We start from the raw sequence: 144,179 nt of genomic DNA, 5'->3' as shown, positions 1-144,179 counted from the left end.
ATAATACTTGCTTGTAAATACTTAACGGATTGGCCCGGCAGCACACTGTTCCCAAATGTACATAACTTTATTTGATTATGACTGTGTTTATTTTGCCATTTCAAGATGGCGCTTATGATTTTGGATTATGGTCCTTCCTTTATGTTTATTATATTGCCGTTATTTACACCTGCCTCGCTGTCGCCAGTTGAAACTGACGAAGACAAGTGTCGAAACACGTCTTTACTTTTTTGTGCAATAAACCGAATTGGTTTAACTTACTGAGAGTGCTGGTGTGTCGACTTTGGTCTGGCAGAGGAGCTTTGAATATATATATATATATATATATATATATATATATATATATATATATATATATATATATATATATATATATATATATATATATATATATATATATATATGTAGGTAGATATATATATGTGCACACACCAGTCTGGCGAGCTTAAGCCACTTGGACGGCGGGCTCACGACGGGGTACGCCAACCCCTCTCATATAACCACACTCCAGGTCACGATTCATCAATGAAAAAACCAGAGTCGGAGCCCAAATATGATGCGGTGCTGTCAGTTTTAATCAGCAGAGACAACCCAACGCGTTTCGAGATCCGCCGATCTCTTGCTCACGGGAGGTAGGTAGATAGATAGATAGACAGATAGCTGTGAGCAAGGGCATCTGCCCGAAATGCGTCAGTTTTTGCTGCTCAGTTTGCCTTAAATAAACGACATCTTGCCTTATTGAGGATTTGTTTGGTCATCTGTTCTGGTTCTGGTTCTTGGAGCTGGGCTGCAGTTTTGACTGTTCGTTATATATATATATATATATATATATATATATATATATATATATATATATATATATATATATATATGTAGATAGATAGATAGATAGATAGATAGACAGATAGATGGATGGATGGATAGATAGATAGATAGATAGATAGATAGATAGATAGATAGATAGATAGATAGATAGATAGATAGATAGATAGATAGATAGATAGATAGATAGATAGATAGATAGATAGATAGATAGATAGATAGATAGATAGATAGATAGATAGATAGATAGATAGATAGATAGATAGATAGATAGATAGATAGATTTAGAAGATACCAAACGTCTACCTTTGCCTACGAAGTAGGAGCAATTTTAAACGTTGAATTGTCAAATTGGAAAAGGTTTTCTTGTTCAGACTGCCATTGCAGATGAAATGCTGACTGACGTTTAGAAGCTCTGTCATGTGGGGAGGGTATGGGGGAACGTTGTGGTGGTTAATGCTCAGCGGTACATACATTGTGCTTCCATGTCATGGGCATTGGTTTGGTCGGAGAGGAGGCTGATGCACGCAGAGGAGGGACAATGCTGGTGATAGTGAGGGGAAAAAGTGGGCTGAGGTAACAATATGATGGGAGGGGTTGGTCAAAGACATACCAGGTAAGGAGAGCTAATGGGGAACTGGCACAGAGGGTCTTCTGTGTGCAGTAAAAAATGATTTTCTACTGAATCAAAGGGCCACTTAATAGGCCCGAAACCTTGAGAACTTTGCTCGCAATGGAACTAAAAATGTTTGTTTTTAATTAGCAAAATTGTGAATCTGTTTTATGACACTGCTCTTTCTAAGGCGCATACATTTAACATAAAATTGTTTTATGAGCTGCTAAGGGCGCACTCCGGACAGCCATGCCCGCTGCAGGTAAGAGCGGTGTGGAGGAATTCAAGAGACGACCACGAGGGAAAATTTGTTATTTATATGATTTTCCCTCGAGGTCGTCTCTTGAAATCCCCCCCACCCGGCTCCACCCGGCCCAACTACCCCACCGCTCTTACCTGCACCGGCCGTGGCTGGCTCCGGACACAAAGGTAAGCAAACACTGCCGGCTGCTCACTGTTTCCACGATGTGTAACCTGTAGTTGATAGACATTCTGAGTTAAATGACTCTACTTCTGAGAGTGCAATTGCATAGGAACTGGTAGAGAAACAGGTGATGGATGGAACGTGGTTTTTCAATATAAGATCAACCATATCAAAAAAGCACAGAAGCAGTTACCTGACACCATTTGCTATTGTAAACCTAAAGAAAATCCAACTGCAAGGATCAGAATTACTATTTAAATTAAATATTTGACTTTAGAAAAATATATATTATTTTTCTTAAAGCACCTGTAAATCGCTACTTTCTACATCTTCCCCAAAACACAAAAAGGAGGATTTCACCAAGATTCCACATAATAGCAGACATCGCAGTTTTTCAAGGGTTGGTGAATTGATCCACTTTCATCTTCAACCATTTATGAAGGACTTCCTGTGTAAGAGACACCCAATACTTACCTCATATACTTGAATACATCCAAGAGAAACAAAACTTGCTACTTGTAGCCATTTATGTCACAAGCCTATAAACTTTTATTGGAAAGGAGGATGGTCACACGCACCCAGATATGACTCTTACGCAACATACATGGCAGGGGTGTGGGGTATTGAGCAATTAGCTTCCCTCCAGAAGATAGAGAATGCCTTCCTTAAGAGGGTTGCATCACTCCGTTCTCATTCTCTAATTATGTTACCCTATGTCTCTGACTTGGCCAGACTAGCCCCGATTATGTTGTGGCTTTCAATTTGGGAGAGAAACACAGTAGGCCTTAACCAGTCCATCATTCAAAATTGCTTTTCGTTGGACAAAGAACATAAAATTCCCTGGTTAGAGTATGTAAAATCTACTTTGCAGTCCCTAGGCGTACCTGAACTATACATGAACCCGAGTTCCTGCTCCAACTTTCCAAAAAAGAAGCTAAAGGAACATTTTCTAACAAAAGCAGCCTACGAGAGGAAGGAATCTCATTGTACAAGAACGACAGTAAAACTTTACAATCTTATTCCACTTCTGATGAAGGGTGAATATTCATATTTGGACGGTGTCAGAAACGTACACCATAGGTTTATCCTTTTAAGATTTCGTGCCAACCTAATACTCCTGATGCTGGGGTTTCCAGCAGTATTCTTTTAACGACCTGTACCCATGCCCATGAGATAATATATCAGTACAATCTGACCTTCACCTATTCTTCTTCTGTTACTTTTATAAAGAACAGAGAATTAAATACATTTGACCTCTTTTAAGGCAGCACAATTTTAACCAATGTCGCATTGCCTTTTTTTCTTAAGAAGCTTCACGATCCCCATGTTTGCTTTTGCATTGCATCATTTCTTTGAGCTTGCAAGCGAAAGAGTTTTTTTTATAATGATCAACCATTTAAATCTTAAAGCATCTCCTCAAATAAGTGCCCAATATCTTAAGAAATAACACACCTGAACTAGGCATGATACCAGATATGGATTTCCACTAATACACATACATTGTTTTTAAATGACTTGTATTTGATCAAAAGGATTGTCTTTTATTTTTAATTAATTATTTATTAAATTATTTACTAAATGGGTATGTGTTGTATCTCACCTGATTTCCCTACTGCGTATTTTGCATGCAGTATCTGACTTTACCCAGTGAATCAAAGCACTCTAGATTATCGCCAACCTAAAGCTGTACAGAGCCGGGCAATGTAAAACCTGCTATTATTCACTTGTTTTAAACTAATTTTATAGTATTAGGAAAGTAGATTTATTGTTTTAATGTATACTTTTATGATCTTTGCCTCCAATTTAGATTGAATAAAGTTTATTGATGATAAACTTGCACCGCTGTAGATTTCAGATGTCATTAGTGAGCCATAAGCAGTGCATTATAGTGGTGCAAGTTATACTTATGTTAGTTATGTATAACTGGCGAATTCGGGTGCTCTTCAGCAGTAGCATAGCTGAGGCTTTTGCCACCTGGGGCGGTGCCTGAGTTTGCCGCCCAGTGACGGCTGGTGCGGGTAAGAGCGGGAGGGGGGAGGGAGTTGACCGACGCCGAATAAAATATAAAAAAAAAGAGAAAAAGAAAACTTACCTTGCACTTGCCGCCACCCCCCAAAAAAGTGCAGCTCAGTGCGGACGGCAACCACCCAAGGTACGCCACTGCTTTTAGGGTTGTGAAATGGTGCCATTTTTTCAGTGACTTTTTAAGATTTGTTTAAAGTGCGTTAAAATGATGCTTCCTTCAATACCTCCAACATACACTTTGTTTTTTTCATCACATTTCTAAGGTTGCTACTACCTTCATCATGTATAACTTCACTACAACCTTTTTTTTCAGTGAAGTTATGTCTTATTAGAATACCTTTGCAGTCAATCCTCCGCACTACATGGCCTTTGCCCGTGCAAGGTGGGGAGATGGCCACTGGGCCTGTGGTCAGCCCCGGCACCCATCCCTCCCATGGATGGCCAAACCCACTCAGAATATCAGCCCACCACGGAATTCTGCACCCCACATTCCTTTTGCACCCAGGATCTGTACCCTACCCCGACGGGTGACCAACCCATGAGGTATGCTGCAGGACCTGGCCTGATGCCAGGCCCCATGTCCAACCCTTTCGACGACCAGCCTCATGGGTGGCCAAACACCCACAGATACCAACCCCACATTTGTTTGTTTATTTGTGTGTGGTACTGCTCATTGAAACTTGCATGGTCTCTCTGAACCCCTGCACAATATTTCTTTACTTTTTGGCGCTTTCATGGGTCCCTTTGCGTCTCCACCAGGAGAGCCACTGGTCAGTGCATCCCTATCTTGCCCCCTTATATATGAATTTATTTTTTATTTCAGGACATAGGGACTAATGGCTTCATTTACAAGGCCCCTGCACGGCTGGTGCATCACTTTTTTGATGCACTGACTGCATGGTGTGCCTGCCCATATTTCCAAGACCACATAAAGTGACCCTGAATGACTTTTCATGGCCTGGTAAATATGGGCCCATTTCACTCATTACCACGTGTAAATGGGGCATTCCATTGGCGTTGCTGTGGGTGTTCCCACGCAACATCCATTGAACCTACCACAGTCCCAGAATTACAAAGGTTTGTAAAGCTAAGAATGTGTCAGAATCCATCGCCTTCCCCGGGGAGGTGAAGGGGAAATACTTGTTTTTTCCTCTTTCTGTCTGTATTGCATTCTACAGCATGCATAGAGAGGAGAAAATGCCATTAATGATTGTTTTTGTTCAGGAAGGTCTCCCTTCCTGCACAAAAACAATCACCCTGTAACACAGGGACCCTTGAAACATGACTCAAGGGTGCCTGCACTGGTGCGTGGCAGCCAATTGTGCACCAGTGAATGAGAATTCAATAGGACGCATATCTGCAGTTTTAAAATGATGCAGATGGGCACAGCAAAATGGGTGGTGGCGTCTCGCTGCATCATTTTTCCTAAATGAGGTCCTGAATATGCAAGTCTTGTAATGGCAGCTGCAAACTTTTTGTGTTCTTTTAGCGTGAGTGGAAGAGAGTCTGGCTGTCAACAGGACAAGATTCAAGAGTTTGCCTTCTATTTGTGGTATAAAGTACACCAAATCCATTATGGATTCCCCCCGAAGCAATACCAACGTGTCTCATGCTAGCTCCACCATATAGATCGAATGGATCTGCTGGACAACCACCATCCAGAACCCTCTCTGCAATGGACATTGCCACCAAATGTTGATATTCACAACCCCACCAACAAAGGTCAGGCAGCCCTTCTCAGCATTGCGTGCAGTGTCATCAGTGTACAATATCACCTGGTGAGGACGCTATACGCATTGGCCTTACGTTGCAGCTGTGCACCACAGGCATATCAAAGACTTGGCTGCTCGTATTCAGATCTACACCATATCTCCTCTGAAATCGAGCCACCTAAACCCTCTTCCTATTTCAGCTCATAGTTCTGTTGCTGCGCTTGTGAGACTGCACTTAGTGTTGTATTTAGGTTACTTTTTTCCTTCTTCATATATCCCTGGGTGAAAAGTTGTTCCAACAGTGTTCTGGCTCTGCTGCCTTTAACCACAACCCCTCAGTGTTAGCCCAGTGGACTAGTTGGTTAAAATGAGATTCCTAGGCTCCGATAGCTAGAAGAGCTGTTTACATGTCGGTCTACCAATTGGGTCTCCACTGTGGTCAAGCTTGCCTAGAAGAGGAGGAGCACCTCCGCTCCAGCTTTCAAAACACGTGTCTCTCAAGAAAGGTAGAAAGTCCGGGTACCTCACCTTGTGAGAGAGTGGGAAAGGGTATGAGGTTGCTGCATGATGCCGAATATTCCTATCTCAGTAGTGTAGACTTGGAGTAAAGGGTCTTCGTTGTTAGCAGGAAAGGGTCTCTGAGTCTCACCCACTGTAAATATTGAAGAGAGGGGGGAGCAGTCCTGTGCGATCTATACCCAAGGTTTGGTAGAACGGAATTGATGTCGGCCCGAAGCAGAATGTAGTTGGACAGCATGTATGTAGTTGGTTATGCTGGGAAACCCCCACGTTGTTTTCTTGTACAGTGTACTTCTGGACACTCATCGTGCACCATCGTTCCACGCAAATCGAAGTCCTTGGGAATGGATATGTGGTCCGCTACACCTATGACTTAGATGTGAATCTCAATCTGTCATCCTCTTTCTATGTTAACCAACTAGCGGCATCTACAAGTTATATAATACCTTCCTAAACCATCTCTTTCAAGCTATTTCTCACATTTTCATTGATTACGACTGATACTTTTTTCAAACTTTCTTTTCATCAAACACGACTCAGGACAACAGAAACCCTATTATGTAAGTTTCCCTTCCTTGGAAACCTCCAGGACATATATCATTAGTTTGTAATGTTGTCTCCTGCGATTCCCACTGAGGTATACTCTTAAGTATGATGGCCAACATAGACTCCCAAATCAGCCATTGTATCTATGTTCCTTCCATTCACAGTAAAGCAAGCTTTTGGTATGGTTGTTCTACTAATTGTGTCCACACCCTCCACCCTTTCAATTCCTTCATGCTCCCCTTCAGACATCACTGCAGTCCTGTTATTTTATTCTATGTATCTCTTCCTTACACACCCCATATATTCTTTTTTTATTGGAAAGCAATTTTTAGATTCTGCACCATGATGTTTGATTGTGCATCTCTAGCGCCTTTCCTGTACTACGCTCCCTTTGCTAGACTTCTAAACTGAGTTGTGTCTCCTCCCACTTCCACTTAGTTGCGGTTTACCCTTATCTCTCTCTGCTATCACTTGTACTCTGTTGTGTGATAGCTCCATCTCTCATTTCTTGGTTCCATCTATTTCATGCAGTAGACTGACTCATCTACCCCTTTGGCTATATATATATTTATCTCTATATATCTATATCTATATTTATCTTGCTCTGTCTCTCTCACTCTCGCACTGCTGATGATGTCACATATTACATCTTTTTTTAAAACTTTATTCGATTTTAACAATAGATAAAATCATAAAAGCGGCAAAAATATATACAACATTTCACAATTAATAACAACCATATTGTTTTAAGAACATTTAAAATATTATTAAATTGGTACACTGTTAATCTAAAATATTTAAAAGAATTAGTTGATCATAGAATTCCGTTTCCTCAGGATACTTTTAAAAAAACCAATAATGATCATAATGCGTTTTTTATTTTCCAATTGCTGTAGGCTTAAATACGCTGGGCGGCATTGCCGCCAGCAACCCTGTCTCAAATAATTTAATCCATCTTTTACGTTCATTCTCGTAATGCTTGCAGAATAGGATTACATGAAACGTACATTGTATTGATAAAGTATCACATGGGCATAATTCCAAATTCCTAGACCAATCGTTTTTTGTCGGAAAAGTTACCAGGCGATGAAATAAATCAAATCTAAGCCTAGCTAAAATAAAACGGTCAAAACCTACAGTACAAAGAGATAAATAAGGTTGGATCACATAACAGACCAGGGGCATTTGGTGTTGAATTACTGTTTTTTTAGTTAGTTCGCCCGAACATCTTAACATCTCAAAATGGTTCATACACAACCTTTTTAACTCTTTTCTGGACATCCTAGTAATCAATTCTGGCTTATTATACAATTCCGGCTTTTGCAGATCCATTAGCGTTTTCCTAATATACTCTAGCCATGGAATTTGTTTTGCATTGTCCAGGGCCATAGCGTCCTTAATAATTTCCCTATTTAGTGACAACGCTTCTGAAACCCATACTCTCTGCCAGAGTAGGATTGGTTGCAATTTTATGATATCGGAAATGAAATCAATGCCTAACTCTGCGTAGCAGTTAAAAACTGGCGTGCCCTGAGGAAGCGCTAACAGGTATCTTAAGAAGCAGTTTTCTGTTATTTGAATCGACGCTATGTTATAAAAGCCCCATATACCCGCCCCATAAAGTGCAATGCTTCTACATTTTGCCGTATATATTTTTAAAAGAATTTCAGGAGGTCTTTTCCCTAGTTTTTTGGCAAAATTCATTAGTGCCGCAATGGAACGTTTGAACAATAGAGTCCTATTCTTAATCGCTGGACCCCACGAGCCAGAGCCATCTAGTAAGACCCCCAAATAAGAGAAGGTTTTGGTGTGTTCAATTGAGAGGCCGTCCACCTTGATGGCCTTACATTTGGCCCGCCCTTTCCCACACATCATCACAAAAGATTTTTTAGCATTAATTTTTAGACCCCTTGCTTCCATGGATTCTGTATATTTAACGAGTGCCTTCTGGGCACCCATCCTAGTTCTGGCCATTAACACTGCGTCATCCGCATAGAGAAGGGAGACAGCCTGCTTTTTTCCATACCTTGGGGAATCAACTATGCTGGCCTCCAATTCCCCCTCCAAAGCGTTTGTATATATGGAGAAGAGGAATGGAGTCAAGACACAGCCCTGTCTAACGCCCTTCTCTATACGGAAAGGCCCAGTGCATTCTCCCCTCAGTCCATATCTCACCTTTGCAGTTGCACCCGAGTACAACTGTCGAAGGAAGTGCACTATAGCAGGTTCCACCCTAGTTTCTTCCAATATTTGCCACAGCTTACCATGATCCACGCAGTCGAAAGCGGCTGTGAGGTCGACAAATATGGCGTAAACACATCCTCTTTTTGCTCGGGTGTATTTCCCTTGTATCATCACAAAGTTAAGAACCTGCTCCACTGTACCCATCCCCTCCCTGAATCCATACTGGACCGGGCTAAGGATGTTATTTTGACTTGCCCAAGTTTGTAATTTATTTAAGACCACCCTACCTGCGATCTTCATGAGAGAGTCCAAAAGAGATATAGGCCTATAATTTGCTGCACTCTCTCTGTCCCCTTTTTTATAAATAGGTACAATTACCGATTCGGACCAGGTTTTAATAAATCCTTTAGCACAACAAGCCACAAGGACACGTGTGCAAATTGGGGCCCAAGTTCAGTGGTCATCTTAAAAATATAATTTGGGATCCCATCCGGGCCCGGAGCTTTACCTCCTTTACTATTATTTATTGCAAGTAAGACTTCTTCATATAAGATTTCTATGGGTATCTGAGAGTGATCCTGCTCTTGTATGCCCAGATTTTTAGCCTCTACGGGCAACCCCACTTCCCCTTCATCTTTTTTGTATACATTAGAAAAGAAGTCTATCCACGTGCTTTCATCAATGGCGACTTCTATTCTTGCAATATCTTTTTTAGTAAAGTAGGGAGCGTTTACGGCCTGCCAGAACAATTTACAGTCTTTGGATTGCGAAGCCTTCAGCAAATTTTGCCAAGCCATCTATTTTATTTCTTTTTTCCAAAGGGTCCGTGCTAAACTATAAGTCTTTCTGTAGGCTCTAATTAACCCATAATCCCTAGGTTTAGATCTGAGTGCAGCTTTAAGGTGCGTATAAGCTTTTGTACTTTGGGAATCAAACCAACCATTGCTCTTCTCATGTTTCTTAGTGTTTGGTTTGGTAAGGGAATCTTGAATGACAGCGGTGACCCGTCCAAAGGCATCCAAGATTTTGTTATTAGTGGATTCCTCATCTAAGCAGACCAAGATAGATGACAGGGCTTTAGATATAATATCAGCATTAATTTTCATTGGGTTCATTTTGCCCCATTTTAATGCGAAGCCATTTTGGCGTGCCAGTACTATTTCTTGCGACCATACCAGAGACTCGATGGTAGCAGAGTTATTATAGTCAGGTAGATTTAAGTTCAGACTGAGGGGCAAATGATCACTAAGGCCATTTGGATGAATCATACATTTTTCCATCCAATTGGCGTATCTGGTAGGTACAATAATAAAGTCGATAACAGATTGAAAACCCCTTGCTATAAAGGTCCAGCTGAACTTAACCTTCGGGGAACACATCATGTTAGCGAAGCCAAGATCCAATGTGGCCATTATATCATTTATTTTTTCCCCTCTATCTGTGTGTACAAGGTGGTTCATGTCACTCCTCCCTTCCCAATCATTTTCCTGTGATCTACATACGTTCGAGTTGCATACACTAATATTAAAATCCCCACCCCATACCAAAATTACATCTCTTCCTTTTGCTGCATTTAAGTAGTTTAAATTTTCCACAAAATTTTTCATCTCTTCTGCAAAATCAGCATTTTTTATATTATTATAAAAATGTACCGCCAGTATTTCTGTGCCCGAGTGTAATTTAATAGATACCATTTGATAATAAGAGGAATATTTAATCATTTTACCTCTCTGGACCTTCAGCAAGTTTGACACATATAAACAGATACTCCCATTATGTCTGCCATGTATAGAGCGTACCGCTGGGATATGAAAGGTCTTTTAGCCATCCAGGTGTTTTTCATTCATAAGCCAGGCTTCCTGAATGCATAATATATCAAAGTTCTGTATGAACTCCCCCCAGATAATATTTGAAACTTTGCTCTCCAGGCCACAAACATTCCCAAAAACTATCCTTACAGATCCTCGGGGTAATAGTGGTTTAGCCAGCGGAGCAGAAGCGTTATCAATATGGGGCAAAGATATTTCCCTTTTAGCAGGAGCTTCCACACGTGCTACATCCTTCCCAACTTTACAATTGTCAGCTTCAATGCATGTTTGAGTAGAACTGGGGCTTGTCAAATGTACATGAATATTTCTATCTGTCTCACAATCTAAAGTGTTACTAACAAGCAAGGACACTTTCTCCAGTACTGAATTAGGCGCATTTTGGGCTTCAGTTGGGACTTTTTCTACCTGATTATCTCGTTCTATTTTCACTTTCTGAGTTATACTCTGGTTTTGCAATGGGCCAAATTTGATATTATAAATTTTGGCAACTACATTATTATTACCATGAAGTCAGTCACACTCATTAAGACCAGAGAGTGCTGCAAATCTATTTGGCCCTTCAAACAATGAGTGCAGTGAATGCGAACCCTGTCCACCCCAGGTGGGTTCGCCTGTTGGCCTCAACCATGATCTTCCCAGGCCATGCTGTCTTCTATGATAAGGTGTCCTAACGTGTTGCCAACCATTCCAATTCTCAGATCGTGCTCGGTTTAATGCCCCATCGAAAAAACCCAGTGGTAAAATCTCAATGTCCGATCCCCTAGGTCCCCCACCATACGCAACTTCCTTCAATATCCTTTCAACTGGCACTGGACTATTGAAATTAATCACAATACAATCGCCGATTTTAGATTTTCTTGACCTGCCTAGCCGAGACACCCGACGGGCCATTATAACACTATGCCCTAACATGTTGCCTTCTAAAGCGGCCGGACAGTAATGTATACTGTGTGACTGTTTGTGTGCATGGGCCCTCCGAGGGGACAGAGTGGGGCCTGCCCACGGTTTAAGGGACGGGCTTCCCAAGACTACTATTACACCCCTGGCCTGGGGGTCTGACTGACCTGGGACACGGCGGGAGGGCGGCCGGGACGGAGCTGGCCACGTTAATCCCGAGTTAGAAGTTCCTCGGTGTCTCACCGGGGTAGGGTTGGGCGACAGGCGCTCTGCTAATTGGGGTGGTGGGTAGTTTGGAACCCACGGAGCAGGGGGCAGGGAGGGGGGGTTTCGTTTTCACAGAGGTGGGCGGGATGTGGGGGGTCGACATGGGGAGGAGAACGTTGCAACTGTCAGATGTTCAAATTAATGTTTGCACTGTTAGCCCTGTTGGGAGGGGACCCAGGGTGGGCTCTGGAGTTGGAAAGTTTAGCTGCTGGGGGGGATCCGGGGAGGGTTGGGTAGTACTGGTTATGTTTTGGTCGTACAGAATTTATGTCATTGGAAACTTTGCTGGTTCAGGAGTGCTGAGAAGGGGCTGCTGTCAAAGGAATGGTTATGGCTAGCAAATGGGAAAAGAGTCTTAAAATATTGAGCTGGAATGTGAATGGTCTTGGGGACAGGCTTAAGCGTACTGTAGTCCTGCAATTCATTAAACGACACCAACCTGACATAGTAATGCTGCAAGAAACTCATTTACTGGGAAACACTTGCCAGGCCCTTAACCGGTGGGGTTACACGCTCGCCTCACACTCCGGCTTCACATCAGGCTCAAGAGGGGTGGGAATCCTCATCCGCCGCTCCTTGCCCCTCCATATCGATGGCACTAAAACTGATCCTCAAGGCCGCTTCACAGTGGTCACAGGCAGGTGGGAGGGGTACGTGTTGAACTTGCTCTCGGTGTATGTCCCACCGGGCTTGCAGGCCACGGCCTTTGCAGATTTGGGTAGATTGTTACTCACCCTCCCCGAAGGTCAGTTGGTCCTGGGAGGGGATTTTAACTCGGTGGTGTCGGGCACGGTAGATAGACAGCCCTCCAGAACCATACCCCAAGGGCAGCAATGGTTGGCTGAGTTTCTTGAGGCCTTTGGTCTCACGGATGTTTGGCGCCACCTTCACCCCACGGAAAGCCAATTCACCTTCTTCTCTGGGCCACACCACACCTTCTCACGACTTGACTACATCCTCACTGTCCTGCAGCATCACACTTTAGTGCATGAGGCAACACTCCTTCCAAGAGGCATATCGGACCACTCGCCGGTAACGACGCACATTACATTCGGAGAGAGGAGGGTGGGATGCGTGGCGCCGATAAGCCCCTGGCACCTGCGTAATGATGACACTCGGGGGAAAATCAACACCTCTATCACTCATTACTTTGAAGAAAATGAGGGTTCCGTGGACTCCCCTGTCACGGTCTGGGAGGCGTTTAAAACAGTGGTAAGGGGGGAAGCGCTGTCCATCATCTCTGGCAAGCGAAGAGAGCAACGCAGTCAAGTCACTACAGCTGAGGCGGAGCTGGCGGAGCTCGAGGCACAAGCACTCGAGACAAAGGGGAGGGCGGCCAGACACAAGTGGCAACTCAAGCTGGCGGAGTACAGAGCACTGGTCTCCCATGAGGCCCAGACAGTAGCTAGACACAAACTTGGTAGACTATACGACCAGGGTGACAAAGCCGGAAAATTAATAGCCTGGCTTGACAAAAAGCAGCAGGCCAAGAAGACTGTGCCGCTAATACGTAAGCAGTCAGGGGAGATTCTCACTGAGCCGAGGGAAGTGGTGAAGGAATTTGCCAGACATTACAAGCAGGTCTATACTAGGGTGTCTGACCGCCCGGAGGAGGACTCTACGGCCCTCCTCGCCGATATCCGAATGCCATGTCTGTCAGACGAGGAGAGAGACACCATTGATAGCCCACTCACGGTGGCTGAAATACAGCACGCAATGATGGAACTCCGACCCAAGAAAGCGCTGGGCCCTAACGGTCTCCCGATCGAACTGTATAGGATTAAACCTGAGACGATTAGCAAACATCTAACAGCCATGTTTGATGCTAGCAGGAAGGCTGGAATACTGCCACGAGACCAGCGCATCGCTACAATTGTGGCTATCCCAAAGGAGGGGAAACCGGTAGAGTCCTGTGCCTCCTATAGGCCGATCTCCCTCCTCAACGCGGAGCCCAAGATACTGGCGAAAGCACTCGCTAATCGGCTTAAACCAATACTTAATACACTGGTACATCCCGACCAGTCAGGCTTTATGCCACACCGAAACACGGCCCTAAACATCAGACGACTGCACGGGGTGATCGGCCACCGCCATAACTTGAAGGGAGACGCAGTTGTGGTCTCACTGGTCGCCACCATGGCGTTTGACACCCTGGAGTGGCCGTATATGTTTGCTGTCTTGCGAAAAATGGGCTTCGGGCCCCATTTTGTGGAGTGGGTTCGTCTCCTCTATACGGAACCCCTGGCGCAGGTCCTGGTGAACAATAAGCTGTCTGAAGTCTTTACTTTGGAGCGAGGAACTCGACAGGGCTGCCCCCTCTCTCCTCTCCTGTTTGCCCTCTCCCTTGAACCACTAGCGGCCTGGATCAGACACGACGTCTACCTTCGTGGAATAGAATGGGCGGACGGATGGGAAGACAAAATATCCCTCTATGCGGACGATGTCCTCCTCTACCTCTCTAAGCCACGACGGTCAATCCTTGCGGCCCTTGATATTTTCGCAAACTTCGGTCGAAATTCCGGTTTCGGCATCAACTGGAGCAAATCGTGTCTATACGTCCTCAGCGGGGATCCCCCGAAGCTCCCTGACACTTGTCCCATCACAGTTGCTGAGGACGGCTTCAAATACCTGGGAGTGTTCGTATCGAAGGACAAGGCCCTGACATACGAGCGGAATCTCCTACCTCCCCTCCGGCGTCTCCAACGAGAGGCCAAGTCCTGGCAGGGCCTCCCGTTATCGTTACTAGGCCGAGCTGCTTTGTTCAAAATGATGGCGCTGCCCAGGTTCCTCTACGCCCTTCAAAACTATCCGGATAAGGTGCCTAACGCCTACTTTATAGCAATCGAGGCAGCTCAGCGCACCCTCCTATGGGCGGGGACCCCGCGTATCGCTCTTTCAAAATTATCACTGGGGTGGTACGATGGAGGCATAGCCCTGCCCGACATTCGCAAGTACTACTGGGCGGCTCATCTCACTGCGATAAATCAAGGGACTTACGGGGACGGAAATGATCCAGCCTTTGGGATGGACAGGTGGCAACTCCCTGGGGGGAACTATGAAATAGCTCTATACTCTACCCGTAGAAAACTTCACCTTACAGGACCGACACAACACTCAGTGCAGATCTGGCACACAGCACAGAAACAATTGGGATGGTCGGGGGTCCTCACCATGGCTACACCACTCTGGGCGTCCGAAAAATTAGGTAACCTGGGTCAGACCAAAGGTTTCAGGAAATGGGACCTTATAGGCATCTCCCAAATAAAAGACATCTGGGGACCTGAGGGAGTTCACACATTTACTCAAATGCAGGCAGCATATGACTTGTCGCGCACCGAACACTTCAGATACCTACAGGTGAGACACGCCCTTCAGACACACATTCCACCTGGCGCTACACTGCCACAGAGCTCCCCTCTGGAAGACAGGCTGTTAGACGGGGTCATCCCAGAGCATGCCATATCTCTCACGTACAAAAAGCTGGTAAATAATTCCCCTGACCTGCTACTACCCCTGAAAGAGAAATGGATTGCCGATGGGTTGGAAATTGACGAGGAGGAATGGAGGTCTGCTTTGGCCTCCCCTCGTGAGGTGGCCATTTCTGCCCGCCTGCGCCTAGTTCAACTAAAAATCCTACATAGAATTTATATCTCCTGTACGAGGCTGCAACTGATGAGAAAGGGTGGAGATGGACTCTGTCGCAGGGGATGTGGTGTAGCGGGCACCTTCTTTCATACACTGTGGGGATGCCAGAAAATGCAACGGTACTGGGGGAGAGTGGTGCGATGCATGCAGGAGGTATGGGAGGTTGAAATTAGACCTGAGGCCAAGAAATGTCTACTCAACATCTGGGAACCCACTGACCTGTCACACAGGGGGAAACTGTGGGTGACACTTGGGCTGGTAGTGGCAAAACGAAACATAGCAAGGCTGTGGGGGGACCCTAACCCGCCGAAACTGAGGGACTGGCAAAGTTACATGGACTGGTGCATGCTACAGGAGAAGACAGTATATGTCACAAGAGGATGTCCTCGCAAATGGGTAGAACTTTGGTCCAGATGGAATGAGTACAGAGGGAATATATGTGAGCCTCCTCCAACCACGCAATCTAGCTACTTGGACATGTGACATTGGCCATGGCCAACCCAGTCAATGCTAGTAAAGACATCTAATCACTTTGCGCATGCCAGCACTGCCCAGAACCAAATAGATCTGTAACCTGACGACCAAGTTACCGGGGGGGTTTGTTTTTGTTACTTCCTGTCTGGAAGCAGAAGTTATTAATATGGACCTTAATATGTGCATAAAACTGCAAATTGTAAAACTTGACCTTCCTCACCCTACACCAGCCTTCTTGATCTCATATCCTTGAACATTGATACGCCGCCGTACCCCCGGGTTAACGGCAAGGGGCTGTGTAAGTGTACTGTTACCACTGAATGCTTGATTGTGAGCCGGCCCGATGGGTTGTAAGAAAGGATTGTCAACTGTGATCTACGAAATAAAGGTCTTTATAAAAAAAATAAAAAAAATAAAATAAAGTGTTACATGACAAAAAGTGTACAACCTTGTTTCTTAACTGGTTGTACTCCTCCTTAACTCCCTCAGTGAGTGGTGGGACATTCCCTAATACCAGCACCAGAGGTGAGGATTGGGGAGGTAAATCAATAACAGGGTAAGTAGCCACCTTATTGTTGGGTTCGACCGGTTGTCTTAACCCTTCAGCCTGTATTGGTGGTGGAATTAGCGAAGGTGTATTCTGTCTACCAGTTATATCATTGTTCTCGGTGACAACTTTGTTATATAAGCCTCTCTTCATCGCATCCTCATTGATTTTTTGTGGCCTCGGTTCATCAGGTATGCTAGTTAAAGTCATGCAAGAGGTGATTGGAATGGTTTCTGCATGTTGAGATAAATCTATAGAGATACCCCCAGTTTTTAAGCTAGGTGCAAGGTTTCCCAACATGTGGGTATTCTCTGCAGTTGTAGTGTAGTTCCTATTATCCCAATAGGCTCTGCGCATTGGAATAATATCTTCAATAGTATAGACCTAGGGCAGAGGTTAACTAGGTCTTCTACTGACGATATTAGACTTAAAGTTTTTGGTTTTGCCAGCTAGCTCAGAGTTCACTAGAAACTTTCTTGAATAGGCAAGGAGGAGTTTAACCTCCCTGGATAGACAAGAAGGGATTTAGTTTCTGACAACCATAGAACATGACAACTTTGCTCTCCCCTAATCAAGAGTGTATCTCTAGAGTCATGTGAAAACAAAAGACAACTTATTTCACTCAGTCAGTACGTGCATTCTTAATTTCACCAGATTGTAGAGAAAAGGAAGAGACGGGCGTGTTCAATAAAAGATGGTATTTATTGATCAGTCTCTTTTCTCGTACAAGAGAAATGAATCGATATTATTGCGATACTTATGGTTAAGTAAAGTGCATACAATAAAAGCAGGAGCATAAAATAATACTGCAGAAGCATTGATATGGTTTCTAAGCCATATGATATTTAAAACTGATAAAATAGATACATACATATATACATTCGACTAATCGTACTCAACTGGTGCTTCTAACCACGCCTACCCCAGTGTACCTGACCTAAGCCTAAACAATGGCCGCAGGGATTTTCCCAGGTTGTCATAGGTTTGATTTGTTTTGAGAATTCCGTATGCCTTATCAGGGGCTGGAGGAATAGTGCTTGCCTAATTAGATGGCAAGCGTTATGACCTAATCAGATAACGCGTTCCTGTGCCGTGGTGTGGCTTAATCAGATAACGTTTTTTTGTACCGTGGGATGGCTGCTAGTTAATTATTAACCAGAACAGGGTCAGGAATAGGGGGATCGATACAGAACCTATAGGAATACATCACACCCACTCCACGCAGACTATGTCCATATTTACAAATCTAGGCATAGTAAATATACTAGTAGAGCATGTGTATACCGTACCACCCCAAAATACATTCATATGCATTTTGAAACCATGAAGTATACTAAAAGATAAATATATGCATTATATGCACTCAAGCAGTAGAAAAATGCTAAATTAATCACGCATATTCATACATCATTATTATTAAAATATTGAAAAATAACACATGAAATGTCTCTTAATACAGAAGAAAAAAATGCGAGACCATTTCATCACAAAATAAAATATTTATGAACATGCCAGAGGGCAGCTAATGTCTCTAAAGTTCCTAAAATAGAAATTTAGTTCCCTAAGAATAGTTTCTACTTTAAGCAGAAGATAAGTGTTCCGAAAAACTGCAAAATATTTTGGGGCCGCTGAAAAAATTATGTTCCGCTGTCCGTAAACTGGAAAAAATTGTTCATGATACTTTATTATCAAAGTTGAAGGCCAAATTCAGGATGTTGGGAACGCCGTGTGCTAGCCTGCTCAAAAGTCATTATTTCTGCTCTGGTGAGAACATCATATCATTTAGACTCTCGAAAAAACTGTCAACAGCTTCCCGCGAAAGTTCCATTAACTCGGAAAAAGATGTTACCATGCATTCATGAGCATGATTGCCTTCATTGATGTTTTGATCAGCATAACTGACAGAAGGTCGTACCTGATTGATGCTGCTTTCATCTTGAACCTCACTACCCCTCAATCGTAGTGGTGAAGTCTCCACGAATGCCGTCATCAGGATTGGTAGCCGCAGGGGACAGCACAATGCATGAGCCGTGACCGGACCCAACAAAGTTTCTGCATCCATTGGCGCATCCGATTGTAGCGTCAGACAGGTGTCTAACACGCATTCTTCTCCGCATAGCAAGCACCTTAATACAGGTAAAACACAGCTTTGCCACATTGGTCTAAATGAAAGAAACCAAGTCATGTTTAGGTCTCTAAGCCGGGACATTCCAAGGATTTTAGATATCCGGTCCCGGTATCCAATGGCTAGGATTGTTTCTTCCCTTGTCGCAGGTGTTTTGTCTGTGACACGGTTTGCCATAGCGAAATAACAGAATCAAAAATAGGATTCCTGCCACTAGTCCCAAAAGGAGAGGACGTCCACCAAAGATGGAATTGACAAAGTCCGGAAAAATACCCAGAATGGCTTTAAATGGTGTTAAAGCCCCCGAAAACACTGTCTTAAATACATTTGAGACTCCACTGGTATCAGAAATATTTAAGATTTCGTTCAGGATTTCTGCGAAATGTATGGGGGAACTAGTTGATAACAATGAATGAATCTCTGCCGTTGTCCTTGCAACTTGGAGATCATACGTTTCTTTTGATGACGTGAGCCTGGTCGGCGTCTGAAGGAGCACTGTTTTCATTCTGCTTAAAGTATCAACTCGAATGGAAGCAATTTTCAAATTCGGCCATAACCTTGCCTCCCTGTCTGGCATTGCGCTGGGGAACAATACTCGTTCACAGCACATAACCTTCGCAGTCGTAGTTATGAGATAAGCTATTCCGGGCACCAAGCTACAACATCTGCGCATTACGATTATAATGTAACTCCCGTTCGATAGTCTCCTAAAGAATGGTTCTATTTGTGTCGCAGGTGTGCCTAGCTGGTGACATGAAAGGTTATTTGAGGACCCTTCACAGGCTCCGTGTAAACTAATACCATTACACAGAAGTGTACCGCTTAGTGACATGGCACAATTATTGCCACTAAGAAACACTTTCCGGCCTTTATTACTGACACAAGCATGTGAATAGGGCAAGTTTCATGTTGACTTAATGTACCCTTTACTCAATTTTTCGTACATGCCAGCCTGTATATATTTTTGGCAATATTGAAACCTGAAAGTAGATATTGGAATATTAATTATTCCATGTATTATCCATTCACTGACAGGTCGTTCTGACATTGTCAATGGTAATCTCTCGAGTTTCTCAATGCTCAGGATTGTATAATCAGCACCCTTCTGTGCCATACTGATTTGTTTATCAGTAAGGTTAAAGATATTGAACAGTGACGTTGTGTTGATTAAACGCCAAGGCACATAGCCTGAACGCAGATTTTGTAACATACAGCCAAGTTGTACAATAGAACGCAATTGAGACTGACCGTGTTGTAACAACAGTAAGTCTTGCGATATTATGTCGATTGCTGAAGACACAATGCTGTCCAAAGAGTATATTCTGGAGGACAGAGCCATTAACCCATTGTCCACTACAGAAAGTGATTTTTCCAAATTAATACGGTCAATTTCCCGTATTCTCTCTGATGTTTCAATTTGAGTTATTTTCCAGGCTTCGTTATAAGCTGCATATACAGAGGCTGCTATGAAGCGTTTTTGACGCTGTTTGCGCGGTCCCATAATGAAATCACGCAAGTCAGCACCATCAGTAAGTAAAGTCAGGTGTTGCTTAATTTCTGCCAGTGTGGATGTTTGTAGCCATTGAAGGCAGAGCTTGCCCACACTGTACGTGGTAATTATCCCTGGATGTTGTCTTTGGGAATATCTAGGGTCTGGCCTGGTCAATGTGAACCCTTGGATTTTGTTCAGGAATCTGTCTTGACAGTTATTTGTATCTGTGGGCCAGATCAACCACTTTTTCCAATCAGGATGTGTTCTGTTTTGGCTTAATATATGGTTTACGTCTATCTCAACATCTATAGAGCTATTACTGTTCATTGATGGCTTTGGAATAGACGGTTTGTTTAAGTCTTTGATTTTGGCTAGGCCAAGACAGGTAGTTTGTTGAACAGTGTCATTCAAAAATATAATTTGTTCTGGGATCATGCAGGCTCTAAACAATGATTCTATACCTTGTACTTGCCATTCCTTTGTACCCCAAACACTTTTTACTTCAACATTTTTGTCCCAGTAATCAAAACCAAATGTACTCATTTGCTCAAAAAACGAGTCTGAATATATCAATTTAGTGTTTGTAAGCATGGTCTTTGTACCTGTCTTATTTGATAATTTGAAATAAAATGTTTCTACATTGCTTGTGTTGAACCCTGAAAAATATGAATATTTGTCATAAAAAGTTCTTGAGCTACCTTTTGGAGGGGTTGCACAGTGTTCCCATTGATTATAATTCAAAACATTTCTAGGTTGTGCAGATTTATGCAGATAATGATTACTATAGTGATTATAGCAGAACATTTTATCATAATTAGACGAACCCTGCAAATAATCATGTTTTGTAAATTTAGCAGACATCACTAGGTCAGACATCATATTATTAATGCTTTCAACGTCCCAATCATCAGCAACTGAGCTTGGTTTTACAAAGTCACTCAATGAGATCTTGATTTGATGTGGATACTTCAGGATTTCAACCGGACCATAGATTTCATAATCAGTATTGTTTATTACAAAAAGGGAGAGAAGGGCCAAGGAGCGAATCAAGGTCCAGTGTCCATGCTCCTAATATCTTACATAATATCAAAAGGGGGGAACACTGTTCCTACAAAGCGGGGTGCATACAGTCACTCACGCCTTAGGGTGCTAATAGTCACCCGTGCACACAAGATAGAAAGGTGGGATAGAAAGAAGAATGTCCCAGGTAAGTGTGACCCACTAGTAAGGTGGGACAAGCATTTATTGTCCCATGCTACCCCACCGGGTATAGGATTGGCTGTGAAGTTGACTGAAGAAAGTTCTCTTTTCTCGACGTGTGAAGACGTGTGTGGTTTGAGGACCAGGTTGATTTTCTGGCTTGCTGTGTCCATTTTAGCATATTTTCCCTCAATGAAGTGTCCCAAACATAGTACCATGATGAGCCAAAGTATGAGGATTATTGCACCTAAGGCCACCCAGAATTCAATCCATGGAGAAATCAGATAGGTTTCTTTCAGATGTTGAAAAAGTTCCTTAGCTTTATCTTTAAAGGTTTTTGTTGATGTTTGTTCCTTTGATTCACTCAGGTCTTCAGATGAATCACTGAAGTTGATGAAGTAACCGGATGCCGTTCTGTCTATTGTTCCTATTGTTTCAGGATTGCTGTTTGCTTTATTAGTGTGTTTTGTTGCAGCAGCATAGTTATTTGTTACTTCAGTGTAGATTGGTGTGTCTCTGCTAAATGTTTTTATTTGGGTTTTTAGAGGTTTAAGTTCCATAGCATTGTTGCATAGTCCTTGTTGTTGTTCTGTTGGCATTTCAAATGTGAGTAGCCTCTTAGATTGAACCTCTGTGTTTGTAGCAAACCTTGGTATTCTGCTACTTATCGGGAGTCCACTTGGCCTACTGTTTGTTATCGGCCACATGACTGTGGTTTTATCAGGTCGATTGATACAACCCTGTTCTCCTTTTTACCAGCAAGGGGCGGTAGTACTACTGATCTTGTCCCGTTGATAGACAAGACAGGAACTGCTTTTCTGTAAGAAGGCCCAAATTCCTTCTTTACCGCGATCTTTTCTCTGACTAGATCCCCAACTTTTGGAATCCAGACAGGTCTTGCTGGGACAGGTGGTTTTTCTTCAGTGGTCGTTGGCTGTTGTTTCAACTTTATGTTGCTCAGGTCTTTCCTTGTTTCGTTTAAGTCCTGTAAAATAGCCAAACGATCTTTGATATCAAAGCTTTTTTCTTTAACCACTGAAGTCTGACTGTCAAGATCTAAGATCATCATTCTAGTTCCAAACAATAATTCATACGGACTGAATCCCCTCAGAGAATTTCTTGGCAGGTTATTTAGACTACGTTGGACACTTATTAGATGTTTGACCCACCCAGCTCCCGAACCTAATACCTTCGCTGTTATAGATTGCTTTATGTCACGTTTTTTTCTTTCTACGATTCCGTTTCCCTCGGGATGAAATGGACAAGAGTACCGCAATGCAATGCCTATGCTGGTCATGGCCTCCTTATAAGCTCTAGAGCTAAAAGCAGGACCCTGGTCAGAATGCAGCATGCCAATTGCGTATGTGCCGATAAAGACTCGCAAATCTTTTATAACAGTTCTGGCGTCAGCCGATCGCTGGGGCCACATCCATATGAATCTCGTGCATGAATCCACTGCAACCAAGATATATTTATAGTTACCATCCCTTTGTAAGGGACCGCAGTGGTCCAGGTAAACACAGGCTAATGGTTTATCCGAGATTAGAAGGGGCGTCTGCGCTGGTCGTCTCACTGTTGATACTTTCATTTTTTGACATATTTCACATTCTAGAACATAGTTCCGTGTTTGTCTTCTCATTTGTGGCCACCAGTATCTCTGTTTTAATAACGATACTGTGGCTGAGACGCCAGCATGTACAGAAGCAAGTCCTTCGTGTGCCGCTATTATTAGTCCTAACCTATGTTCCATGTTTGGAATTGCCCTATCCCCCCACTCCAGGGATTCGAGCAAACGGAACATTGTTTGTATCAGTTATATATGAGTACTTCACTGGAAAGCCTTTTGGGAGTGTTTCTATCGAATCTTTTTCTGTAGCGCTGACAGCTTGCAATATATCGCTGTCTATTTTTGTTTTTGACCGTGTGATGGCAGCTACGGAAGCCGTTTGCACAGCTGCCTTCGCGGCCTCATCAGCCAATGAATTCCCTGCAACGTGAACGCCATCACGTTGATGACTCAGTGTATGTATCACGTGAGTCTTTGGTAGTTCTTTTTGCAAATGAACTACTTGTTCCCAAAGCATTTTATGCTTGATTGTGCCTCCTTTTGCATCCTTAAAACCTTTCTGAAGCCAGATCTGCAAGTATTCATTGTAAGACTGAACGCAATAATACGAATCGCACACTATGAGTGTGGGGAATTCTCGATCTGTATTTTCAAGCGCCATCTTGAATGCCAGTAGTTCAGCTCGCTGAGCTGTACAATCTCCTAGAGATTGTGTTTTAGTGACCGCTGGTTTAAATTTCCCTTCGTGCCAGCGACCTTTAACAATCGCGCACGCAGCACTGTAAGCTTGTTTACCCCCTACTGCGGGTTGTGCTGACCCGTCTGTATATATTATACAGCCGTAATGTTCTAGAGGCAGAATTTCGATTGGCGGAGGACATTCAAATTCGTATTGGAGAAATTCTTGTGTTTTTCTACCGGGGTGGTGTCTGGAAACACCGCCTCTATTTGAGTGATTTTTTGTGCTAGCCAGAAGGGTATTTGTTCCCGTTTTGCGGGTACTTTACCCAGACAGGACTGTATGTTCTGTGGTGTAATTTTATTTGTGTTACCCTGATGAGGGTTCAGCTGTGGAATTTTACTTGCTGGTTGGACTGTTGAAGTCCGCATTACATATTGGACTAATTGTCTATGTATTTTGATTCGTTGTTTTAGCTGTATTAAAAGATCTGGTGCAGGCATTTCTTCAATGTCTGGATGTGGTGTATATCCGGCTAGGACCGGCCACGTTGCTCCTGGTCTACCTAGTGGACCGAGCCTGGTGATGTGATTATTATGTTTTAGGGCGCCTTTAAACAAGAGCAGGTGCTCTTGGAATTTGAGTGGTACTTCCACCTCCTCGAAAGGAGTGTAGGTATCCGGTGGTTCCTCTATTTTATAATAGTGGAACTCTTTTGTTACAGCGTTTGCTGCTGGAAAGTATATCCATGAATAGAATACCTCTGTCTGCCGATATTCGTGTGCCTCAATTACGAATATGACTGTACCACCTCTCGATGTCAGTCCATTTTCTATAAGTTTTAAGGTTATAGATTTCCTTATGTTGACCGGGATGAGTATTATATCCGGGTCATTTTGTAGCAGTGTATTATCAGCTACTAGGAGTTCAGCTGCTAGTCTAACTGACTCCCTTTCATCATCACTGTCTACCATTTTACCGACAGGAAGGTTATTCTGTTTGTTTGTAGATCAGGTTTCTATGGAAACAAAGATTAGATGCACAATATTTTGGAACAGTGTATCCTTCAACGTTGACTAAACCAAGAACCATACATAGGAGTCTCCTCCTGCGAGGTTTGGCGGATATGACCTTTCACCCACTCCAGACGTCTTTGGAGTATTATGGGAAAAAAGGGGTCTGTGTGAAAAAGCACGACTGAGTTACTCTAATGTCTTGCGTTAGTTTTATCGCCTATCCAAACGGTTGGGCGCCATGTAGTGTAGTTCCTATTATCCCAATAGGCTCTGCGCATTGGAATAATATCTTCAATAGTATAGACCTAGGGCAGAGGTTAACTAGGTCTTCTACTGACGATATTAGACTTAAAGTTTTTGGTTTTGCCAGCTAGCTCAGAGTTCACTAGAAACTTTCTCGAATAGGCAAGGAGGAGTTTAACCTCCCTGGATAGACAAGAAGGGATTTAGTTTCTGACAACCATAGAACATGACAACTTTGCTCTCCCCTAATCAAGAGTGTATCTCTAGAGTCGTGTGAAAACAAAAGACAACTTATTTCACTCAGTCAGTACGTGCATTCTTAGTTTCACCAGATTGTAGAGAAAAGGAAGAGACGGGCGTGTTCAATAAAAGATGGTATTTATTGATCAGTCTCTTTTCTCGTACAAGAGAAATGAATCGATAATATTGCGATACTTATGGTTAAGTAAAGTGCATACAATAAAAGCAGGAGTATAAAATAATACTGCAGAAGCATTGATATGGTTTCTAAGCCATATGATATTTAAAACTGATAAAATAGATACATACATATATACATTCGACTAATCGTACTCAACTGGTGCTTCTAACCACGCCTACCCCAGTGTACCTGACCTAAGCCTAATACGTGGGCGGGAGTAGATAAGTAGCAGTTTAAGTTAAGTTTGTTTTGCCAAGGGACTGACTCAAGAATTCTCTGCAAGGGGTTGTTCAGTTCTGTACCTGAGGCCTAGAATGATTGAGGGCTGGTATCTCTCGTCTCTGGTCTTGATATTCCAGCTGCCTGCGAGGGCTGCTTGGAAGCGCCGGAGCTGGATTTCTCGGTAGGAGAAAAGCAGCGTCTCGTTCTCAGCGCGTCAGGAAGGCGGGGCAGCGCGTGTGGGCTTCGCTCTCTGCTGGGCTCCTCAGCACGTCTCGCTGCTCCGATCTCGTCACCACCGCGTGTGTTTGCTTAAGGCAATGTCGGTAATATTTATATCTGTAAGGTGCCGAGATTGACGTAAGGATGGACATGGATACGTCAATAAGGATGTCATACGAACGGGCTTGTTCGCACATTCTTTTGCTGAAGTTCTCGGTGAAATCAAAACAATGGCCGCAGGGATTTTCCCAGGTTGTCATAGGTTTGATTTGTTTTGAGAACTCCGTATGCCTTATCAGGGGCTGGAGGAATAGTGCTTGCCTAATTAGATGGCAAGCGTTATGACCTAATCAGATAACGCGTTCCTGTGCCGTGGTGTGGCTTAATCAGATAACGTTTTTTGTACCGTGGGATGGCTGCTAGTTAATTATTAACCAGAACAGGGTCAGGAATAGGGGGATCGATACAGAACCTATAGGAATACATCACACAGTTGCTTTGTGAAGTTTATCCATTTTGTCGTTTATTGCTTTTAGTCTCTCAATAAGTGGAAGCGTGAATGATTTAAGCAACTGCTCCACTTGAGATATAGTGCATGCTGCAACCCTGGGTGCAACTATAGTGTTAATTAAGTGCTCGAGACTAATACTGGGTGTAGGATTAGTTGGTTTAAACAAGCATGTGGCGGGGATTTTAGTTGTTACATTTACTTCTTTACAATGAATCTTTATTGATTTTTTTAAAAATGTTGGTACTTTTGGTTTCTTACCTAATTGACGATCCCCAGCCCTCTTTCTTTTACCCATTTGCTTAGAACATATAGCTTTATCTTTAGATGTATCAACAGTCTGAGCATTTTTAGTAACCCTGGGCGAAGCACTACGCTACGCTCGCGTAGTTTGCGAAACTTCGCACTACGCGATCTGCTCGTAGCAAAGTGCGAACACGCATAGCGCAGCGTAGTGCAGTGCAGCGGTCATTTTTTGCTTGTTCGCAGGCCTCAACGTCATGTTCGCGTCCGTGAGCAAGCAAAATGACATCCCGGCAAGATTCTCAATGCGGGGAGGTCAGGTTTCTCATTGCGAGTGGTCGCGCATGCTCGCGACCGCTCGCGATGAGAAGCTACCAGTCCGCGTTGAGAAAGATGCTGCTCGAGTAAAAATCTACTCGAGCGGCAGAAAACTACAGCTTGCACTGTGCAAGATGCTGTTTTCAATGATTGCACAGTGCCGGATGCTTGTCCGCACTGTGCAATCATTGAAAACGCATCTTGCACAGTGCGAACATGCTACTATGCAGCTCGCGTAGTGCTACGTGAAGTTCGCTTAGTTAGAAGTGCACTTCGCGTAGCTTTGCGTAGCGCTACTTCGCGAACTACGCCCACCCTTAATTTTTAGTATTCAGTACAATAGGATGAAAATCCTCGGAAGATAGGCTGCCACAAGATGAAATGATTACCAAAGTATTCACAGGAGTTATTGGAAAACACCCGTCTAGACCTTTACCCAATAAGCTTGAGTTATTTGCACTTAGTCTTAAGCTATCAGAGCGATCTGGTGTAACAGCATTCTTTATATTACCCAAGGAAGATCGCTTGTAGAGTGTAAGTTCTGTGGATAGCCGCTTCTCAGTTAGGGCTATTTCTCATTCCAACACAACAGCTGCTCTTGTGATAAAGTTATCAAGAGTGCCTGTAATACACCCCCCGTTATGCTGGTAGCAAACTTCCTCCCTTTCCCAGATTGGAAGGCCATTTCCAAACACAATTTGTGTATTAGGCGGTACAATTATAAAGGCACCCTGAGTCGAGCGAATTATTATATTCCGAGTCCTGCTATGGTCTTACCAGATTGAAGTTCAACGTTAGGGGGGTGGCCCAGCCCAGTCTTATCCGGTCTTGGACGGCCCTAGACGGCCCGCCCTTGTCCCGGGCTTCTCCTGCGATGCTCCCGCGCGCCCCCGCGCAGCGGGTGCATGTATTTCTTAAGTATTACGTGTGGCGTCCTGTAGGAGGGGCTGGCTGGCGGAAGCGGGATCAGGTGTTTCAAGTCAAGCAGGGACTCCTGGTACTTGGAGTCCCTGCAAGCGTCCAGCACAGGTTCTATACTCAGCAGGATCACCCCCAAACCAAGGCCCAAGTAGGCTCACAGTCCCGGCTCCTTGACTGTGACAGAGACGCGGCGAGTTGTGGTGATGGGCAAGGGCTTTCCTCCCCTGGGTCCTCGGGGTAACGCGTAGCAGCAACAGGCTGCGTCTCTGAGTTCCTAGGCGGTATAGCGTCCACATAGTACCATTCATGACATCGTCAGTGACATCACTGATGACATGTCAAATGAAATCACTGATGACATCATCCAGTGAATGTGTGTTTCTTTAAAGTTTAAATATGTTTTATATATATATGCGAAGGTGTATTGAAGAATGGATGGGTGTAAAAGTTTCTGAATGGATGATTTAGTAGGTGCATTACTGATTGTATAAGTGACTGATAAGCGTATCTTACTGAGTGCATGGTTTAGTGAGTAAACTGTGTAAATGTCTGTATCAGTCTGTCAGTTGTTGTGTAAGCGGCTGCATGGGTTGGTGAGTAGCTACACGACTGTCTATATGGTTTATTGATTGGTTGTATCTGTATGGGTGCCTGAGTGTCTTCCTGAGTGGGTGGGGGTGGGTGACTGTGCATAGATGTGTGAGTGGATGATTTACTGGGTGCATGGGTTCAAGAGTGCATCTGTGAAGGGCTGAAAGGGTGGGTGAGTGTGTGTATGGGTGTGTTGGTGAGTGAATGGGTGTCTCTGTGATATATGTGTGAGTAACTACATCTGTATAAGGCAGTATATGGGAAAGTTGGAGTATATAAATGACTATACGTGAGAGTGAGTGGCTGTATGGATGAGTGTGTGCTTGTACCAGTGATTGTATAAGAGAGTAAGTATGTGTTAGTATTTGTATAAATAAGTGAGGTGGTCTGTGTATAACTGTATAGGTGAGTAAATGGGTGTGATTGGTTCTTTGCATGACTGAGTAGGTGTGTGAGTAAGTCTATGGATGAGTGGCGGTGTGTGAGTGTATGTATAGGTATATGATGCTGTATTGATGAGTGACTGCATGTATGAGTTACTGTTTGGGTGAATGAATGTATGTGTATGTGTATGTGTAGACCTAGGAATCACTGAGCGGGTATGTACTAACTGCTATTGGTCTGTCTATGCTTTCGATCTTGGTAGTCTATATTTTAGAGTGGGTGTATATAAGGTTTTATTAGGGTGTGAAGAGGTGCATCAGATTATCACTTGGATGATGGCATCAGTGATGTCATTTGAGATGTCATCAGTGATGTCATCAGTGATGTCACTGACCATGTCATGAGTGATGTAATATGTGACGTCATCAGCAGTGCATTGTGGGGGCGTGAGTTATAGTTAGCTCTACTGACTATAACTGCCAAATTTCTCTGGTTTTGTATGAGTGAAATGTCCAGCTAACTATAACGTTGCAGAAACCTGTGTTTTTTCAGTGAATTTCTAAGGTTTTTTAAATGCTACTTTCTAACTATAACGTCCCAAAAACCTATTTTTTTCAGTGAATTTCTAAGGTTTTATAAATGCTAATTTCTAACTATAGCGTCCCTATTATTTCCCCTTGAACCTTGAGGGTCCCTGGGGGTCAACTAGCCCACTAGGTACCTCCAGTAAGCGCCACAGAGCTGCATTGCAGAGAGGTATCCTGAGGCCACACCCCTTTTTACACCACGCTGCAAATGCGGCTTCAGGCGCACTGCTGCTCAGAGGATGAATTCCACCTGTGTCCAGAGGTCTTCAGGACACAAGAGGACCTCATCGCCCCACCAGCAGTGCACCAGAAGCTGCGTTTGCAGAGTGGTGTATAAAGGGGCGTGGCCTCGGACCACCTCTCTGCAACACACCTCTGTGGCGCTTACTGCATGTCCTTGGTGGGCTAGTTGTCCCTCAGGGACCCTCAGGATTGAAGGGGACTTAATCCCCCAATTTACAACATACCTCAGGGCGGTTTACATACTTGTTATAACAGGCTCAGCCCCCTCCCTGCACCACTGTGCAAACACAACCCTTGGTGCATTGTAACTTGGGGGATTAAGTCCCCTTGAATCCTGAGGGTCCCTGGGGGCCAACTATGCAACGCAGCTCTGTGGTCGTTACTGAAGGTACCTGGTGGGCTAGTTGGCCCCCATGGACTCTCATGATTGAAGGGGACGTAATCTCCCAATTTACAATGCGCCAGGGGGTGTGTTTGCACACTTGTTATAGCAGGCCCACCCTCTCCCTGCACCACTGTGCAAACGTGCCTCCTGGTGCGTTGTAAATTGGGGGATTAACTCCCCTTGAATCCCGAGGGTCCCTGGGGGCCAACTAGCCCATCAGGTACCTCCAGTAAGCGCCACAGAGCTGTGTTGCAGACAGGTGTAAAAAGGGGTGTGGCCTCAGACCACCTCTCTACAACGTAGCTCTATGGTGCTTACTGGAGGTGCCTGGTGGGCTAGTTGGCCCCCAGGTCCCTTTGGATTGAAGGGGACTTAATCCGCCAATTTACAATGCGCTAGGGGGCGTGTTTGCACACTTGTAATATCAGGCTCTGCCCCCTCCCTGCACCACTGTGCAAACGCGCCCCCTGGTGGGTTGTAAGTTGAGGGATTAAGTCCTTTTGAATTCTAGGGGTGTCTGGGGGCCGACTAGCCCACCAGATACCTCCAGTAAGCGTCAGCGCCACAGAGCTGCGTTGCAGAGAGGTGTAAAAGGGGCGTGGCCTCAGACCACTTCTCAGCAATGCAGCTCTGTGGCGCATACTGGAGGTGCCTGGTGGGCTAGTTGGCCCCCAGGGACCTCCAGTATTAATTCCCCAACTCACAACGTGCCACGGGGCGCGTTTTCAAAGTGGTGCGGTTAGGGGGCGAGGCCTCTGGTTGGATGCCGGCTGTTTTTTTCTTTTAGAAGGGGGATGTGTGGCCCCCCTTCTTTTACTATTTTTTGGGCCCTGGGGACCCCATCCCTCTGAGCCTGACCCCTATTTATAAAGAGATTTTTTTTTAAATGGCAACAGGGCCAATTTCGGCTTGGGGATCCCAACCCCGGGGCATGGCCAATCTTTTAAAAAAAGTTTTAATGAAATTCTTTGGAGGGGGCCATGTGGCCCCCCTCCTCAGGCCAATTATGGCCCAGGGGACCCCATCCCCCAGAGCCGGCCTTTCTGTTTTTTTAATTATTTTTTTATTTTACAGGGGAGGGGGGCAGTGTGGCTTCCCCCTCCCAGACCACTTCTGCCCCCGGGGACCCCATCCCCCAGAGCCTGGCCGCTCCATTGGGGACTGCGGGGAGAGCCCCAATGCCCCCATGGTCCAGCTGGCTCCCTGCCTCCTGTGGGGGCCGGCATTGCTTTTGTACAAGGGGAGCTGCAGACATGCAGCTCCCCTCACTTCAATCAAGCAAAGCAGAGTTTGCAATGACCCCTTCACAGATTAATAAACAAGCCCCGGGGAGGTGGCGGTCCCTGGGGCTGCGGGGGGCCGCGTGCCTTCCCGCATATAATTTGAATTGCCCCAGAGAGGTGGCAGCCCCACACAAAATAATTGTAGGATTCCCCTGGAACCTGGCCCACCTGGGGGCTCCTTTTTTTTATTTTTCGAGGCAGGATTCGCACACCCAGGGTAAATTCTGCTGATTTAAAAGAAATGCTCTTGCTTGCTCAAAGCACGGCACACATTCCTTTTCACACACAGAGAGCTGCATGTCAGCAGCTCCTTGTGTGAAAAAAGGAATACTGGAGGAGGCGGGTAGCTGGCCAGGACTGTGGGAGCCTTCAGGCCCCCATGATCCCCAACGGGTAAAATGTGGCTGCCCTGGATGGGACCATGGCACCCACACTCCACACCAGGCTCTGGGGTATGGGGTCCCCAGGGTAAACATCGGCCCGGGAGAGGGCACGCTGGCCCTCCTTCCAAGTATATATATATATTCACTGAAAAAACCATAGGTTTCAGGCACATTATAGTTAGAAATTAGCATTTCACAAACCTTAGAAATTCACTGAAAAAAAACATAGGTTTTAGGGAAAGTTATAGTTAGTCGGACATTTCACTCGTACAAAACCATAGAAATTCCCCTGTTATAGTTAGTTCAGCTAACTATAACTCGCACCCCCGCAATGCACTGCTGATGACGTCGCATATTACATCATTCGTGACATGGTCAGTGACATCACTGATGACATCTCAAATGACATCACTGATGACATCATCCAGTGACTGTGTGTTTGTGTAAAGTTTAAATATGTTTAATATATATAGGGAAAGGCATATTGAAGAATGAGTGGGTGTCTAAGTGTCTGAATGGATGATTTACTAGGTGCGTGACTGACTCTATAAGGGAGCGATTAAACATATCTTACTGAATGCATGGGTTAGTGACTAAACTATGTGAATCTCTGTTTCTGTCTGTCTGTTGGTGTGTCCGGCTGCATGGGTTTGTGAATAACTACATAAGTGTTAATCTGAGTTTTTGATTGGTTGTCTGAGTATCTGTATGGGTGCCTGAGTGTTTGTGTGGGTGGGGTGTGTGTGACACTGTGCATAGATGTGTGAGTGGGTGATTCACTGGGTGCATGGTATGAAGTGTGCACCTGTGATGGACTGTATGGGTGGGTGAGTGTGGGTATGGGTGTGTTAGTGGGTGAATGTATATCTCAGTGGTACATGAGTGAGTAACTACATGTATGAAAGGCAGTATATTTGTGTTAGAGTATCTAAATGGCTATAAGTGAGAGTGTGTGCTTGTTAGTGTGGCTGTATGTATGAGTGCTTGTATCAGTGATTGTATAAGAACGTAAGAATGTGCTAGTATTTCTATGAATATGTTAGCTGGTGTGTGTATAACTGTATAGGTGAGTAAATGGGAGCGTGAGTAATTATTTGCATGACTGACTAGGTGTGTGCGTACTTCTATGGATGAGTGGCAGTGTGTGAGTGTCTATATAGGTGTATGAGTGCATATGATAGTCCTGTACTGAGGGACCGTAAGTATGAGTGACTATACGGGTGAGTGAGTGGATGTGTGTGTTGACCTAAGAATCAGTGAGTGAGTATGTAGTTATTGGTGTTGGAGTGTCTATGATCAGTGATGTCATCAGTGATGCAATTTGAGATGTCATGAGTGATGTCATCAGTGATGTCACTGACCATGTCATGAGTGATGTAATATGTGACGTCATCAGCAGTGCAATGCGGGTGCGCAAGGTATAGTTAGCTGAACTTACTATAACGGTGGAATTTCTCTGGTTTTGTACGAGTGAAATGTCCAATTAACTATAACTTTCCCAAAAACGTATGTTTTTTTCTGTGAATTTCAAAGGTTTTTTTAAATGCTAATTTCTAACTATAACATGCCTGAAACCTATGATTTTTTCAGTGAATTTCACAGGTTTTTCAAATGCTAGTTGCTAACTATGCCTACAGAGGTAGGACATGTGAAGAAAGAAGAAAAAACGCACAGAAAGAAGCAAAAGAAATGCAGAAAGAAGCAACAGAAGTAAACTAAGACGAAGAAAAGTGTAGGAAGAAGCAAGACATGTTCAGAAAGAACCAACAGAGGAGCAGAAAGAGGCCTTGTTGCAAAATCATCCTGTGCCCACAAGTTTTTCAGACGGGTACTGGTGGTAACTGACTCTGACTAACCAGGCCTAGAGCCAGTGCTATGCTAAAAGACACTTAGGGCCCGATGTAGGTAATCCCAGATTACCGATTCTTAAATACCGAATCATACTGATTCGGTATTTAAGAACTGGCAATCAGGATGTAGGTAATTTTACTGAATCAATTATCGAATCGGTATGATTCAGTAATTAATGAATCGGTATTTACCGATTCTGTAAATGCCATTGACTCCTATGGGCCTTGAGGCCCATAGGAATCAATGTCAATTACCGAATCGATAAATACTGATTCGGTAAATTTACCGAATTTTCAAGGGGGACAGGGTGTCACTTTGACACCCTGTTCCACCCCTCAATTGTGCATGGGTGCACATGTTGCAGACATACATGCCCTTAGGGCATGTATGTCTGCAACATGGCACTGTTTAAAAAGCAAAAGAAATGCTTTTTAAAGGGTTTTCTTAATTTACCACCAACTTCTAGTTGGTGGTAAATTAAGAATTCTAAAACCCCTGTAGCACTGATTACAGTGCTACCTACATGTCAAAATACAGATTCGGTAATTATACCGACTCGGTATTTTACCGATTCGGTAAAATTACCAAATCTGTATTTTAACATGCTTCTACATCTCATTTTCCAAATACCGGTCGGTAACGTCCGAAATTACCGAATTTCGGCCGTTACTGACCGGTATTTGCCTACCTACATCTGGCCCTTAGAATGCTGTGAAAATACCTACATACACTAGGGAACACTATGCGTTGGGGTACCCCTGCGATTAGCATGACCTCCTCTGTAAGGCCCTAGTACATAATAAGGCAGGGGGATTAAAACTACCTCTTAAAATGCACTACAGGTGCGTTTGCACAGTGGTGAAGGGAGGGGGTAGCCTGAGGTGACATGTGTGCAAACACGCCCTGTGGCCATTTTAAGTTGGGAGATTAAGTCCCCTTGAATCCTGTCGGTCCCTGGGCTCCAACTAGCCAACCAGGTACCTCTCTGCAATGCAGGCCTCTGGCACTTACTGGAGGTACCTGGTGGGCTAATTGGCCCCCAGGGGGCCTCAGCAGGATTGAAGGGGAATTAATTCCCCAACTTAAAACATGCCACAGGGCGTTTGCACACATCACGCCCCTTCCTTCACCACTGTGCAAACATGTCCCGTGGCACATTTTAAGTTGGGGGATTAAGTCCCCTTGAATCCTGAGGGCACCTGGGGTACAACTAGCCCACCAGGTACCTCCAGTAAGCGCACAGAGCTGCGTTGCAGAGAGGTGTAAAAAAAGCATTGGTCTGGACCACCTCTCTGCAATGCAGCCCTGTGGTGCTTACTGTAGGTACCTGGTGGGCTAGTTGGCCCGAGGGACCCTTAGGATTGGAGAGGAATTAATTCCCCAACTTAAAACGCACCACAGGGCGTGTTTGCACATATGTCACCTCAGACCCCGCCCTTCACTACTGTGCAAACACGTCCCGTGGCGTGTTTTAGGTTGAGGGGTGAGGGGTTCTACTAAATTCTGGGCAGGGTACCTAATATTAAAATTACAATAGGGACTCCCTGACACCAGTTTTATATCACTTTTTCTGCACCATTATCTCACCTGTGATCTTACACTTTAAACTTTGTGTTGTATTGTCTTCCCCTCTCTCTTGCTCCACCTCCAGCGTTGGGCTGACGCGGAGGTGTGTTAGCAACAGCCCTATGATGAAGCATGACACACCTTGCTTTGTGTGAGAGCAGTTTTAGAAAATTGGGTGTATTCCCACACACTCACCTACCTTCATGCAATTTCATTATCCCTCTTCTTTTTGTGAGATATAATTGTAGAGTGTGAGGTCGAAGAGGGATCATTGTCCTCTCACCCCTCTGTATCTTGTGTGTTTTTTGGTCAAGTTAATAATATACCCAATGTGCAACCGTTGTTTATAAATATTTGTAATGTTGAAAAATACAGTCGATATAGGTTGCAAACCTGTGAAAAATGTCGAGCCCATTTCTGCAAGGGAAATTGACCAATGCATTAAATTGCAAAATTTCTCTTATGTTTTTTCACACCATATGATTTAGTCTGAGAATTGCCTTTGTATCTGTCCCGTCGAGGCTGGGACGTGAGGTTTCGACCTGTGTACCGAGGAATCTACTGGGGTAGGGGGCTCAAAGAGAAAGACAGGCGCCTTCAGTAAAGGTTTTAACGAAGGCTTTATTGGAATGTAAGTCTTCTTCATTAAACTCAAGATAAACGAAACAGAGAAACAAAGGTGTCCGGTGGGAGGATCTTCGGGAAGAACTGAAGTCCTGAGGTTCGGGCTGCTCCGGGCGTTGTCTCTGGGTTCCGCTCCGGTACCGGTAAATGAAAGGAAACCAAATGTCAGGACACCATACGTAATAGACGTACGCAAAGGGGTCGGGAGTGAGGGATGAACAGTCCGTGCAGTCTTAAACTACCCCGGGGTTGGTGGAGTGCTCGTGCAGGGACAGGAGGGGAGGGGAGGATAGGCTGGTTTGGGAAAACGGTCACTGGTGTTTCCTCCGCCCGACCCAGCCCGCTACCCGGCCCCGTACCTCTTGGAGCCACGCTCCTCCCGTGGGAACGTGGCAGGGCGCAGCGTGGAAACGGTGGCCTCCTGGCTTGTCGTCCTCCTGGTTCACTGCTTCCAGATGCTTCTCGTCAGCTTCCTCCAGATTCTCCGCCCTGCTCCAAGCGCCTTCCATCTCCTTTCCAGGTGTGTCGGCTTTTGACGCCCTTGCGTCCTCAGGGGGTGGAGTTTCGGTACCATACTCAATCGTCTTAAAGAGACCGTCGTCCGTATTTTCTGGGAACCAGACCGAGCTCTCCTCTTCGGTCCATGCCGCCGGCGAATGCTGTGGGGACAAGGAGCACGGTAAAAGGGGTGTGGCCATCCACCATTCTTCCTTATTCTGAGTGTCCGGCTCCCCAGCCCCGTCACAGTATCGCACTATTTTATTTTGTTTATAAAACTGTACAGTCTGTTGTTTACCTTGTTTGCATGCTGCGTCGTGCATAAACGTTGCACTATAACAGCCTATGAACTTTGAGCCTGGTCATGTGACCAAGACACCGTGAGGAAGTCGAAACGCGTCTGTTTTCTTGCCAGTAAAATTTATCTCTTCCAAACGTACCCGGAGTGGCTCGTTCTTTCACGAAATGGTGGAAGTGTTAGTGAATATATATATATATATATACATATATATATATTACCTACTGGCGGTCGCCAGTAGGTATATATAGTTAGGATTTTTTCTCTATGGGATTTTTGAAAATTCTATGTCTAATAACTTTAACGTTTGTGGACGGAATTGGCTGAAATTTTCAGGAAAATGGAACATTTTGTTTCTGAGAAGCCACTGAAAATTTGGGGGGGGTTTGTCAAGGGGGGGCTGAGAAAAAAGGGGGGTCCCAAAACGTGTTTTTAACATTGAGTTTTCCATAGGGCGGTTGGCCTCACTTTTAGCCCGAACGGCTGAATGGATTTGCACGAAACTTGGCAAAATTGTAGGGACTGGTAGCCCGATGTGCCTTTGCTAGGTCTCAATATATGTGCTGCAGTGGATTTTGAGAAATTAACGTTCAAAAAAAGATATATATCTGTAACAGCGGACCGGGCAGCGCTCCAGTTCGCGTACTTTTCGCGTTACGGAGCTTTGTGAAGCGAAGCTGATTGGTTCTCCGGCATCTGTAAACATTCCAAACAGTCCGTAGCGGCCGCCATCTTGTCTCTCGGTAGGATCGAGAGACAAGAGGAGGCCAAAGCGAAGGGGCAAATGACCATAAGGGGGCATAGTAGATCCTCCCTGACCCCCTAGGTTTGATGTGGAGGTTTTAAAAGGGCCCCGCGGGGCAAAAAAAAAAATAATAATAATAATCGAACAGCTGAATGGATTTGCACGAAACTTGGCAAAATATTAGGGACTGGTAGCCCGATGTGCCTTTGCTAGGTCTCAATATATGTGCTCCAGTGGATTTTGAGAAATTAACGTTCAAATAAAGATATATATCTGTAACAGCGCTCCGCTTCGCGTACTTTTCGCGTTACGGAGCTTTGCGAAGCTGATTGGTTCTCCGGCGTCTGTAAACATTCCAAACAGTCCGTAGCGGCCGCCATCTTGTCTCTCGGTAGGATCGAGAGACAAGAGGAGGCCAAAGCGAAGGGGCAAATGACCATAAGGGGGCATAGTAGATCCTCCCTGACCTCTTAGGTCAAACTGCCAAGTTTGGTGTAATTCCGTTCAGCCATTCAGGCTGTAGACGTATCTAAATGTCCTATGGAAAATTGCATGGGGAAAACACATTTGAAAGTGTTGAAATTTAGAACCAATTAAAATGTTACTTTGGTTTTGTATTTGTGTGTGATGAAAGTTAATTGGTTATGTATATATCTAAAATGAGAGGAAACCACAGCCATTTTGTGATACTACTGTCTGAGGTATATTTGTGAGGAATTTTTGGTGCTCAATTTCTGGTGTTTGATTTACACAGTACTAACACTTCTCCTACTTTTAAAAAGGTGAGTTGTTAATTTGTAAGGGGAACTATGTTGTACACTTTAAGATAATTTGAAAAATGTTTTCTGTTATTTATTTACAGTCCTTCTGTTATACTAAATACTTGATAAAGTTAGTTTTATATTATGTATTACTAAAAACGATAAATGAAAGTGATTATTTTTTTCTGCAATTTACAGCAAGCAATTTCAAAATAAAATGGCTCACAATGAAGAGACCGTGGCAATTTCTTTTGAATTATCCACTACATTTATTGAAATTGACAGCACCAATAATGAAATATTCTCACAAGGAGGAGATGACTTGATTGATTTTTTTGATCAATCTCTTGATGGCGAATTTATCGAATGTTTGGAGACCATAGAGTTACAAGAATCATCATTGCAGACTTTTCATGAGGAGATTCCTGATGAGATGATTGAAGAGGAAATTCCTGATGAGGACATGTTACTAGTTCTTTCAAATTTTGAAAATGCAGAAGAATAAATTTATATTTAGAAATCAAAAATTGTTTGAGACATTATTCATTTTTATTTTTAGTTTATGAGGTTGTAGCGAAGTGATTGTAGTATAAAATGAGACTTATAGTATAGAGTGCAACATTTTTATGTTACATGGTAAGTTTACTCATATTTACTTTCCTTCTCCCACTATATTATCTCCAATGTGTATTTGACATCTCTTCTTCATCTCCGGCCTCCTTTCTCTCACTGTCTGTGTCTGATGCATCTTATCGCTGCCATTTTGTGTAATTACAGAAGAGAGTAAAATAAAATAGTTCGGAACGTGAAAAGGGGGCAAAGTAGAGTACCCCTCACCCCCTAGGCCTTCTCAGGCAGTCCCAAAAGGACCAGTTTCTGTTTTCCTGAGAGATTATGGTATGAGTTCCATATACCACAATAACTTGCATTACAACATGCAAGATATCTATCTCCTATTACCAACTTTTGGAGATGTTCGCGCTAAGCGCGAATATCTCCAAAAACTAACACCTGCCCTGAGCAGTTCTTAGCCATGTTATCCAATGGGAGGTGGATAACATGGCTAAGAGCATTAGCTCGGTAATGCATGAATATCGCTGACTTTTTAGCGATATTCATGCATTGCGGCCGTTTTTTATCGCATTTGCGATAAACCTTGATAATAGCAAGGTTTATCTGCGATAATTTCTGACGATGCTTAGCGGTAAAAAATTTGTTGCTAAGCATCGTTAGCGATAAATATCGCTTAACTTTGGTAATATGCACCAACGTCTGTTAACGTTCGATTCGAAGGAAATGAGGAAGTGTTGAAAAACATTGTGTGCGCCATCTTGCCTTTTTTGAAATGCCACACTTTTGTTGTGCACGGCAGCCATTTTAGATGCCTTGACCAGACCCACTCTCTGCACGCTGTTGATCCGTAGCATGGCTCCCCACCCTCGCAAGCATCTTCCCCAGGCACTGGTCACCCCCGCTCTCTGTCTTATGCATCGGCAATAAACCTCCCCCCATCTGCGCTGCTCTTCCCTGAGAATCACACTCTGTGCCCGCCCGACACCTCCCTTTCGCCCTATTCACTACCGCACCCTCTGACACTCCTCTTCCTCTGTGTCCGATTGTCCAGGCTATCAGCTAGCCCTGCAGATGTAGTTTATGGCCCCAGCTGTAAAGAATCACCCCTCTTCAAAGGAGTTATAGTAGATCAAGGCCCACACCTGATGAGATCCGTCAAACCACACGCGTTCCTACTATCTGAAAACCATCCTGTATTGTGATTGGGGAGGGGACCGAGCCTGAAGCGGAAGATTCCAGGGATGACTCTTTGTACATCAAAGTTTTTACAATTATGTGTCACATTAAAAATATATAGCACTCCAACAAAGTAGTAGGAATATAAAACTTTAATAACTTATAAATATATACAACAAAACAAAAACAGTAAAAACATTTAAACAATGAAGAGACCGTGGCAATTTCTTTTGAATTATCCACTACATTTAATGAAATTGACAGCACCAATAATGAAATATTCTCACAAGGAGGAGATGACTTGAATGATTTTTTTGATCAATCTCTTGATGGCGAATTTATCGAATGTTTGGAGACCATAGAGTTACAAGAATCATCATTGCAGACTTTTCATGAGGAGATTCCTGATGAGATGATTGAAGAGGAAATTCCTGATGAGGACATGTTACTAGTTCTTTCAAATTATGAAAATTCAGGAGATGTTGCCTGGGTGCCGCACTGATTTGGGTATCCGGCGTGGGGCGTCCCGGGGGGTGGGTTGTCAGTAGCGGTCTGTTGTGCGAATAGTTCCAAGGCAGCAGAACGCGCTGAAATCTGGATGGCACGAAGGTGATGTCTAGTAAGTTGCCGCCCAGCAAATAACGGCATGGGGCGCCGCGGGGGGGGGGGGAGGCAGTCCAAAGTTCCGTTAAAAGGGCAAAGGAAAGGATCGGTGGTTTGAACCATCAGTCAAAAAGGGGAGGGGGTGCAACAATTTTTCCTACCGGGTCACACTGTGCTTTCACCGGAACTGAGGTCTGCAGGTTTCTAGTCATTCAAACTGAGGCTGGCGCCAGCATGGGAGCGCCGACGTCCCGCGGCTACAGTTTCGTCACTCCACGGGCGATCATGGCAGTCATTCCCCATCGGGGGTGTCTGCGGGGGTCGGGGACTCCCGCGGCTCCTCTAGAATCTTCAAGGTCGTGGAGGACTACGGTGGTGGAGTCAACCAGTGACCGGGCCATTTCTTCATGCTGGGCCCGCTCTTGCCAGGTCGATCGCCATTTTGAGAGTTCGGTAGCTACTGGCGATCGCGGGGTCAAATGAGCGGACGGGCTCCACCCTGCCGGGCGAGACGTTGCAGCATCGCCACAGTGGAAGAACCCTTTTCCGGGCGCCTGGAGCGCTGAGGGTGCAGCTGGGAAGCCTCCACCTGGGGAGGCGGGAGAGGCCTGTTCGCACCGTCTCTCCCACCCAGTGCACCCCACGGCGTCTCGCTTGACATTTGTTATGGCCGGACCAGGCGATGAGGAGGAGGGGGGGGGGTCGGAGGCATGTGCAAGACATCCCCCCCCAGTGTTGTCGCAGCCATTATAAAAGAAAGAAGAAATGTCCTGTCCGTCTTTGGGCCGGACCTCCGGTGGATGGCGGCCGGACGCCCTTTGCTCTGGCCCCATGAACGGGTTCCTTGGCTCATCCGGTGGGGCAGGCCTTGGCGTGTGGTGCCTCTCCTGGGCCTTTCGTGCAGTGGCCTCTCCACTCCCAGGCCCTCCATGGATGCTGGCCCAGACTGGGAGAGAGAGGGTCTAACCTGCAATTCTCCAGGGTTACCGCCACCGCGGCCGGATCCCGTCGGCCTCGGCCTCTGGTTGATGGTGGCCGGACTGGGAGAGAGAGGGGAGGGTCGAGGACACGGACATTCCCCCCCCTGCAACTCTCCAGGGTGGTCGTAGCAATCCCCCTGGCCGGGTCCCGCTGGCCTCGGCCTCTCCTCCGGCTACACCCTACGTGATGATCTCCTGGCCGACGGTTGGCAGCAGGACCCGCCTTATATGTGTTGCTTCCGGCTGGGCGTAGCCGGAAACCTGTTTCTCAAACAAAGGATATTGAGGCAAATGTGGCGCATACTCTCTTCTTAACCTATTGTATTCCTTAACACAATCTAGATCCGCACAAATGTTTGTGACATCACACTCAATCAAGTACAATCCCGATAAAGTTTCCAGAATGGGGCGGATGTCTGCTGACTTGTATCTTTCCCAGTTTGCCGTTATTTGGGCGTGGCAGGCGGTGGGACAGACACGTTTTGGGGCAGTGAGGGGCGATGAAGCCTCGTTGCCTTGTGGCCGTTGCAATGTCACACTTGGTTTCTCTTACTGTTTTCAGGTTTCTTATTACGGGCTTACTTCTAACGTTTCTTGTTTCTAGGACAATAATAGGTTTTATCATTACGTATTGTTATCGTTTCTTTGTTTGTTATTTAATAAAAAGTTCATCAGTGGCCTACTGATTTTCGTTTTCCTATTCCTTTCTTTCCAGGTTGTTTCATGCTAAAGTTTCTGTTAACAGGATACAGTGATCACTTCGTTATTATTGCATATGTCCTTTTCACTAGGGGTGCTCTCTGGTCGGGCCAGATGACCTATCTCTAGTAAATGGTCCGGGTGAAACAGGTGCATCAATCAGTTGGGAGTAGATAGGCATGACAGATTACAAAGGGGGACAAAGGTCCGCATTACCTACCCTTTCACTACTTGCAAAGATTTTCCTACGTTTATTTGCAAACAGGGAATACCTCCAAAAAGAACCAATTCCCAAACAGTCAATGTTCGGGCAAACAATCAATCAATGAGGAACGAAATAGGCACGACGTGTTAAAGGTTTGCGTTACCTACCTTTCACTATCTGCAAAGGGAGAGAGAATATTCCTATTCTTCCTCGTTTGCAAGCAGAGAAGATCCTTAAGAGAACCAACTCCGAACAATTCAATACTCGATTCAAACAATCAACAAGGGGTACTGTGAACACAAATGAACGCCGCTTATGTACATACACATTGCTATTTTCAACAGGTTGTTCCTAATGTTTCTATTTTAGCCAGGTCAAAAAGAGATCCCATTAGTGGCCTACTGATTTTGCTCGATTCCTTTTGTTTTTTTACATGATTTTTCGCTATCTGCAAAGACTAAACAGAGTATTGCGACTCTGTGCTTGTTTGTAAATAGAGAATGAACCAAAGAGAACAATCAATGAAATGGAGAGAGAAGCAGGCACGACGGATTACAACGGGGGCAAAGGCCTGCGTTAACTACCCTTCACTATCTGCAAAGAGAGAGTACTCCTAATAGAAATGAGGGGGGGGCAGCATTCAAAGCAGATCAGTGTGCATAAACACGAAAATGTTTTTACTTACCACGTACTTGACATTCGACAGCTTATGATATTTGCTATTAAAAAACCATTGAAATTCACTGAAAAAACCATAGGTTATAGACCATATATAGTTAGGAATTAGCATTTACAAAACCTTGAAAATTCACTGAAAAAACCATAGGTTATAGACCATATATAGTTAGGAATTAGCATTTAAAAAACCTTATTTTACTCACACAAAACCATTGAAATTCCATATATAGTTAGTTGTACTAACTATATATCGCGCACCCGCAATCCACTGCTGATCATGTCACATATTACATCATTCATGACATGGTCAGTGACATCACTGATGACATCACTGATGACATCTCAAATGACATCACTGATGACATCTCAAATGACATCACTGATGACATCACTGATGACATCTCAAATGACATCACTGATGACATCACTGATGACATCTCATTTGACATTACTGATCACATCACTGATGACATCATTCATGTGATAATACGATGAACCTCTTCAGACTCTAATATAACCTTAGATACACTCAGTGTAAACACAGACTCACTGATTGTCATTCATCCATGAAGTTACACACACACCTAGTCAGTCATGCAAACAATCAATCACACCTCCATTTTCCCAACTATACAGTTATACACACCTTACTTATTCAAACATATACTAAAACATATTTACTCTCTTATACAATCCTGGATACAAGTTCACAATGATGCATACAGCCACTCACACATTCACTGGCTCTTATGCACAGTTATTTATATATGTCAAGTCTCACATGTACTGTGTTTTACATATGTACTTACTTTGACATGTAGCACTGAGATATCCATTCACTCACCAATACACTGATGCACACAGTCAACCGCCCATACAGCTGTTTCCACATGCACTTTTGAACCCATACATCTAGTGAATCAACTGCTCACACATCTATGCACAGAGTCATACACCTCCCAGCCACCCACACACACACTCAGTCTCCCATACAAATACTTGGGCAACCAATCAATAACCCATATAGTTACTCATATAGCTACTAAACAACACATGCAGCAGTTTTCAGAACAACAGACATAATGATGCACAAATTAAGACAGTTTAGTCACTAACCCATGCACTCAGTGAGACACATTTAATCACTCACTCATACAGTCAGTCATGCACCTATTAAATCCTTCATCCAGACACTTATACATCCACTCAAGACATATTTTAACTTTACAGAAAAATACAGTCACTGGATGTTGTCATCAGTGATGTCATCAGTGATGTCATTTGAGATGTCATCAGTGATGTCATCAGTGATGTCACTGACCATGTCATGAATGATGTAATATGTGACATGATCAGCAGTGGATTGCGGGTGCGCGATATATAGTTAGTACAACTAACTATATATGGAATTTCAATGGTTTTGTGTGAGTAAAATAAGGTTTTTTAAATGCTAATTCCTAACTATATATGGTCTATAACCTATGGTTTTTTCAGTGAATATATATATACATATATATATATATACATATATATATTCACTGAAAAAACCATAGGTTATAGACCATATATAGTTAGGAATTAGCATTTAAAAAACCTTATTTTACTCACACAAAACCATTGAAATTCCATATATAGTTAGTTGCACTAACTATATATTGCGCACCCGCAATCCACTGCTGATGATGTCACATATTACATCATTCATGACATGGTCAGTGACATCACTGATGACAACATCCAGTGACTATGTTTCTGTAAAGTTAAAATATGTCTTACATATTGAAGAATGAGTGGATGTATAAGTGTCTGGACGAAGGATTTAGTAGGTGCATGACTGAATGTATGAGTGAGTGATTAAATGTGTCTCACTGAGTGCATGGGTTAGTGACTAAACTGTCTTAATTTGTGCATCATTATGTCTGTTGTTCTGTAAACTGCTGCATGTGTTGATCAGTAGCTATATGAGTAACTATATGGGTTATTGATTGATTGCCCAAGTATTTGCATGGGAGACTGAGTGTGTGTGTGGCTGGATGGGAGGTGTGTGACTCTGTACAGATCAATGTGTACTTGTATCAATGATTGTATAAGAGAGTAAGTATGTGTTAGTATATGGTTGAAAACGTAAGGTGCTCTATGTTTAACTGTATAGAGTAGAAAATGGAAGTGTGATTGATTCTTTACAGGACTGACTAGGTGTGTGAGTAACTCCATGGATGAGTGGCAGAGTGTGAGTGTCTGTATAGGTGTATGAGTGCATATGATTGTGTTGTAAACATGAGTGATTGTATGTATGAATGATTGTATGGGTGAATGAGTGAATGTGTGTGTAGACGTAGGAATCAGTGAGTACGTATGTAGTAACTAGTATTGGTGTGTCAATGGTTTCAAAAATTATACTCTGTTTTTAACACTGGGTGAAACAGAGGTTATATTAAAATGTGAGGAGATGCATTGTATTGTCACATGAATGATATCATCAGTGATGTGGTCATTGATGTCAAATGAGATGTCATCAGTGATGTCATTTGAGATGTCATCAGTGATGTCATCAGTGATGTCACTGACCATGTCATGAATGATGTAATATGTGACATCATCAGCAGTGGATTGCGGGTGCGCAATATATAGTTAGTGCAACTAACTATATATGGAATTTCAATGGTTTTGTGTGAGTAAAATAAGGTTTTTTAAATGCTAATTCCTAACTATATATGGTCTATAACCTATGGTTTTTTCAGTGAATTTTCAAGGTTTTGTAAATGCTAATTCCTAACTATATATGGTCTATAACCTATGGTTTTTTCAGTGAATTTCAATGGTTTTTTAATAGCAAATATCATAAGCTGTCGAATGTCAAGTACGTGGTAAGAATTTTTTTTTTCGTGTTTATGCACACTGATCTGCTTTGATTGCTGCCCCCCACCCCTCATTTCTATTAGGAGTACTCTCTCTTTGCAGATAGTGAAGGGTAGTTAACGCAGCCCTTTCCCCCTTTGTAATCCGTCGTGCCTGCTTCTCTCTCCATTTGATTGATTGTTCTCTTTGGTTCATTCTCTATTTACAAACAAGCACAGAGTCGCAATACTCTGTTTAGTCTTTGCAGATAGCGAAAAATCGTGTAAAAAAACAAAAGGAATCGAGCAAAATCAGTAGGCCACTAATGGGATCTCTTTTTGACCTCGCTAAAATAGAAACATTAGGAACAACCTGTTGAAAATAGCAATGCGTATGTACATAAGCGGCGTTCATTTGTGTTCACAGTACCCCTTGTTGATTGTTTCAATCGAGCATTGAATTGTTCGATGTTAATTCTCTTAAGGATCTTCTCTACCTGCAAACGAGGAAGAATAGGAATATTCTCTCTCCCTTTGCAGATAGTGAAGGGTAGGTAACGCAAGCCTTTAACACGTCGTACCTATTTCATTCCTCATTGATTGATTGATTGTCCGAACATTGACTGTTTGGGAATTAGTTCTTTTTGGAGGTATTCCCTGTTTGCAAATAAACGTAGGAAAATCTTTGCAAGTAGTGAAAGGGTACGTAATGCGGACCTTTCTCCCCCGTTGTAATCTATCATGCCTATCCCCACTGATTGATGCACCTGTTTCACCCGGACCATTTACTAGACATACGTCATCTGGCCCGACCAGAGAGCACCCCTAGTGAAAAGGACATATGCAATAATAACGAAGTGATCACTGTATCCTGTTAACAGAAACTTTAGCATGAAACAACCTGGAAAGAAAAGAATAGGAAAACGAAAATCAGTAGGCCACTGATGAACATGAACTTTTATTAAACAACGAACAAAGAAACGATAACATAACGTAATGATAAAACCTATTAATGTCCTAGAAACAAGAAAACGTTAAAATATGCCAGTGGTGAGAGACCAGAAAAACAGTAAGAGAAACCAAATCACCCCTCGCTGTCCCACCGCCTGCCACGCCAAAAAAATCGATAGACTAGGGAAAATGCAAGTCAGTAGAACATCCGCCCCCACTCTGGAAACTTCCAAGGTGGGGCAGGGTTCCGGCTACGCCCAGCCGGGAGCAGCCCATATAAGGCAGGTCCTGCTGCCACGCCTCGGCCAGGAGATCCTAACGTAGGGTGTAGCCGGAGGAGAGGCCGAGACCAACGGGACCCGGCCAGGGGATTGCCTTTACAACGCTGAACAGTTGCAGGGGGGGGGGAATGTCTCCTCGACCCTCCCCTCTCTCTCCCAGTCCGGCCGCGGTGGCCCTTGAGAGTTGCAGGTAGTCCCGCCACATGCTCTTCCGGTCCGGCCACCAACGGTCGGGGGGCCGAGGCCGACGGAATCCGGCTGCAGCCGATAAACCAAGAAACCCGTTCATGGGGCCAGAGCCAGGGGCGTCCGGCCGACATCCACCGGAAGCCCGGCCCGAAGACGGACGGGACACTTCTTTCTTTTATAATGGCTGCGACAACACTGGGGGGGGATGTCTTGCACATGCCTCCGACCCCCCCCTCGTCCTCATCGCCTGGTCCGGCCATAACAAATCTCAAGCGAGACGCCGTGGGGTGCACTGGGAGGGAGAGACGGTGCGAACAGGCCTCTCCCGCCTCCCCAGTGTAGGCTTCCCAGCTGCACCCTCAGTGGTCCAGGCGCCCGGAAAAGAGTTCTTCCACTGTGGCCATGCTGCAACGTCTCGCCCGGCAGGGTGGAGCCCGTCCGTTCATTTGACCCCGCGATCGCCAGTAGCTACCGAACTCTCAAAATGGCGGTCGACCTGGCAAGAGCGGGCCCAGCATAAAGAAATGGCCCGGTCACTGGTTGACTCCACCACCGTAGTCCTCCACGACCTTGAAGATTCTAGAGGAGCCGCGGGAGTCTCCCACCCCCGATGGGGAATGACTGCCATGATCACCCGTGGAGTGACGAAACTGTATCCGCGGGACGTCGGCGCCAGCCTCACTTTGAATTACTAGAATCCTGCAGACCTCACTTCCGGTGAAAGCACAGTGTGACCCGGTAGGAAAAATTGTTGCACCCCCTCCCCTTTTTGACTGATAGTTCAAACCACCGATCCTTTCCTTTGCCCTTTTAACGGAACTTTGGACTGCCTCCCCCTCTTTTACATTTTCTAGAGAAAACAAAACATTAACCACTACATTAGCATAGCAGTTGACACCAGAACTGTTTTCAAATTGAAAACCAACAACATCTTCAACAGAATCCTTTTTGTTTCTGCTGTGACCCTGCTCCAGCACAGGCATTGTCCCCAGCAGTAATTCTGCAATGCCGGTAAGAATAGCTGTGGTGCCTACTGGACTCACTCACCCCCGCGGCGCCCCACGCCGTTATTTGCTGGGCGGCAACTTGCTAGACATCACCTTCGTGACATCCAGATTTCAGCGCGTTCTGCTGCCTTGGAACTATTCGCACAACAGACCGCTACTGACAAGAATATTTCATTATTGGTGCTGTCAATTTCAATAAATCTATTGGATAATTCAAAATAAATTGCCACGGTCTCTTCGTTGTTTAAATGTTTTTACTGTTTTTGTTTTGTTGTATATATTTATATGTTATTAAAGTTTTATATTCCTACTACTTTGTTGGAGTGCTATATATTTTTTATGTGACACATAATTGTAAAAACTTTGATGTACAAAGAGTCATTCCTGGAATCTTCCGCTTCAGGCTCGGTCCCCTCCCCAATCACAATACAGGATAGTTTTCAGATAGTAGGAACACGTGTGGTGTGACGGATCTCATCGGGTGTGGGCCTTGATCTACTATAACTCCTTTGAAGAGGGGTGATTCTTTACAGCTGGGGCCATAAACTACATCTGCAGGGCTAGCTGATAGCCTGGACAATCGGACACAGAGGAAGAGGAGTGTCACAGGGTGCGGTAGTGAATAGGGCGAAAGGGAGGTGTCGGGCGGGCACAGTGTGATTCTCAGGGAAGAGCAGCGCAGATGGGGGGAGGTTTATTGCCCATGCATAAGACAGAGAGCGGGGGTGACCAGTGCCTGGGGAAGATGCTTGCGAGGGTGAGGAGCCATGCTACGAATCGACAGCGTGCAGAGAGTGGGTCTGGTCAAGACATCTAAAATGGCTGCCGTGCACGACAAAAGTGTGGCATTTCAAAAAAGGCAAGATGGCGCAGACAATGTTTTTCAACACTTCCTCATTTCCTTCGAATCGAACGTTAACAGACGTTGGGGCATATTACCAAAGTTAAGCGATATTTATCGCTAACGATGCTTACCAACCAATTTTTTACCACTAAGCATCGTCAGAAATTATCGAAGATAAACCTTACTATTATCAAGGTTTATCGCAAATGCGATAATAAACGGCCGCAATGCATGAATATCGCTAAAAACTCAGCGATATTCATGCATTACCGAGCTAATACTCTTAGCCATGTTATCCACCTCCCATTGGATAACATGGCTAAGAACTGCTCAGGGCAGGTGTTACTTTTTGGAGATATTCGCGCTTAGCGCGAATATCTCCAAAAGTTGGTAATAGGAGATAGATATCTTGCATGTTGTAATGCAAGTTATTGTGGTATATGGAACTCATACCATAATCTCTCAGGAAAGCAGAAACTGATCCTTTTGGGACCGCCTAAAAAGGCCTAGGGGGTGAGGAGTACTCTACTTTGCCCCCTTTTCACGTTCCGAACTATTTTATTTTACTCTCTTCTGTAATTACACAAAATACCAGCGATAAGATGCATCGGAGACACACAGTGAGAGAAAGGAGGCCGGAGATGAAGAAGACATGTCAAATACACATTGGAGATAATATAGTGGCAGAAGGGAAGTAAATATGAGTAAACTTACCATGTAACATAAAAATGTTGCACTCTATACTATAAGTCTCATTTTATACTACAATCACTTCGCTACAACCTCATAAATTAAAAATAAAAATAAATAATGTCTCAAACAATTTTTGATTTCTAAATATAAATTTATTCTTCAAAATTTTCTAAATTTGAAACAACTAGTAACATGTCCTCATCAGTAATTTCCTCTTCAATCATCTCATCTGGAATCTCCTCATTAAAAGTCTGCAATGATGATTCTTGTAACTCTATGGTCTCCAAACACTCGATAAATTCGCCATCAAGAGATTGATCAAAAAAATCATTCAAGTCATCTCCTCCTTCTGACAATATTTCATTATTGGTGCTGTCCATTTCAATCAATGTAGTGGAATCATTCAAGTCATCTCCTCGTGACAATATTTCATTATTGGTGCTCTCAATTTCAATCAATGTAGTGGAATCATTCAAGTCATCTCCTCCTTGTGACAATATTTCATTATTGGTCCTGTCCATTTCAATCAATCTAATGGAATCATACAAGCCATCTCCTCCTTGTGACAATATTTCATTATTGGTGCTCTCAATTTCAATCAATGTAGTGGAATCATTCAAGTCATCTCCTTGTGACAATATTTCATTCTTGGTGCTGTCCATTTCAATCAATCTAATGGAATCATACAAGTCATGTCCTCCTTGTGACAATATTTCATTATTGGTGCTCTCAATTTCAATCAATGTAGTGGACAATTCAAAAGAAATTGCCACGGTCTCTTCATTGTGAGCCATTTTATTTTGAAATTGCTTGCTGTAAATTGCAGAAAAAAATAATCACTTTCATTTATCGTTTTTAGTAATACATAATATAAAACTAACTTCATCAAGTATTTAGTATAACAGAAGGACTGCAAATAAATAACAGAAAACATTTTTCAAATTATCTTCAAGTGTACAACATAGTTCCCCTTACAAATTAACAACTCACCTTTTTAAAAGTAGCAGAAGTGTTAGTACTGTGTAAATCAAACACCAGAAATTCACCACCAAAAATTCCTCACAAATGTACCTCAGACAGTAGTATCACAAAATGGCTGTGGTTTCCTCTCATTTGACATATATACATAACCAATTAACTTTCATCACACACAAATACAAAACCAAAGTAACATTTTAATTGGTTCTAAATTTCAACACTTTCAAATGTGTTTTCCCCATGCAATTTTCCATAGGACATTTACATACGTCTACAGCCTGAATGGCTGAACGGAATTACACCAAACTTGGCAAAATGGTACATCAAACCTAAGAGGTCAGGAAGGATCTACTATGCCCCCTTATGGTCATTTCCCCCTTCGCTTTGGCCTCCTCTTGTCTCTCAATCCTACCGAGAGACAAGATGGCGGCCGCTACGGACTGTTTGGAATGTTGACAGACGCCGGAGAACCAATCAGCTTCGCAAAGCTCCGTAACGCGAAAAGTACGCGAAGCGGAGCGCTGTTACAGATATATATCTTTTTTTGAACGTTAATTTCTCAAAATCCACTGGAGCACATATATTGAGACCTAGCAAAGGCACATCGGGCTACCAGTCCCTAATATTTTGCCAAGTTTCGTGCAAATCCATTCAGGTGTTCGATTATTATTATTATTATTTTTTTTTGCCCCGCGGGGCCCTTTTAAAACCTCCACATCAAACCTAGGGGGTCAGCGAGGATCTACTATTCCCCCTTATGGTCATTTGCCCCTTCGCTTTGGCCTCCTCTTGTCTCTCGATCCTACCGAGAGACAAGATGGCGGCCGCTACGGACTGTTTGGAATGTTGACAGACGCCGGAGAACCAATCAGCTTCGCTTCACAAAGCTCCGTTGCGCGAAAAGTACGCGTCCTAGGACGCTGCCCGGTCCGCTGTTACAGATATATATCTTTTTTTAAACGTTAATTTCTCAAAATCCACTGGAGCACATATATTGAGACCTACAAAAGGCACATCGGGCTACCAGTCCCTACAATTTTGCCAAGTTTCGTGCAAATCCATTCAGCCGTTCGGGCTAAAAGTGAGGCCAACCGCCCTATGGAAAACTCAATGTTAAAAACACGTTTTGGGACCCCCCTTTTTTCTCGGCCCCCCCTTGACGAACCCCCCCCAAATTTTCAAGGGCTGCTCAGAAACAAAATGTGCCATTTTCCTGAAAATTTCAGCCAATTCCGTCCACAAACGCCAAAGTTATTAGACATAGAATTTTCAAAAAACCCATAGAGAAAAAATCCTAACTATATATACCTACTGGCGACCGCCAGTAGGTAATATATATATATATACATATATATATATATATATATATATATATATATATATATATATATATATATATATATATATATATATATATATATATATATATTCACTGAAAAAACCATAGGTTTTACACACGTTATAGTTAGGAAGTAGCATTTAAAAAACCTATGAAATTCACTGAAAAAACCGTAGGTTTTACACACGTTATAGTTAGGAAGTAGCATTTAAAAAACCTATGAAATTCAGCGAAAAAAACATAGGTTTTACACCAGTTATAGTTAGCTGGAAGTTTTACTCGCATAAAACCATTGAAATTCCCACGTTATAGTTAGTTGGACTCACTATAACGTGCGCGTGCAATGCACTGCTGATGACGTCACATATTACATCACTCATGACATGGTCAGTGACATCACTCATGACATCACTGATGAGACCATCCTTGTGACAGAGTGACAGACCTCCTTTCACTGTAATGTAACCCTTGAAACACATATTCAAAAATAGAAACTTACATTTTCAAAAAAATGGAGATACCCATACCAGTTACAACAACCAATTCAATAATTCCACCATCTATATACACATCCACTCATTGACCAACAGTTCTATATAGACACTCATACATATACTCACTCATTATATGTAGTGATACACCTATACATCCTGTTACACACCGACAGTCATCCAAAAGATACTCTCACACATACTCACACATGCAAATAAACTATTGAACATCTATTTATTTGGATATACAGCTATACACACACACTACACCTTACTTCTAAGGAAACTTACACATACTTACTCTCTTAAACAATCACTTATAGAAACACATCATTTTATTAGATACCCAGACACCGCAAGGGCTCAACACTGGGGAGGACTGCCACACCTATCTATAGTAACTGCTCTTCCTGTGATATGCACATTGCACTTTCATTTTAGTACTGTGTCTGTCCTGTTATTAGAAGTTTAGGCCAGGGATATGAAATTCCAACATGCATCCTGGACCCCTCCTGACCTTTTATTGAAACTATTTCTCTTTACTTTATTGATTTAACAATTTTGCACTATTCTTGGTAGCACTTTATTGCCATCTTGACATGTTTGCACTAATTACGCGTATTTGCACATAATCCATTGTACCGTCTACCTCAGTGCCAGTGTACAGCCCACTTGGGCAACTCTCCCATGATCAGATATGAATGTGTGACAATTATGACTAATTGTTCTCCTTATGCACTTTTTTTATTGGTGCTTCATTCACCATATGTATGGTGCTTTATTCTGATGGATTTTTCTAAATGGTAATATTTATATGTTAATATTTATAGATTTTAACTTTTATACTTAATTTTAGAGGTTTTCACTATGTATTAATATAATATTGCCATTTTTGTACACTATGACGTTTGGCCACTGAGGTTTTACATTTATGGTTTGGAATATGTATTTTACAGACAATTTTAAAATTACCTATTTATATCCAGTGTGCAAAATACGGCATTTATGCAGTAATGAACTTTGCGAAAAAATGGAATTAGTATTTTTTCTCTTTCCATGACATGTGGTGGCACTGTGGCACTTTAAATGGGTGGTCAGCCCCCATGACGTTGTCATGTGATCAAGGCTATCTCTAGCCGAAACGCGTCATGGCGGACTGGTGCTGGGCTTAGAATTTAAATAAACAAAATATTGCACCATCCTGGGTCTTGCTGGTTCCTGTTTGTTCGTATGGTCTCATCTGCTGTGCTTACGGACTTTGGTGCTTGACATACCTCGTATTTGCATCCGGGATTGCTTCCCCGGATTTTGCGAGACCCCTCCAAGTTCTGGGCAAGCTGCGGCAAGAAGCATCGTTCTTCGGGACCTATTCAAAATCTCCGTGTAGGAGACGCCGCCAACGCCCCAGGGAAAGCGGAATTGTCTGCAGGCGATACAGCGGAAAACCGGAAGTAGTTCGGGGCATCGGGTCAGCGTTTGCTGGTCGGGAACCTTTGGCTCAACGTGCAAGTACCTGTAACGCTGAGACGGACCAACTGCAAGATCCCCTGTGTGGAGTAGCAGGTTCGACTCCGAGGAGCATTATCTGGTAGGAGTATCGACTGTTTTTATGCACCTTGACATTTGCCCATCGATACGCACCATGTCAGCAGACACGTTAAGGGGGCGTGTGGAGGCGTCCAGGGGCATGTTTACGGACCCCCCCGGCTGGGGCGTCCGTTTCCACCACCAGCTCAATTACTGTGCCAGAAAATAACAGCGGTGCTAAGGACCTGTTTAAGCGGCTTGAAAAATGCAGCAAGCGCGAACAATCTAAATGGTGCGAATTCACTTCACTAACGGGCTACCTAGATGTGGGGCGGGTGCCGCGTGGACTGCGCATCATGTTAGCCCCCTCTTACGAACAACCCGACCCGCTAATGTTATCTGCCTGGGCACAATGTATTTAGATAATTCGAAACGCCTAATGGCCATACTTGTCCAGTTTGCTGAAAGCAATAGGATCAAGCTTTTGGATGAAATCGCCATAATTGAAGCTGAAATACATAAACTGCCTCCTTCACCTGATCTCGTTAAATACAGAGAGGAAATGAATACGCGCCTCAAGCGAGAGGAAGATATTATTAAAAAGAGGAAGGCGTACAAGTTTCAACGCGACAGGCTGGACTATGAAAACGGCCAAATTTTCACGTTTGCGAAGAGATACGACAAAATCAAACAGGGTAAGAACATAAACATTACCGCCGCCATTAAAACTACAGGCACCACAGTAACCACAGGGCAGAGTGAGGTGTCCTCGATTTCAGGGGACAGCTCTCAACCTGAAAGTGAGTCTGACACAGAAGCCAGGCATCAACGACGGTCGGGGTTTCGAAAATTTACTCCAGCGCAGGAGCTGGAGTTGGTCCAGCAGGACCGCAGGCTAACTCTGCGCTCAGGAACCCAGACAGCCGCCGGCAGCAAGCCAACAGGAAACGTGCAGAAAGGCGGAAAAGCAGCAAACGCCGCAAACGCAGGAGGAACGCAAAGGAAACCACGATCCAGATGGCAGTGGAACAAGGCGCAACCAGCGCAACCACAGGAGTAAATGGTACCAATGATGCCATTGCTAATGCTCATGCAGTTATCAATCTAACTGACATTGTTCTGACTCCAAAGGAAACATCTATTTTGGCATTAGGATTAACTTACAGTCCCCATGGCGATTTTGACTATGCGACTACTAAGATAGATGTGTTTAAATTTGTGCGAAAATTAAAACTGCGTAAATATCATGCTTCGCGCACAACAATGAACTCTTATACATCTAGTGGGACTCAGGTTGCTGCCTTTACCCAGAATGAATTTAGTGCAACCAGCGAAGTGGCCACTATGGGAGCAGCTCTGACGCAAGAATTATTGGAGCTTCAGGAGGAGGAATTCCCTTCTCAAACTAACAATCAAGCAGCGCTGGGAGGTGAACCTTTTCCTGTGTTATGTCCGACACCCTTTAAACCTAAATCAAAATTCTGCCCACTCTTGATTAAGGACAATGTAGATTTATTTCACGATCGAGTAACCACACAATTGAAGGAATTACAGATTAAAAATGCCCATGCTACCAAACGCTACAACTATAGGGACAGTGAGTATCATAAACTTATTAAGAAACTTAATGCAAACAAACATTTGGTGGTAAGACAATCTGATAAAGGTGGCAACGTGGTCTTATGGCCACGTAAGATGTATTTGGAAGAAGCCCTTAAACAGCTCAACGACAGGGACTGCTACAAACGTATCACCATGCAAGAAGCCCTCATGGCTAGGAATGAAATATACTCCAAACTTTCAGCTTGGAGGAGTAAAGGCCTGCTTACTATGGATGAGTTCAAATTTTTGAAAAAGGATTACCCGGTCACTCCGGTTATCTACTTCATCCCTAAAGTGCATAAAAACTATCAACAGCCACCGGGTAGGCCTATCATTTCTGCCTGTAACAGTATGCTGGAAAACATGAGCAAATACATCGACTTTTTCCTACAAGAATTTGTAAAAGGATTGCCATCCTTTATCTTAGACACCAGTGATTTACTTAGAAGACTAATTGATTTTAGATGGGATGCGAACTACATTTTGGTGTCAATGGACGTTACCTCACTATACACCAGCATATTCCATCAAGATGGACTCAAAGCTATTCAACATTTTCTTGGAAAGAGGCAGGATTGTTTCCAGGAACATTCGAAAATGTTGTTAGATATGATCTCAATTTGCTTAGAGAAAAATGTCTTCTTGTTTGCCAAACAATTATTCTTACAGACCAGGGGTGTGGCAATGGGGGCCTGCTTCTCTCCAAGTTACGCCTGTCTACACATGGGGTACTGGGAGGAGCAGGTCCTCATGTCCGAGCATGCTGCCACAATGAATACCAAAGTGAAACTCTGGTCAAGGTATATTGATGATTTGTTCTTTATATGGGATGGCACCGAGATTGAAGTGAGGGACTTCATAAACAAACTGAATGTTAATAATCTTAATATCCAGTTCACCAGCAATGTCAGCACTCAATCCATTGTGTTCCTGGATGTGGAAATCTTCGTCCAGGATGGCAGCCTCCATACTAAGTTGTACCGCAAGCCTACAGCGGGTAACACACTGCTGCATGCTGGAAGCCATCATCCAGCACACCTGATACGGAGTATCCCCTATGGGGAGATGCTCCGTGTCAGGAGAATTTGCAGCAGTGAGGAAGAATGCCGTCTGGCACAATCCCAATGTAGGGCCCGTTTCCTTCAAAGAGGTTACAAACCAGAAACTATAGATAGTGCCACACAGAGAGCCAACAGAATGGACAGGACAGTACTCCTGGGCTCAGGAGTCATACTGGTGGAGTCTCCCGTCAATAGACCCCATGATGAGACCAGGTTGATTATTGGATACAGTAATCAACACAAGAGTATCCATAAAATAATTAAGGACAATTGGTCCCTGATATCTAGTGATCCTGTCTTTGGCCCTGTCATGCCTAAATCCCCTAGCATAACCTATCGCAAAGCCAGGTCAATGCAAGATAGCTTGGTCTCTAGCAGCCCTGAGGTGGTTATGGGTTCCTGGTTAGACGAAAGCAAGGGCTTTCTGAAATGTTTTACCTGTAAAGCATGCAAAAATGGCACCAGTAAGTCTGAAATGAGCACGCCACTCTCCCCGTTTCCAATCAAAATTAAGCAAAGACTTAACTGCAAAACTGAATTTGCAGTTTATGTTTTAGAATGCCCTTGTGGGCTCAGATATGTGGGGAGTACAAGGCCACAAGTCCACAAACGTATCCTACAGCATTTGCGAGCGATCGTCCATGCTGATCCCACATATCCTGTAGCCAGGCCTTTTGAGAAGACTCATGGAAAGGATGCTTCCTTGCTTAAGTATTATGTGATAGACTGTGTTCCCCCCAGAGAAGGGGAGGTGACAGAGAGTCCCTGTTACGCAAACTAGAGACCCGCTACATAATTTTATTAGATACCAAGACACCGCAAGGGCTCAACACTGGGGAGGACTGCCACACCTATCTATAGTAACTGCTCTTCCTGTGATATGCACATTGCACTTTCATTTTAGTACTGTGACTGTCCTGTTATTAGAAGTTTAGGCCAGGGAAATGAAATTCCAACATGCATCCTGGACCCCTCCTGACCTTTTATTGAAACTATTTCGCTTTACTTTATTGATTTAACAATTTTGCACTATTCTTGGTAGCACTTTATTGCCATCTTGACATGTTTGCACTAATTACGCGTATTTGCACATAATCCATTGTACCGTCTACCTCAGTGCCAGTGTACAGCCCACTTGGGCAACTCTCCCATGATCAGATATGAATGTGTGACAATTATGACTAATTGTTCTCCTTATGCACTTTTTTTATTGGTGCTTCATTCACCATATGTATGGTGCTTTATTCTGATGGATTTTTCTAAATGGTAATATTTATATGTTAATATTTATAGATTTTAACTTTTATACTTAATTTTAGAGGTTTTTACTATGTATTAATATAATATTGCCATTTTTGTACACTATGACGTTTGGCCACTGAGGTTTTACATTTATGGTTTGGAATATGTATTTTACAGACAATTTTAAAATTACCTATTTATATCTAGTGTGCAAAATACGGCATTTATGCAGTAATGAACTTTGCGAAAAAATGGAATTAGTATTTTTTCTCTTTCCATGACATGTGATGGCACTGTTGCACTTTAAATGGGTGGTCAGCCCCCATGACGTTGTCATGTGATCAAGGCTAACTCTAGCCGAAACGCGTCATGGCGGACTGGTGCTGGGCTTAGAATTTAAATAAACAAAATATTGCACCATCCTGGGTCTTGCTGGTTCCTGTTTGTTCGTATGGTCTCATCTGCTGTGCTTACGGACTTTGGTGCTTGACATACCTCATGTATATATATATATATATATATATATATATATATATATATATATATATATATATATATATTCACTGAAAAAACCATAGGTTTTACACACGTTATAGTTAGGAAGTAGCATTTAAAAAACCTATGAAATTCACTGAAAAAACCATAGGTTTTACACACGTAATAGTTAGGAAGTAGCATTTAAAAAACCTATGAAATTCACCGAAAAAACCATAGGTTTTCCACCAGTTATAGTTAGCTGGAAGTTTTACTCGCATAAAACCATTGAAATTCCCACGTTATAGTTAGTTGGACTCACTATAACTTGCGCGTGCAATGCACTGCTGATGACGTCACATATTACATCACTCATGACATGGTCAGTGACATCACTCATGACATCACTGATGAGACCATCCTTGTGACAGAGTGACAGACCTCCTTTCACTGTAATGTAACCCTTGAAACACATATTCAAAAATAGAAACTTACATTTTCAAAAAAATGGAGATACCCATACCAGTTACAACAACCAATTCAATAATTCCACCATCTATATACACATCCACTCATTGACCAACAGTTCTATATAGACACTCATACATATACTCACTCATTATATGTAGTGATACACCTATACATCCTGTTACACACCGACAGTCATCCAAAAGATACTCTCACACATACTCACACATGCAAATAAACTATTGAACATCTATTTATTTGGATATACAGCTATACACACACTACCACCTTACTTCTAAGGAAACTTACACATACTTACTCTCTTAAACAATCACTTATAGAAACACATACTAATTTAAATAGGAACTCTTACAATCTCTTACTCTCATATATACTCACTTATATACAATAATATTCACATATACTAGATTTAAACGTATGTAGTTACTGATAAAGAAACTAGTGAGACACTCATTCACTCAGTAACATACACATATACACAGTCATCCACCCATACAGTCCTGCACATATGGTGTCTTCAAAACACATACAAAGAGAGACTCAGTCATTCATGCATCTATGTGCTAAGTAATACCCCCACCAAACTATACAAACACTTATACTGATACTAAGAAAAACATCTAATAACCCATATACATACACATGTAGCTACTCACCAACCCATGCAGCCACTTATACACAAAGTGAAACACTAATACATATATTTAAATATTTAAACATTACTCACTAATATTTATTTTTCAAAAAGACACACATTCACTGAATGGTGTCATCAGTGATGTCATGAGTGATGTCACTGACCATGTCATGAGTGATGTAATATGTGACGTCATCAGCAGTGCATTGCACGCGCAAGTTATAGTGAGTCCAACTAAGTATAACGTGGGAATTTCAATTGTTTTATGCGAGTAAAACTTCCAGCTAACTATAACTGGTGTAAAACCTATGGTTTTTTCGGTGAATTTCATAGGTTTTTTAAATGCTACTTCCTAACTATAACGTGTGTAAAACCTATGGTTTTTTCAGTGAATTTCATAGGTTTTTTAAATGCTACTTCCTAACTATAACGTGTGTAAAACCTATGGTTTTTTCAGTGAATTTCATAGGTTTTTTTAAAGGCTACTGCAACTATAAACTGTTTATAAGTTATATTTTTTCATTATATTTCTTAGCTTTTATTAATTGCGAAATATAAAATATTTTTTAATGTATTCTATAGTTTTATTATAGATTTTCGAGAAATGCTTTCATAATATTACAAAGTTTTCTTCACTGTCAGAATTGCTTAGGAACTCCTTGCAAGTCTCAAAAGCTTTACAAAGTCTTTACCTTACGTTCATTTCACCATTTACAGACTTGTCAGATGTTAAAAAACGTACCGAGGTGCGCGACAGAGTGCGCGCACCCCGGTGTTTTGAAACAATAAAAAAAGTTTGATACTTTATCGGCATTGTTCTTGTGACCCCATATGAAGGTATTTAATATTTGAGAGTGTATACCTTTCCTCCTTTTCACATTTTAAAACTTCATTAAATTAGACCGATACTTCTAATTCACGTACGTGTCCGGATTCCGTCACCGCGTATACGTCCTAATACGCGCATGTCAAATCATGTGACTTGAAAAGAACACTTCCTATTGGTTCATAGTAGTTTCTATTCCGCAATTTTCCAGAAACCACGAACTTCCCTCACTATCTATTTGGCGCTGAAGGGAGAACAACCTTTTTCATATTTCCGGACACTTTGCTGAAATGGCGGCCGCAGGCAATTCTTCTTCGGAATCTGAAGGAAATGTTTATCTTCCTTTAAAAAAAAAAAAGGAATCTTTTATTTGGCAATTTTTTACCTGTCCACAAGGTCAAAAAAAAGTAAATGCTCCGAAAGTAACGTGCACAATTTGTAGCTCAGTACTTTCCAGAGGAAATCCAAGCAAAAAATATTCTTTTCAATTCATACCATGAAGGGACATATGAGCCAAGTCCACCCTGTGCAATATGCACAGGCAGCGACAAGAGCTCTGGCTACAGAACTATCACCAGCTGAGGCCAGCACTTCATCGACCAGATGACCTACATCTCCATCCACTGAACAGATGGAGTTGAAACCATTTTTAAAGAAAGTGCAGATAAAATGCAACAAGTGCAAAGGATTAATTGTGTACGGGGAGCAAAGCCTCATTCTTATTCAAAGAAGATTTAATCAGCATAAAATGTTCGAATGCATCTAATTTTTTAACAACTTCAAATGTTCCTGTTTTACAGTTCAAAAATTTGGTTCCTGTTTCACAAATTTTAAAGAATGAAAAACTTTTTCAAAAAAAAAAAAAACAGTTCTTTTCAGAACTACCTCATTGTACCAAAAAGAGCTCTATTCATAAGCTAAATTATTGCCGCATTTTAGGAACAATAATTAAAGAATGCGGCAATACTTGGGACATATTATGAAGACGTGATAATTTCACTTCGCTTTAATCGGCATAACGCTGTTAAAAAAGCGCCGATAATCGCCTTCATAATATGAGCCATATTATCAAGGATGGACGATACAATATCGACGCTTCTATCGACAGGAAACTGATGATAAACCGGCGATAATGGACTTGATAATATGCTGTATGAAATTCCTAGCGTAGCCCATATTACATGTTTACGCATCTTACATGTGCTTTGATAGGATTTCCATAGGGCAAATTATGAAACCCATTATCGCTGCTTTATCGCCAATTTCCTGTCAATAAAAGCGGCGAAAATGTATCGACTGTCCATTATAATATGCCCCTATATTTTTCAAAATTCAAATTAAAACGTATGTTATATGCCTTTATATCTAACATGACGTTCGACTGCAATTTATGAAGCATATTATGGACGCCGTTTTCGCCCCTATATCGGCAACTTCCTGCCGTTCAAGGCAGCGTTAAACTCTTTTTAATCTTTGTAAATATTCTTCAACATCTTTATGAGAACGTGATAACACCGCCTGCGGTAAAAGCACTTCGCATTTGTGCCGCACAGACAGTTAATGACATGCATAGTAGGGGTATGTTAAACTACAAGCAAAACCTGTTTAAAGGCGAAAATACTATCTCGTACACGGCTCCTGGTAGGAAAACAGTTTAAATAAACTTGTTTATCGTACGAGTGCCACGGAAAGCTGTGATGAAGCGTTTGGCAGCGTTAACGTGGAGGTGTGGAAAATAAAACTAAATCAACCTTCTCTCGTATTTACAAAGCACACATTAGTGCATAAAGGCAACGCTTGTTTTCACGCGGCAATATTAAGTGCCGCAGACTGTTACAGGGGTACTATCACATATGTATTCAAATTACGTTAAGACTGCCTCTTTTGTAATTCTCTGCTAACATGCACTCTCATCACTAGAAGTGAAATCATAGTCCTTCTATTTTCATTTTATGTCCCGTTTTTTGCCTTTAGCAATCTACTTACCGTATACAACTAGCAAAAATGATCACTATGTTGGCTTACTTCTAATAATTTTTCGTAGACCAGCGGCGATCTTTAACGCTTAGGAGTGATACAATTATCAAAGTTTAATTCTAAAACTAGTGATTCCCAAACTGTGCACCGCGGCTCCCCAGTCCGCCGTAATGAGGTGCCAAAAGCACGGCACACACTAGGATGCCTAACCGTCTGTAAATTCCACAAACGTCACTACTCTGTTATGTGTAACTGTATCCATCTCAGAAAGCTGCGCGCTCCTCCCCTGTGATAACGCTGACAGTCCATCCTGAAACGGCCTTGAATTATACTGCAGCAGGAGCACCCGTCCCACGCATTGGAATTCTCAAAGAAGCTTTCTGCCTCAATAAACAGAAGACATTGTTTTAGATAAAAAAAATAAAACTACCATCAAGGCTTATTATGAAACAGTTTCTTTAAAAAAGTTTGTAAAAGAAAATTATTAAATCAGAATAACGTTCTTTCATTATCTCATAAATTTTAAACAGCAGTCTTTTTATTAACATATTCAACAATACCATGGTTACTGCTTATGTACATAAAGGAAGTAGGACCTAATCTCAAAGGCAATAGTGTTTGCTTGTTATTTGTGTGAAGGTATTTGCTAAACTACATATCTGCATGCAGTAAGACATACAACATACCTCCAGTCGAGCACCACACTATACTACACGCATATTTGTAGTTTAGGTGCTTTAATCTGCCTACAGAATAACATCCAACACCTCCTTTGAAAACACTCCTTCCTTTTTTAAAACAGTGCTGAAAGTCAGGGGCGGATTACCAAGGCGGACATTCGGGCATGGCCCGAAAGGCTAGTGCCTCAGTGCCCTCTGTGGGCCGTTTTTTTCTCCCCTGCCCCAGTCCACACAGAGTGCACTTGGAAAGGGGAGAAAAAAAAAGCCGACCCACAGAGTACACGGAGACAGACAGCGAAAATAAAAGCAGCCTCTCTGTGCGGCTGAACACCCCTGCCCTACCAAGCAATAAAGCTAAGGCTGGGCTGGGGAGGGGTGATTGTTTCCAAGAATTGACCTCCCTGGGGGCTAGGTGTTTCTCAGGCCTTTGAGTCATTTTCACCTCAGCCTCCCTGGGGCCCATGCAGCCCATGCAGCAAGTATCTAAAGTAAACAAAAGTAAAAGGTAGCATACAGTGTGATACCAACAAAAACTGAAGTGTGCAAGTTACAAAAGAGTACCATACACAAGTACAAGGATAATACTACAGTAAATGGTAAAGACTTAATCTGCCAGAACACACTGGGATGGCACTTCCCATGCACCAGCTTCACCTCAACCTCCCCCTGCCTACCTGGCTGTGTTTTGTGCTCCCCTGCTAGGACATTTTCCCGAGGCCTGTAGGACTGATTAATTACCTAATTGCAGGGGCCTTGCCTCTCTTCAAGTGCTCCTAAGCTGAAGGCCTGGGAAGGACTAAGTAGGTTAGTAATAGCAGCGGCTATTCTGCTTTTCAGGTGCTCCTGTGCTGAACGGCTGAAATAATTTTGTGACAGAAAGGGGCCTTGCTATTTTTTTTAATTGCTCAGCATGTTCCCATTAGCACCTTGGCCCTGTGTCCTATAGAAAAACAGTGTCCTCCCACTTTCATGCTTTGTATGTGCAAATGATGTTTCATGAAAGGGCACGCCTCTTAAATATGGACCACACCCATTAAATATGGACCACGCCTCTTGAATGTGGACCACTTTTTTTGCTCAGGGGCAACTATTTGATTTTGATAATTTTCAAATATAGCACAAATATGTTCCAAAGTGGGTAAAAACAGACAGTAATGTTAGCGACTGTTTGCAGTCACTTACATCTTGCAATGTTAACTTTGTATGTCAATTATATTAAATTTCACAGACAAACAAAGCAAATCCCAATGTACTCATTATCTATCATTAGTTGTCACTAACTGCTGTTAGCATCAGCTACATACTAATAAGACAATTTTATCTGCACTATCTTGCCTTTTAAAATCAAAAATGCAGAATAAAATTCCTTTGATAATTTCCTGAAAAGTTCTGTAACACATATCATTTACCTGCAATATTTTCACACATCCGCATTAGTGAACTGACTGACTGAAATGTTGTTGATTTCTTAAATTAATTTTTTAGACGCTCCTTGTGACCGTGCAGCCAATCCTCCATTGAAATGCTTATATAAAACACAACACTAATATCACCATGATACTCAAAGAAATAACACAGGGTGTAAAAAGTATTTTTATTATTTATACTTACCTAAGAAATAGTAATAAAGAAAATATTGAAAAATTTGAAAAACATGGTATCTGTGAAAGAAAAGTAAAAATATGGTTATAGTGTTATTTCATTAAACAAAACAAAGTACAAGTGATTGAAGCAGAAAGTGAAAGAAAAGAAGACTGAGGGACAGAAAGAGACCAAGACAGAATATTTTGAAAGAAATAAAAGCACTCAAACAATGACAGTCTAAAGGAAACTAAAGTGACAGCCAAAATGAGAGTATGATCAGTGATAATACACAAAACAAATAGTCTCTGAAATAAACAGACAAAGAGTACCTAAATATCTTAAAGAGATAGATAAAATAAAGAACCAACACTAAGAGAAAAAGAGTCAAAAAGGTAGAGTAACAGAAGATAAATAAAATACAAACAGACATGGAGTATAAGAGAGACATATAAACAAAAATAAAGTAGGGTGAGAAAACTAAACTATAGATTTTAGATTGGAAATTGTTCATAAATAAAGAAAGCAGAGTAAGGGAACAAATTGTAAGGTACAGTAAGACAAACAAATTAAGATTCAGGAAACAAAGCCAATAAAAGATCAATGAAGGTAACTCTCTGTAAAGCAACGTAAGTAAGAAACTGAAGACTAAGAAAGACTGAATAGAATACTAACAAAAAAGATGTAAAAGTAAAAGCATGAGTTAAAGAAAATAACCATATCTAAACACCATTATCAAAGGAAGAGGATGAAGAAAATTAGAGTAAGAGATAGGTACACGAAACTTTCAGATATGAATAGTTGTTCTTACCTTAAAAATGTAATATCTGTGGAAGACAATAAAGAAATCTGTTATAATACATACTTCTAAATCCAATATAACAAAATATCTTAAACAACATATTTACTGGTTTATTTTTGCTGTCTTCAGATAAATTGATTTTCACTATAAACAGTGATTTCAATAGTAATCATCATGTAACAGCGGGGAAAAAAACCACAATCAAAATGATTGTATTTAAAAAACCCATAAAAGATCTCTATACATACTATAAATACCTAGAAAAAAAACATGTCTTAAATGTTTTTCTCTAATTCGCAATTTCTTGAGTAAGCACACCACATATTCCACAATTATAAACTAACTAAAGTATACCAGTTACTTTTAAATACCGCTCCACAAATAACCGTGCAACTATGTTCTTAAAACATCTATCTCAAATCAACATTTTGATATCTCATTTTTTTCCACATGGCCAAATACTATGAGATACGTCCTTATTTTTTTGAGTACCTCTCAACAAACTCGCGAGTAAGTATGTTCTAGAAACATTTATCTGTATTCCACATTTAGATATCTCATACATTTCCGCAAGGCCAAATGGTATGAGTTAATTCGTTTTTTTTGAGTACCTCTCCACAAACTTCCAAGTAAGTATACTCTAAAAACATTTATCGTAAATCAACATTTCCATATCTCATTGTTTTCCGTGTTGCCAAATAGTATAAGTTAATTCCAACATATCCTGTACCAGAAACATTAAGTAAACCTTACCTGATGCTATCACTTTGGCACATAATAGTCTCATTTCCATATTTGAACACCCTTAATCACATCATATTTCTAAAGAACACATTTTCATATCTTTACAGTATTACTCTGACTTGACCAAGTAATTTCACTGAAATTTTGGTTGCAAAAATATCAAATAAGAATTTCTTAACTCAGAAGGCAAACTTTTCTTAAAACTTAATTGACTATCATTGCACAGCGTCCAACCAGTTGGACTCTTCAAATAAGCTATGTAATGTCCTGATGATATAGATGACCCTTCATGAAAAATAATTGCTACAGTTACAAATGTTCTTCTAGAAATAGATATTTGAGAAGCCACATAATTTTTAATTAAAGTTGACAATTTACTTCCATCAGCTCTGCATCGTTGAAGCATTAAAATAACATACTGTCCATATCTATGGATAAATAAGGTAGATAACATTTCTGAATTACATTGAGAACAGACCATGTTCTGATATGCATCTTTAACTAGTTTATTAAAGGACACTGTTTTACAATCTGGTAATGTTAAATATATAAATCTTTCTGTGTGTATGTCAGTACTACTTGTAAAAGAGCAATTATCGCAAATATGTTCCCATTTATAAGAAAGGCCAAATAGACTATCAATACCTACACCTTCTTCTTCCAAAACTGTAAGCATATACATAATAAATTCCTGACAATCTTGCTGAATATTCTGAGAAAATTGATTTAGTTCTGCACATATGTCTAAAACATTCCTTACTTCTGAAACACTTGCTACTTCACTATTACCACTAGTACATTTTTCAAACACAGAATTTAAAGAACAACAAAATGTTTGCTCCTGATTTTCTCTAATCTGTTCCTGTAACCTTTTTAGAAAAAACCCCACATTAACCACTACATTTGCATAGCAGTTGACACCAGACCTATTTTCAAATTTAAATCCAACAATATCTGTAGAACTAACGTTTTTCTGACTCTTATCAATGACAGTCTCATCTTTTTTTCTTCGTTTCTCTAATACTTCACTACATTGTTTCTCATTTCTCCTTTTCTGACCAACTATACTCTTTTTAATTAAAGGATATTAAGGTAAAGGTGGAGCGTATTCTCTTCTTAACCTATTATACTCCTGTACACATTTTAAATCTGCACTGATCTTTGTCTCATCAAAATCAATTAGATAAAGCGCAGATAAAGTTCTAACTCGTGATAAAGCAACATATCCCATACCGTCTTTGAATACACTATTTCCAATATTTACCAAAGCACAATCTACACTTAAACCTTGTGATTTGTGAATAGTCACTGCATATGCCAAACAAATTGGAAATTGTTTCCGACGGATATACAAGTCTTTTACAAGTAAAAAACGACTTGAGCAGCGACTGATTAGTTGAACTTCCTCTATTTCAGCAAATTTTATTCGTAAAAATTCAATCTCATCTCTATTTGGGTAATTTACAAAACTAACAACATTACGCATTGCTCCATTCACCAGACCTCTTTCTACAAGTAAATTTCTCCGTTAAATAATCCGACAATTTAAACATACATACAGATTCTTCTCTAAACCAGCAGTTTTAGATATAGATGTCTGTAGACTATCCAATTTTAACTTTAATTTATCAGACAAAACAATAGTACTTCCTTCATACTCTATTTTATCTTTTGCTTCCAGTTTCTTAATTTCTTGATTTTCCAACTTTAACATTTTCTCATTGAAAACTGAGCATTCTTTTAGAGTTGGCATCAAGCATATAACTGACTTATCTTTTACCTCTTTACTATATATTTTCTCAGGTACATTATCTTCATTGGGAAACAACTTACATATTAATCGAGTTTGTAGAGCTTCTTTTGCATCTTCAGTTAGTCTTCCAATCCTTATATCTTGAAGAATCTCTCCATATTTAGTATCCTTTGCCTGTCACATATTTTGAATCAGTTCAGTATATTTGAAATGTGACCATATATTTACATTTCCAATACTGCCAAGGCACTTTCTGGTGTCTTCATGTGTCACAGTTTCAAATACAGATTGTCCTTTTACAGGAGTTAGTTGCAGTAGATCTCCAAAAACTATGACATGTTTCCCTCCAAATAAAACATCATAGTCAGTTTTAAGTATCTGCTGCATTCTTAAATGTACAAAAGCAAGCATTAAATTGGATACCATGCTTACCTCATCAATAATAAGAAGTTTCATTTCTTTAAGAACTCTTGAAACTTCATAACAAGCATCTCCAGATAGCTTGTGATATTGTAATTTGTTTTCATGTTCAACTGGCAGCATTAATAAACGATGTAAAGTAATACCTTTAATATTATGTGCTGCCAATCCAGTTGGAGCTGTCACAACACAAGACAATGGTGACTGAGTTTTTGCTGTATATATGCAGTAATTCCTTTTATAAGAAAACTTTTCCCTGTACCAGCTTCTCCACTTACATATAGTCGAATAGGTTGAAATGACATACATGAGCATTCTTTTTTCTCATGACGAAAACCATGCTCAATGTGCTCTGTCACTTCCACATATATTTGTCTTTGCTCAAGATTAAATTCCTTCTCCAATTCTTCTAAGTTTATTATATCCTCTTGAGCTTGCTCCATTTCTCTTTCCACCTCATCCATGGCAGTGGCTGCTTCATTTCGGATAATTGGTTCTCCCAGTGGATCCTGACTCAACGATGCTGAACTTTGTGTATCTTGTGAACTTTCTCTAGCAATCTCCGCTGCAATTGTTGCTTCTTGCTCTATTTCGTCGTTCAACATTTTCAGATAATTACTAAAACCAAGACATTCTATACTACTTTTAGATGCGTTAAAAGAATCTTCATAACTTATAAGCTCTCCAAGTAGTTCCTCTTCGGTACGCCATGGTTTAAAGAGTTGCAAAAGAGCTAAATAGTAAAATTCTCTTTTGTCTAGATTTTCGCAACTCAGTTTTCGGTGATTAATCAAATGTCCTTTTGTTTGTTTCACCAGACATCCTTCCTGTCCAATTACAGCGTACATACCTTTTTCAACATTCTCTCTAACATTCCTTTTAAAAGTGTATTTTTCAAGAACTTCATACAGACAAATATTTTCTAGCAGAGTACTTCTATTTGGATAGTATGTATCCAACATATTTGTTTTCAAAATGTCTGTACTGTTTGGTTCTTTCTGTGCTAAATATTCAATTTCTTGGACAGTTTTCAAAACACGGTTTCGTGTTCCTGCTAGACCTAAACTCACCCACAGGATACTTCGAGATTTCGCATAAAGACTTGCTGATGATAATCGATCACAGCATTCATATGCTCCAATTTCTCGATGTGATAACATCTTCAAACTGTATGTATACAATTTCTTGCTTAGGCTCTTTTCATGAGAAATATCTTCCCACATCTCCTTCAGTTCCGTCTTTTCAGATTTTGTGATGTAAGACGTTACATATCGAGCCACAGCAATAGAGTTGTCCGCAACATATTGTATATCCATGTTAGCATTCCACATGGACAAAATGACAGGGTTGTAGTCATTTATATATTTGGACTCTTCTCCGCTTCTTAAATTATAAGAATTTTTGGGTGATCTTCTAGTGATGTTATGTCGCAAAGATGACATCAAATTATTCACTCTTCCTTTTGAAAGCACTGGTCGTGCAAATCCAAAACGACATTTTGTATAGAACTTATCCTTTGTTTTGAATTTTCGCAGACAATATTTCCCACAACGATGTCTTTGAAACCGTAACACTTTTCCTCTTAAGTCTTTATCACTTGTACTGTTAGGTATTTCACAAGTGGCATATTCCTCAATAAAAGACAGTACAGTTTCATCTGAGTCTTTTCCAAATTTGGGAGCATCCTTGATCCATAGTAACATATGAATATGTGGAGCACCTCTAGCTTGATTCTCCAGAAGAAATCCAAAACTTCACCAAGCGGTGGATTCTTCTTGTTTGTAAGAAACGACATCATTGCTTCAAATCGATGATTAAAATATCGGCAAACATTAACCGGATCCAACGAACACAATTCTCCTGGTGTCTTGTAGTTTATATTTTCAATATTTACATTCGCCTCTCGAAGATATTCAAGTAAATCTTCCCAGGTGTACTCTGCACAGCTTAGAGTTACAAACCATGTTGGTGCTCCCAAGTTTCGTAGCATGCATTTTAAATCTCCATGACAACGGAACCAATATTCATTAGTACCACGCTGACATGCCATTAAATTAATTAGATGAGAATCCAAAACACTATCTTTCTGTTGCACTTTATCCATGAAATCCTTTGCTGAAACATTATGCAGATGCACTCCACTTTTTAAGACATGGTTTACTGCATAAGAAAGACCAGATAAGTCACTCTCAAAGAGAAGATGAAACAAATATGGAATACATTGACGAAATCTGGGATCTTCTGCATATAACCTTGTAGTCCGGTACTCAGAAGCAGGAATCTGCATAGGTCGATCATCATATCGCGCACCTTCACCTGTTGGGAATAAGTGTGGGAAACAACGACCTTCCAAACTTTTTTCCCACACACTAATAGGACTTCCTTCTGCTTTTTTCATCTGAAATAACTCAATTGCATTCCCCATTGCTTCTTTGGAATGCAGTGGATGAACACTGTAATGTTCATAAATTTCTTCACTTCTGGACATGTCAACTTTTTCAATTTGTCCAATAGAGAAATCATTATTCTCTTCATCACTTACATCTTCTTGTTCTACATACACATTTTTATAGTATTTATTATTTTTAACTAAATACAACGTTGCCTTCTTCACTTTCCTAACATCCACTAAATCTTGCCAGATTTTCTTACTCTTTGTAGGTACACCATTAACTAGAATAACAAGAGGTTCCTCTTCTACATTTTCAATACCAATTGTCTCTATATTTTTTTTTATACAACTCTACCCTTTAATCCTCTTTGTAAATCTGTAGGATTTAATTTCCCAGTCTTAGGCTCCATACGAACAATAGCCTGAAAGGGATGTACACATTGAATCAAAATATTCTCATAAGTATTTAAATCCTTCAGTTCCGATGGAATATTTATCAACTCAAGATTATTATGAACAGCTCTAGCAGGCATTTTATTTTCATTCAATTTATTATAACAATATTTGCAAATACGTTGTTCAAAACCCAAATCAAAATAGTTTTCTACCAGCAAATAAGTCGCAAACTCTCTCCACTGAGTATTATCTTCATCTTCACTTTTTAAATATAAATCAACTAACCTAGTTTGACTTTTGTAATGAATTGGTCGACAACACACACAAGTTAAAATTGGTTTTTCACCTGCAATGACGTTAAATTTTGTTATTTCCTGTTCAAATTCTTCAGTAGTAAAGTGTCCAACATTTTCTAACACATTTCCTTCTATAACTATATCAGTTTCTACATTCTCTTCATCTCGACCAAAATAACTTACCTCAATTTCTGCACAAATACTCTTCACATCTAATACACACCCATGCAAAAGAGCACTATTTAACTCTTTAAGTTTAAGTGCTGGACTTTTTGCATAATACATATTTCTGACTAATTTTCTCATTTTGGTATGATGCACTGCTAACATCCTAAAGTGATGAAAGACACTTTGGCATATTTTTTTTGAAAGACAAGCCAAAGAATGTCCTTGCAAACCCACTTTTTCTCTCACTCTGCAACGATCTAATTCTTGCAACAGTACAAATTTTTTTTTAAACTTTCCTTAGTGTACTTACGTAAGAAATTGCAAAAGAAATCAATTGAATCCTGTCGCACACTGCAAATACTGCTACAATTCCAACTATAAACAGGAGCATGAACACGTCCCTGTAAAACTTCTCCACCTATTTCCCCTTCTGTATTTCTGACCTCAATTTTCTCTTTCTCAATAGGACAGCCATCCTTCACTTCATACGCTCGACCACTGGTGTCAACTGCATGCAACAAATCGTTACTTTGAAAGTAACTCTCTTCATTAAAAAATGGCTCAGAATTTGAAGTATGAATCCATTTACCAGAAAAGATTTTACTAAAATTAGTTCTATTTATGTGTCTCTTCCCTTTACTCTTAGCTTTTAAAACTCTGATTGCCTTATTTAGTGTATTTATTCTTTTAAGCACTAAAATAAACAATTTTTTTTTCGTCTCGAACGCATCATCCACAACTTCCTCTATATATATTTTTTTCTTATAAAAAGCAGATTTCCTTTTTGAAACTTTTTCCTTTTGTAATAAATTCATAACAACTCTCTTATGAAACATACGTTTCCTTATTTCCGCAAACTGATTTGTACGTCTTTTACTGTACATATTTTCCTCACCACTCTTTTCCAACACAGTTTTCTTTTTTCGTCCATTTCTCCTTGTAGGTCCTGAAAACTGTTTTTCCTTTGCAACATTATCCAATTGACTTTTCCTCTGACACAATTTTTTAAAAAATTCCATACTGCTCTTACCAGGAGCACTCTTGTTTTTCTCCATCCTTTGTTGATTACGTAAATCTTATCCCTCTTTTCTCTTCAAATGGTATGTCTTTTTATACAGCTTTCTTTTTTCATTTCTCGTCGGCATACTGATTGATGTTTCTGATATTAATGATAACCTGTTTGGAAAAAATTTAAAAATATTATAGACCCCTACTACCATCTACCATACAAATTATAACCAATGCTTGATTTTATAACTTGAATAAAGACAAAGAAACAGTCTCTGGTCAGAGTAGGAAATCCTATAGTGAATATTGTTTCTAAATTTGTGACACTCCATATCTATGTTATCCTTACACATGTATTCTATGAATGTAATTTTTGAGAAATATAAGTACTATTCTAACTTTCAAGCATTGTCGATGTTCCTAATGCTTTTTATTTTTATAACTTTAATCTTTTATCCACCTTATCACAACTTTTACTGTCATTCTTAAAAAAGAGAATACTGATTAACGGTACAACAATAATATTTTCAATTTTTTTTTATATAATCAAAAATAATTTTATTCATTTAATAATTCATATTCCAGAATCACATTTAGCATAATTTCATCTGATATTTCATTACTATATTGCTCTTCCAAATTCTCTTCTTCCACCATATCTAAGTATGCACTATCAAAAGTGCTGTCCAAAAAGTCCTCATTTTCAGTTGAAATTTCATCCTCAAATACTCCTTCAATTAATTCTTCTAGGACTTCTTTTGCCATTTCAAAATTGATATTCTCATTTTTACAGTAATCTTCCATGTTTTTATTAATTTTCTATCTTCTTTCTCCTTTTAAAAAAATACAAAGACTAATTTATATATTTTTTATTATTAGTTAACCAATGATTACCTTGAGTAATCTTTTAACTACATACACTTTCATACTTTTAAAGACATTAACTACATTTATTATTATAAGACCTTCCTCTTTATTTTTCTAAAAAACAGATACTTTCATCCTAGACATTAACAGTTTCCTATTTAATTTTTTAAATTAAAATTGTGCTATAAAAACACATTTCACTGTGAAATTTGCTTTCTGCATTTCGTGCTGTAGAACTATTTATACACTTTCTAATTTTATTGTAGAGATCTATTTTCTAACTTCACCACTATAAACTGTGATTCAAACTGTATGCAAACTGAAGGAATAACTCACAACATACCAATTAAACATTCACTAAACCGATTGCTACTTCCTACAGAGGCAGTTGCTTTTACCTTTAACAGCATACTCATCATGTAAATTTCATCTAATGTAAAACATTTCATCATAGTCATATAAAACCACAATGAGCCGCAACTCGTGGAGGCAATTATGGTGCGACAGGGAGACGAGGAGGGGAAGATCTTTGCTGGAGGGACCTAAAAACCAGGATACAGATAATTTGTAGTAAATACATAATTTAATTATTTAAATGAATTTTACAGTGTGCACTACATTCCAAAATGCGATGCTGTGTACACTGAATTTTTTTTTTTAATAATTAAAATATATACTTTCCTACATTTATCTATATACCATATTTTAGATCTCTCTACCCTACACCTCCCCCTCCCTCCCTCCCTGCCCTACCATTACTCCCTCGATGGCGTCCGACTGACCTCATCATCATACACCTGTGCAAATGCATATAATAGAATGCAAATACATAGTACTGTCACAAAAATGCATCCGAAATGTCCATCACGCCAACAGCCATGTCATAATATACCTCTATAATTTCTCAAAAATTCCTGTACACAAATGATACAGCATAAAGTTGAAAGATAATGATGACTTAGCAAAAATTAACCAAGGTAAACAACAAACTCTTACAGTCAAAGAATAGATGAACCCAAACTGTATACAAAATAACACATGAACCCGGCCCATCAAAAGATTGAAACAATTAACAATAAAACCGTATTTCAAAATACATATGTAGTACAAGCATGTTGAGACATGTTGAAAGTACAAATTAAAACCCTCATGTATAAGAGAAGCAGTGTTAATTTTTTTTAAAAAACATGCATATTATGATAATCTTTTCCAAAATAAGTTATCATTTTAAATTTATCAACTCACCTGTAAAAAAGGATTTTCTGTTTCTATACTCTCACGTTCAACCTCTGGTTGTTGCTTTTCAGCACCAAACACTCTTTAAAAAAAATACACAACTGAATTTTAGTTAACATAATACACACATATGTATTACACAACATACACCCATTTTACCAAATATCATGCCTACCATATACATTCCCTAATTTTCTATCCAATATATATCGTAAAGCCTAAGTTTAAGGGGCCTTATTTATGAAATCCTTGCGCCACCGGTGCGTCACTTTTTCCCATGTTAAAAGTGACGCACCAGCGGCGCAAGGCCTTCATAAATGAGGCCCAATATGTCTTTGTGAACCACATTTATTTATCAAATTTTTCCCCCTACAATTTTTTTTAAATCAATCATTATATACAATATAATCTACCATACATTACCAGGATACTACATGCAATATTTTTGATATGCACTACTACACAACCATACTTTCTATATTTTTTACGTAAATACATATACATTATGTGCAGGGAGTTTTTTAACATAATGGCGCTCAACACTTTCTGAATTCCCCCAAATTGGGCATATTATCAAGGGAGTTTATCTTTTTTGCCTTCAAGTGCCAACAAAGCGAAGATAAAATTATCTCCCTATTACGTAGCTGTCGCTAACACCAGTTAGCGACAGCTAGTAGCAGATAGCAACCATCTAGTGCGCCACTTTGCATGTCAGTAATAATTATCACTAATGATATCCTAAAGTGGGCGTGGCAAGATGATAGCAACTGGAAACAGTCACTAACATCACTATCGCCTATTACCAATTTTGAAGATATTCGCGCTAAGCGTGAATATCTCCAAAAGCTAACATCTGCCCTGAGCAGTTTTTAGTCATGTTATCCAATGGGACCTAGATAACATAGCTAAGAGCATTAGCTCGGTATAGCATGAATATCGCGAACTTTTTAACAATATGCATGCATTGCAGCCGTTTTTTATACCCTTTATTATAATTAGCTGCTGATCGTCTCTCAACATTCCATTCGGAGGAAATAAGGAAGTGTTGCCGCCATTTTGTTAATACGACTGCATATATTCTACCAAACAAACGGTGAGAACATGGAAAGAGAAAAAGGTACAGATTATCTAAGCATGTACGTTTTCTCAGGGAGTGCACTATAGACCCTGAACGCCAGAACAACATTTTTTTTTTCTGAAAAAAGTTACGGGTTGCGCGCACTCGATCGCGCAACCCTATTTACAAGACTGTGATTCACATGCTTTATAAGTAAAATTTAATGCTGGAAATGCAAACGACACTTGAAGATCGTTTCAGATCTTTAAGTTTACTTATTTTGCCTTTTATTTAAAATTACAAAAATATACAGTTTATAGAATTCTCATTTGCTGTTTACCATCTGTTAACATTAGAATCAGTGCAAATCAGAAAGTATTGGCCGCCATTTTGTAACTGCGAGTGAATATATTGTACTGATCAAAGCGTTAGAACATGAAAAGGACAAAAGGTACAGATTATGTAACCCAGTACGTTTTCTCAGGAAGTCCAGTATAGACCCTGAACGTGAATGAAACTTTTTTTTTTCTCCGTAAAAAGTTACGTGGTGCGCGCATTGGATCGCTGAATATCGCTAACTTTTTAACAATATGCATGCATTGCAGCCGTTTTTTATACCATTTATTATAATTAGCTGCTGAACGTCTCTCAACATTCCATTCGGAGGAAATAAGGAAGTGTTGCCGCCATTTTGTTAATACGACTGCATATATTCTACCGAACAAACGGTGAGAACATGGAAAGAGAAAAAGCTACAGATTATCTAAGCGAGTACGTTTTCTCAGGGAGTGCACTATAGACCCTGAACGTGAATGAAACTTTTTTTTTTCTCCGTAAAAAGTTACGTGGTGCGCGCATTGGATCGCGCACCCCTATTTACAAGACTGTGGACTATTACCTTTTCTCACAGATTATTAGCTGCACATATTAAATACACCATAATTTACTTATTTCACTAATCTTTATCAAACTGCAACTAACAGTTCCGCTAACACTGTAACAATATTCTCATACCTTAGTTTGTGAAAAAAATAAAAACTATTCCATACTAAATGTAACTCTCTTTAAAGGTTTTCCGTTCCGTAACTACACTACACTCACCTAACATCATTTCATTGCGACACTTCTCCACTAGTCATAAGTACACAGAGCCTTATTTATGAAGCCCTTGCGCCGCCGGTGTGTCACTTTTAACATAGGAAATAGTAACGCATCTATGGTGCATAATTTTCATAAATGAGGCCCACAGTGTCAAAAATATCAATGCCGCACATAATCGTTCACTTCCAGGCACTACCAATTGCATAACTTGTTTAACATGAAGCGCTGTAATGTTGCATGTGTCTTCAAAGGTACACCGGTATCTCCTATAATGCCTAATTTTACCATAACACTCAGCAGTAATTATTTATTTTCAAGCAATGTTAATTGCTATGACTTTTTAATAAACGACAAGCTTTAGTCTGAAATAGTCACTCTGCAAATGTTTCTCTGTAAAAATGAACTTCACCCACCCACGCATGGGAACCTTCATGTTTCCGTCTGGCCGCAAAATACGGCCTTGAACTCAAAGTTCCATCCCAAGACTTGAACAACAGTCTTATTGTCCCAAAATCAAGCTACCCGAGCATCTGTTCACAAACATATCTCATTCACTTAGCTAACACTCGCAGAAAACTGCATATCTTATTAAATAGTGACCTTCCTTTACAATTTTCTAAGGTGACTCTCATAATCTTTAACGCTCCTCCACTTCCCAGCTGCACTATTTTTTTTGCAACTAATAACCAATGGTTTGGTGCTTTTTTTGCACCAAATCATTTAAAGGCATTCTGCTACTCTCACTCCATACTCTCTGATCTATGTTTCTGGACATCCTCATCTATTACCAGCAGCTGCAACCTTTGTATTCCTATTTTCGTTATTACAAAATGGAAGTCCGTCCCGCCTTCGGAAACGAGCTGGAACACTTAGAACTATTTCGCCACAGGATGCTTGACCAGTATGGCATTCTGCCACTCGCGACTTTGAGTGCATCATATGGATTATTGTTTCGATTTACCTATTTCACCTGTGTGCAGCCTGTATTTCATTGCCTGAGCTGTGATTTCATGTGGGCCCTGGACTTATGTCTCTGCAACTCATTACCTCCTGAAGTGAATTACAATCATCTCATGAATCCGTTACTTGATCATGAACAACTTTGTTCCGACGGAGGGATTATGGCCTTTGCAGCGATACATGGAGTTCTGGGTCATTGGAATATATTCGCAGCGGCGCAAGATTTCTTGGCACACAGCTACATTGAAAATTCACCGAGTTCTCCTCTGATGCAACTAGAGGCTCCGGTGATTAATGACCATGTATGTTCATTTCCTCTTTTCAATTGGATGGCTGACTTGTTTTTGGATGATAACAATGACTTTCTTTTAGAAGCAGTTGCCACTTACTTTGCCTATTCAATGGAAGGATAGCTGTTCTGCAAACCATTGACATCTTGACTGTTTTTTCACTTCCTAATTTACTTCTTTTTTTTAATTATTATATTTTATATAAACTGACCTATTGGCTTTACTAACATTGGACATTGTAATTTCCTGCTGGTGTGAATTTTTGAAGTTATGTGGAGTTAATTTTTTTTCCACACCTCCTCGATTTTGTTCAAAACATTTCATGATGCTCTAATTTCAACAAATCACTACCTTATGTTATCTTATCTGATTTAAAATATTCTCGAACCAAGGCTGCGTAAAATATGGTTAAATGAGCCCTGAGAAATGTGTATAGTTACAATGACTTTTTATATGATTTTATATGGTTTATCACCAGTCTCCCTTTCTACTCCTTATTTCCGCCTCACACACATGTGCTGCTTTTAATTTATGCCTATTGAAAGATTTTTGATTCATAACTAAAAGGTTTATGATTACCCTGATATTACCCTTGCTTATCAACCTGTATGAGACATTGTGTACTGAAACCTTTCAAAAAATTATATCAATACAATAGTTGTTCTGAGTACTGATTTTCGAATGTCCCTGCACATAACATACATGCACCTCGAGACAAATTCTCCCTTTTGGCACGTTTTTCATTTTCTTTCACAATACCATACAACAAGCTTGTTACTGCTTCGTATGCTGAAAACTAACTGTTAATGAAGTGATGTTTAACCATTACTATTTTCATATATGATTACTGAACTTAAAATCAAAACACACCTTCTTGCATGCAATATAATTAAATATATTTCATTGCGGGGCTGTACAATGTTTTTTAAACGATATTCATTTTGCTTCATACTACATTTCCATCATTTGTGTTCTATGAACTAGTAACTATACCCACTATTTTCTTTAGATTATGTTTACTTGTATTAAATAAAAAACTTTCTCTCAAAACACTGCATCATTGAATAAAAATTTGAAATATATACGTTCCCTCTTTTAACCCATATTCACAACTGAAATAATTTATACTAAAACTTTATTCATGTGTTTCACGTAATCTCAGCTGCACTCAATTCATGTTTTCTTATGTCAACCTGAATTTTTCATACTTCAACCCGCAGGCCTGCGACGGTCAGTCAATCCTTTCTTTACGAGTTGTGAACCATAGCATCAATCGTACCTCTGGCAAAAAAATTATTTATTACTGTAACAAAACTCCACCGCAGTTGTGCTTCACCCAGAGTATTAATCACTGCTCCCTCGCTTCCACAGAGCACACGCTATATCCTATTTCAGTACTTATCACCCTTTCATCTCCACTATAACAACTATGTCTGCCTGTAGAACAAACTTCCTTAGCTCAGACTGAACGCACACACACACACATACACACACTAACATAACACAAAACAACTAATATAGAAAGCAGGAGTGAGATGAAAATGGAGTCACACTGTGGTACACAGAAACCTCTATATATATTTGCTCTTCTACATCAATTTATCAAAGGCATATACTCCACGAACCTGTCTACAACCTCATGGTCACAATTTTTCATTTGATTGTACTGGGACAACTCTCCTTCTCACCCCACCCCCACCACTGCATCCCTCGGCTGCAAACCACACTGTAATTTTTTCCTCAAACTTAAAGTTTAAAATACCTAAAGCATTACCACTTTTTTTCGACAATATCACATTTAATCAACTATTTTTCTCTCTACCTGCATTATCTGTACTCTACCAATTCCTTTTTTTTTATCTGTAACCAACTTTACAAACTATGAGCAAACGCTCCCAAATGTTTATTAACTTCTGTCTATTTCATTACATTTTAATTTCTATTTATTCAGTTTTCCACAAATACATTCAAAACTATAATTCAGACTTGAAAGAAAGTGAAGAAACGGCGCACAACCCCCATTAACTTAACAGAACTTCAGCCCCTCGCCCCCCCCTCTCACGTCTGCTGTGGAAGCCCAAGATAACACACATCCCAGATACACACAGAGCCGCACCTGAACGTTTCACATCTCTATAAAGAACCATTTCAATATTAATTAGGCCTTGCACTTGTTTTAGCCATTGTAACAGCCCCTCCACCTTTACTCTATCTACTGATTACACGTTCATGTCCCCCTACAAAAAAATCATTTTTTTTCGTCCCCCCCCCAAATTTCATTGCAGATCCGTCTCTAAGTAACATTTAATTCATAGACCTAACAGTAGCTCATAACTTAAAAACATGACTGAACTCCACTATCCTTAATCAAATTAATTAATCGTAATTTTAAACTAATAATTACAAAGAAATAATGTTCCAAAACATTGATGTAATAAAATGGAACATTTGTTGAAAACATATCAAACTGTATCAAAGTCAAAAATGTGCTTCCTTAGACACAGTAACTCACATAATCAAATATAGTGATCAAACCAAAGTTAACGGTACATCATAAATAGGCTTTCCTGTTTTCAGTTTCTATTTTTGGTAAATGCTGGTGGGGTTTTTTCAGTGTTTTCAATGTCTTAAAAAACAGTTGTTATCAGTGGTTACACATTTTTGCGCACTAAAAACAACAGAAAAAGTGTTTTTCCGGTGTTTATGGAACGTTTTGCTTTTATTATTGCTTGCTTTCTGCACTGAAAGAACATGGTATTTTGACAGTGTACTTACAGTGTATATGAGGTCCAAATAGATTTTTGCAAATTAATCTTATTGTAGTACACCATACAATACTTCTACAGTGAGTCTTTGGGTCATGTGCGTTCGCTCTTTCCTTCCCATGTAAACTTCTTTGAAAAGGCCCTCTCAGCATTCTTAGCCCATTGGGCTGAGAACCATCAGCTAAGGGACATAGGGGCATATTACCAACCAATAGAGATAATTTTTGTCTCTAACTTGTTTAGAGACAAAAATTATCGCCGCAAATCGGCGATTTTTATCGCAGATAAACCTTGCTATTAGCAAGGTTTATCGCAAATGCGATAAAAAACAGCCGCAATGCATGAATATCGCTGAAAAGTCAGCGATATTCATGCATTATCGAGCAAATGCTCTTAGCCATGTTATCCACCTCCCATTGGATAACATGGCTAAGAACTGCTCCTGGGCAGGTGTTAGCTTTTGGAGATATTTGCGCTTAGCGCGAATATCTCCAAAAGTTGGTAATAGGAGATAGCGATGTTAGCGACTGTTTCCAGTCGCTAACATCTTGGCACGCCCACTTTGCATGTCATTAGTGATAAATATCACTGACATGCAAAGCGGGGCCCAAGATGGTCACTATCTCCTATTAGCTGTCGCTAACTGGTGTTAGCGACAGCTTGGTAATAGGGAGATAATTTTATCTCCGCTTTCTTGGCTTTTAAAGCCAAAAAAGCGGAGATAAAGCCCTTGATAATATGCCCCATAGTTGGGCGGACTCTTTCTTTGATGCCACATAAAGCCTGAAATGATAAATATTTGCGATTTAGTTCCTGTGCATTAGAAACCAGTGCACCAGAATGGACTAAAAAGTCAATAGCATCCCTCAATAACTCTTAAGATTGTAAAGATGCTTTCAGCATACCATCTAACAAGTGGCAAGGATCTACTACAGGGAATCACTTCAGCTCGGGTAACAATTTTGACAGGTCATCACACATCCTTTATATATACGTAGCTGAATCACTGCAAATACAAACAATATCACTCCAATCTTTGTTGAACTTGGAAATAACCTTTTTTGCAGAGCATTACAAGTGACACTGCTTGAATGTTTAAAGCCTGAGGTGTTGGCAATTCACCTACTATCAATACTGACCCACTAGAAACTATGGTCTGATGTATTAAGGGTTTTTACCCATTCTCTGTGGGTAAATGTGATGACACATATTAGGAAAGATTTTTATGAAACCAGCCATTTTAGCTATCGGTGAAATAATCAAATGCAGCCAAAATATCAAATATGAGTTTGATATTTCCTGATTCTCTATAGTTTATAAACTAATTAAACTAGACCTAAAACATGAAACTAAACCCTGCATCTTTAGACCAAAGGCCACAAAACTGATAAAGTAAAAGGAAGAAGAAACAATATTTTAGTGGCATTCCTAAAGAACAAAACTAAAGCAGAATAATGTTAGCAAATCTTTCTTACTTCTACTTGTATAACAAAGTTACATTGTATTGACCCCTTCAGGAAGAAAAAAATGACTTTCACTCTCTTTTTCCTTTCTTTGAATGGCATTTAGTTTGTAGTTATCCAGGTGTTTTTTCAGTGTTTATATGTTTTCACCGGTGAGGGCTATTTTTCTTTCAGTGGGGTTTTATCAGTTATTATAGGTTTAAACCTAAAACCCCACAGCCTAATCATAAAACAAACAGTTATACACTCACCTTTACCAATGCTTTATCAGATGTAGAACAATGATAGTTGTAAAACGATAGCCGTTTGACGGAGCTCTCAATAATACTTCTATCACTGCAACCAAAGAATAATGGCATAGATTTTCTGTCAATACACACTCATATATGTCTCTTCAACCAATCATATTTGTTCCCGCACAATTTCATATTTAAATTAACATTTCAGTTGGTTATCCTTTCAATATTTTCAAAGTCACATAACGGTCACCCTTCACCCTCTGCCTTCTCTGGCTGTTACCATGGTAACAGCTCAATCTGCACCTGGCTGAAGGCACAGGTCAAAAGTTCATATCTCAACGTTCTAAATCCAAGCAAAAAAGATAATTTCCCTCCAAACACACCTGCCTACCCACTCTTGTTTTACATTTCTTTTTTTTCCACGACCAATAGAAGATTTGTTTGTAATAAAACTATAACATACAGCGTAGTCTTCAATCTTGAAGTATATCAATTAACCAATCATGTTCAGTTTTTCATTAACACCAATCCTCACACACTTTTTTTATCGTGACTTTCACCATCTACTTGCCATTCCACTTCCAGAACCCATCGGAGTACTACTGCATCTACCTTAAAAATGAAGGTTTGGCTTGTAGGACACAGTTATATTCACTGGAGTGAAAAATATGCTGCAAACAGACAAATTTCTAACCTTGACTTACCAAATGTGCAGATTACGTGGATTGGCCAAAGAGGATTAAGATGTCACCAATTGATACCATTGGTGAAAACTTTTACGCATCTCCCTGAACCTAACCAGATAATTGTGCACTGTGGTGGGAATGATCTAGGCACATTAACAGGTGTAGGTCTAGAAATGCTTCTAAAAGACACCTTTCGTCAATTGATGTCACTTTTTCCTCGAACTGTCTTGGTGTATTCAAATATATCCTAACAACAAAAGAACCGGGGGTCTATAACGGAGCTTCAAGTACTCCGAGCTGCTGCAAAACTCCTACATAAGTGAGTTAGGCGCTAATAGAGCTGCATAAGTCTCTATATCAGAATGTGTGCCAGGACAAACCTGCCGAAGGACCTACTGAGATTGTTGGTAAGACCCGTACAGAGATGTGTTGGATTTCCATCAAATAGGTATGTAGATCAAATGTTCTCATTCGGTCATCCAAAAATGGGGTGGTATGTCTCTTGATCAATGAGACCCATCCATCGCCCTTACTCAATTGGGTCGCACCATCAATCGCTAAGGTACCCATGAACAAATGATAAAGATGGGATCGAGTGCAGTGCAAAAATCAAAAGATGTGTGAGTTAAAAACAAGGGGAAAAAGGATCAATAGGCGAAAAACTCTAATGTAATTTGTCCTTTCCCTCAAACAAACAAGAACAATGCAGAGGAAGCAGTCTAAACATATAACTGCATTTACAAGGCCAACATGTTTCAGCCGGTAGGGACAAGATCCCATGGCTTTCTTGAGGGCCAGAGTTCTAAGCATTAGCTACTGCATACATAAAGTGAACGTAACGACAATCTGTAAAGGATATACATAAATAGTCCAAAATCGTGTTCCTCTGTACCAAACGGTGTCTCTTACATCTGTTAACAAGAAACAAGAAATAAATTGTAGTAAGTCCTATCAAAACAGGAAAGACCTGGCACTGGCTTCTACTAATTAAGCCAATTTATTTTACTAATGTTACTCACCTGAATAGTACAGGGAGTGTACCTCACCTCTCCTGGAACCCAGCTCAGGAAGAAGGAGGCCCCGCTCTGTGAAGGCAAGGAAGGGGTAATGAACGGAAGGGTGGACAGTACTACTCTATCTCTCCCTCCAATACATAATATAGCCCCTATAACAGTCAAGCTTCACAGAGCCACAAAAAATCCTAAGGGTGGAATAAGTCACAGAGCCCACACAGTCTTGGTGTATTCAAATATATGCCAAAGACAAAAATGGAATTGGTCCAATGAACGTTGTCCACAGATTGAGAAAGCAAGGAAACATGTAAATAAATCTGTTTCTGCTTTCCTCAGAGAATATAACATGGGTTCAATATACAACAACAACCTACGTTTCAACATGGAAGGCATCTATCGGAGAGATGGTGTTCATTTCACGGATGAGGGAAATAGAATTTTCCTCTGTAACATGAGACTCTGCATCGGAACTTACTTATAAGTTCAGCAAAAACTCAATTAACACAAGGGCTCTTTTAAGAGCCACCTTAGATCTAAACACTCAAACTTGTAATTTATCTCCATCTTTCTTTATGTTTTTTGATCGCCGTGCGCGACCGAGTGCGCGCACCTCGTAACTTATTTGCGAAAAAAAGCTACTTTTAGACTTTCGTCATCCTTAATAAACCCCTCAAGAAACCTACGAAATCAAACACTCTCCACCCTGCTCCCTTTCCATTCTCACCACTATAGTTTTTCACAGTCTTGTAAATAGGGGTGCGCGACCGAATGCATGCACCCCGCAAATGTTTTCTCCCAAAAAAAATGGTCTTTTCGCGTTCAGGGTCCATACTGTACCCCCTTAGAAAACCTACCCAGCCAGACAATCTCTACCTACTCCCCTTTCCATGTACTAATCCTTTGTTCTGTATTATATATTCACTCGCACTAACAAAATGGCGGACAACACTTCCTGATTTCCTCCGAATCGAATGTTGACAGACGTTAAACAGCAAATCACAATGCCGCTCGCGCACACCCGCATAAGTGCGCGCACCCATGCGCGCTTATAGATATATAACTGATTTCAACTTTAATTTTCTCAGCAACTACTGAACGGATTTACACCATTTAAACAAAAGCGTGATCTGCGACCCACACTCTACCTTTCTACCAAATTTCTTATAAATTAATTCAGCCGTTCGAGCTGTAGCCGTGTCTAAACGTCCTATGGAAAATAACATGGGAAAAACATGTTTTGGGACCCCCCTTTTATCTCAGCCCCCACTTCACCAATCCCCCCAAAACGTTCACAGAATGAGCGCAGCGGACCGAGCCATCTTCTTTGAGAAATTCGCAAACATTCGTCCACCAGGGCCAAAGTTATTCCCAATAGAATGTTGCGGATTTCCTATGGAAACTAGGTCCTAACTATAACTACCTACTGGCGACCGCCAGTAGGTAATATATATATATATTTCACCATCCTGTCTGCATATACGAAAACAGGCACCGACACCGTGAATCTTCATGGCACAGGTAGCTTTTTATTCCACTTGCAAAGTCAGACACGTTTCGGCGGTACAACCGCCTTGGTCACTGCATTATAATCTCTGCTGAAAAACTTAGAAATATATACAAGTAAATTCTCCCTTGGTGGCCGTGGCAACCTGAAAGACAGCCATAGACATAAAGAAGTGTTGTAAAACAAAACCATAAAAAAAACATAAAGTGCTTAATGACTGCAGTTTTTTTGTCAAGTGATAGAAACAGACAATACATTAAACAAAAAACATTGCAAACTATGTTTGACTACTATTAAGTTTATGTTAAATTTATAAAAAAACTGAAACGGGTATTTTTCTGAATAATGTGATGTTTTGGATTTTCAATAGCCCCAACACTGCGCACTTATAGCCATCGCAAGCCACTCATGGTCTGGTACTCAAAGGCCCTCTCTCCTTGTAATAGCCGCTGCAATTAATCTGATTGGCTAAGCCGTGACCTAACTCAATCACTACGTGGGCTAAACTAGTGACTAGTCATAGTGCAAGGAGAGTGGCTAAGTAGCTGGGGTTAGAAATACTGTTCTGGATGAGTGTACTAGATGGAGAAGTGTGGCTCAATGGTTAGAGCTGCAGACCATGATGCAGAGGTATGGCCCGGGACCAGGATTCAATTCCTGCCTCGGCGGGTCTTGGGCTCAATTTCCTCGGACCTGATAATTCTCGCCTCAGTGCCTATTCTAATCATGGGTCCCAACTCTGGGCAATAGCTTGCTTAATCTCCACAACGGCCCCAACAGCACTGGGATGCCTGGCTTCACCTTGGGGGTGCCCAGGAGTGAACATTTCAGAGGGAAAAGCCAGGAAGGGTTCCACAGCCGTATGTGTTACAGAGCCAGGACACCCCAGTTGGGGTATTAGTGGCTTTACAAGTACAAATTCTTCTTCTTCTTCTTCTTCTTCTAGATGGTGAACAATTGAGCCCATGTGGGCATTGCCGTGTAAATTTACAATGTATACATAAAAGTACAATATAGGATGGTTCTAGTGCTAAGTGTAGTGGCTGAAAATAACGAGGTAGGGAAAAATTAAATTATAAAAGGAGAAAGTAGGGTTAACCAAAATTTAGACAAATGAGTGTTAAAAAAATGCTCAGAGGACTGGTTCAGTACTCAGGAGGAGGCAAGGTGTATAGCAATCATAAATGGACATTGAGGGCTTCGTCTACATTCAACCCATGTGGGATCTTGGAGTTGAGCAACATAATGTATCTCGACTCTAGTCTTCTCAAGCACAGCTGTCTGTCACCTCTCCTTAGATTTTTTGGTACGTTGTCGATGACAAAGTACGTGTGGTCATATATATACAATATCGAGAACGTCCACATTCACATTTTCCAATGTTTTTATTTTTCCATAATTTCCATGTGCAAGGGTCTCACACACAATTCTGCTTCATATTTTAATCAGACTTAAATTTGGCGATTGCCTTCTACTGTCTCTCTCTCTCTCTCTCTCTATTACCTACTGGCGGTCGCCAGTAGGTATATATAGTTAGGATTTTTTCTCTATGGGTTTTTTGAAAATTCTATGTCTAATAACTTTGGCGTTTGTGGACGGAATCGGCTGAAATTTTCAGGAAAATGGCACATTTTGTTTCTGAGCAGCCCTTGAAAATTTGGGGGGGGTTCGTCCAGTGGGGGCCGAGAAAAAAGGGGGGTCCCAAAACGTGTTTTTAACATTGAGTTTTCCATAGGGCGGTTGGCCTCACTTTTAGCCCGAACGGCTGAATGGATTTGCACGAAACTTGGCAAAATTGTAGGGACTGGTAGCCCGATGTGCCTTTTGTAGGTCTCAATATATGTGCTCCAGTGGATTTTGAGAAATTAACGTTTAAAAAAAGATATATATCTGTAACAGCGGACCGGGCAGCGTCCTAGGACGCGTACTTTTCGCGCAACGGAGCTTTGTGAAGCGAAGTTGATTGGTTCTCCGGCGTCTGTCAACATTCCAAACAGTCCGTAGCGGCCGCCATCTTGTCTCTCGGTAGGATCGAGAGACAAGAGGAGGCGAAAGCGAAGGGGCAAATGACCATAAGGGGGAATAGTAGATCCTCGCTGACCCCCTAGGTTTGATGTGGAGGTTTTAAAAGGGCCCCGCGGGGCAAAAAAAAATAATAATAATAATAATCGAACGGCTGAATGGATTTGCACGAAACTTGGTAAAATATTAGGGACTGGTAGCCCGATGTGCCTTTGCTAGGTCTCAATATATGTGCTCCAGTGGATTTTGAGAAATTAACGTTCAAAAAAAGATATATATCTGTAACAGCGCTCCGCTTCGCGTACTTTTCGCGTTACGGAGCTTTGCGAAGCTGATTGGTTCTCCGGCGTCTGTCAACATTCCAAACAGTCCGTAGCGGCCGCCATCTTGTCTCTCGGTAGGATTGAGAGACAAGAGGAGGCCAAAGCGAAGGGGCAAATGACCATAAGGGGGCATAGTAGATCCTCGCTGACCCCCTAGGTTTGATGTGGAGGTTTTAAAAGGGCCCCGCGGGGCAAAAAAAAAAATAATAATAATAATCGAACGGCTGATGACCATAAGGGGGCATAGTAGATCCTCGCTGACCCCCTAGGTTTGATGTGGAGGTTTTAAAAGGGCCCCGAGGGGCAAAAAAAAATAATAATAATAATAATCGAACGGCTGAATGGATTTGCACGAAACTTGGTAAAATATTAGGGACTGGTAGCCCGATGTGCCTTTGCTATGTCTCAATATATGTGCTTCAGTGCATTTTGAGAAATTAACGTTCAAAAACAAGATATATATCTGTAACAGCGCTCCGCTTCGCGGAGATAAAATTATATGTGTATTACCTAGCTGTTGCTAACACCAGTTAGCGACGGCTAGTAGGAGATAGCGACCATCTTGGGTCCCACTTTGCATGTGAGTGATATTTATCACTAATGACATGCAAAGTGGGCATGCCAAGATGTTAGCGACTGGAAACAGTCGCTAACATCGCTATCTCCTATTATCAACTTTTGGAAATATTCGAGATAAGCGCGAATATCTCCAAAAAGTAACAGCTGCCCTGAGCAGTTCTTAGCCATGTTATCCAATGGGAGGTGGATAACATGGCTAAGAGCATTAGCTCGGTAATGCATGAATATCGCGGAGTTTTCAGCGACATTAATGCATTGCGCTCGTTTTTTATCGTATTTGCGATAAACCTTGATAATAGCAAGGTTTATCTGCGATAATTTCTGACGGTAAAAAAATCGTTGCTAAGCATCGTTAGGGATAAATATCGCTTAACCTTGGTAATATGCCCCAACGTCTGTTAACGTTCGATTCGAAGGAAATCAGGAATTGTTGAAAAACATTGTGTGCGCCATCTTGTCTTTTTTCAAATGCCACACTTTTGTCGTGCACGGCAGCCATTTTAGATGCCTTGACCAGATCCACTCTGTGAACGCTGTCGATCCTTAGCATGGCTCCCCACCCTCGCAAGCATCTCCCCCAGGCAGTGGTCACCCCCGCTCTCTGTTTTATGCATGGGTAATAAACCTCCCCCCATCTGCGCTGTTCTTCCCTGAGAATCACACCCTGTGCCCGCCCGACACCTCCCTTTCGCCCTATTCACTACCGCACCCTCTGACACTCCTTTTCCTCTGTGTCCGATTGTCCAGGCCGGTCCTAGGCTATCAGCTAGCCCTGCAGATGTAGTTTATGGCCACAGCTGTAAAGAATCACCCGTCTTCAAAGGAGTTATAGTAGATCAAGGCCCACACTCGATGAGATCCGTCACAGCAGAAGCGTTGCTATTATCTGAAAACCATTCTGTATTGTGATTGGGGAGGGGACCGAGCGTGAAGCGGAAGATTCCAGGGATGACTCTTTGTACATCAAAGTTTTTACAATTATGTGTCACATTAAAAATATATAGCACTCCGACAAAGTAGTAAGATTATAAAACTTTAATAATTTATAAATATATACAAGAAAACAAAAATAGTAATAACATATAAACATTTTTAGAGAAAAACAACGAAGTAGCGGTCGGCTGTGCGAATAGTCCCAACGCAGCACAACGTCCAGATTTCCGGCGTGGGGCGTCGCGGGGGGTGGGTGATCAGTAGCAAACTGTTGTGCGAATAGTTCCAAGGCAGCAGAACGCGCCGAAATCTAGATGACACAAAAGTGATGTCTAGTAAGTTGCCACCCAGCAAATAACGGCGTGGGGCGTCGCGGGGGGTGGGTCATCAGTAGCAAACTGTTGTGCGAATAGTTCCAAGGCAGCAGAACGATGGCACCAAGGTGATGTCCAGTAAGTTGCCGCACTGGTTTTGGTATCCTACAATGCTGCTCCGAATAACGGCGTGGGGCGCCCCGGGGGAGGCGGCGTGAACGGGCCTCTCCAGGTGGAGTCTCGTCTGTTGTAGTGGGGCGCCCCTTTACCGTTTCAGTTGCCATTCCGTCCGCTTTTGGTCCACTGTGTCAAAATCCGCCATTCAGCTGAGTTGCGCCCACTCTTGCGGTGCAGCGATAGGCGGCTGCCACAGGACTCTCAAAATGGCGGCAGGCTGTTTCCTTTTTGGGCCTGGTCCACTGAAATGGCCCTGGGACACCTTGGAAATCGGACGCTTGTCTGCTAGGTCTTGGACCCCATTCTCGAAAGCGTCCCCTCCGCCTTGAGAATTCATCAAAAGTTTTGGGGGCCCCGACTCCTGCAGGCTTCTGGTGGGGAGCGGCTGCCATGATTGCTCGCGGAATGACCACGACGGAGCTACGAGATGGTGGTGCTCTCATGGTGACGCCAGCTTCAGTCTGAAACATCCAGAAACAAGGTGGGGCTTTCATCGTTTGGGGGAAAAAAAAAGTTTTCATCCAATGAAAAGTGTTGTTTTTAGGTCATATGATCAAGCCTTCCATCATTAGGAAACCAAAAGTAAAATGAACCAATGAAAAGTTTTATAAACAAGTCACATGACCTGTTATGCGGCATAGGGTATAAAATGCGGAGAAAATACGTTGGCACGTGAGGCGTCGTCAGTAGCGGACCGATGTGCGAATAGGCCGAAGGCAATACAACGCGCCAAGATCCGGATGGCATCGAGGTGGTGTCATAGTTGAGAGTTCTGAGCAGCGGTTGTAACACTGTCTGAAGCTTATTTGCAGCTGCTGCAGCTTCACTACGCGCCAAGATCCGGATGGCACCGAGGTGGTGTGTAGGAAGTTGCCGCACTGGTGTGGCCATCCTACAATGCTGAAAGTCGGCGTGGGGCGCCCCGTTGGCCTGTGAGTTTGCGTCAGTAGCGGACCGATGTGCGAATAGGCCGAAGGCAGCACAACGCGCCAAGATCCGGATGGCACCGAGGTGGTGTCTAGTAAGTTGTCGCACTTCTGTGGCCATCCTACAATGTTGAAAGTCGGCGTGGGGCGCCCCGTTGGCCTGTGAGATGGTGTCAGTAGCGGACTGATGTGTGAATGGGGCCAAAGGCAGCGCAACAATATTTTCTACTATATTTCCGGTGTAGAAGAGACCACAAGGCGCTGAGATGCCAAGATCCGGATGGCACCGAGGTGGTGTCTTGCAAGTTGTGGTACTGGTGTGGCCATCCTACAATGCTGAAAGTCGGCGTGGGGCGCCCCGTTGGCCTGTGAGATGGCGTCAGTAGCGGACCGATGTGCGAATGGGGCCAAAGGCAGCGCAACAATATTTTCTGAATAGAAGACACCACAAGGCGCTGAGATGCCAAGATCCGGATGGCACCGAGGTGATGTCTAAGTTGCGGACTGATGTGCGAATGGGGCCAAAGGCAGCGTAACAATATTTTTTGTATGGAAGATACCACTAGGCGTTGAGATGCCAAGATTCGGATGGCACTGAGGTGATGTCTAGCAAGTTGGTGTGGTCATCCTACAATGCTGAAACTCGGCGTGGGTCACCCCATTAGCCTGTGAGATGGCGTCAGTAGCGGACCGATGTGCGAATAGGCCGAAGGCAGCACAACGCGCCAAGATCCGGATGTCACCGTGGTGGTTTCATAGTTGAGAGGCACTTCATCTGCAGTGGGGCGCCGAGATCCGGATGGCACCGAGGTGATGTCTAGCAAGTTGCTGTACTGGTGTGGTCATCCTACAATGCTGAAACTCGGCGTGGGTCGCCCCATTAGCCTGTGAGATGGCGTCAGTAGCGGACCGATGTGCGAATAGGCCGAAGGCAGCACAACGCGCCAAGATCCGGATGTCACCGTGGTGGTTTCATAGTTGAGAGGCACTTCATCTGCAGTGGGGCGCCGAGATCCGGATGGCACCGAGGTGATGTCTAGCAAGTTGCTGTACTGGTGTGGTCATCCTACAATGCTGAAACTCGGCGTGGGTCGCCCCATTAGCCTGTGAGATGGCGTCAGTAGCGGACCGATGTGCGAATAGGCCGAAGGCAGCACAACGCGCCAAGATCCGGATGTCACCGTGGTGGTTTCATAGTTGAGAGGCACTTCATCTGCAGTGGGGCGCCGAGATCCGGATGGCACCGAGGTGATGTCTAGCAAGTTGCTGTACTGGTGTGGTCATCCTACAATGCTGAAACTCGGCGTGGGTCGCCCCATTAGCCTGTGAGATGGCGTCAGTAGCGGACCGATGTGCGAATAGGCCGAAGGCAGCACAACGCACCAAGATCCGGATGTCACCGTGGTGGTTTCATAGTTGAGAGGCACTTCATCTGCAGTGGGGCGCCGAGATCCGGATGGCACCGAGGTGATGTCTAGCAAGTTGCTGTACTTGTGTGGTCATCCTACAATGCTGAAACTCGGCGTGGGTCGCCCCATTAGCCTGTGAGATAGCAGTTCTTTGGATTTGGGCCTGGCTCGTCTGCTGTAGTGGGGCGCCCCTTTACCGTTTCAGTTGCCATTCAGCTGAGTTTCGGCTGCTCTTGATGCTACAGCGACAGGCGGCTGCAACAGGACTCTCAAAATGGCGGCCTGTTCTTTGGATTTGGGCCTGGTCCACTAAAATGGGCCTGGGACACCTTAGAACTCGGACGCTCGATTTTTTTTTCCTTTCCTGTACATGCAAAAAAAGGTAAATGCCCGGTACGTTACACGCTTCATCTGCCACGATGAACTCTCTAGAGGAACCGAAAAAAAATATAGTTGTGGTAACTATACCATGCATTGTCATATGGAGAGGTGGCACCAATTAATTATAGTGCTGCATAAAAGAGAGATTTGGAGGAGAACCCCTGACCTGCTAGTACATTCATCAAAGAAGTGGCACTGAGAGCTTCAGAGGCAAGGGAAACGGTCCCAAATATTTAGAAGAACTTTGGAAAGATTAAAATGACATGTTTAGATTGTGGCAAATTTATTTCATGTGGACATCTGAGTGTTACTCTAATAAATACAGCATATGAACATCATCATAGTCGATGGTTGGTAGAGACATTTTGACTATATCCTGGACCTGCCCGTCCTCGCCCAAAATGGCGCCAGAATAAATGGGACTCGTAACTCCTTGTTGTGTACTGGTTGCAGAACCTTGAAATCACGAGATACGTATGCAGTTTTGAAGCACATGGCGGGCGGGGACGAGAATTGATTGAATATTTCGACATCCCTATTGATATTAAGTTCTGATGTGTTATTGATTACTGTACTGTTGAAAGTTCGAATTAACGTCACCCATGGTACTTGCCCGCAAATGTATATCTAGATAATTTTATTGTAACTGGCCCTGTCGTATTTTAATTATAAAATGTACGTCCACCGATTCCGTAACTGTTAGACACCTTAGTTCTTGCAACCTAATGGCCCGCCCGTTACGTTCCTCTACAGTGTAAATGTCTATTCATCATATACGATTACAGTTTGCTCCGTTGCCGGCCCACGTGGTTATAGGCTCGTATTTGTATAATGAAATTTTCACAATAAAGGTTTTTAAAAGAAAACATGGTAGTAGTATATACATTGGTAAAGTTTTTAATAATAGTCACTGTTTTAGAATCATTAAAAGGCAAGTGAAATAAAGCAGACCAATTACATGAAGGGTAAAAGGTATAATACGAAGGAACGCAGTAAAGATAAATGGTCAAGGGCTGTTGTGTTTTCTATTCCTGCAACATAAAGTGATCGATAAGAATCTCATATTCAGGCGTATCGGCGACTAAGACAGCAGGTCGACCCTCTTTTGCTCAACGGCTCCGTCATGGGACGAAGAAACGCTCTTTTTCTCGAAAAAAGAATATATTTTACTTGCAGGACAGTTGTAAAATTTCCGGGAAAGTACATTAGCCTGGAACATTATAACATATATTTAAGAAAAAATAATGTTCGGAAGTAATGAAAAGCGTAATTTTTAGGTCATATGACCAAGCCTTTCATCATTACAATAAGAAAAGTAAAATGAACCAATGAAAAGTTTTATTAACAAGTCACATGACTTGTTATGCTTACGTTACGCGCTGCGCGCCCCGGATGACTTCCGGATGCGCTAACGCGGCGCGTCATATGACGCATTACGCGACAACGCAGGTACAGAATATAGTCAAAATGTCTCCACCAACCAGCGGTCGGAACACAACCCCTTTCAGCAGGTTAAATAGTTCTGTTAAATGACAACAGAAGGGACAGGCAACAAGAACCATCAGTCAAAGAGGGGAGGGCTAGTTCTTCTCTACCGGGTTACATTGGGGCGCTACCGGAACTGATCGAATTGGTAGTCTACAGTGTTTCTGGATGTTTCAGACTGAAGCTGGGGTTAGCATGAGAGCAGCACCATTTCGTAGCTCCGTCGTGGTCATTCCGCAACCAATCATTGCAGCCGTTCTTTATCGTTATTTTGGGCGGGGTGGGTGGCGGAGCCGAGCTGTTTTGCAGCCATCATTGTGTGGAGTTCAGTTCATCTCACTAGTTTTGTATTTGTCATGAGGGGTTGTTCCTAATGTTTCTATTTTAGCGAGGTCAAAAAGAGATCCCATTAGTGGCCTACTGATTTTGCTCGATTCCTTTTCTTTTTTTTTACACGATTTTTCGTTATCTGCAAAGACTAAACAGAGTATTGCGACTCTGTGTTTGTTTGTAAATAGAGAATGAACCAAAGAGAACTAATTCTAAAACAGTAAATACTTGGATAACAATGAATCAAATGGAGAGAGAAGCAGGCACGACGGATTACAATGGGGGCAAAGACCTGCGTTAACTACCTTTCACTATCTGCAAAGAGAGAGTACTCCTAATAGAAATGAGGGGGGGGGGGCACCATTCAAAGCAGATCAGTGTGCATAAACACGAAAATGTTTTCACTTACCACGTACTTGACATTCGACAGCTTATGATATTTGCTATTAAAAAACCATTGAAATTCACTGAAAAAACCATAGGTTATAGACCATATATAGTTAGGAATTAGCATTTACAAAACCTTGAAAATTCACTGAAAAAACCATAGGTTATAGACCATATATAGTTAGGAATTAGCATTTAAAAAACCTTATTTTACTCACACAAAACCATTGAAATTCCATATATAGTTAGTTGCACTAACTATATATCGCGCACCCGCAATCCACTGCTGATCATGTCACATATTACATCATTCATGACATGGTCAGTGACATCACTGATGACATCTCAAATGACATCACTGATGACATCTCACTTGACATCAATGATCACATCACTGATGATATCATTCATGTGATAATACAATGCATCTCCTCACACTCTAATATAACCTCCGTTACACCCAGTGTTAAATAGAGAGTATCATTTTTGAAACCATTGACACACCAATACTAGTTACTACATACGCACTCACTGATTCCTATGTCTACACACACATTCACTCATACAATCATTCATACATACAATCACTCATCTTTACAACACTATCATATGCACTCATACACCTATACAGACACTCACACTCTGCCACTCATCCATGGAGTTACTCACACACCTAGTCAGTCCTGAAAAGAATCAATCACACTTCCATTTTCTCATCTATACAGTTAAACACAGAACACCTTACATTTTTGAAACATATACTAACACATAGTTACTCTCTTATAGAATCACTGATACAAGTACACATTGATCTGCACAGAGTCACACACCTCCCAGCCAGCCATACACACACTCAGTCTCCCATACAAATACTTGTGCAACCAATCAATAACCCATATAGCTACTTATATAGCTACTGATTAACACGTGCAGCAGCTTGCACAACAACAGACATACTGATGCACACTTTTAGACAGTTTAGTCACTAACCCGTGCATTCAGTAAGACGCATTTAATCACTCACTCATACAGTCAATCACGCACCTACTAAAACCTTTATTCAGACACTTATACATCCACTCATTCTTCAATATGTAAAACATATTTAAACTTTACAGAAACACATAATCACTGGATGTTGTCATCAGTGATGTCACTGACCATGTCATGAATGATGTAATATGTGACATGATCAGCAGTGGATTGCGGGTGCGCGATATATAGTTAGTGCAACTAACTATATATGGAATTTCAATGGTTTTGTGTGAGTAAAATAAGGTTTTTTAAATGCTAATTCCTAACTATATATGGTCTATAACCTATGGTTTTTTCAGTGAATTTTCAAGGTTTTGTAAATGCTAATTCCTAACTATATATGGTCTATAACCTATGGTTTTCTCAGTGAATATATATATATATATATATATATATATATATATATATATATATATATATATATATATATATATATATATATATATATATATATATATATATATATATATATATAAATATATATATATATATATATATATACATATAAATATATATATATATATATATATATATATATATATATATATATATATATATACATATATATATATATATATATATAATGAGATCCCGAGCCGAAATTGAGTGATGCACTAGTTAAATCTAGCCCAGAAGTAGTAGTCAAAAGGAATTGGTTATCTAACAGAACTGGATTTTACAAGTGCATCTCATGCAGAGCTTGTAAGTTCGGTGTCAACACCACTGCATATCAATCTATTGTTCAATCAACTCCCACAAAAATTCAGGGCCTATACACATGTCGCACGGACCATGTTGTGGTATATACTTGAATGTACATGCAAGTTAAAATATGTTGGGAGCACGAAATTACAAGCTTATGTCCGCATTTTGCAGCATTTGAGAGCCATAGTAAATTCTGACGATAACTACCCAGTTGCCCGACATTTTAAGCTCATACATGCTAAAAAGTTGAATGATCTGAGCTATTACATTATAGATTCTGTACCCAAAAACATCAGGGGAGGAAACTGAGAAAAACAGCTTAGACAACTGGAGTCTAAATACATCCTGATGTTAGATACAAGAATCCCCAATGGGCTCAATACGGGGGAGGATTTAAGAAATTTTCTGTAGCAGAAGCCTCTGTATTTTTAGATTTAATATTACTACTGCTGCTCACCTATTATTTTCTCATTACCACTAAGCAATCAATTGAAAGTAATACCATGACTTGTTTTATAATGAATGAAATATTGCAAGGAAACTTTTCCATTTTTTGCACAGGCACTTTATGAATTTCACTTTTTTATGGAGTTGAGCTTCATGCAACCTTGGTTTCTCTTAATACATTAATTTTAAACCTATTATCCTGGAATCTATTTTTGATATGAATTTTAATATCATGTTCTTCCTAAATATTATGCACTACTTTGCACATTGGGAATTTGTTACATTTTTCACTAGCACTTTATTTAAGTTGAGTTGATTGCATTTGCAAGTGACACAGAAACTAAAAATATTTAAAAGGACCCTAATAATATCCAATGGTTTCATTTGGTCACTTGGCCTTCATTTGCATTAAGGACTACAATAATATTGATTGGCTCTTATTTTTACAAGTTTTTATCAATATTTACCTTTTGTATTGCATTTTTTATCGTAAACATATTATCTGGTTTTAAAACATATTTATGTTTTAATTTCTAGTATTTACGATTTACCATGTACGTTGTTTATTTGGATGTCACTGACCATGTCATGAATGATGTAATATGTGACATCATCAGCAGTGGATTGCGGGCCCGCGAGTTACAGTTAGTGCAACTACCTATAATGGAGGAATTTCAATGGTTTTGTATGAGTGAAATGTCCAGCTAACTATAACACCCCTGAAACCTATGGTTTTTTCAGTGGATTTCTAAGGTTTTTTAAATGATAATTCCTAACTATAACATATCTGAAACCTATGGTTTTTTTCAGTGAATTTCAAAGCTTTTTTAAATGATAATTCCTAATTATAATGTTCATTAAGCATATCTGTTTTTTTCTATCTTTTTTAATTATCATCCCATTCTCAACCTAGTAAAAACTGCACATATTACCATTCTTCAATTGATTCCTTCCTCCAACAAAATTGCCAGAAACAAAAACCACAACTAACGTTAATAATATATAAACTAGGCGTTTCCGTACAAAAAAAAAATCACTTCCCCATAAGTCAAATCTGCAATGCTACGTAAAAAACAGGCGATAGTTCCACTTACAGCGATCAAACTAGAACGAAGGGGATTGAGGCTACTATGCCCGCACTGGTAATGAAGTCCGTATAAGTTGAGAATATGAAGGTGCTGGTGATCTAGGACACAATCCCCTGGATCCCAATAATAGAGAGCCAAGACGCCTTACTACACGCCGACACTCTCTTGCAGCTTTTACTTTCCATAAACTGTCAAAACTAGAACTATTCGCATCATGGAACCATGATGATCTCCTCGTTCCATGAAATTACCTGAACCTTCATGTGTGAAGATTAACAAGAAGCTTTGCTTTATAAAGAATTTTGATCAAGCCCTGAAGAAGTCCGGTTTCGGATGAAACGCGTTGGCTATTGATTTTAATCATCATTTGTGAATAAAGAATCTTTTTTGACGAAGAAATTTCACTTTGGAATTCTTGGGAGAACAATCAGAAGAATAATTGAAGTTTGTGAATATATATTGCTGAAATTGCATTGATACTGTATTAACACTTGAAGTGTACGGGTCACTTTTGTGCAGATAGTTCCACTTACCACTAACAAATTAACATCAACATTTAACTAGTGTAAGGACGTCGACTATGTACTGCGTGAATTACATCCAACTCACACCCACATTTAAAGACGAATATGTTAGAGAGTAACAAATTATGCACCTCCGACAACCAACAAAATCACAACACCCAGCGCCACCACGACTACAACCACCCCTCCTCACCCCTTCCCATCTACTACCTCAGAGGTAGCGTAAAACAGGACAACGGACCTTCCCAAAATAATATATCCCCTCAACAGCACACTAACTGAATGGTAAGAGATGTGGCAACCAACTATGTATAAGGGAGGGAAGTAGCCCATTAACAATAATTTACACAATGCCACGACCACCGGTGATATGCTATACACAACTCACTATACAAAACAAAAGTTTTTCCATGTGTAGATATAGTATTCATATGTGTAGTGTACTGTATGGTGGACGCAACAATATTATCTCAAACACTGGGGAATATCTTGGTCATGTAGCTGTGTTGTCCCCCTCTTGAAGCAGAAGCGGAGTGGGCTGGTCCAACGTACGCAACTCCAGCGTAAGAGTATAAATTATTAGGCTACACCTTGGGCGTGGTTCACTTGTACGAAGACAAAAGACTCTGCCACAGTGAAGGTTCTCACCCAGCCACGTGGCTGCCGCAATGACCACGTGTCTCCTCGATACAGGCCCATTGTGAACTCAGCGCCACAGCACTGCAGACTTATGTCTGTATCGACTATTGCCTTTGATCTACTCTGCGGACAGCAGGGTTCCCAACTTGAATTCAGCTTTGGATCTACACTACGGACAACATTGAATCAAGCCTTGCTTTATTTAATGCAGAGACAATTGTAATATATAAGAAAAGGGGGTGGTGATGAACAGAGTGTCTGAATTAAGCAGACCACTCTTACCCAGTCCAAAGATCAGGGCTTGATCCATCACCGTTATTTATCTCACTGCCCCATCCCAGCTCAGAACCTGGCTATATGCAAATTAGTCTGTCCCTGGCCCAGTGCATCATGGTAACAGGGCAGACCAAACTACCAAGCCAATTCTTCACCAGAAAGGAGACAAGCTACCGGGGACCGGTTTCTGGCATTTCAGCCTCTTCGGCCCGGCTTGCTTGAATCCTGATGGAGCAGTGAGAAAGGGACTCATGTCTGAGTATACCCTGCCACACCTATAGTGGCCAAAAACGATTAAGAAAAGGGGGTGGTGATGAACAGAGTGTCTGAATTAAGCAGACCACTCTTACCCAGTCCAAAGATCAGGGCTTGATCCATCACCGTTATTTATCTCACTGCCCCATCCCAGCTCAGAACCTGGCTATATGCAAATTAGTCTGTCCCTGGCCCAGTGCATCATGGGAACAGGGCAGACCAAACTACCAAGCCAATTCTTCACCAGAAAGGAGACAAGCTACCGGGGACCGGTTTCTGGCATTTCAGCCTCTTCGGCCCGGCTTGCTTGAATCCTGATGGAGCAGTGAGAAAGGGACTCATGTCTGAGTATAGCCTGCCACACCTATAGTGGCCAAAAACGATTAAGAAAAGGGGGTGGTGATGAACAGAGTGTCTGAATTAAGCAGACCACTCTTACCCAGTCCAAAGATCAGGGCTTGATCCATCACCGTTATTTATCTCACTGCCCCATCCCAGCTCAGAACCTGGCTATATGCAAATTAGTCTGTCCCTGGCCCAGTGCATCATGGGAACAGGGCAGACCAAACTACCAAGCCAATTCTTCACCAGAAAGGATAAGAGTGGTCTGCTTAATTCAGACACTCTGTTCATCACCACCCCCTTTTCTGAATCATTTTGTCCACCATAAGCGTGGAAGGGTATACTCAGATGTGAGTCCCTTGCTCATTGCACCATCAGGATTCAAGCAAGCCGGGCCGACGACGGCTGAAATGCCAGAAACCGGTCCCCGGAAGCTTGTTTCCTTCCCAGTATAAGAATTGGCTTGGTAGTTTGGTTTGCCCTGTTCCCATCATGCACTGGGACAGGAACAGACTAATTTGCATGTAGCCAGGTTCTGAGCTGGGATGGTGCAGTGAGCTAAAAAACGGTGATGGATCAAGCCCTGATCTTTGGACTGGGTAAGAGTGGTCTGCTTAATTCAGACACTCTGTTCATCACCACCCCCTTTTCTGAATCATTTTGTCCACCATAAGCGTGGAAGGGTATACTCAGATGTGAGTCCCTTGCTCATTGCACCATCAGGATTCAAGCAAGCCGGGCCGACGACGGCTGAAATGCCAGAAACCGGTCCCCGGAAGCTTGTTTCCTTCCCAGTATAAGAATTGGCTTGGTAGTTTGGTTTGCCCTGTTCCCATCATGCACTGGGACAGGAACAGACTAATTTGCATGTAGCCAGGTTCTGAGCTGGGATGGTGCAGTGAGCTAAAAAACGGTGATGGATCAAGCCCTGATCTTTGGACTGGGTAAGAGTGGTCTGCTTAATTCAGACACTCTGTTCATCACCACCCCCTTTTCTGAATCATTTTGTCCACCATAAGCGTGGAAGGGTATACTCAGATGTGAGTCCCTTGCTCATTGCACCATCAGGATTCAAGCAAGCCGGGCCGACGACGGCTGAAATGCCAGAAACCGGTCCCCGGAAGCTTGTTTCCTTCCCAGTATAAGAATTGGCTTGGTAGTTTGGTTTGCCCTGTTCCCATCATGCACTGGGACAGGAACAGACTAATTTGCATGTAGCCAGGTTCTGAGCTGGGATGGTGCAGTGAGCTAAAAAACGGTGATGGATCAAGCCCTGATCTTTGGACTGGGTAAGAGTGGTCTGCTTAATTCAGACACTCTGTTCATCACCACCCCCTTTTCTGAAACAATTGTATTATATGTCTTCAGATTTTGTTAAAGGATATGACAAAAAGCATTCCTCAATGTCTGTGCTGACTACTGCCTTCGATCTATACTGCGGACAGCATGGTTCACAACTTGAATTCAGCTTTAGATCTACACTACGGACGGCATGAAATTCAGCCTTGCTTTCTTTAAGGCAGAGACAATTGTACTATATGTCTTCAGATTTTGTTAAAGGATGTGACAAAAAGCATTCCTCCATATCTGTATTGACTACTGCCTTCAATCTACACTGCAGACATCAGGGTTCACAACTTGAGTTCAGATTTGGATCTACACTGCGGACAGCATTGAATTTAGCCTTGCTTTATTTATGGCAGATGTTTACACAAAGGAGTTAGGTCCTTGGTCGGGACTGAGGGTGGGCTGGACCGTTATAACTGTAGCAAAAAAACACATAGGTGCCCACACTCTCTTTATTTATACTATACTTTTCATACGAACTAAATGAAAAAGTTCATTAGATCTGGTCGGGTATTTTTATTTATACCATTCACTTCTATTTTTTAGCAAAAACTTTTTTTAGGCAGGAAAGGTTTACATATGTACAATACACAAAAATCACTATTTACACATCTATACCTTTTACATTTAAGACAAAACAAACATTGCGCAAATTACAAATGAAGCAAAAAAATTCCCAAACCCTCATCAGGGCTTTATTATTTATCTGGTTGTTGTCGAATCAGGCGAATGATAGCGCCGGCCATTCAGGCGAACCGGAGGGTGCTTGTGAGACTGCACACCGTGTTGAACACCAGAACCCCACTGTCCGCCACAGCGCTGCCGCCTTCTGCATATCGAGCTATTATGCTCCCAATCCAGACGACTTTCCACGCTGGAAACTGCTGTACCGATTCCTCCATTGTTCATGGTATCTGCTGATCCGTTGAATTGCCTGATGCGATACGCAACTGCGTTAAAAGGCAGTGTAATATTTAAAGACAACAATGACTATAATTTTGTCCTGATGATGATGCCCCTCATTTAACTTAGGCATCGAAACGTCGTCGACCAAAAAAACCCGTATGCAATATGACATTTAAAATATTGTGAAATGCAATGGTGTGGTTATAACAATCTCTGTCTGTAACACTGACTACAAGTACACAGACATATTTTTGCTTTGCTCATTTTACCATTCTGTTCGTTGTTTTGTCTGAATGTTGTGGGTCACGGCTGTGCCCACTTGTTATTAATATGTTCATTCAGTTTTTATTAAGAAAATTGTTAAATAAATTCCTTGTCCGGCTGGACAAAAGACATAACACTTATCAGGTGTGTGATTATCAGCTCAGTATACCATTGTGTCCACGAGTAGGGACCACTGTTTTTTGTAACATGATACTGCCCAAGGTCCCTATGGCATACCTTTTGGGTTCCCTTGTCTTTCTTAAACACTTCAATAGACATAAGACATTAGTCCAACTAGTGTGCCCCCCGGACCACGCATCATCGCAGGGTACGTACACGCTAAGCGCCAAAGGTACTACTAACTCAGTGCACCATAAATCATCACCACGTAGCCTTATTAAGCCAGAATTCAGTAGGCAAAAGACATTGCTACCAGTGCGGCTTGGCCGGAGCACACATCATCGCAAGCTCCACAGAACATTGATGCTTCAGGTTCCACTAATACAAGAAGGGGCCCCCTGAAATAAATGTAAGGCAGACTAGCAGGGGATAGAAGACCAAAGACCAAAGGAGATAAGTCTGCCCTATATATTTTGATTAAAGGCTCATAAAGAGTCCAACAATTTTCATAAGCACATAAATGAGCTCACTGGTATTTAAGGCCGCCATATTTTAATTCTTCACACAATGCTTGAAAAAATATATAATTTTATTTTCATTTGGCAGGATATCAATGCTATTCAATAAATATGACAAAAAATCATTCAAAAATATATACAAATCACAAAAATTTCATCACAATGCAAAAATTATTACGATACATAAACCCCAAAATACCCACTCATCTTTCATTCATCACCACTGAATCATTCCACTAAACTTGCCACACATTCCATCAATCACACCAGTTAACATAACATATAGGCCTCAGTACACATGGTGTAATAATATACTGAGGTTGTCCTGCGAAATCCTCTCAGCAACTGGCTGGGGAATCAAGATGGTAATAGCAGGACAGAAGATCACCACGCCCAGGTGATGAATGAAAGATGAGTGGGTATTTTGGGGTTTATGTATCGTAATAATTTTTTTTAAATGATATATTTTTTCAAGCATTGTGTGAAAAATTAAAATGTGGCGGCCTTAAATACCAGTGAGCTCATTTATGTGCTTATGAAAATTGTTAGACTCTTTATGAGCCTTTAATAAAAATATATAGGGCAGACTTATCTCCTTTGGTCTTTGGGCTTCAGGTGCCACTAACTCAGTTGGTTGCAGACACACTAACTTACCAATACTGTGCAGCTCTACTCAACGCTACCTGGCCGTGGGCTCTTGCTAACCGCTGCCTCCTGCCTACACTGCGGTCATCAGAGCTCACAATTAAGTAGACTCTTTATTCATTATTTGCAGAGTGCAGTACCAAACTAAGTATAACGTCCCTCAAACCTCCACAAAATCCCTTTTGTAGCCTTCCTTCTAGAACTTCTTTTATATCATTTCTAAGTTTAGTTGAATAACAAAATTCACCCTGCAAGTGCAAAGGAAAACTGAATAGCAGTCTACACTGCAGACAGCAGAGGTCACAATTTGAAATATAATGTCCCTGAAACCTACATATTTCAACAACGTATTCCATATATGTTTTGTCTTTTATTTGAATCATGATTACAGATGATGCAGTCCAGTAGGCAGCAGAAAATGCTTCCAGTGCAGCCTGTTCGGACCACGCATCATCATCAAGGTGAGCACACGATGAGCACCAGACGTACCACTAACTTAGTACACCATAAATATTCGCCACGTGGCCTTATTAAGGAAAATAATCAGTAGTCAAAACACATTCTTACCAGTGCGGTCTGCCTGGACCACGCATCATCGCAGGCTCCACACAAACCGCCCCTACCTCAGTGCACCACAACTCATGAACCCTTTACGATAGAATCTTCTGTGTATTATTTCACATGTAATGCTCCTACCTCTGTACAACAGAAGTCATAAACCATTTATGATGGAATATTTGTGTATGATATGATAATTTTTATTGTACTTGTTACCAACAGCAACGTAATAAAATGGAGTCGAGCACATGTGCCTGTACCCACTTCAACTATCTATCTGTGTCTGTGTATTCATTATGTTTGTAAAATGATGCCCCTGGGCCCTACCACATTATATTGTGCTGTTAACAGCGTATGCAACCATCTTACCTCTGGCAGTAACAAAAACTTCAGTTATATAACTTTCTCTCGCTCATTCTACAAATAGGAACGTACAAACTGGATCATTACAATACTGCAAGCAAAGTGTATAGTAAAGTAAGTGTGTGCTATTGCGCGAGTTTTTTTTGTAGCATATTTATATAGCACAAAGGTGACCCAAAACTATGTCAGTGATTTACATGAGCACCGTATTTACAGTACATTTTCAGGCACGCGTAGATTACGTGATTTGTTTACAATAAAAGGATGTGGACGCGACTCCGAGGCTTGAACACTGATTTCCAGCACCAAGTTTGACAGTACACCCAAATGAGCACATCTGTATATATATTAGCTGCCCTTCATGTGCCAAAAACTGCAAACTAAAGCTTTCATAGCCCTGTATTACTACAGCTACAACACTCCACTGAATGTACAACAAACATTCAAATTCGCAGAAATGCCTCATGTCCACCATCTTTTATGTGTGGAACTATGGATGAATGTGGGGTCAGTGATTCCCCGTACCTTCCATGTTGGCCATGTTGTGGGACTTCCCAGACATAATGACACATTTGCGTTTAAGTCCCGGGTGACGGCAGCACTACAACACAGATACCCGAATCAGTTGATTTCTGATATAGCTCACGATGGAACCACTCCCATAGCTCCAGAGTCATTGTTCACAGCCTCGAGCAGCACTGGCATACGTCAGGCAAGCCTACACCCCTTATGCTTACAGGTAAACACAACAAGGCTACATGGCCCAGATTTTCACTGGGAGTGGATGGGGTGCAGCAGTCTGGGTGCGCAGTAATGAAAACTCACCGCTATGCAGTGGGAGCAGGAGCGCAACGCCCAGTGGACTAAAAGGTCTTCAGCCCCCCTGTTGTGTGTGGCAGCCCGGGATTAGACAGCTTCTCGGGCACACACACAGCCGCACCAGAGTACTTCCCAGGTCTTTTAAAGACCTTTTGCTTGTTACCGAGGCTTTGATGTCCCCCCGCTTAGAGCCCCTGCAGCTCCACCCTGTATTTTGCTTGAAGAATCTGCCCCCCTGAAATTTTTTCTTAGCCCCCCGATATTTGACTCTAGTTGTGCCTCTGAGTGACAGTGCATGGTATAGCACCTTGGGAGGAAAAGAGCGCACAGACACCTCCTTGCAGTGGGAGTTCATGTAATACAGTAGCCTGGGTGTGCAAAGGCGTAACGCAGAAATATACATGTGCAGTTGTATGTACTCTGCAATTACTAATTGTATACTATCTTTCAGATCACTAAATTTGAGGGTGCACAATAACCGGGCATGCGGTTGGACACACACCGATGGCAAAAAGGTGAGCTGCGAAGATTTTCTCCAGTATCAACAGGACTTCTCCTGCTCCATCTATTACTTTCTCTCTCACACACTTTCAATGTCTTTCTTTCTCTCTCTTCCTCTCTCTAACACTGTTTCCCTTTCTCTTTTCAAGTTATGAACCCTGCTGTCCACATTGCAGATAAATAAATCAAGGCTGAATTTAACACTGTCTGCAGTATAGATCCAAAGCAGAATTCAAGTTGTAACCTCTGCTAGATGCAGTGTTTGCAAAAGGTAAGCAGAGAAGCCTAGGGCCACAAGGCCTCCAATTAAACACGGTGCGAACAAACGATATTGTCCTGCATAATGACGTGATCTCTCACCTCATTCTGTCTCATCTCTGAATCATTTTAAAGACCTGCTGGACCATACTGTAGATCTGAGCCAGCGGGCACTTCCCTACAGACACCTCTTCAACGCGGACCTACGAGAGGGGTGGGATGCATCAGGCACACTGCACACGTGCGAATAAGAAATATTGCAATCTTTGACCTCATTCAGTCACATCTCTGTCTCATTTTAAATACCATCTATACCATAAGAAAGGCCTAAGCCTATGAGCACCGCTGCCCTACAGACTCCTGTTGAGGGTGATTCTGCGGGAGGGGTTGTGTGCACTACCCTGAGTGTGCATGTGAGAAAAAGCGATCTTGCCTTCGGTAATGATGTAATCTTTCACCTCATTCAATCACATCGATCTCATTTTAAGGACCTACGGGACCGTACTATAGACCTCAGCCAGCAACAAGCGCTGCTCTACAGACACGTGATGTTAGCTTTAATGACAATTTAGTTACTTCCTTACTGAGTGTACATGCACACAGGCTCCCACCACTGCACTGCACGCGAACATTAAGCTTCTAGCATACTCTCTATTGCTATGTATATTATCATTAGCATGATATATTATAATTTAACCTTGTGTTTTCTCGTGCATTCCAACTCCTCTTTGAACCACGATTATCACTAACGATTAATTGTACTTTAAAAACTAAGGATGCACTCAACTCCTATATTCTACCACGCATAAAATAAACATTAATTGACCTGCAAACGTTTCCACCATTAAATTTCTTCTCTCTTTACAAAGATTCATTGATTGGCTGAAAGGGGCCGAGCGGGAACTCTCTCCTGCAATGATGCCCTGGGCATTCTAACACCTTCCATGGCAGTATCAAGACACCGTTCCATTGTGGAGACCTGCTCTTCCATACAAATGTATCCCGGACTCGGAGCTTGCAGCAAAACTTCGTGGGACACACCAGTGGTGGCAGGTGAGCTGTGAAGCCTCAGTGTGCAAGACCTACAATTGAGCACATTGCGGGGTAGGGACTGGGGTGCAGCACTCTGGGTGCACAGGTGCATACAAGCGATTTTCCAGTAAGTAATACTGTAGGAGTATATTATCAAACAACGGTGATCTCTGGCTTCATGTATTTAATTTTAAGGACACTCTATCTCACAGATCCATGCGTCCTAGACAAACGAATGATGAACAGTAAACACTAAAGACTGAGTGCAATACGCCGACGCTCTATCTCCTCCTGCCTCTCTACTTTTAACTCTCCCTCCCATTCTGACTTCCACCTACTACCCTCCCTTCCATTTTTACTATGATCCTTTAATTCGAACTAGCTTTTTTTGACTCTTCGACATAGCACACATACTTATGTTTCATTTTTGTTTTGCAGGTTACCTACGCTGCTACCACTGGAGTCCATCTCACATTTTGTTTATTATACTGTTCTATTAAAGTTACGTTTCTATTTATTTATTTCTGTTTTAATAAAGGATAATAAAAAAATGATAAAGAACTGAGTGTATACGTCTTCTTTTTCTGACAACATTTGACTATTATTTAGTGTGATAATCATGTGCTTAGAGAAGATTTTAAAATCAAAACTATTTAACATTACAGTGCACCTACAAATAATAATGTAAGTAACTCTTAGGCACATAAATCCTGAGTAATTATACAACTACAAGAGTTCTATGAGTGTACCACTTTATAACACCATAAGTACTGTCCGTGTGATTACAAAATAAATAAGGCACTGCCTAGCACCACTGAGGCTTCAGAGACTGCCGAGGCACACCCTGCATATTAAAATAAAGATCCTGAGTATGACAATTCCCAGACTTAAATTGCCTCGAACTCTTCGAACAATAAGTAAATAATTCTCGGGAAGGTGGCTGTCTCCTAGACTACAAAACGTCTCTGTACCCTTCCACGCCCAATTCACATGTGACATTAACACAGTACTTGGGGGCATATTTACAAGTAAGCCATTAAAATGATACCCCTTAATTTGTAAAAAAATATCTGATGGGGCTCAAAGTTTTACTAAGAAAAGAATGATGTTTATAACTAGAAGTGTAATACCGGGGCTTACTCTTTTCCAGCTCTTTACCAGAGGCTGTAGCTGCGATTAACGGTTCCTATGGAAACATTTTAAAAGTCAAGCATGCTTGCTGTTTGGATTAGCAACATTGTGTACTGAACTTGTGACCTGTGTGCTCAATTAAGTGTTCCATGAACTGTTACTATGGTAGCAGGCAGTAAGCAGTTTGGGGGATGTTGTAAACATATCTAGGACCCTATTTAAATATTCCCGATTCATGCCCTTATGTGGTTATAACAATATAACATATCCTTATAAAAGCATAAGAATCATATCCATATTTAGTCATAGCCAAAGCAGTCCAAATACGGCATGGCTACTCCCATAGACTCCTAAAAAGCACAACGCGTTCTTTAAACAAACCAAGCCTCCAGCAGCCCGGGTATATCCCCCTGCTTTTGTTTTGATTTGAACAAGAACTCCTGGAGTCCAGAAAGAACTGTAAGTTCCTAGTGACGTCTTATGTCCAACCTTATGTCAAACTCGGCACCTTCCAGGTATAAATATACCAACGGTGCCTTAAGCAAACACACAGTGGTTTGGAGCAAAGCGGCTATCTACTTGCCCGAAGCCCAGCTGATGCGTGAGCCGAAGGAAGCCGACCCTCCCATTGACGCACTGAGAGAGACGCTGTCTTTTCTCCTGCCGAGAAATCCAGCTCCAGTGTTTCCAGTCACCCTTGCGGGTTGTGGGGAAATTGAGTCCTGAGAAAGAGATACAAGACCTCTGTTACAGGCTCGGGAGGAATGGGCAGGAGTCGTGTATTGGTCAATGATGTTTTTATTGACGCAAACAAGTAATCAGTGCAGGTTTTTCTGGTGTGTAAGGATCGACGTGGGGATCGGCTCCGACTCCGGCTTCGGATCTTTGACTTGGGCGTCTCGGCTCTCCTTAGTCCCTCAGGGCTCCTCCTCGCTAGGGGCTCATCCACGTCCGTGATGGCTCACGTTCGATAATATCCAAAAAGAAAGAGAAGGTAAGTATCAGGGGAGTGTCCGTAAATGTAACAGTGAAGGGAATGGGAAGTGAGGGAGAATCCGTAGTGCAAAACTTTGGGCTCTCAGTCGGTGAGGGTTAGTGCTCAAGGATAAGGGTACCGGGACGGAGCGGGAATCCCAATCACTCGTCCGACCCACCCTTCCTCCCAACCCAACCCGCAACTCTCCGTCGTACCTGGGCTAGCCACACACCTCCCCCGGGTGAGTGGCTGGGCAAAGTGAGGTGACGTTGGCCTCCTGGCTCCTCCGTCGATGGTACGGCTCTCTCCCTCCACGTATCTTCCTCCGGTCTATTACTCTTCTCCACGCTGCTTTCTTCTCTCGGCTCTCTCTCCGCTCTCCAACCTCTGGTGTACAAGCACACCTTCTCGAAGTCCGCTTCCGCCTTTGACGCCGCCGCGTCCTTGGGAGGCCCCGCCCACTCATCCGAGTGCTGCCAGTTAAAGGGCAAGGGCTCTTCGTCGTCCTCGGTTTCCCTGGCGATGTCGAGATCAACAGAGGGGAGTTCCTTCTGTACCGGGGAACAAACAGGGGGGTGTTGGTGACTGCCCTCTCGCATAGTCCCCAAATCCGTACCTGGGGGAGTGGGTAGCGCCACCCCGCTACACACCTCCCCCCTGGACGCTCCCGATCGGGGAGGAGATGGCGCGATAATTAATCAGCGCCAAAGTTTTCTGTCCCTTTCCGGTGTAACACCTTGAAGGTGTAGGGTTGTAGGGACAAGAACCACCTCATTACCCGTACATTGTTGGATTTAGTACGGGCCATCCAGAGTAACGGGCATGATCGGTGGAAAGAGTAAACGGGTGCCCCTCCAGGTAATAAGCCAATTTCTCCACCGCCCACTTTATGGCCAAGCATTCCTTCTCTATGGTTGGATATTTCAGTTCTCTTGGGAACAGATTGCGGCTTATGTACAAGATCGGATGATCCAGTCCATCCTCCGCAATCTGGGACAGGACCACCCCTATGCCATAGTCAGAGGCGTCTGTGTGTAGAGAGAATGGTCTAGAGAAGTCCGGGGAGGACAAGACAGGAGTGGAAGTGATGAGGAGCTTCAATGTGTGGAAGGCGGATTGCATTGCGGGGGTCGGGACAATCCGGGTGGAGGATGTCCCAGTACTGCGAAGGGAATCAGTAAGGGGAGAAGCCAAATGGGCAAACTGGGGAAGGAACCGCCTATAGTACCCTACTAGGCCTAAGAAGGCTCTCATTTCTCGCCAGGTTTCGGGGAACGGGGTGTCTGCAATAGCCCGGACTTTTTCGATTTGGGGCTCGATGAGTCCATGCCCCAAGACGTATCCGAGGTACTTCACCTTTTGATATGCCATACGAGACTTTTTAGTAAACAACACAAAATGCCCAAACCACAGTTACTCAATAAAAAATTTTGATATAGGGTAAGAAACACTTTATTATCGCTTCCCTGGACACCATTATTTTTTTGTCAATCATTTTGTATTCGCTATAATTTGAAAAAATTGCTGACATAAAAAAGACATTGATTGCAAATATTTACAAATATTTACAAGGCTGGACTAATGTTAGCAAACATTAAGGGCAAAGACTATTTACACATTTAGAAATTATTAGAACACACAATAGAAAATATTCTCACATCCGACATTATTGAAAAAATAATAATACAAACATATCAATTTATGAACAACAAAAAGCTAAAAAACACTGAATGAGAGAAACTAGGGGTTTGGAAGATAAATGATTAAATATCTTGTATATTTTAGTGCTGGACCAGCCGGTCCTAGCTTTAGTGCAACAGTAATACTTTATGTCTCCCAACCAATACTGCCGACGCGTTTCTAGACCAGACTGGAGTCACTGGTCTGTCATCAGGGCTGTATGTATCTTGTATCTGTGGGATACAAAAGCAATGTTTTGCTTAATCTAGTATGTGTGGGCTCCTTTTTATCATACAGTAGCTGTAATGTCGGTGTGCGCTACATACCAAGGCTGCTCAGTGTTGAATTTCAGATCGGGTCTTTTGGGGCTCCGTTTAAATGAAATAACGTGGCCAGGCAGAGAAACCTAAAAGAATTTAAGGGATGTTTTTAATTTTTATCATTACGAGATTGGTACAATATATTCACTAGCTAAAACAAGTTGGGGAGTGGAAGCATACCTTTTACTTTCAGTAGTGCCGAGTGCTGGCAAGGTCCATTAAAAGCGGCGTGACCATCAGTTTGGGTTCTGAGATATGGGAAAGATTAATATTCAGACGCTTAGCGGTGTGCACATTATGTTAAACACTCGCTTGGAGAATTTGAGAAGGGATTGCCTACCTTGATTTAATCTCTCATTTGCGCATAAATGGAATTGTTGATTTCAGCATTCTACAAAGAAAAACAAAGCGCACCCTTAGTAGAATATTTTAACTGATTCAGCGCTCAGCAAGCGCGTATTAGTGCAAGTGGGACAAATACCTGTGGCTGGAGCTGCTGCTCTGTGCTGTGGGATTCGAATTTCTCTCAGTAAAGATGGCCGCCGCTATTTCCTGTTTGTTATATGCAAAAGCTATACTGATGCATTATGGGGCATGTAGTCCCATGAGTCACATTTGCTTGAAAATAAAGGCTAGAAGTGCTGTCTACAGCACCTTATCTTAGTCTAAAGGTGATGGGTACGTCCTTCCAATTGTTTATTGTATCATGTATTTTAAAACAAAAGATGAGTACGCTAGATTGTACTAGAATTTTGGGTGGCTTCTCTGGGTCAGTGACCTGTTCTCATGCAATAGAGGACCAAGACCAGCGGGCAAGACAGGGATGTCTAACTGATGCAAATCAGGACCGATGTGGTCAAATATGCGCTATCTCAGACAGGTTATTTAAACCAGTCTGTGCACTATTGAATTTTAAAATTAGATACGCTTCTTTTTGTAGTAGAACGCGTTCGACGTCATGGCATTTTGACCTGGAGTTTACAGTGTATAGGACAGACCATTTGAATTCTTGCTCATTGTGAGACTTCTCGCAGAAATGCTCCACCAATGGAGCAGACATGACCTTTTTCTTAATCCGCGATCGGTGCTGACTTTTTCTGTGGGTGACTTCCTGGCTGGTTTTTCCACTATAAATTAGTTGGCACGGACATAGAATCAAGTACACAACGTTCTTTGTTCTACAATTAGAAAATTCTTTGTGCTTCCACTTGGTCCCATGGTGTACAAACTCGTCGCCTTCTATTGTGCTAGAGCAGGCGATATAGTTACCACACTTGTGGTGACCCTCGATAGGCTTGAGATTCCATTGCGCCAATAAGTCTCTTTTGGGCTTGGGAATAACCACGTCAGCTCGGATGAGTTCCTGGCCAATGCTGCGGTTTTTTCTGTATGCAAAAATTGGTTTGGGGAACGGGCAGCTCAGCCCCTCCAACAAATGCCAATTCTTTAATACAGCCTGTCTCAATTTGTGGGTGTCCGGACAGAAGGTAGTGACGCACACAAGTTTCTCTAGAGGTGCTCGCTGTTTGGTTTGCAGTAGACATTCTCTAGGCGTATATTTTGCATGCTTAAGAGAGTGTTTGAGGAGCTTACGAGCTGACCGAGGCTGTTGGCCATAAAGGAGCTCAAAGGAAGAGAGGCCTAGGCTGCTCTGGGTCTGTCCTCAGATCACATAGAGAGCCAGCGGCAACAGGTGGTCCCACTCCGTCCCATTGACTTCTAGCATCTTCTTTAAGGTTGTCTTCAATGTCCTATTAAATCGCTCCACCAGACCATCGGTTTGTGTATGGTATACTGAGGTCCGTATTTGCTGTATCTCGAGGTTATGACATACCTCTTTCATGAGTCGGGATACGAACGGGGTTCCTTGATCTGTAAAGATCTCCTTCGGGAATCCTACCCTGCTGAACAGTTCCACCATGTTGTCAGCTACTTGTTCGGTGGTTGTCGCTGTTAAGGGCAAGGCTTCAGGGAATCGGGTGGCGTAGTCCACCACAACCAAGACGTGCTGGTACCCCCTCTTGGTCTTAGGCAGGGGTCCGATGAGGTCCAACCCGACCCTTTCGAACGGTTTTCCGATGATTGGGAGTGGCTGCAAGGGGACGGCTGGTGGTTTCACCATGTTCCTGCCTTGGCACACTTCACACTCCCGACAGTATACTGCTGCGTCCTTGTATATTCCAGGCCAAAAAAATGCCGAAGGATGTTCTGTGTCGTCTTTTCAGCGACCGTATGTCCTGCGACCAGGTGGCTGTGAGAGAAGAACAAAACTTGGTCTTGGAATGTCACTGGTACGAGGAGTTGGGAGGGGTCATCCTTATTGCCTTGTCTATACAACAGATCATTGAGGATAAAGAAACGGGGATAGGTGGTAGAGGAGTTTTCTTGGGCTTGATGTGCTTGTTCCCAGGCGTTAAAGAGGGTGCGATCATTGGCCTGGGCGAATCTAAAGCTCCTATCCAAGACCCATGGTTCAGCCGATACAAGTGCTGGGAGGGGAGCGCGGGGAGGGCTTGTGCCTGAGCGACAGGAGGAGCCGGTTTCTTGGTCTAGGGTTTTGCAAAACATGAGGAGAAAACCAGGGTTATCCGTGCCGAATATTAGGTCCTCGGGGAGAGAGGACAGGACCCCTACCCTAACAACATGGGGTTCTCCTAGTGCTGGATGTATTGGGACCTGGGCGACTGGATAAGTTCTAACTGTCCCGTGTACACACCGGATGTTCACTATCTCTTGTGACATGTACTCTGAGGGGGCTACGTGTTGGGGTTGGATCACGGACTGCCGGCAACCCGAGTCTAGGAGGGCATGGATGGAGGACCCGTTTACCATTACACGTACCCGAAAGGTGTTCCCCATCTTAGCGGAGTATAATACGGCCTTGGGGAGGTAGCCGACTTCCATTGGCTCTTCCTGGGGTTTTCGGCAGGGGCAAAGTCTGGCTATATGACCCCAATGGCCACAGTCAAAACATTGAGGTCCTGAGGGGGTAGGGGGTTCAGGTTTCCAATTGCGAGGCCGGGGAGTCTCTGGCCCCCGCGGGAGTCGTTTCTCGGGCTTAGGGGCCGGTCTGGAGTATTTGTCGGCTTCCCATGCTGGTGTCTTCGGTTGGGCTCTAGAAAAGGTGGCGGCCATTTCAATGGCCTGGGTAGTAGTAAGATTATGGTGTTGTAGCCACTGCTGGGTGGCGTAGGGCAGGGCTTCAAGGTATTGCTCCATGTAAATCCGGTCCATTATCTCTTCTTTGGAGCTGGTGTATGGGGTAAGCCATTTATCCGACGCCATTTTAAGAATTACGAAAAGGGTTTTCGGATTCTCCCCAGGGGAGCCACGCTCTTTGCGGAACTTCAGACGGTAGGCTTCAGCGTCTAGTCTCAAATGGTCTAATATTATATGTTTCACTTCTTGGTATGGGGTGTCCCCGTGGGGTTGGCCACTTGGTATGCTGCCTGGGCCTCGCCTACTAGAAGGGGGGCTAGAAAAAAGGGCCATTTGCTGACCGGCCATCCACAGGCACGGGCCGCCCTTTCGAAGTTGAGAATAGAAGAATCTGGGTCTTCTCCAGGTTGATATTTTTGCAAGGAGACCCCTGTTGGCCCGTGAGGAATTATTCGCTCTTCGCTGCTCCCTCCCTGTGTAGGGGCTTCTATCCATGGCTTTTGGACATCGACTTCCCTGGCTGTTAAGGCTTGTTCCAGGATTTCCCGGTCTGCCTGTGCCGAGTTCAGTTGTTGCTCTACAATCCATTCCAGGCGTTCCTGCCCTTTAACTAGTTGCTGCACCACGGTCTCCATTTCCATCTCTCCTATACAGATGGGCGCGTTGCCTGCATTCTCCACCACTGTTACAGGCTCAGGAGGAATGGGCAGGACTCGTGTTCTGGTCAATGATGGTTTTATTGACGCAAACAAGTAATCAGTGCAGGTTTTTCTGGTGTGAAATGATCGACGTGGGGATCGGCTCCGACTCCATATCTCTGACTTGGGCGTCTCGGCTCTCCTTAATCCTTCAGGGCTCCTCCTCGCTAGGGGCTCGTCCACGTCCGTGATGGCACACGTTCGAAAATATCCAAAAAGAAAGAGAAGGGAAGTATCAGGGGAGTGTCCGTAAATGTAACAGTGAAGGGAATGGGGAGTGAGGGAGAATCCGTAGTGCAACACTCAGTGCTCTCAGTCGGTGAGGGTTAGTGCTCAAGGATAAGGGTACCGGGACGGAGCGGGAATCCCAATCACTCGTCCAACCCACCCTTCCTCCCAACCCAACCCGCAACTCTCTGTCGTACCTGGGCTAGCCACACACCTCCCCCGGGTGAGTGGCTGGGCGAAGCGAGGTGACGTTGGCCTCCTGGCTCCTCCGTCGATGGTACGGCTCTCTCCCTCCACGTATCTTCCTCCGGTCTATTACTCTTCTCCACGCTGCTTTCTTCTCTCGGCTTTCTCTCCACTCTCCAACCTCCGGTGTACAAGCACACCTTCTCGAAGTCCGCTTCCGCCTTTAATGCCGCCGCGTCCTTTGAAGGCCCTGCCCACTCATCCGAGTGCTGCCAGTTAAAGGGCCAGGGCTCTTAGCCGTCCTCAGTTTCCCTGGCGATGTCGAGGTCAACAGAGGGGAGTTCCTTCTGTACCGGGGAACAAACAGGGGGGTGTTGGTGAGTGCCCTCTCGCATTGTCCCCAAATCCGTACCTGGGGGAGCGGGTAGCGCCACCCCGCTACAACCTCCTTCATTCTATAACCAAGGTACGGAGCTGATTAAATCCTTAGAGAATTCTTGATTCAGATTCTTGGCAAAAACTAACTTAACTTAAACTGCAGCTCACTTACTCCTTCCCACGTACTAGGCTTAGGTTAGGTACATCGGGGTAGGCGTATCTTAGAAGCACCAGTACGTTTAGTCAATGATTTTATGTATGTATATATTTTATCCATTTTAAGTATCATATGGCTCAGAAACCATATAAATGCTTTTACAGTATTATTTCATAATACTCCTTTTACTGTACGCACTTTACTTTATGACAAGTATTGCAATTTTGGCAATTCACTTCTCGTGGAGTGGATGTTGTAAACGTATCTAGGACCCTATTTAAATATTCCCGATTCATGCCTTTATGTGGTTATAACAAAATATATCCTTATAAAGGCATAAGAATCATATCCATATTTAGTCATAGCCAATGCAGTCCAAATACGGCAAGGCTACTCCCATAGACTCCTAGAAAGCACAACACGTTCTTTAAACAAACCAAGCCTCCAGCAGCCCGGGAAATCCCCCTGCTTTTGTTTTGATTTGAACAAGAACTCCTGGAGTCCAGAAAGAACTGTAAGTTCTTAGTGACGTCTTATGTCCAACCTTACGTCAAACTCGGCACCTTCCAGGTATAAATATACCAATGTTGCCTTAAGCAAACACATGGTGGTTTGGAGCAGAGCGGCTATCTACTTGCCTCGAAGCCCAGCTGATGTGAGAGCCGAAGGAAGCCGACCCTTCCATTGACGCACTGAGAGAGATGCTGTCTTTTCTCCTGCCGAGAAATCCAGCTCCAGTGTTTCCAGTCACCCTTGCGGGTTGCTGGGAAATTGAGTCCTGAAAAAGAGATACAAGACCTCCTTCATTCTATAACCAAGGTACGGAGCTGATTAAATCCTTAGAGAATTCTTGATTCAGATTATTGGCAAAAACTAACTTAACTTAAACTGCAGCTCACTTACTCCTTCCCACGTACTAGGCTTAGGTTAGGTACACGGGGTTAGGAGTATCTTAGAAGCACCAGTTGAGTACGTTTAGTCGTTGATTTTATGTATGTATATATTTTATCAATTTTAAGTATCATATGGCTCAGAAACCATATAAATGCTTTTACGGTATTATTTCATAATACTCCTTTTACTCTACGCACTTTACTTTATGACAAGTATTGCAATTGTGGCAATTCACTTCTCTTGCACGAGAAAGAGGACTGCTCAATAAATAACAACTTTTATTGAAAACGCCCGTCACTCTATTTCTCTGCACTCTGGTGAAACTAAGCATGCACGATTGACTGAGTGAAATAGCTGTCTATTGTTTTCACACGACTCGGGAGATATACTCCTTATTCTGGAGGGAGCAAAGTTGTCATGTTAATGCGGTTGTCAGAAGCTAATCCCTTCTTGTCTATTCAGGGAAGTTAACTCCTCCCTGTTTACTCGAGAAAGTTTCTAGTGACCTCTGAGCTAGCTGGCATTCATAATTAAGTCTAACATATTCAATAGAGACCTAGTCGACCTTAGTCCTACGTCTAAACTATTGTTTATGTTATTCCAATGCGCAGAGCCTATTGGGAATATAGGAACTACACTACATGGCGCCCAACGTTTGGTAAGGCGATAATCTAACGCTAGATACTAGAGTAACTCAGTCGTGCTTTTCACACAGACCCCTTTTTCCCGTAAAAACTCCAATAGACGTCTGGAGTGGGTAAAAGGTTAATATCCGCCGGAACTTAGTAGGATGAGAATCCTATGTATTAGTTTTGGTTTAGTCAACGTTGAAGGATACAGTGTTACAAAATATTGTGCACCTAATCTTTGTTTCCTTGAAACTTGCTCTGCAAACAAAATTTCTGTCGGAAAAATGGGGGAAAGTGAGGATGAAAGAGAAAGAGCTAGAATAGCAGCTCAACTTTTAGCGGATGACACAAGTCTCCAAAATGCAGACCCGAATGTTATAATCATTCCGGTAAACGTAAGAAGAACTATAACTCTTAAACTTATAGAAAATGGACTATCACCAAGAGGTGGTACAGTCATATTTGTGGTAGAGGCCCATGAATATCAGCAGACAGAGGTATTCTATTCATGGATATATTTTCCAGCAGCACACGCTGTGACACAAGATTTCTACTATTACAAAATAGAGGAATATCCAGAGGAATACGCTCCTTTCGAGGACGTTGAAATTCCACTAACATACCAAGAGCACCTGCTCTGGTTTAATGGCGCCCTAAAACATCAAAATCACATCACCAGGCTCGGTCCACTAGATAGACCAGGAACCACATGGCCGGTTCTAGCCAGCTACACACCACACCCTGACATTGAAAAAATGTCAGACCGAGAACTTTTAACTCAGATAAAACAACTCATTAAAATACATAGACAATTGGCCCAATATGTCATGCGGACTTCAACAGTGCAACCAGCAATAAGAATTCCACAACACACCCCTCAACAGGGGAACACAAATAAAATCACACCACAGAATACACAATCAGCCATTGGCAAAATACCCGCAAAACGGGAACAAATTCCATTCTGGTTAGCTCAAAAAATAACTCAAATAGAGGCAGTATTTCCTGATACTACACCTCATGACAAACACAGAATTCTGACTATCTGTCTTCCAATGGGGATCGCACCACATGTGGAAGACTGTGACACTTGGGGCACAGTCTTTGCTTCGATATACACAAAAACACATGGTGTTCCGTCTATGGCGGTTATACCAGACGTACTAAGACAGATTCAAAATGAATACGGTCCAGAACCTGCTTTAACTCTAGGTATGAAATTACTGAAAGACTTTAAGCAAGTCTCTGCTATATTACTAGCCAACATAAAAGGAGAATCAGCATCTTTGGCAATCCGCCAGAAATTGAAAGAAACAATTATAGCAGAACAACCTTTTGAACTTGCCAGAATCATAGAAAAATCCTATGAAGAATTAGGTAGAGATAGTTTGGGTGGGAAACCATTAAACCACAACTAACTGAAAATCCTGAAAAAACCTTTATTAAAAATAATCTCATTACTTCAAAAAAGAAGTGGGAGGGTAACAAACAAACCACTCCCGGAGAAAAACAATTTCAGTCCAGAGGAAGGTCTCCTCAACGGAGAGATAGATCTCCAGAACGAGTAGGCAAGTCTCCCCACAGGGAGCACTCTGAAAAAAGATACAACCTTAGAGATAGGGATAAATTAAGAAAACCTGATAGATATCAAGATATTGATTCACGTCCCTCTCGATCTTTTCAGACTTCCTCACAGAAACCGGAAAGAAGAGGACACAAGGAAGAGCACGTCAAGTCCAAAGACAAGGAACCTGCTCATCAAAATAAAAAATTACAATTTCCAAAGAAGAAGGTAGCTAGTATTAAAATAAAACATGCTGAGGATTCTGAGGACACAACTGAAAAACAGAGAATGGGCCCATACAATGCTAGACAGAGCAGCAGAAGTGACCATAGCTCGCAAGATCCTGATGAATCTTCTGGAGACAGTGGACACGAATGAATACATTCAAGTGGAAACTGCAGACACCAGAGTTAGCATACCCCATAAATTATATGAAATAACATTACGTATAGAGGAGGACAAAACTAGGAAAATAAAGGGTCTGTTTTGGGATAACCTTTCGAAAGGCTATGATATTCTTCTAGCAGAAAAAGACTGGCCACCAGAGTTTGTCAGGGAGTGCCCACATGGCGAAGAAATAATTATGCCTGCCTTCTCAAATCAAATTCCAATTCATAAAAAATACACATTTGCAAGAAAATGGGCAGTAACCCAAGCCCCTGCATTATATAAAAATCCTGTAGGATGGGATGAGGATTCGCCTCACCACAAAATTCAGTTAAAAAATCAACCGACTGCACAAAGGCACTATCCTGTTAAGCAAGAAGCTAAAAAACAAGTCAGGGAGATCTTAGATCAACTTGAATATCAGGGGGTGATTGAAACATGCACCTCACAAATGAACAATCCTTTGTTTCCTGTCTCCAAGCCAGAAGATACATATCATCTAGTTTTGGACTACAGACACCTAAACTCATGCTGCAAAACATTTGCAGTTCAAAACTCACACAGTGCAGCACTAATGAATAACATCGTGCGCAAAAAATATAAAACGACATAAGATATTTCGAATGGTTTCTTTTGTCAAAACATTGCACCAGAAAGCAGGTATTTGACCGCTTTCTCCTGTAAGGGGCCCAAAAACAATTTTGTCGCCTCCCACAGGGATTCAAGAACAGCCCAGGATTATTCTCAGCCAGGGTAACAGAGTTACTACAAATGTATGATGATGAGGCATTATCCTATGTCGATGACATCTATCTTACAGACGACGACCTGGAGACACACTTGAAAAGAGTGAACACCATCATACTTGGGTTCGCATCTGAAAGGTATAAATTCAACTTTAAGAAGTCACGAATTGCCCATCTAACTGTCCTGTTTTTAGGATATGAATTATCAAGTGAAGGCAAAAGCCTAGCAGACAATTTCTTAGAGAAATGTGCAGTACTCCAAGCTCCAAAAATGCTGAAGAACTTAAATCTATTCTAGGTTACCTGAATTTCGGAAGAACATACATTCTAAATCATGCAGAGAGGGTTAAACCTCTCTATGAATTAATAAAACCTGATTTCAAACCAATTAATTGGACTCAGAAACACACAGAAATTTTAAGAACATTACAAACAGACATGTTAACTAAAACAAAACTGCAAACACGCGCAAATGAACGCAACATTGTAATCCGAGTCATCCCAGGAAAATGCGGATTCACATACCTGACAAATGGTGCCAATAGCTTATAAATCAAACACACAAGCTGAAATGAAATTCAGTTGTACTGAAAAAATTCTGACTGCGGTTCAAACTGCTGTAGGAAAAGAAAGAGCCCTCGCACAAGGTAAACGTATAATAATCATTACACCGGTACCTGCCCTAGAAGCGGTAACTAGAGCAAGAATTCCAAATGCTAAGGCTGTACATCCGAGATGGATACAATGGGTTAATTCTCTTGCTGCATCAGACGTAGTATACGAATTTGATCCTAACTTAAAAACACAGGAATTTCTCCAATATGAATATAAATGTCCTCTGCGGACCGAAATCCTGCCTCTCGAACATTACGGCTGTATAATATATACAGACGGTTCAGCACAACCCGCAGTTGGGGGTAAACAGGCATACAGTGCTGCGTGCGCGATTGTTAAAGGTCGTTGGCACGAAGGAAAATTCAGACCACTGGTCACTAAAACTCAATCCCTAGGAGATTGTACAGCTCAGCGAGCTGAACTACAGGCTTTTAAGATGGCGCTTGAAAATACCGATCGCGAATTGCCCACACTAATAGTGTTATGTTAACTATGTTAACTATTTTTTTATATAGCGCACGGATGCCGCAGCCAAGAGGCGTCCCGGCGCTTGGAGATCTGAATAACACAACACGATTAAGAAAGCTGGACAAAAAACAGACTAAACTGTGGAGAAAAGAAAAGTCTTCAAGGTCTTCCTGAAAGGAAGCAGATCTGAAATTGAGCGGAGTGGAGCTGGAAGAGAATTCCAAAGAGCAGCCGCCAGCACTGAAAACGAGCGACCACCCACTCTAGCCCTTTTAAAACGAGGCACTATGACAAGGTTAAGACTGGCAGAGCGAAGAGCTCTGGCAGGAGCATAGTGCAGAATAGTCTGTGCAAGGATCGGGGGAGAGGCTAGGTTGAGGATTTTAAAAGTTAAGCAGAGGGCTTTAAACTTAACTCTTTGCTCAATCGGAAGCCAATGAAGATTGCGGATGGTTTGGCGAGCTGAGACAAATTTCGGGAGGCCGACAAGCATCCTAGCCGCCGCGTTCTGAACCCTCTGGAGACGGGACAGTTCGGCCTGGTTTAAGCCCAAAAACAGAGAGTTGGCATAGTCCAGTCTGGTAAGAACCAGAGCCTGGACCATGATCTGTCTTGTCTCAGCATCGAAAAATTTAAAAATGGGTCTAAGACCATGCAAAGTACCAAAACATACGCCAGCCACGCGTTTGGTATGGGAAATAAATGAAAGCTTGTCGTCGAACCACACCCCAAGGTTTCTGACTTCACTCACAGGGGTAGGCACAGGGCCAAGATCAGTAGGCCACCATTGATCTCCCCATAGACCACTTTCCTTACCGAAGATAATGACCTCGGTCTTAGAGGCATTTAGTTGTAATCGGTTGTCCGCCATCCAGCCAGCAACGGCTTTTAACGCTGACTGGAAGGCGGGGGCGTCCATGCTGGAGTCTCCATTCAGTGCCACCGCCAGCTGCGTGTCATCGGCGTATGACACTAAGGAAAGACCAAAACTATGGGCAACCTAATAGTGTGCGATTCATATTATTGCGTCCAGTCTTATAATGAATACTTGCAGAACTGGGTTCAAAACGGTTTCAAAGATGCAAAAGGTGGCACAATCAAGCATAAAATGCTTTGGGAACAAATAGTTCTTTTACAGAAAGAACTACAAAAGACTCACGTGATACATACACTGAGTCATCAACTTGATGGCGTTCACGTTGCAGGGAATTCATTGGCTGATGAGGCCGCGAAAGCAGCTGTGCAAACGGCTTCCGTAGCTGCCATCACCCGGTCAAAAACAAAAATAGACAGCGAAATAATGCAGGCTGTCAGTGCTTCAGTAAAAGACAGTGGTAAGACACTCCCGAAAGGCTTTCCAGTAAAGTACTCATACAAAACTGATGCGAATAATGTTCCTTTTGCTCAAATCCCTGGAGTGGGGGATAGAGTAATTCCAAACATGGAACACAGGTTAGGACTAATTTTAGCGGCACACGAAGGGCTCGCTTCTGCACACGCTAGTGTTTCCGCCACAGTATCATTATTGAAACAGAGATATTGGTGGCCGTGCATGAGAAAAAAAACTAGGAACTATGTTCTAGACTCTGAAATATGCCAAAGAATGAAAGTATCAACAGTGAAACGACCAGCACAGACGCCCCTTCTAATCTCAGATAAACCATTAGCATGTGTTTACCTGGACCACTGTGGTCCCTTACAAAGGGATGGCAACTATAAATATATCATGGTCGCAGTGGATTCCTGCACGAGATTCATTTGGATGTGGCCCCAGCGCTCGGCTGACGCCAGAACTGTTATAAAAGATTTGCGATTCTTTATCGGCACATACGCAATTGGTATGCTACATTCTGACCAGGGTCCTGCGTTTAGCTCTCGAGCTTACAAGAAGGCCATGGCCAGCATGGGCATTGCATTGCGGTACTCTAGTCCATTCCATCCCGAGGTAAATGCGGTAGTGGAGAGAAAAAACCATGACATAAAGCAATCTATAACGGCGAGGGTATTAGGTTCGGGTTATGGGTGGGTCAAACATCTAACAAGAGTCCAACGTAGTCTTAATAATCTGCCAAGAAATTCTCTAAGAGGTATCACTCCATACAAACTTTTGTTCAGTACTAGAATGATAATCCAGGATTTAGATTGTCAGACTTCAGTGGTGAAAGAAAAATCCTTTGATATCAAAGATCGTTTGGCTGTTTTACAGGACTTAAATGAAACAAGAAGAAGTCTAAGTAACATTAAGCTAAAGCCAACGGCCACTGAAGAAAAACCACCTGTCCCAGCAAGACCTGTCTGGATTCCAAAGATTGGAGATCTGGTCAGAGAAAAGATCGCGGTGAAGAAGGAATTTGGGCCTTCTTACAGAAAAGCAGTACCTGTCTTAGCTGTCAGCGGAACAAGATCAGTAGTACTACCGCCCCTTGCTGGTAAAAAGGAGAACAGAGTTGTATCAATCGGCCTGGTAAAACCACAATCATGTGGCCAATAATAAGTAGTAGGCCCAGTGGACTCCTAAAAAGTAGCAGAAGACCAAACCTTGCTACAATTCAAGAGGTTCAAAATGAGAGACTAATCACTTTTGATAAACCTGCAGTGAACAAAAAAGGACTATGCAACAAAGCCATGGAACTCGTGCCTCTTGAAACCCAAATTGCAACAGTTCGTCAAGAAACACCAGTCTACAATGATGTAGCCTCTGAACATTCATATCCAAAGATTAATGAAAATCCGGAAGCAATTCCAACAATTGACAGAACTGCATCTGGCTACTTAATCAATTTCGATGACTTTTCGGATAATCCAAGTGAACATGAAGAAACGCCAGCAACAAAAACTTTGAAAGAAAAATTGACTGAACTATTTCATCAACTCAAAGAAACATATCTGATTTCACCATGGATTGAATTATGGATTGTGTTAGCCAATCCTATACCTGGGGGTGTAGCATGGGACAAAAAGGATTACGAAATCTATGGCCCGGTTGAACTCTTGAAATATCCACATCAGTTCAAGGTTTCCTTAAGTGACTTTGTGACACCAAGTACTTTCTCTGATGATTGGGACTTTGAAAATACTAATAATATGATGTCAGATTTAGAAATGTCAGCACAATTCACAGAGCATGATTATTTAGAAGGCTCATCAAATTATGAAGAAATGTATTGCTATAATCATTATGGTCATCACTATTTGCATAAATCTGCTAATCCTAGAAATGTTTTTACTTATAATCAATGGGAACATTGCCCAACACCGCCAAAAGGCAGCTCGAAAACATTTTATGAGAAATTCAAAGACTTCTCTGGGTTTAACAACACAGATCCAGAAACGTTTTATTTTAAAATGTTAAATAAGACAGGAATGAAAAATATGTTGACAAATACTAAATTGATTTATTCCGAAAAATGTTATAAAAAAATGTCTACATTTGGTTTTGAATTTTGGAAAAACAACATTGAAACAAAAACCATCTGGGGTACAAAAGATTGGCAGGTACAAGGTCTAGAATCATTATTTAGAGCCTGCATGATCCCAGAACAGATAATGTTCCTGAATGACACCATTCAACAAACAACCTGTCTTGGCTTAGCCAAGATAAAAGACTTAAACAAACCGTCTATTCCAAAACCAATGCCTGATAGTAATAGCACTACAGATGTTGAGATAGACGTATCCCATATTTTACACCAAAACAGAAAAAATCCTGATTGGAGAAAATGGTTGATCTGGCCCACAGACACTAATAACTGTCAAGATAGATTCCTGAACAAAACACAGGGGTTCAAACAGAACAGGCCAGACCCAAGTTATTCCCAGAGATAACATCCAGTGATAATTACAACATATAGTGTAGGAAAACTATGCCTTGAGTGGCTACAGAAATCCACACTGCCTGAAATTAAGCAACACTTGACTTTACTTAAAGAAGGTGCTGACTTGCGAGATTTCATATTGGGACCTCGCAAACAGCGTCAAAAACGTTTCATATACGCCGGTATATACGCAGCTTACAACGAGGCTTGGAAAGTAATGCAAATTGAAAGTGCAGAAAAAATACGAGAAATTGATCGTATTCATTTGGAAAAATCACTGTCTGTAGTGGACAATGTGGACAATGGGTTAACGACTCTGTCCTCCAGAATTTATTCACTGGACAGCATTGTATCATCTGCTATGGATATATTAGAGCAGGACTTGCTAATATTACAACATGGCCAGTCCCAATTGCGTTCTATTGTACAGCTAGGCTGGACGTTACAAAATCTGTGTTCAGGTCACGTGCCTTGGCGTCTAATCAACAAAACGTCATTATTTTCTATCTTTAACCTTACAGATAAACAAATCAGTTTGGCACAAAAAGGAGCAGATTATACGATTCTGAGCATTGAAAAACTTGAGAGATTACCATTGACAATGACAGAGAGACCTGTCATTGAATGGATAATACATGGTACAATTACAATTCCGATAACCACTTTTCAGTTTCAGTATTGCCAGAAGTATATACCAGCAGGCCTGTATGAAAGGTTGGATAAAGAATACATCAAGTCAACCAGGAAATCACCTTACACACATAAATGTTATAGTGAAGGGAAAAAAGAGGTATTTCTTAGTGGTAATAACTGTAAAAATTCACTAAGCTGTACACTTCTGTGTCAAGGTATTAACTTGCATGGAGCCTGCGAAGGTTCATCAAATAACCTTTCATGTCACCTGCATGGCACTCCTGCAACACAGATAGAGCCTTTTTTCAGACAGCTTTCCAACGGCAGCTACGTTGTAATAAATGACCGCAGCTGTTGTGGCATGGTGCCAGGATTAGCCTATCTCGTGAGCGTTACTTCCAGGGTCATTTGCTGTATGCAAGTATTGTATCCAAACAGCAAACCAGACATGGAGGCAGCAATATGGCCTTCTCTAAATATCTCTTCTATTCGAATTGATACTTTAAGCAGAATGAAGTCTATTCTTTTACAGACAACTGTGCCTTTAACCTCGTCCAAAGAAACGTATGATCTGCAAGTTGCAAGGACAGCGGCAGAGATACATACACTATTATCGACAAATTGCCCCGTACATTTCGTAGAAATGTTAGGTCAAATTTTAAACATGTCTGATACCAGTGGCATCACACATGTATTTAAGACCATTTTTTCGGGACAGTAAGCACCCTTTGAAACAGTTCTGGGCATCTTCCCGAATTTTGTGCATTCTGTATTTGACGGACTGCCTCTTCTTTTGGGACTCGTAGCAGGAATTTTATTTTTGTTCCTTCTGCTCCGATATGGCAAGTCCAGTCACAGACAAAACTCAGGCTACAATGGAAGAAACGATCCTTGCGATGAGATACCGAGAAAGGATTACTAAGGTCCTCGGCTTGGCGAAGCTAAGAGATCTGAATACTACCTGGTTTCTTTCATTCAGACCAATCTGGCAAGATTGCATCTTACCTGTGCTTCGATGCCTGCTATGCGGAGAAGAATGCGTGTTGGACGTCTGTCTTTCACTACCATCAGCAGTATCTAAGGATGTCGATACTTTGCTTGGTTCGGTAACAGCTCATGCAACGTGCTGTCCCCAGCGGCTACCTATTCTGATGACGGCATTCGTTGAGACCTCACCCTTATTTTTAGGTGGCGGTGAGGTACGAGATGAAAGCGGCACACAGGTACAACCTTTTGTGAGCATTGCTGATCCAGACATCGATGATGGCAATGATTCTTACATATGCACTATTTCTACTTTTTCGGACCTGGTCCAACTTTTACCTACTGTTGTAGACGAATTCTTTGCCAGCCTATCTGAGTTAATGTTCTCTCCTAGCAACGAGAATAACTTTTGAATAACTCTTAAAAACAACGAGCACACAGTGTTCCCTGAACTCTGAATTCGGCCTTCAGTTTTGATAAACAGAACTCCTGAAAACAATTGGAACTATTTTTTCCCCTGAAAGTGAATTTTTTTTTTCCCATTTCCAAAATATTTACTTTTTTCTGGCACATGGTACTCTGCTTAAAGTAGAACTATTCTTAGAGAACAGAACTTCTATTTTAAAACTCTAGAGACAATATTTTGATTCAGCCTCTAGCACATGTACAGTATTTTGTAAATATATGTTGAAATGGTCTCGACCTTCTTTTCTGTATTAAGAGCCATTTCATAAATGTAATTTTTTTCACAATTCATTCAGCCAATATTTATGTATGCATTATCTGAATGATACCACTGCTTGAAAACAGTACAGTACAAATACTCATTTTCGTGTATATACCATATACCATTTCAAATGCAATTTATGTATTTTGGAGTGGGTTGGAAAACACATGCATCATTATATGTTTAGTATTGCTAAGTATTCTAGTAATGATTGACATAATACGTGGAGTGGGTGTTGTAAACGTATCTAGGACCCTATTTAAATATTACCGATTCATGCCCTTATGTGGTTATAACAAAACATATCCTTATAAAGGCATAAGAATCATATCCATATTTGGTCATAGCCAATGCAGTCCAAATATGGCAAGGCTACTCCCATAGACTCCTAGGAAGCACAACACGTTCTTTAAACAAACCATGCCTCCAGCAGCCCGGGAAATCCCCCTGCTTTTGTTTTGATTTGAACAAGAACTCCTGGAGTCCAGAAAGAACTGTAAGTTCTTAGTGGCGTCTTATGTCCAACCTTACGTCAAACTCGGCACCTTCCAGGTATAAATATACCAATGTTGCCTTCAGCAAAAACATGGTGGTTTGGAGCAGAGCGGCTATCTACTTGCCCGAAGCCCAGCTGATGTGAGAGCCGAAGGAAGCCGACTCTCCCATTGACGCACTGAGAGAGACGCTGTCTTTTCTCCTGCCGAGAAATCCAGCTCCAGGGTTTCCAGTCACCCTTGCGGGTTGCTGGGAAATTGAGTCCTGAGAAAGAGATACAAGACCTCCTTCATTCTATAACCAAGGTACGGAGCTGATTAAATCCTTAGAGAATTCTTGATTCAGATTCTTGGCAAAAACTAACTTAACTTAAACTGCAGCTCACTTACTCCTTCCCACGTACTAGGCTTAGGTTAGGTACACGGGGGTAGGCGTATCTTAGAAGCACCAGTTGAGTACGTTTAGTCAATGATTTTATGTATGTATATATTTTATCAATTTTAAGTATCATATGGCTCAGAAACCATATAAATGCTTTTACAGTATTATTTCGTAATACTCCTTTTACTGTACGCACTTTACTTTATGACAAGTATTGCAATAGTGGCAATTCACTTCTCTTGCACGAGAAAGAGGACTGCTCAATAAATAACAACTTTTATTGAAAACGCCCGTCTCTTTATTTCTCTGCACTCTGGTGAAACTAAGCATGAACGATTGACTGAGTGAAATAGCTGTCTATTGTTTTCACACGACTCTGGAGATATACTCCTTATTCTGGAGGGAGCAAAGTTGTCATGTTAATGCGGTTGCCAGAAGCTTATCCCTTCTTGTCTATTTAGGGAAGTTAACTCTTCCCTGTTTACTCGAGAACGTTTCTAGTGACCTCTGAGCTAGATGGCATTCATAATTAAGTCTAACATATTCAATAGAGACCTAGTCGACCTTAGTCCTACGTCTAAACTATCGTTTATGTTATTCCAATGCGCAGAGCCTATTGGGAATATAGGAACTACACTACAAATTTCAAAGTTGCTGGGTGTACAGAAACGGTCATATTTACCCAAAGTCCTCTACATTGCAGAGGGGAAAGGAAACAGAGACAACAGAACACTGTGTACATTAGGAGCAAAAGAATTGCACAACTCTTCGAATTAACCTCAAGAGAGGGCGCGAGCAATAGCCACTGGTGTTACCAAACCCCATGTACAATTTGCCTACTCTGTACTCATGGGCAATTCTTTATCGATTCCAATCAGACACTGCTGCTTCACGTTTCACAGTGTGCACTTCACTAAATACTTAGTGGCTATTTAAATGGGAGACAGGATTGTCGGCATTGCAAAACTTAGGGGCATATTTACAAGGACGGCGTAAAAAATATTGTCGCTTTACGGCAGCAAACTGCCACTAAAATGGCGATAATGGGCTTGATAATCCTTTGTTGTCTTATAGGGAGATTTTTTCTACACTGCTGTTTGCTATGGCAGGGTGTGAGGCGAAGCTCCCGTCCTGCCATAGCAAACTTGGTTTGGATTTTGAAAGAGAGAACAGGGAAACCTGCTCTCTCTTTCAAAATGCAAAGCATATTGCTTTTCCCCACGGGGAGCTGCATATTAGCAGGTCCCCGTGTGGCAGCTTCAGAAGGACCCAGGGAGATGGCTAGGACCATAGAGACATTGGGGCTCCACCCAGGGTCCCCAACCTTGTATATACTCCTAAACAGTAAACAGGGATATATCATTTTCATCACGTTTGCCTTTTTTTTTAAAATGCGGCGAAATAGCCCTTGTTAATATGCCCTCAAGTATGCTATGACAGAGCGGGAACCTCGACTCCCGCCCTGCCATACCAAACAGGAGTGTCCCTGGGGTAGGCACCCCTAGACACAGCAGGAGCCAATCCTGGGGAGTGGTGTTCCCCAGGGCTCTCGACTGCTCCAGAATGGGGGCCACGTGACCGCCCTCCCACAATTTAAAAAGCCCCGGATGGTGATGATCCCCGGAGCTTTAGGACCTTTGAGCCCCCCCACCCATTTTATTGAAAGCCCCAAAGAGTAGCAGTCCCCGGGACTGGAGAGGGCCTTTAAGCCCCCCCTACCCAAGTATTTTACTAGGGGAGTACCTGTGAGCCCCCCACCCATTTATTTTGTAGCACCAAGGGATGGCAGTCCCCGGGCTACAGGGCCCCTCTGACCCCCATCAAATATAATATTTTAGACCCCAGGATTTAGACCCCACAGGTAGCTAATTTTTAAACAAGCACAGCAGCCCGTGCTTTGTTTTTATTTTTTTTACAGCGGATCCATGCACACTGCACACATTTCTCCAGTTTTTTAAGAAAAAAGAAAAAAAATTGTGGGACCCCCTAATCAGGTCTAGAGGGTCAAGATATTTCTAACCTGCCCCCTTTATACATTTTGAACACTTATTCCACTGATTTCTAGACCCTCGCTTCTACGGAGGCACAAAATGGCTGCCAACACTTCCTGGTTTCGGATGTTGACAAGCACTTGAGAGCCAATTAACATTCAGCACGTGATCGGGACGGTGCGCTTAGGGTGCGCTCAGGATGCGCGGATCCACCGCGGCCATAGATATATATGTACTTTTAATCCTGGTTTTCTCGGGAACTACTGAACGGATTTACACCATTTAAGCAAAAGGCACAAGTCTGAACCAAGGACTACCTCTTTGCCAAATTTCGTGTAATTTCATTCAGCAGTTCGGGCTGTAGCTGCGATAAATGGTTCCTATGGAAAATTGCCTGGGGAAAAAATGTTTTAGAACCCCCCTTTTTTCCCGGCCCCCGCTTCACGAAACAGCCCGAGACTTTCAGGATAAGAGCGGACCGGAGCGCCCCATTAGTTTTGAAAATTTCGCGAAGATTCGTCAACCGGAGCCAAAGTTATTCCAAATAGAATGTTGCGGATTTCCTATGGAAAATAGGTCCTAACTTTAACTTCCTACTGGCGACCGCCAGTAGATAATATATAAATAAAGGCTAGTTTTAATCATGAAGTGGAGGAGGAGCAAGAGACCACCTGACTGGGAGTGGTCTCGTTACCAACAAAACATCGCTCCATTCTCAGGGACATCGAGAAGCCCAGGGAACCGGCACTGATGAGGCCAAATGGATGGCTGAAACTCGTCTACCCAAGCATTTCGTGACTTCACTTACCTTGCGCTTTCAAAGGAATAAAGCCTTGTTTGTCCCCGGAGTTGTGTCACGCTTTTTTCCTGCTTTGGGAGAGAGCATTGAACTGTATGTTTAGCCAGCAAGCAGGCGCTGGTAAACGACACACCCTCTCGTTCTTGTGCACCGCGTTATACCTGCAACAAAACTTGGACTGTGTATGAACTACAAACGCGGTGCCCCCCCTACGGTTCTGTTGCATTAGGGACTGAAGGGGAGAGAGTAGGCAACACTGATTGCCTGATAAGGGGACAAACGCAAAGGCTGAACATTTCCAGGCAATTGTGGCTGATCTAGGGGAACTGAATCCAATGCAAATTGAGGCATCACATGGTGTCAGATGAGCCTACCACTGCATAAGGCCTCTAATTCGGACTCCCTTGACCAGCATGCACCTGCAAGATGGGCCAGCGCAAGGCTAGTTTTAGTCATGAAGTGGAGGCAGAGCAAGAGACCACCTGACTGGGAGTGGTCTCGTTACCAACAAAACATCGCTCCGTTCTCAGGAACATCGAGAAGCCCATGGAACCGGCACTGATGAGGCCAAATGGATGGCTGAAGCGCGTCTGCCCAAGCGTTTCGTGACTTCACTTACCTTGCGCTTTCAAAGGAATAAAGCATTGTTTGTCCCCGGAGTTGTGTCGCGCTTTTTTCCTGCTTTGGGAGTGAGCATTGGACTGTATGTTTAGCCAGCAAGCAGGCGCTGGTAAACGACACACACTCTCGTTCTGGTGCACCGCGTTATACCTGCAACAAAACTTGGACTGTGTATGAACTACAAACGCGGCGCCCCCCTACGGTTCTGTTGCATTAGGGACTGAAGGGTAGAGAGTAGGCAACACTGATTGCCTGATAAGGGGACAAACACAAAGGCTGAACATTTCCAGGCAATTGTGGCTGCTCTAGGGGAACTGAATCCAATGCAAATTGGGGCATCACATGGTGTCAGGTGAGCCTATCACTGCATAAGGCCTCTAATTCGGACTCCCTTGACCAGCATACACCTGCAAGATGGGCCAGCGCAAGGCTAGTTTTAATCATGAAGTGGAGGAGGAGCAAGAGACCACCTGACTGGGAGTGGTCTCGTTACCAACAAAACATCGCTCCATTCTCAGGAACATCAAGAAGCCCATGGAACCGGCACTGATGAGGCCAAATGGATGGCTGAAACGTGTCTGCCCAAGCGTTTCGTGATGTCACTTACCTTACGCTTTCAAAAGAATAAAGCCTTGTTTGTCCCCGGAGTTCTGTCGCGCTTTTTTCCTGCTTTGGGAGAGAGCATTGGACCGTATGTTTAGCCAGCAAGCAGGCGCTGGTAAACGACACACCCTCTCGGTCTGGTGCACCGCGTCATACCTGCAACAAAACTTGGACTGTGTATGAACTACAAACGCGGTGCCCCCCCTACGGTTCTGTTGCATTAGGGACTGAAGGGGAGACAGACAACATCGCTCCCCATCTTCACAAGAAACCTCAAAACCTGGCTCTTCGACAGACCCCCTCCTTGATGGAATGAAACCTGCGCTCCACCCCCCACCCTAGCGACTTGAGACCTTTACGGGTGAGTAGTCGTGCTTCAACAAACCCTTGATTGATTGATTGATTGATTGATTGGCGTGTTGTAAAGTGGAGTGGAGTGGCATCTTGTAGAGTGTCACAGAGTGGTATAGAGCGGAGAGGCGAAGAGTGCAATGATGTACTATAGAGTGGCGTGTTATAGATTGTGTTAGAGTGGAGGGGTGTAGAGTGGCATGTTTTTGTGCGGAGTGGAGTGGAGATTTATAGAGTACCTTTTGTCATACAATATTTTAAATTTACATTTCCATAGGTACTGCAGCACTTTTTGAAACTTTCACAAACGTATAGCAGTACTCGAAAACCTTTCTTTAAACAATCAAAAGAATTCCCCCTACCTCTATAGATTTTGCTAAATTGCCTCATGTGTTTCTATATATTTGACAAACACTACTAAGCTAGATTTCACCTTAAACCCAACAACAAATGGAAAGTATGGTCAAAGTTAGGGGTGGGTGTAATCAGGGTAATTCTCTCTAGCGTAATTACTCATAAATGACTTATAATTATGCGTAATGTACATGAGAAGCATAATCCAGCATTTTGTGCTATTTTCTTAAAGCAAAATGCACCCTCTCATCCAATATTGGCCTGAGGATGCATTTTGCACTAAGAAAATAGAGCTAAATGCTGTAGGACACGAAAAGCAGTAGCCAGCAGCCTTTGCCTTAAATGACTCCTAATTTCTCAAGCTTGCATAATTGCATAATTTCGCATCACAAGAGTAATTGCTCATTACAGAAAATACTCTGATTTCTCTGAGGTAATTACAATTCTACCCAGGAATTGTCTAAACAATGTGGTTGCATTTTAATTTTGTAAGGGCTCTTATTAGCCAATAGTATTGTGTTTTGTCATCACCATGTATCCTTGTATACAACCAAAGTACCTTAGTACACTGTAGCCCATATACCACAATGGTTGTGTCCCTTATTACTCAAAAACTGCTGAACCAATTTAGATCAAATATCAAAAAGGACCCTTTCCACACCATAATTTATATTCCTGCCATTTTCATTAAAATCCATTTTGGAGACACTTCTGTGTAAAAAGTCAATGGAAATGCATTGGTGGAAAAACGTGTTTTGGGACCCCTTTTTTTCTTTGCACCCCTTTAACTAATCATACAAAATTTTGCATCATCAGCCAATGTAAAAAAAGGAATAGGTCGGCAAAGGTTCAAGAAGATTCATCAAATTGTGGCAAAGTTATTAGTGGGCAAAAATCTGAGGAATTCCTATTGCTGAGTCTCCGGGAATTCCTAACTGTTAGAACTGGGAGTCTCTAGTTGGCAGAGGTAGGTACCTTTGACCAAATAGGAACCCTTGCTTCTAGTCAGGGTAAAGAGGATACACACTTTATATAACCCCTGCTCACCCCCTTGGTAGCTTGGCACAAGCAGACAGGCTTATCACAAAGGCAATGTGTAAAGTATTTGTACCAACACTCACAGTAACACAGTGAAAACACCACACATGGACACCACACCAGTTTAGAAAAATTAAATATCTTCATCTAAACTACACAAGACCAAAATGACACAAATCCAACATACAGTAACTCAATAGAATGTCTTTAAAAAGTGATGTTGCAAAATATAAACTTGTAGATGATAAATCCAACACTTTAGTCTCAAAGTACCTGGGATGCGCAACGCAAAAGAAACAAAAGGGGTGCAGAGAAGGTGATGCGTCGATTCTTCCTGCGCTCCAGTTATGATGCGACAAGTTGGCGCCTCGATGCGTTGCGGCGATCCGGTGTGATGCGACAAAATTGTGTCTTTGTTGCGGTGCTTCCTTGATGATGGGACAGCGGCTGCTGCGGCGGCATCACGTTTCTTTCTCGTTGCATCGCGCTTCCAGCTCCCAACAGCAAAAAGGCCTCACACACGGTAACAGGTCCTCCTGGCAGGCTGGAACTCCCAGCAAGGAAGTTCAGGAAAGCTAGGGAGGAAGTTATTTTGTGCCTGCGACTTCAGAAAAAGGAGGCCAGCTCTTCTCAGGCACTTGGAAACTGTTCTTCAGATGGACACAGCACTCATCAAAGTCCTTCTTCAAGCAGGGGACACAGCACACAGCAAGTTCCCTTGGTCCTCGCCTCAGTAGAAACAGCAAACTGCAGGTCAACCCCAGACACACAGCAAGGGCAGCACGTCTCCTAAGTCTCTTCAACTGATCTTCTTTGGCAGGGATTCCTATTGATCACGAAGTAGTCAAACTTTTCAGGTGTTTCAGCTCTTATATTTATATCGCAAAGTCTTTGTTCTCTAGGTGTGTGGGGTCCTGGACCCAGTCCTAACCAGTTCTGGGTGCACTCTGCCAGTGCACAACTTCTTCCTTTTTTAGTGGGGGCCAGGGTCATCAGACACACCGCTGGACGTGAAGCCAGCATTATGGAAGGCAGGCACAGCCCTATTCAGGCCCAGGTGCTAATCCTCCCACCACTCCAAATGCAGATATGTCTATTCAGCCTTGTGCTGACTCACCCAGACTCCTGGAGCCACCCCAGCCCCTGTCACTCTCAAACCAGACAGGCAATCTATAAACAGGCAGAGGCACACAGAAAGCTTGAACAAGAAAATAGCCACTTCCTAAATGTGCTATTTTCAAACATAGTATTTAAAAACAATCTTTACTAAAAGATGTGTTATTAAATTCTGAGTTCAGGGATACCAGATTCCAATTTTCTATCCTGCTCCTATGAAAAGATATACAGGTTAACATGTTACACATCATTTCCCATTCCATCCTAGGGGCATGATAGCCTTTCAATAGTGAAAAACGAAATTGACAGTAATTCATATCAGGACATGTTACCCACACAAGTACATGACCTACCTTTAACATACACTGCACCCTGCCCAGGGGGGTACCTCGTGCCTACCATAATGGTGTCCAATGTGTAAGAAAATGGAAGGTAAGGCCTGGCTAGTGGGTACACTGGCCAGGTCCACATGGCAGTTAACAAACTGCGCACAAGCACTGCAGTAACAGGTCTGGACCTCTTTTCAGGGCTACGTATGTGGGTGGCACAATCAGTGCTGCAAGCCCACTAGTAGCATTTGAACTACCAGCCCTGCACACTGAGTGCACACTACTAGGGAACTACTGGTAAAACAACTATGCCAATCATGGATACCCTATCACAATAACAATTTACACAGAGAGCACTTTAGCACTGATCAGCAGTGGTAAAGTACCCAGAGTCCTAGAGCCAACAACCACAGGTCAGGAAAAACATATATATAATTTGTTTAAAGCTGAAAAAATAGTATTTATTTACTTAATAGCATGTTGTGTTGTTTTAAGTCCCTAATGTCATCATTTTCTATGGGAGAGTATTGCTCTATATGTGAATGAAAAATTCAACCAGGATGGGGAAAAAAAAAAGAAATGGTCCATTCGGCTTCCAAGCGTTAGTACAAAAATCGATTGGGGGAGAATGGACCACTGTGTAACCAGGGTCTATTCAATTGTGGATCCTTCATAAAAAACCCTCATACATGTACACAGGCATCAGGCAAACGGTATAGCTTGATTCTCCGCCTTTACTTGTACAGTGACAGCATCATCATAGGGTTTAGTTCATTATGCTGACCTCCACCAGGAGGTAGACCAACTGGTGTTACAGTAGGGTCCAGAAATTAAAAGATGAGTGATGGTGCTTCAAGTGAAGTGAGTTAAAATTCCCTACACCACCATATGAGGAACATTTATTAAAGAATCATAGAGGTGTAAAAAATTAAAAACAAGGTGGTGCATGCTTGGATCCAGTTACTATCTACCGCACTTTTGGTGGTCGACATGTTTCAAGCTCTTGGAATCTTGAGGCTTTCTTCAGGACCGAATAGTGTGTAGGGGCACATTGCAGCGGTGATGTGCAGAGGGAGGTCATTCCAGGCATAAGGAGCTTGGTATGAGAAAGCTTTTCCACCAGCTCTATTTGCGCTGGTGGGCTTCCCAATTGTTTATTCTGGAAGTTTGATGTCAACTTTGAATGGCTGCTATCAGAGATCCATCCACCAGCCTAAAATTGCATCTCCGCATGCAAAAATGACAGGTACTTAATCAGAAAAGCATTTTGGAGTGCGTAAATTTGCACTACCGTATTACATACGCATACATCTCTTTGTGAATTGAGCACAACATATCCCAAATAAAAACATAATGGGATTGTTCAGGGAATATAAATAGAAATCTGCACAAATGGAAAGGACTGTGCTCTATTTGCACATTTACTTGGACATCTCGGGCCAATTCACAAAGAGAACTCCTTTAGTAGGGTGCATGGTCAGGACACCCCATAACTGTAGAAGGGGGACAGAGATGTGGTTTGCGGGGCATGAGGAGATGACCACATCCTTAGGGGGGTTTATGGGGTTGGGGGTAGGGTTGTGATGGGTGGTATACTAGAGGGGTTAGGCATAGCAAACAATTAGCAGGAAAAATACAATGTTTCTAGAAATAATTTGCATGGGATGAGGAAATTCCTGGATTTATCTTGATGCGAAGTAATTGGAAATGCAAGTTTGAAAGTCTGTGAAAAAATTAGGAAGGTCAAACAAGATGGAACCAAAAATGCAGAATATAAAAATTGTCACATGCAATGTTAACGGATTACTTAACCTGTGGAAAAGTGCTGCTCTTTTAAGTTGGATAACTTCTCTCTCTCCTGAGATTATATTTTTACAAGAAACACATCTCAGTACTGACACCACAAAGATATCACTTCCTAAGAAGTGTCTGCAGGCATATTTTTCATTTGCCAATTTAGCTGTTCGTGGGGTAGGGATCTTTTTATCTAACACCCTGGATCGGCAGGTTAAGGATGTTTGACGAGATGGGAAAGGTAGATGGCTTTGGGTGAAAGTAAAGCTGCAGGAAACAGTCCTGAATTTGGTTAATTATTATGGTCCTACTGAGAATTATACTACAGCACTCGGCCAAATCTATCAATTTCAATTAGCAGTACGAATGGAAGGTATATTAATTTTGGGTGGCGATTTTAATTTTATTCTGAATTTGGCACTTGATACATCAAGCAAGGCGAAGCGCCAACTAAAGCCTAAAACCGCAAAAATAACAAGCAGGTTCTCAAAAGACCTCTCATTAATAGATCCTTGGAGACTAGGGCATCATAGTCTCTTGCAATGTACCTGCTATTCTGCAAGATTTAGATCAGCCTCCCGATTGGATTAATTTTTAGTAGATAAACTGGTTACAAATGGCCCGTCAGAAATACTGGCTAATTCTTTTTCAGACCACTCTCTAGTTTCATTTACACTAAAGTTAGGAAGCACTATAAAAAAGAGGTCTAGATGGCAGTTTGATGAATCCTTACTTCAAGATATTACTTGGCTGACAGAAACCAGAGGGTTTATCAAGGAGTTTTTCCAGCTTAATTTAAATACAGCCCTCTGTTTACGGTTTGCGAGGCACTCAAAGCTACCTTCAGAGTCCAGACTATATCATATAAGGCAAGCATGAGTAATGTACGTTAACAAAAGATTTTGGCACTAAAGACTGCTGTGGAAAAGGCTAGACTAAATGTAACCCTAACAGATACACCAGAGTCTATTATTAAAGCACAACAGCAAGAGCTAGTTAGAGCCAAGGAGAAACTGTAGGATTTTTTCCTACTAGAGGAAATTACAGGGAGTGAGGCCTGTCAATAAAAGCTTTATGAGGAGAGACAGCAGATTGGTAGATTTCTGGCGTGGTCCACGAAATGTCAAAAGGCTGCTCAATTAATTAGCCAAAATAAAAATCCATCAACAGGGGCACTAGAAGATGATAAATTGGCAATCACTGAGGTGTTCCTTGCACATTTTAATCAAATTTACGCAGAAACACAGGCGATAGATGAGGTAGAATTGAAGAGTTATTTTGAAGCACTAGAGCTACCTCTGCTATCACAGCAGCTTTCGGAGACATTGAATGGTCAAATAGGAATGTCTGAAGTCCAATCCGTATTAAAAAGTATGCCCAATGCCAAGGCCAGCGGAGTGGATGGGATCCCGGTGGTATACAAGGCATTTCAAGACGAATTACTTCCCTTTTTAGCAAAATTGTTCAATCAAATAAAAGAAGGTATAGATATCCCCAAAAGTTTTAAAGAATTAGTGCTAGTAGCTTTTTTTAACAAAAGATAAAGATCCCTTTGTCCCCAGCTCCTATCGTCCTATTAGTCTGCTAAACACAGATTATAAATTGCTTATGAACATTTGGGCAAAAAGGATAGCTCCCTGTGGACAACAAGTGGTTCATAGAGACCAAAATGGTTTTATACCAGGACGTCTGATGGCATCTAATACGTACTTTTTAATACAAGCCATTGATTATTTTTCTATTATTAGGACCAATGCCCTGATTATGATGATGGATGCCGAAAACGCTTTTTAATTAGGAGATTGGAGTGCTTTATGTTTTATTTTGGAAAAATTGGGTTCCCCGTCAGAATCATTACAGAAGCTAAAAGAAGTATATAGTTATGCAGAAGCCAAAATCATCATTAACGGTTCAGAAGCCGGCAAGGTTAATATTAAACGAGGCACACGTTAGGGATGCCCGCTTTCCCCGCTTCTGTTTTCATTGTTTATTGAACCCCTAGCTGTTAGGATTCGGAAGAGCTCAATGATTTTGCCTCCCATTGAGGGGATGGCAAAAATTAAGCTTTATGCGGATGACATTTTTTTATATCTAAAAGCAGGGGCACTTAATATACAGAATGCTGTTGATGAAATCCAGAAGTTTACACAGGTGGGCGGATATAAAGTAAATGAAGCGAAAACTAAAAATTTTACATTTAGGGGCCGACTCCGATTCGGTAAAATCCCCTACGAATAGCCGTACGGAGCATATTTCCCATACGAATCGTACACCTTAAACTTCCCCGTACTTACGATGAAGTACGATCCGAATCCAAAGCAGATCTCCGTACAAATCGTACAAAAGACCATACGACTTGAAAATCTGTACAAATCGCATTTGGAACACGCAGTACGCGACGTCCATACGGATTAAAGCAGCTTTTTCCGACCCAGCAAGTACGATTCGTCACGTCAACACTCCGTACGACTCTTTTTCTACGGGAGCTCAAAACGTCCGTAAAAGCAGATTTCGACTCAAACCGCGTACGAAACGGACCCCCCGGGTACACGAGTACACCCCATGATTGCAGGGGTACGGTGCGTAGGGGTACGGTACTTAGGGGTACGGTGCGTAGGGGTACGGTGCATAGGTGTACGGTGCATAGGGCTACGGTACATTGGGGTATGGTGCATAGGTATACGGTGCATAGGGGTACGGTGCGTAAGGGTACTGTGCGTGCCCCATGATTGCAGGGGTACGGTGCGTATGTGATTGTGTGGCTCTCCGTACGAATTGCTCATACGACGTTTTCCGTACGAATTGCCTTCTCGTTCCCTGGTCCCGATCATACTTGTCGGGTCATACAGCAAGTGTACGATTCGTACGGTTCACCGTGATGGTCCATATCATACGGCTTTTCCCTTGCTTTTTGTATGGTTTCCAAAGATTCAGACGTATTTTTTTCCTACGATCGTACTACGCGATTCGGATGGATTTGTACGATTCGTACGGAAAGGGCTACGAATTTGAATCGTCGTACGGATTAGTTTCCCAAATCGGAATCGACCCCATAATGTGATTCCATCGGATATTCCAGTTTCTATTTAGTTAAAAGAACTGCATCCAGTTAGATATTTGGGGATACACATTACAAATAATATTGGGCAATAATTCTCCTTGAATTATACTAATATGCTCACGAAATTGAAAAAGGTATTAGATAAATGGTCTCTTCTTCAATAATCATTAATAGGGAGGATCTCTATGGTTCAAATGTCGGTGCTCCCCCTGTTTTTGTTTCTTTTTATTAATCTTCCTTTGAAAATTCTGAATTATTATTTTAAAGAGCTAGATCAAATAATCAGGAAGCTTGTATGGAATAATATAAACCCCCGGGATAAGATAGCTACATTACAGTTAGATGTAACATCAGGAGGATTGGCACTCTCACATTTTGCAACTTATTGTCAGGCTTCTTTAGCTAATTTACTTTCCCAACTGGCTGAGGAAAAGTACGTTTTTTACAATTTTTCCCAATACATATGCTGAAGGAAAGTGCTAAAAGACGCCCCTTAGTTTTACGTCTGGTGAAAGTCCAGAAAAAACCAAGATACAAGGTGATACTGACATTAGCTGAAAGAACTCGGTTATTTTTAAATCTCGAGATATTTCACCATTTCCTGCATATACTCCTATACAGGATTGTGAAGTAGGAGGTTTCATATTGTCCAGAGGGCTTTATCAGGTATGGCACAAACTAGGCTTTGCCCATCTCTGGGATTTTTATAACCATGAAACATTAATTACCTGGGGATCGGTTTGAATATGAGTGACTACATTGACCACTGCCCTCTTTTAGAGTTTTCTACAGTTAGTCAATTTTCTTAAAACAAATTATTCAATTATGGGTGAGACGGTACATCAAATCTCTAAGCAGATGTCAAAGAAAATGGTGGGGGTCAGTTGTTGGCATCGGCAACTTCATCAAAAGGCCCACTCTGAGGAGATTTTGATGAAAGAGCTCCAAAAAATGTATTCAGAGATGGGTTGCAAGTTCAATGTCAAAGAATGGAAACAGCTTAGCGAGTTAGTGAATAAAGCATTTAGAGGCACTAATTACAAGAGAATTAATTTTTTATCTTGATGGTTATTATAATATACACCCCAGAGATTGTCTAAAATGTTTCAAATGAGCCCGAATCAATGTTTTCGATGTAACAAAAAGGGTGATGGTGGATGGGTGCATATATTTTATGAATGTAATAATTTACAGCAAATCTGTGAAAGGGTTTTTGCCGAAATCTCTCTGATTTTGTCCTTGTCAATTGAGCCATCAGCTATGTTGGTGCTATTCGGGTCCTCAGGAGAAGTGAAATGTTTAACAAAATACCAGCAGTATTTTATATTAATCTCTATTGCAGTCGCTAGGTTACTTGTTCTTCAAAACTGGAGAACCAATAACCCACCCAGTATTGAGCACTGGTTTGATAAAATGTCCAGGACCTGTAGATTAGAGGAGGCCTATGCTAAACATATGGGAACAATTGTAAGATTTAGAGGTATTTGGCAAAAGTTCTCTCTTAATGGGTTTGAGGAGGAAAGGTGATTATAAGATCTAGGTGCTTTTTTAGGGAATTTTGTTTTTCAATAATTCTTGTTATCAACACAATGCACAAATATTTCATGATCCCCTTGTATCTGCTAAAAATCACCCGCACATTGAACTTTTCAAGTGGTTAGAGGTATATCTGCTGCTAGATTTGTATGCACTTTAAACAAGAATGTTTTCTAGTGAGATCTTGTTATTTTAGATGAAAGAGTAGGTAATGGATTACGTCAGGGAGTTTGTCTGAATATCAGCTATAATAAAATGTGGATCACTGAGAATCATGTTTTATATTCCTCAGATAAGATTTATTATGAATTTATTATGGAGTGGGTTTTATAGTTGCCATTAATTATGATCTATCAATCTCTTTGTCCTGGTATTGTTTGTAGTTATCTATTACCTGTGCTTGTTATCTGATGTCATTAGCATGTCTGATTGTTCTCGTTTTGTTTAATTTCCTGTTCAAATAAAAATATAAAAAATAAAAAAAGAGAACTCCTTTGGTACTCCTTCCCACACTCATAAATGCTTTTGTGAATTACCCTCATAGTGCTTTTACCTTTTTTAGTTTCCTCTGAAGATGCTGGGATGTATGTTTATTCACTAGTGTCTTATTTCGGGCTTCTCAACTTGCCGTTTGTGATCAGGCTTCTCTCCTCTACTTTCATATCTGTTTCCCACCGCTTTTGCGTTGTCCTAGACCAAGTTGTTAGACCAAGTTGTACTATATCCTGTCTCTGGCAGCTGCAGCCCGTCCAAGACCAATTTTTAACTTCAAACAGATACCCTCAGTCTGTTAAAGTCACTGATGCATCCCTTTGTCACAATTATAATTACCAGGCTCCAGCCTCACCATTTACCACTCAATGGTGCAGCACCATTAGGAACCAAGCCCTAGTAAACCCTCCACCTTACAGTGTCACTTCTACTCACTTGGCTAAGTGTGAAATAGAAAACATACAAATGATGACACGAGGAATGCATGTAGAAAGTGTAACCCACTGATTATTGCTCTGTGTAGCTCCTCACTGAAGTAAGGCCAACACTTAAGTATAAGTGTTTAATTCCAGTCTTTAAAGAATACCTAGAATGCTCATAGCAAAATGGCTAACATTAGCTTCCACACCAACCCATTGGTTTTTGCCCACTGTGCCATGCTAGACAGATTCTTCCTTGTGCAAATCCCTTCATGAAAATAGTTAATCTTGAACTGCCAGGTGAGACCCCTTCCTAAAAGGAACATAAGAAGTCGCAGATCGGACTAAATCTTGTTAGGCTTCATTCGTGAGGTATATCTTGGATCCTGTGGCACAGCGATTGAGGACATCTGGGCATACCTCAAAAACTGAAAAGATGATGGGAGGGATTCTTGCATAAGGTCAAAATATGCCAAGTACATGACCCACTTGCACTTTCCCCTGTGTTCTCTTAAATAATAGAATATCAGAGAGGTCAATAAATTGTATAGATCCTTGGCAGAAGCACCTAGGAATAGAAAACAATATCTTGCTTTTAAATTGTAGGGTACATGACAATTCACAAACTTTTGCTATTCCTTGTGGTTTGCAAAGCTGGGTGAATTGACTTAGGAAAGGTTATTCAGACCCTTGTTTCTTTAAAATTATGACTGAATCGTAATATATATCTATATACTTGAAAAAGGCTTCATCGAAATGCGTCGTGGTATGCACAATAAACTCTTTGTGCGGTCCTCTTGGTGTGCCAATTGACTTAATCTGGATTTTCTGAATATTTAATGTGTGGATACTATTAGCG

Source organism: Lissotriton helveticus, chromosome 7 (assembly GCF_964261635.1).
Source record: "Lissotriton helveticus chromosome 7, aLisHel1.1, whole genome shotgun sequence".
Taxonomy (NCBI): domain Eukaryota; kingdom Metazoa; phylum Chordata; class Amphibia; order Caudata; family Salamandridae; genus Lissotriton; species Lissotriton helveticus.
This window is presented reverse-complemented; position numbering follows the sequence as displayed.